Here is a 142,416-nt window from a genome sequence, read left to right as displayed (position 1 = left end):
TTTATACGTGTCTAGACCCAGAGTGTTAAAAGCAAAATCTGAAACACATAATCTCAAAAATAAATAAATAAATAAATAAATAAATAAATAAATTTAGCACAACCCTTTCTCTTTTAGCTGCCCTGGGCAGCTGGGGCCTCTGCTCCACTGTGCCGCTTGCAGGCTTCTGAACAGATTGCTGCATACCCACAGGACTTCTGGAGCCCGCACCAGCTCAGCCCCCCTGGCTGTGGACACAGCACTGGGCCATGGATTAGCAGTGTCAGGTGGTGTTACAGTGTCTCAGGGGGGAGGCCCAGGGGACTGCAGAAACCAGCAGGGCCCAGACTGTGGACAGGATTGAGTTTTATCTTGACAACACTGGGAAACATCAAGAGGAAGGCAACCTCTTCCTGTCTTCTACCCACTGTGTTTCCATAACGTCTCTTTTTCTGCCGGTCAGGCCGCCCTCGGTCTCTTTCACGGGTCGCATGACCATTTGGAACGCACCCAGATGGCCTAAGGTGAGCCTACACCTCAAAGTCCTCAGTCACGTGCCTAGACTTTGCTCCCTGATAAGGAGCCGCTGCCTGGTTCCAGAGGTGAGGATCAGTAATCCTCAGGGTCATGCTATAGGGCAGTGACTCGTAGGATCCAGCATATTTGGGGGGTGGGGGGAGGGAGGTCCTGGTGCCTGGTTCTCACATTGTTGGTTTTGTGGGTTCCCATTGGGCAGCGGCCCACAGAGACCTTTTCTTTTTCCGGAGCAGTCTGCTTCCTGTCTGTGTAGTGTCCAAGTGAACCTGGTCTTTGACCACGTGTTAGATCATAGGATGAACCATCTTAACAAACTTACAAATCTCGTCGGTGGCCAAAGTCACATAGCCAGTCAGGGGCAGAGCCAAGATCAGACTTCCAGAGTTCACACTCAGCCTGGAGACTTGGAGGGGACAGGACCAGGTCTGGAAGGAGACTAAACTGTATTGGATCACCTGGTTGTGAACTGATGGTGACCTGGTGTGAGGGGATGACAGGGACAGAGGACAGGTGGAGTTGAATAACAAGAGGAAGATAAAGGAGCAGAATTTCTTCGATTTTGGTTTTCTGAGAGGGTTTTAAATAGCTCCATATGCAGCAGCACCTAGCCTTGAACAGCCGCCCCCTGCCCATGCCTCCACCACCACCACCCAAGTGGAAGGGTCACTGGCAAATACCGCCTTGCCCAGCTCAAACAATAGGACTCATAGCAGAATGGATGGGTGAGGGAGATGGTGGGGGAGGGTAAGGAGAGAGAGAGAGGGTCAAGAGTGAGCCACATTCCTGACTTGGGCAGCTAATGAGAAGTTGGTGGAATACCTTTCCGGGGCTAGTATGTTCAGGAGAAAAAGGTATTAAATATGTTAAAGACTGAGTTCAAGCCAGGCATGGTGGCACACGTCTTTAATCCCAGCACTTGGGAAGCAGAGGCAGGTGGATTTCTGAGTTCAAGGCCAGCCTGGTCTACAGGACAGCCAGAGCTACACAGAAACCCTGTCTCAAAAAACCAAAAAAAAAAAAAAAAAAAGATTGAGTTCAGAGCCTAACTCAGTTTAGTTGCACAGGTACCTGAGACTCAGAACTACGCATAACGGTTGTGTAGTTATTTGTTTCATAGCTTTAATACGGATTATATACCACCAGCCTATAGATGGTAATTGAGACCATAGACATCTTCCACGGATCAGCGAGAGAGGTAGCTACGTGAAAGAAGGCAAGAAGCCAGCAAGAGAGCCCTGAGTGTCGCGAACATTCAAGGGACAGGGAGATGCAGAACTTCCCAAAGGATTCTGAGATAGACGGCAGGGAGATCCAAAGAGGTCAGGAGAATGTAGGCTCCTTGAGGCTGTGGTTAGAAGGAGGAGGCAGTGGCTCACAGTCACCGGAGTCGATCCTGGTATCTGCCGCATGCCTGCTGGACTCGGGAGGGAGACAGCGCATTGGGGAGGGAGGCACTGGAGAAGCCGTGGGAGCCGGACTGGAGTGGGTGGAGGGGTGAATGGAGGTGCCGGAAAGGATGCAGTGACTCACTCTTTCAAAAGGCTGGGCTCCACAGGAGGAACCAGGCCCTGCATGGCTGCACTGGAGAAGAATGTGGGGTGGAGGGAGGGTTTATTTTTAAGATGGGAAAATATATTTAAATGCAGATGGGGAAAAGAGGGAGACGGATAAATGAAAAAAAAAAATCATCACCACCACCATGGTCATGTTCATGGGGATCAGCCAGAAACCACAGGGGAAGCTGGCCTGTCCTCCTTCCTTCTATAATCACCCATGACAGGTCCATCCTGAGCTCTTCTCCTTCAGAGAGCTCTCATAGCTGCCTCAGCTGTCCTCATCTCCGAACTGATACCCAAGGTGCTGTCTGGACCCTTTGCCATCTCAGCTATGCCCATGGAGACATGGCTGTCAAGAAGACCCTGGTGGCCCGGCAGTGGTGGCACATGCCTTTAATCCTAGCACTCCGGAAGCAGAGACAGGAGGATCTCTGTGAGGCCAGTCTGGTCTACAAAGCCAGTCCAGGACAGCCAAGGGGCTGTCCCACAGAGAAACCCTGTCTCGAAAAACCGGGGGGGGGGGGGGGGGGGGGAGGAGAGAGAGAGAGAGAGAGAGAGAGAGAGAGAGAGAGAGACTGACTTGTGAAAGGCAGTGTGCACACTTGTGTTTTGCTGGTGTTCACTGCACCGAACAATGTAGCCTTCTGTAGTTTGACGCAAGGAACTGAGCCATAAATGTGTACGCCCGCCCTTGACCCGGTGAAGAAGATGCTCCCACAAGTGCTCCCCGGCCACATGAGTAAGGGTGTGCGTGTGCAGGCAGCAGAGCCTGAAGCGAGGCCCCAGCTCTCTGAAGAGGGAGGTCTCTCTCTCAGAGCTTTCGCTTTAGAGTTACCTTTGCTCAGAACTCTGAGGCTCCTTTAGAAGAGATAGGCAGCCTTTGCTTCGAGTCATTTCCTCCCCGGAGTGCTCTGAGAACCGTCTCGCCATGCTGCCCGTGAGTCACTTATGCAGCTATAAATCCGTGAAAGTCCTTCACATCCATTCCATATGGATCGGAACTCTGAAGAACACCTTGCTAGGGGCCATCTTCATCTACATCTGGTGAGTCCAGCCAGCGTTAGTCTCAGGCCTCCGTGACCCAACCTCTTCCTCTACCTCCACAGATCCCTGCTCCTCCAGGCTACCCCACCCCTTCTTTGGCCAGGCTCTCTGGGTGACCCCAGCTTCTCCTGTGTCAGATCTCTTCTGCCCGCCAGGTTCTCCAGCCCCTCTCAATCTCGCCCATCCTCCCAGGCTCAGCTAGATCCTGGCTCCTCGATAACTGCGCTTGCTCCAGTGGCTGGTGGTTTTGCCCGCACCCGAATGCCTTGAACATCCATTTCTTAGAGCTAATAGTCACTGGGATTAGAGATTAGAGAATTATGACCCCACCCCCACTTGTGGACTGAACCCATGGCCCAGAGAAGAGGCCTAGCTTTTTTTTTCCTTGACTCATCCCACAAGGTCAAGAGTTGGTGACTGAATTGATCATTAGACTGTTCTTTCTAAATGGCAAGATACTGCAAACTCCCTTTGCCTCTTCACTCCTTTGATGCATCACTGGGATGTGTTAATATGAACTTTTGTGTTTGTTATGATACGAAGGTCCATTATGTTTGCAAAGCCGTCGCTAGTTTGACAGGGTTGGATTCAGTTAGAGCCCACGCTGTGTTGCATAGTCTAGAATGGAGATGCTGCATCAGACTGAGATTCCGGAATGGCGGGGTACGTGCTGCTCTGGGAGAGGTTACAATGGAGAGCTTGAAAGATAAAATCCCAAGTATTTTGTATGTGTTTTGAGGCTGGGGTGAGACGGAGCTCTCGTAATTGTATTTGTCTCCGTGCATTCTATTATTGTACTCTGTATCAGGCATGCTGAGCAGGTCCCAAATCTGGGTTTCTAGTTCTAACATCTTTTTAAAAACTGTCTCCAGTTTGTGTGCAGTCACATGCCCGTGGGCCATGGTGGGCATGTGGGGGCCAGGGAACCACATTCAGAAGACAGTTCTCACCTCCCATCATCGTGTGGGTCCTGGGGATTGAACCCAGGTCACCAGTCTTGTCAGCGAGCGACTTTACTCACTAGGCCAATGTCTGTCTTCTTTAATCCCCGTTGGAGAATCATTAGGATGCACTGTGAATAGCGTAGCAGCGATGCGCCCCTGTGCTAGCAGCACGCTGACCCAGCTCTGCTCCTGTAAGCTCACTCTTCACCCCATTTCACTGTTTTCCTCTGTAAGCATCATCCCGAATGTGATCTTTGTTCCTTCGTTTTGATATTCCTACAGACATATGTCTGTGTTTATACAGATGTGTGATATTCATCTCGCCTATTGAGGTGAAATTCTTAGAGCATAAAAATGACCACCTAAAAGGGGGCAGGATGAAGGGCTGTTTTAATGTAAACACAGCAGTGTCATTGATCATGTATTGATACCTCTATCTACCAACGTACTTCTGTCATCTTAAAGTAATATACTCATTAACTTCCCCCTCTTCTGTTTCTTCTCCCCTGGCAACTATCCTTTTTCTTTCTGTATAGATTTATCAATTCCATGCATTTCTTATAAATGCAGGGTGTGGTGGCACATACCTTTAATCCCAGCACTCAAGAGGCAGAGCTAGGAGGATCTTTGTGAGTTTGAAGGCCATCCTGGTCCACATCAGGACAACCAGGATTACATAGAGAGGCCCTGTCTATGTAGATAGATAGATGGAGAGATGGATGGATGGATGGGTGGGTGAGTGGTTGGTTGGATGGACAGACAGACAGACAGATAGATGGGCGGACAGATGGACGGACAGACAGAGAGATGGGTGGGTGGGTGGGCGGACGGACGGACGGGCAGACAGACAGACAGATAGGTGGGTGGGTGGACGGATGGATGGACAGAGACAGACAGACAGACAGATAACATAAACCCTGAAACAAAGGCAAGACGAGCCAGTGTGGCACTGAGTCCGGGACAGAGTCATTCAACTCTCCAAGAGCAGAGCTCTGAGCGGAGATGCCATCTATAGTGAGTGGCGATAAAGGGAGGGGCAGGTACTACTGCCCCAGCTTGTAGCAGGGAGAGCCACAAGGAAGCAGAAGCAGATTGTCAACAGCAGCAGCTCCCACAGCACCCCTTCCCCCAGCGTCTGCAGCCCAGACTGCTGCCCCCCATCCGTCCTCACCGCGAGGAAACCACTGAAGCCTTTTCCTCCGTCCTCAGCTTTGCTCTGGTGAGCGACAAACTGTATCAGCGGAAAGAGCCCGTTATCAGCTCAGTGCACACCAAGGTCAAAGGCATCGCAGAGGTGACAGAGAGTGTCACGGAGGGTGGGGTGACCAAGTCGGTACACAGCATCTTTGACACTGCGGACTACACCTTCCCTTTGCAGGTGAGTGCCAGGGAACTCCAGGTCACATCCCTGTCCCCATCCTTAGTGGTCTAGGGCCTCATTTCAAAATAAATAAATAAATAAATAAATAAATAAATAAATAAATAAATAAAGTTAGCTTGGGACTAAGGATAAGTAGCCAACTGGTAGACTGCTTGGCCTGCAAACATGCAGCCCCAGGGGGTCAAGGCTGGAGAGTCAGCTGTTCAAGGTCACCCTCAGCTGCACAGTGAGTTTGAGGGCCAGCCTGAAATCCACACGACCTTGTCTCAATAGAAAGGAAAAACATTGGCCCTATTTAAAACCTGCGAAAAATCCCAACTGAGAAGAAAACCTAAAAATTGCAAAACTGGGTCACATCCAGCCGCTCAAAGAAGCTGCGTCTTTGCTTTATCGAGTCCTACCGGGCTGCTCAAAATAGCACGTTGTCCTGGCGCCTTCCAAACATGATCTCATTCACTCGCACCGAGGCGAGGTGCACGGCTTTAGGAGCGGGGTGCACGGCTTTAGGAGCGGGGTGCACGGCTTTAGGAGTGGGGTCACTGCTTTAGGAGCGGGGTCACCATGTGGCAGGCTCAGCTTGGGTTCAGAAGGGGGAGGGTTTGTCTTCTACACAGCTTGTGTGTCCTGTTATTGAAAAGGTCGCCAGGAGATCATTCTTGAGTCTTTCGGAAGAAAGGATGTGGTGACAAAGAGAGAAAAGGTGTAGGCCACGGAGAAATGTGTGGCTAGCTGAGTTTGCAAAGCAGGGAAAATGAAAGCAGTTAGAGAGAGAGAGAGAGAGAGAGAGAGAGAGAGAGAGAGAGAGAGAGAGAGAGAGAGAGAATAAAAGAGGGGCTGAGGAGTTAGGAAACAGATGGAGAAGGAACAAAGCGGCCCATTTGCCACCCTGGGAAGCCAGGGTACTTGGCAAAACCATCAGGCCCAAGCTGCTATTTGTTTCTAGCTATAAACCACAAAAGCCACTGATTGCCCAGGTAGTGGGAAGCCCGCATAGCCTTCCATTAAGCCTTGAGAAATCTGAACAGCCTGCACAGGGTGCAACCCACGCCCACCTCCACATCCCCGGCTCTCCGGAGTCTTGATTTAATGCGATTTTAACGTGTCAGAAAATGACACAGCTGCTTTTGAGGCTGGCTCAGAAAATGACTGCTCCCCTGGTTTGAAAGCTCCTCCGTTCCCCCTTGCCCAGCAGGACAGTTCCTGCAGCTTTGATACAAAGTCCCTGCTGCCCACGGCAGATTTCTAAAGGCTTCCAAGAGTACAAAGGCTCGCCCCCGGCACTTAGCAAAACTTATTATGACGCCAAAGGAGTTCTGTTCCCTAAAGGCCTGGACTTTGTCCCTCCATTTCTCTCTGCAGGGGAATTCGTTCTTTGTAATGACAAATTATCTCAAGTCAGAAGGCCAAGTCCAGAAGCTGTGTCCTGAGGTAAGCAGGGGACCCACTCAAAGAGGACGCAGGGCTGAGATGCATTCTGGGAACCAAGAAGCCTTTGTCTGCCCACCCCAGTCTCTCCTGCTGCAGCCCGGGGCCTGTGTGAACATCTTTCTTTCCTTTGCTGGCACTCTGTGCCGCTCACAACAGTATGTATGACTCCTGGCATGTGTGTCATCTATTCCACATTTCACTGGAGCCACACAAATTCAGAATGACTCCCAGGCCCTATTTTATACCAGAGAAGACTTAAGACATAGCACGATACACTGTGAGCCCTCAGAAAACAGGCTGCTATGGGAACCGAGAAGATCACACACAGCAGATGAAACCCAGGGCCTCCACAAGGCAGGCAGGCAACCTGGAGGGCGGGCACCACATGACTCTGGGGAGGGGCTTTTAACCTACACTACATTCTGGCCTGGGCCATTCGGCCGGATGGGTGTCTCCTCTCCTTTGTCAATACTCTATCTCTCATAGGCTCAGCAAATGTGGCCAAGCCCTAAAGTACATCTGAATATAGGCGGGGTGGTCCAGCTATTCAAACTCCTGCGGACCAGAAGGGCTTCAAGCGACTGGGGCTTTGCTCACAGCTCCGTGGTGGACTGAGCTCAGCTGGGTGGCTTTTCTGTTGATTTGGCTTGTTTCTCACAGAGCTGCCATTGCTTCCTTTGGAGACTCCCAAGTGCCAGGCTCCTCGCCACCTCCAGGGACTCTTAAAGGGCTTTTCTCTTTTCAGGGTCTTTCCGCCCTCTGGGAGAGTAGCCAGACTCCCAAATTGCAGCTCAGGAACCCCAGAGCCAAGAAGGCTGAAGCCTGGGGCTGGCACGGGGTTATTTCTGCTGCCTCCTGGTAGCTCTTGTGATCACAGATAGGCCCAGCTCAAACGGGAGGGTTAAAAATACTTGGTCTGTCAGCCAGGAGAATGATCAAGAACCCCTCCAACCCATGCAACAATCACAAACTAATGTTAGAGTTTCTTTTGAAGATTAAAAAACCAAAACAAACAAGACCCAAAACAACCCTTAACACAGAATTGGCTTAGCTTCTTTCCTGGGAGATCTTTCTAACTGATAAATGAAAACCATAACTGCCCAAGAGCATTAGTATAAAATAATTCATTACATACCCATTCATTCATTCATACAATGATTATTAAGACCTATAATGAGTCCAGCAGGTAGTTAGACTACAAAGATTCAGACTTTGCAGACTAAAGATTCATAGTTGAATTTAGGGGTTACTTAGAAAAGAATCCAGGGGCCTGGTGGGTCACAGAAAGAAAGCAATCCAGGCAGTAAAGAGGAAATGAGTCTGAAAACTGTGAGCCCTCCACTGAGCAAGGACCACGTGCTAAGCCCTCTTTCCCAAACCCATCCCACCCTCACAGCGGCCGTGCCAGACAAAGCAAGTTACCTTCCTGTAACAGAGGGGTCCAAGCTTAAAGGATGTGAAATGACTCTGCCAAGGTAGCACAACCCACATACAAAAGCTGCTCTTGCAGGGCCCAGGAGGACTCAAGACCTGGAACCTTGTCCGGGATCTTAGACACAAATGCCCAGATCACAATGAACAGAGGCTATTGCGCATGTGCACCAGTGTTTGCTCTGTCTTTCCTAAGACTGCCATTAGACCCGCTGCATGAAGCCAAAAAAATGCAGAAAGCAAACGCTGTCTTTCCCCTTCCCTTATCTGCCCTTCAGCCCCCAGACACAGCTGACCCATTTTCTCCAGCCAGCCAGGAGCGTGCTGGCTGAGTCCTTGGTCCCCACGTCACCTGCTGCCCTCATGGTATCTGCCTGCTCACTCGGTTCTGTGGTGGCAAGGCCACTGCAACCCTCAACCTCACCACCTGCTTTCTACCCCAGATACCATCCTGGAAAGGGCCTCTTGGTTGCCTTGAAGACCTCTGTTTACATTTTGATTTATTCTTGTTTTTAGTTGAGATAGAATCATATACTCTAAAACCTTTGACTTCCAAGTATACATCGTACAAACCATCACCTAATTCCAGAAATCTTCTATTACCCCCACCCCAAGGAAACTTTGACTCCCAAATCAAACTGTCCCATTGGCAACCAATCTCTTCCACCCTCCCCACAGCCATGGACAGCCACCAAGCCCCTCTATGTCTCTGTGAATTTGCCTGTCCAGGATGCTTCCCATCCAGAGAGCCACACAGAGTGTGGTCTCTGGCGTCTCACTCCTTTCGCCCCACACTGTGGTGTGAAAGGAGTCTATAATGTAGCATGTGTCAGGACCCAGCTGAATAAGACATCACATGTGGGGGCCTGGGGAGACAGAGCAGTTACTAATGTGCCAAATAGGTGAGCTACAGTCTCAGTGGGAGACCCTGTTTCAAATATATATATATGGGTGAGTGACAGAAAGAGACAGCTGACATTGACCTCTGGTGTACACTGCAAACACACACGTGCATGCTCACACACACACACACACACACACATGAATGTACCACCTTTTCTTGTCTCCTCTCGCACTGATGGATTTGGTCTGTCTTCCCTTTCTGGCCACTGTGAGTAGTATTGCAGTGACTGGTTCTGAGCAGGTGTCTGTGGCATCTTGAGGCAATGCTTACTCTCTGTTCTTCCCGCAGTACCCCAGCCGCGGTGTACAGTGCTATTCTGACAAGGGTTGTAAAAAGGGATGGATGGACCCGCAGAGCAAAGGTACTTTTCTATGTCTTTCCCTGGACTGCTGAGAGGGGGTGGTCTGGCATCTTTGTGACGCTCTCTTTGTGATGCTCATGATGGCCAGTTTCTTCCGGTCCTTAGTCTCGGCTGCCTTTTGCTCCACCACACAGGCGGGACTGTGTCTGTCCCCTGATTCATCCCCAGCTGAAGTCTATAAGTGGGACTTTCTAAGTATGGACTGTCAAGGGCTCAGTTTGGCTTGGGGTGCATCTGTGATGAGGGTAGGGTTCACGGATGAGGGAGCTGCCGGGGCTTAAGAGTGCAGAGTCTACACATGGGCTGAGTGCATGGTGTCCCCTGAAGGTATTCCTCTCCGGTACAGTCACATCTGTGGTTCTTCAACCCCTTGGAACTTGTAGGAATCCAGACTGGCAGGTGTATCCCATACGACCAGACGAGGAAGACCTGTGAAGTCTTTGCCTGGTGTCCTGCTGAGGAGGGGAAGGAAGCCCCCCGGTGAGTTGCATGGTTGGGGTCACAAACAGTGGCCTTGGCAGTGCTAATTTTTCCAGGGTTCCTAAGCTCTGATCAACATAACCCTGGCTGCAAAGCTCGGGCATGGAGATCTCTATGCCATCTCTGGGAAGGCTACCCCAGCTCTGCGGTTCTGGGTTTCACCTCTTCTGGTGGGCTGCCCGGATGCTACAGATATACCAGCTCAGAGAGGATAGGGCAAAGTCTGGGACAAGTGGGGTCTACAGTCTGCCTCTTCCCTCCAGGACATCACATGCTGCTGTATGTCAGACAAGGGAAGGTAAAGTGAGGCCTGGGACGAGAGGGGTAAAGGGGTCCACAGAACTCTGCTGGCTGGGAATGACATAAGTGTTACTGCTCTTAGAAAAGGAGCAGAGGGGCTGGGGAGACCGCTCAGCGGTTAAGAGCACTGACTGCTCTCCCAGAGGTCCTGAGTTCAATTCCCAGTAACCACGTGGTGGGTGGTGGTTCACAACCATCTGTCATGGGATTCGATGCCCCCTCTTCTGGTGTGTCTGAAGATAGCTACAGCGTATTTAAATACATAAAACAAACCTTAAATTTTAAAAAAGAAGAAAAGGAATAAAGAGGTTCAGGTGGCCTGCGAGGGGCAGGTGACAATGTCAAGTGCTGGTGCTCAGGTGTGAGCCTCTGAGTGGTGGGAGCCTGGCCAGGGAGGTGGGGCCCAAAAGTCCAGCAATGAGTATTTTGGGGAGAGAGAGCTGTCCACCAAGAGTTACAGCTCAGTAAAGACAGCCGGTCTCAGACAATCCTTGGTGACTTAACTTGTGTGTTATTCCATGTGGGCAGGGACTCTATGAACCTCGGGGAGTGGGATGGGATTTGGGGATAAACACATTCTATTGACTGAGCCTAAGACACTAGCGATGCTCTATTTACATGGGGAAGACTTCCCCATGCTGTGATACACGACTGTCCACTGGTTGGGTATCTCCAGAACGTGTTCTGATGCAGCCATGGAAACAGGGAGGGAGATAGCTTGATTCCTACTGGTCTCAAACATGAGATTTCTGGGGTTTGAGCATGCGCCACCTCACCAACTCTATGCCAATTCTTCTGGTGGCACGGTTCGCGTGCCCCACACAGCCCTTCATGTGTTACAGTAATCCTGGACCCAGAGCACCCATAGGTGACCCTGGCCATCGTGGCTGCTCTGGGACCCAGAGCAGGGTTGTTTTGTTTGTTCTGACGCATGGGTGTTCATATTAAATGACGGAGGACATGAGAAAGCAGAGCTGGAGAGGGCTCTCAGCAGGTACAGTGCTGCCCGGCAGGCCTGACGGCTGTAGTCCCAGCCAAGGAGACAGACTGAGGAGCATCCCTGGCTGCTGGCCAACTACTCTAGCCAATCAGTGAGCTCCGGGTTCAGTGAGAGACTGCCTCAAAAAATAAGGTGGAGAGTGGCTGAGGAAGACACCAGGTATCAGCCTCCAGCATCCACACGTGAGGATTCTGAGACCTGCACACCTATACACATGAACAACACACATACACACACACATATACACACACATATACATACATACACACATATACACACATACATACACACACATACACACATACATACACACACATACATATACATACACACATATACATACATACACACATACACACACATATACATACACACATATACACATATATACACACATACACATATACACATACACACATACACACACACACACACACACACACACCACACTCCTCCTAGTAGTATACTGGTTCTAGACAGCTCTGTCCAATAGAACTTTCTTCAGTGATGGGAACGTTTGGTAACCATGGTGTCCAATCTGGGAGCCACCAGCTACCTATGGTGATTAAACACATGGAATAAGGAATGGAATTTTAATCGAAAATACATCTAATTTTTAATTTATTACATTACCCTTATTTATCTACATTTATTTGTTTGTGTATGTGCCACACTGTGCATCTGGACCTCATAAGATAACTTGAAGAAACTGATTGATTCTTCCTCCCTGAGGGTCCCAGGAGCGAACTCGGGCTTGGTGAAGCACCTTTACCCCCTGAGCTGTCTCACTGGCCCTGATTTTAATCTCATGGTCACTTATGCTTTAAGGCTCCCCAGACTTCCCAGGACTCAGGACCACTTTATACGTGGGACCAAGAGACCCCCAGCTGACATGCAGGCGGCTCAGGCAGAGATCGACCCCGCCATCCAGTGCCAGGGTGCAGCTCAGCGGGACCACCCTTTCTGGCCTTCGGTTGACATTCCAGTTCCATTTCTCGGTCAGGGAAATTTCTTTGTGCAGCGGGTCTGCACTGTAGGTGGGCGCCCAGCCTAGACCCGGGCTGCTTGGCCTCCCGGAAGACTCTCTGCTCGGAACTTTCAGCTTTGCCACCAGTTCAGTCATCAGGCGAATCTGTGCATCTCCACACGCCTGCCCCGGGCTTTGTCCTTCATTCTTTCTGTTGTTGCCGCTGTTGTCTTTGAGACAGGGTCTCACTGTGTAGCCTTGGCTGGCCTAGAACTCACTCTGTAGACCAGGCTGGCTTCAAGCTCACAGAGATCCACCTGCCTCTGCCTTCCTCAGTGCTTAAATACCACAATACCTGCTGAGGGGTTTGTCTGTTTATTCTTGTTACTTTTTGAGACAAGGTCTTACTGTGGAGTTGAAGCTGGCTGCATTGTGTAATCCTCCTGCCTCAGCCTCCTGAGCTCTGGGATTCCAGGCATAAATCACTAAACCAGCTTCCTGGGTAGCATTTTGACAGGACTTTAGGCAAACAGTCTCCTCACATGAGACGTGAACCAGGTTCGATGGTTCGGATAACTCTGCACTCATTCAGGATAGCCATCAAGGAATGGACTTTCTCCAGTTACTTCTGTGCGCCGCTTCACATGAAATAAAAATCTAAAGAAACCAGATGGGAAGTAGGTCCCAAGGTTGTTGCTCTGTAATAGACGAGATAAGACATGCAGAGAGCATGATTGAAAATCAAATGCTAAAAATGTTATGTGCAAGGATCCTGCAGTCTTTCGGAGTCTTGGTTTTTATATTTAATTAGTCTTTATATATACACATGCATCTTTAAAACCTATTCTGATAGTTTCGTGCATATTATGTATAATGTATTTTAATCATATATAACCCAAATTTCCCTTCCCACTCTCCCTGGGTCCCTTTCTCAAATACTTTCTCCTTCTGCTTTTATGCCCCGCCCCTTTCATGCCCCGCCCCATTCGTGCCCCGCCTCCTTTTAAATAATTCACTGAGTCCAGTTAGCTGTGTCTGCATGAACATGGGTGTAGGCTCATTCACCTCAGCATGAAGAGAAAGGACCCCTCTTCAGGCAGCCATCTGTGGCTTGCCAACAGTTCCTCAGCTGTGGGTGGAGCATCATGATGCCAGCTCCCGTCTATGCTGGGATGCTGACTAGCTGATCTTTTGTAGGTCGTGTCTAGGTAACTATAGCTGCTATGAGTTTATGAATGCACCAGCCATGCCATGCCCAGGAAACAGCTCTAGTCCCCATCCTCGGCTTCTTAACATCCTTCCCACACTCTCTTCCCAGATACTTCCTGACCCTGCAGGGAGTAGGCGATACAAATGTCCCATTTAGGGCTGATTGTTCAACCATTATTTTTCCTAAGCACTTGGACCGGTCTTCGCATTCACTGCTGTCCACTGCAAAAAAAAAATGCTTCTCTGACTGAGCCTTCACGGGGGTAGAAGCAAATACATAGATGGTGGTTTGAGATGTTCATTTAGAAAAACAGTATCAGGGTCTCCCTGGAGCCTCTGACCTAAGCCATGGGCTTTTGACCAGGTTTGTAGGACCAGACAGGAAGTCGCTCCTGTGTGGTGGGGCCTCACATCCACTATATTGCAAATCTTGCTTGGCAGTTTGGTATTGCAACACGCAGAGTTCACTGCCGAGTAATAAGCTGAGGACTTTGCTCGCTCAGTGGCCTGCATAGCGCTCTCGGGCACTAGCCGGCATGGAGGAAATCTCCAGGTCCGCTCCAGCTTGCTTTCCCCATGCACAAAGGGTGTTATCACGTCAGCAACACGCTCTTATCAGCTACTTACGGCGAGCAAGCAACAACTATGGCGATCGCTTATTTTGAGAACCCCAAGGTCCCCCTCCCGTGGCCTGGAATTTTGGTTCCTTTAACTTGGTGGAGAGCTAAATACTCCCCAAAGCCTCTGATGAATGAATGAATGAATGAATGAATGATATAGACAATTCTGTGTGTGGTCCTGTGATAAAGGCTGTAGGGACTTAGAGTCTATCAGGAAGCTGCAAACATGGCTGCTCAAGAGCTGGCCAGCACTGGCTCCCGGACATTATGCTCATAAGGTCTCAGTTTCAGAGTTTACCAGTGGGGGATGGGGAACTGACCCAGGGTGCTTCTGCCTTGGCAATCACCAAGTGCTACATCTGAGGCTCTTTCCAGTTTCTCCCTTGCAGAGCTAGTTGTCAGAAGTTAACATGTCACCGCACGCAGCCAAGCACACAGTTGTATCAGTATTAAGCGTGACCCCATAGTTGCCATGAGGGTCTCAAGAAGGCAGGAAGAGGCTTCTTGGAGAAGCTGCTGGGCTCATGGGGGGCTTTGGAACATTTTACTAAGTTACTCATTTCTCTTCACTCGAAAACACAAAATCATAAACCTCTCCGGTCCATGCACTCTGTCCCTGAGGTCACAGTTCCTTCTCGTCTTTCTCTTCCAGGCCTGCACTCTTAAGGGGCGCTGAAAACTTCACTGTGCTCATCAAGAACAATATCGACTTTCCCGGCCACAACTATACGACGTAAGCACCTCTGATGCCTGGCTGTCCGTGCCACAAAAGCTGCTGCTGCTGCTGCTGCTTCTTCTTCTTCTTCTTCTTCTTCTTCTTCTTCTTCTTCTTCTTCTTCTTCTTCTTCTTCTTCTTCTTCTTCTTCTTCCTCCTCCTCCTCCTCCTCCTCCTCCTCCTCCTCCTCCTCCTCCTCTCCCTCCCTCCCTCCCTCTCTCTCCCTCCCTCTCTCTCATGGATCAGGAGTCTGGAAATGTCTTTGCTGAGTGGTTCCTGCTCTCCTTCTTCCCAGAGCTGTCATTCAGTCAGAGCTACTCTCAGCTCTAGGCTGACGACAGCCAAGCCCCTCTCCAGCCTCACCCATGGGCCTGGAGCAGGAGGACTGAGCTCCTCACCACGTTCATCTCACCCAAGAACCATTTTGAGTATCCTTAGGACACGGTGGGTGCTCTGCCTGGGCAAGCCATCTGGCCCGGATAGCAGCAGATTACCCAAGGCAACAGAGGTGGAGGCCACAGTCCTGGGGAGTGATGGCCCACCAGTTCTACAATATGCTATTGGTACAACGATTGTTCTTAGCACAGCGTAAGAGGACATTCTACAAGGGTCCCCAGCAGACACCGGAGCTGCCACGAGGCTCACATAAATCTGTTTGTAGTTGATCAATGTCAAGTTCGATAATGTCGCATTGGGAGCTCTGTAGCAACTGAGGTGGAGGGATTTACACCACGGTAACCGGCAGGCACTAAATATCAGCCACTTGTTTTTCCTTTAGAGAGATGGTTGTTAAGTGTCTGTTTGTGATTCTGCACAGGAGAAACATCTTGCCCGATATGAACACCTCGTGCACCTTTCACAAGACTTGGAACCCTCAGTGTCCCATCTTCCGACTAGGGGACATCTTCCAGGAAGCAGGAGAGAACTTTACAGAGGTGGCAGTTCAGGTTGGTGAAGTCTTTGGTCTTTGTACAATGGTTTTATGGGGCTGCGAGGGGTGGGGTGGAGGTTGTCAAATGTCAAGGGACAGTGTCTGATGGTAGAGGCTGAAGTCACAACCCACATTTATATTTGGGAAACTATACCCAGTACCCAGGGTTTTACCTATTCTCTTTCAAGGAATCCCACAGTCCTGAATGAGCCACTTGGTGCATTTCTCCCCTGACTGCGGTAGCAACTTACCACTAACATGCCAGCTTAAAATAACAGATGTTGGGGCTGGAGAGATGGCTTAATGGTTAAGAGCACTGATAGCTCTTCCAGAGGTCCTGAGTTTAATTCCCAGCAACCACATGGTGACTCACAACCATCTGTAATGGGATCTGACGCCCTCTTCTGCTGTGTCTGAAGACAGGAATAGTGTACTCACATACATAATATAAATCTCACATACATAATATAAATATAAAAATCTTTTAAAAAAATAGTTACATATGTCTTCTCTCTGTGCCTAGAGTGGAAGTCCAGATTCGGGTGACCTCCATATGTCAGCGGGAGTGCATTGCCTCCCAGAAGGCTCCCGGGAGGCTCCAGGGAAGAGCCTGTGTTTGCATCCCCTCCTTCCCCAGGGCCCCTGTATTTATGTATTGCTTGGCCATCCCTTCCGCCATCTTTAAAGCCAGCAAGCAAGTATCCTGTTTCAGGGAACACAGTGACTTCTTGTTTTCATTTGTTTGGGTTTTGTTTTGAGATTGGGGGTGGGTTTCTCTGCGTATCCCTGGCTGTCCTGGAGCTCACTGTGTAGACCAGGCTGGCTTCAAACTCAGAGCTCCTTCTTCCTCTGCTTCCCTTGGCATGCTGGGATTAAAGGTGTGCACCACCATGGCCCACCGGACTCAGGTTCTTTGAGAGTGGGTCTCATTGGGTAGCCCAGGCTGGCATGGAATTCTCTAGCCACCAAGATACCATGAGTATGACACAACATCGTTGCCTGGTTGCTCTCTCTTATAAAACCACTTATCTTTAGAAGGGCATTTGTAGGACGAGCACATAAGACCAGGCCCCCTTCGTTTGCTCACGGCTGTTGAAGCTTTTCCTAAGGGAGCTCAGACAGAAAGCAGAGAAGGCCTTTGCTGCAGTCCCCTGGGTTCCAAGCTAACCAGTTCATCTTAATCTGTAACAGGGAGGTATCAGGAGGGAAGTTTGAATGCAGGGATGGTTTGCTGGAAGTGACATTTCAGGAGCAAATGTGAGGTGGAGGCCCCAGATGGGAGGCACCGGGAGTCTGCCTGCCGCCACCATGGTATGCCGGCCACGTTTACGGCACTGAAACCTTTTAATGAGTATCTTCCCCAGAGAGGGAAACCTTCCCTGCGATGATTACTGAGCAGGACAGTGCCTGGTGGCTGCACAAGCCATACGCAACAGATTTATCGACTTCCCTTTGTAACTGTTCCCCTCGCATCAGGGAGGAATCATGGGCATCGAGATCTACTGGGATTGCAACCTGGACAGATGGTCCCATCACTGCCAACCCAAGTACAGCTTCCGCCGCCTGGATGACAAGTATACCAATGAGTCCTTGGTCCCCGGCTACAACTTCAGGTAAAAGTATGAAACGGGCCGGAGGGAAGACATCAGCAGACAGAAAAGCCAAGGCGCTACCTCATGCTTGCTGTTGTATTTGAATAAGGGCACACACACAAAAAATATGAGTAAAGAAAACATTATTATAGCTTATCAACATTACTACTCATTAGGGAAATGCAAATTAAGACCACAATAAGATAATATTGTAGGGCTTAGCAGGTAAGGGTGTGAGCTGCCAGTGAAGAGGCCTGAGTTTGATCCTCAGAACACACATGGCCTAAGGATAGAACCGACTCTCAAGGGTGCTCGGACTTCCACACACATGCGTGCTTGAGTGCGTGCGCACAAACACACACATACACAAACATACACACACACTCACACACACACACACACACTCACACTCACACACACACACGTCCATGCCTGTTAAGGTTAAAATTGAAAAGAGTGATACAACTGTACATTGACCAGAATGGCTACAATTTTTAAAGACAGGAGCTGGAGAGATGGTTCAGCAGTTAGGAGCACTGGCCACTCTCCCAGAGGACCCAGGTTTGATTCCCAATACCCACACGATGGCTCACCGTCTATATATCCAATTCCAGGGATTAATCTAATACTGTTTTCTGATCTTTTCGGGCTCCAGGCATATATGAAGTATACATATATACATACATATAAAACACTCATAAAAATAAAACAAAGATAAACTTTAAAAAACAAAATAAAACAAGCATTTCTCTTTGGAGGCTTCTCCCACTCTCAGGAATTCTCTCATTTTTCCTTAATCTCCATTCACTCTTTCAAAAGTAAATAAAATTTGAAAGTCAAACAAAAAGCTTTGTACACACATTCTCGTGATAGTCTTATTCATAACAGCAAAATATGAGATGCCAAATGCCGAGCACAGATGAATGGACTCCCTGCGGTGTATTAGCACAGGGCGAAGCTACTCAGTGAGATAAGAAAGGAGAGACCTAGTGACACACCCGCCACCTGGCAGTTAGTTCTACAGGCGTTATGTTGAAAGCCAGACCTAAATGGTCTGTGCTACATGACTTGATGCCACTCAGATGAAGGTCAAGAATAGGCAAAACACGGGCTGCCGAGATGGCTTGGTGGGAGGGGGGCTTGCTGCCAGGCCAGAGACTGAGTTCAAGCCCCAGAATCCACACGATAGAAGGAGACAACCACCCCTGTAAGCACTCTTCCTCCATAAGTACCGTGGCCTGCACAGACAGACTGCCCGCGCGCGCGCACGTGCGCGCGCGCACACACACGCACACGCACGCGCGCACACACACATGCACACACACACCCTCTCTCACTCTCTCTCATTCACTCAGAATAATATTTTAAAAGAGTAGGCAAGACTCGTCTGTGATGAAAGAAGACAGAATAGTGGGTTCCGGGCTCCAAGAAGACTCAGAAGAGTTTTCTGAGGAATGGAATGCTTTGGGTTGAAGGAATTTGCATGATAAACGTTTTCGTTCGTCAAAACTCATTGCCAGACATGGGGGTATAAGTCTAAGTCCAGCATGCAGGAGCAGAGACAAGTAAATCTCTGTGAGCTTGAGGATAGCCTGGTGTCTTAGTCAGGGTTTCTACTCCTGCACAAACATCATAACCAAGAAACAAGTTGGGGAGGAAAAGGTTTATTGAGCTTACACTTCCATGTTGCTGATAACTCCAGCCTGTGTCAAGTTGACACACAAAACCAGCCAGTACACCTGGTCTATATAGCAAGTCCCAAGCTAGCCAGAGCTACTTAGAGAGACCCTATCTCAAAAAAAAAAAAAAAAAAAAAAAAAACAACCTACAACATCCCCCCCCCATTGAACAGAACCTTTAAGATTTATGCAGTTAGACATGTACATAGTATCTCAATAGAACAAACATAAATCAATGTGTTGTACATCTAACGATGGTAAAATGCTCTGGAGAAAATTAAGCAAGGTAGTGGGATGGGCATACGTGACCAGGGAAGGCCCTCAGAACAGGCTCTCCTGCAGGCCCGGCTCTCTTTCTTAGTGAAGAAAACAGGAGCCTGAGCTCCGAGAAGCAACCTGCAGAGTAAAGTAGCGTCTGTGGATCCGTTTCAAGTCTAGAGCCTGGACTAGCAGCTTTCGAAAAACATCCCTCATCACCAGCAGCTCAGTGACACAAACTTGCACATTCCTGGGCCTAGCCTAGATTCTCAGCCTGAGTCAGACTGTACAGGGGGCGGGCCCATGACCTGCCTCTTCACAAGTCTCCAGGGGCTCTGCTGTTAGCTGGAGTCTGAACAGGACACCTATCCTCAGAGCTCCATCCCGGATCCTGGGTCACAGGCCTCACTGGAGTATCCAGTACCAAGTATCCCAGTGCCCCACCTCACTCTCCGACTTAGCCAACACCATCACTGGAACAAGATCACCTGGATACTCCATTAATTTTTTTGCATGTGCAGAATGTTTTAAACTTTGTGATAGTCTACACAAAGATCTGGGCTATTTTCCCTGAGAATCTAAAGTGCTTGACAAAAGGTTTACAATTTTTAATAATACTGGGCTCATATCCCATATGACAGCATTGGTGGGACCTGGCCACCGGCCTGTGTAGAAAGAGCATATGGCTTTTGTGGTGTCACTCTCCTTGCCACTCCTTTATGTCTTTATATGTGACTGGCATGCTTTATGCCCAGCCCCTGTAGAGACCTTTGACTCAACAGCAAGCTGGCTGAGGCTTTCTGCTTCCTTGGGGGTCAGTGAAGTCTCATCCCGAGCTCAGGAAGAAGCTCTTAGGTCAGGCAATGTTTTGATCATCCATGACAAATAGGGTGGCATTCTGAATAGGCTGTGGCCACTAGCAAGGAAGAGGGGACAGGGCGAATGCTCCCCTGACTGTCCTGGGCATTTTTATTAAGCAGGCAGACAAAAGCATGCAAAGGGAGTGTATCAACCAAGCATTAGCCAGCATCCTCCTGGTCTCAGAGCTAAACCTAAGAACATTCAGTCCTGGTGGGATCTGAGCTCTCCCGAGACCCAAAGGCACGGTGACGTCAGTATTCTTTTAGAATAAAGCGTTAGCCAATTTGTTGTTGAATGAGCACCAGGAGAAGTCTTTGGCCAAAAATAAATTGTGGAGTTCTGATAGGCAGGGGACAAGTTGTTTTCAAAGAGCATCACAAAGGAAAAGGAAATGACTGGCTATATGAGGAATTTGGGGGAAAATATAGCTTTCTTTTTGTACAGGAAGTTTAAAAGTTCTCATTATGTAACTTGGTCCTCAAGGAAAAGATTTATGGGGGCTGGGGAGATGGCTCGGTCAGAAAAGTGTTTGCCGTGCAAGCAGGAGGACATGAGTTCAGATCCTCAGCACCGGTGTAGAAAACCAAGCCTAGGGGTGGGTGCCTAAAACCCCAGTGCTGGGCAAGCAGAGACGGGTATTCCAGGGGCTTGCTGGCTGGTCCAAACAAACTGGTGTTCAGAAGGTTGAGAGAGAGACCAGGTCTGATGAAATAAAGTAGAGAGATTGAGGAAGATTCCCGATTCAGACACCTGGTCTCCTCACACACTCACTCACTAAAATGAGGAAGATACATGACAGAATGTCCTCCTTCAGGTAAGCGCCTGATTCAGTTGACTTATGTGTGACACAGGGGAGATAAGATGCACTTCTTGGGTCCAGAATGTGTATGGATACGTATTAGCTTCCTTCGGCGCTGTAGCAGATTACTACTATAAATGGCGTAGGACAAGTAGACATTCATTCTCTCATAGAGACTAGAAGTCTGAGAAGACCAAGTGTCAAAGCCCCCCTCTCTGAAGGCCTAAGGGATCTTCTCTCACCCCCTCCACTTCTATCTGCTCCAGGAATCTCTCACCTTGTAGCTGAACCATTCCAATCTCTGCTTTCATCCTGAATGGCTTCTCCATTTAACTTGTAAGGATTAAATCAGGGGATGTAGGATCACCCTGAACCCAAGGGAATCTCATCTTGAGGTGCTCATTTACAATTGCAAAAATTCTGTATATGGTGATAATCGTGGCGCTGACCTGGCGGTAGGTACTTGAGCTTACTTTCTTTGGGGGGCACTATTTAATCCATTATGTGCAGAAAAGCACCTTGTCCAGTGCCCCTCACCAATTTGACACCAGCCTGTACCGAGGCAGACTTCTAGAGCCACTCAGACCTTCTGAAATCTGTCTGGTATTCATTCAGGTCCAGGGGCCCCCTTTTTGAATAGTCCCCACCCCCAACAATCTTTGCCCTCCATTACGATCTAGACTAGCCCCAGGAGCAGACGAGGAAGACTGGAATGCCTACTGGTTTGCTCTTTCTCCCCGTAAAACACCAAGCGCTTTCAGAGAGGATGCTATAAAGATGGCTGCTTTTCTCTCACAGATACGCCAAGTACTACAAGGAGAACAACGTGGAAAAGCGGACATTGATCAAAGCCTTTGGCGTCCGTTTTGACATCCTGGTTTTTGGCACTGTAAGTCTCTCCTGGTCCCAGCGCCTCCGTCCTATGGCTGTCTAATCACGGATATAGTGGGGAATGAATGCTAGCTTTGCTGTCAGTAGTTGGATCTATACTGCCCACATGTGGGATGCGAGGAGGAGGAGGAGGAGATGTGTTTGGGGATCTGTTGATGTACAAACCATCTGAAAACATGGAATGTGACGGAGGAAGAATTCAAAGATCCAAGCTTCATTTTATTTTTCCTGGGTTAGGCTTCTGCAGCATAGCCAGACGGCCTTGGATCCTCTATCTCCCTGGCTCGGCCCTCCACGGGCTGGAATTATAGGCGGGCAGCACCACGCCCAGCTCCGTTAGTCGACTTTTCAAATACTTTAATACTGAACTGGGGAGATGGCTCAGTGGATACAGTGCTTACTGGACAGAGATGAAGACCTCAGTTCAGACCACCAGAGCCCAGGTAAAAGACTGGGCATGGCAGTGCATGCCTGTAACCCCAACCCTGGGGGTACATAAAATCAATCACCCAAATCATCAACTGAGGAAAGATTTTCCAAAATCAACCTCTTCTACACGTTTGTATGGACAAGCACACCTGTATACATTTGCATGCGCATATCATGGTTGCCACACACACTGGGTAGATAGATAGACAGACAGACAGACAGACAGACAGACAGACAGACAAACAGATTTGATACTGAGTACTGAGCTAGGGGGTGTGTCACTGGTAGAATGTGTGTTTATGAGGAGACCTGGGTTTGATCTCCAACACCACATAAACTGGTGCACACCTGAAATCCCAGCTTTTGAAATTCAGAGGCAGGAGGATATGGAGTTTAAGACCACCCTAGGATATGTGAGCTTCTAAAATGTGAGACTCTACCTAAAAAATAAAATAAATAAATAAGAAGGAAGGAGGGGGCTGGAGAGATGGCTCAGTGGGTAAGAGCACCGACTGTTCTTCCAAAGGTCATGAGTTCAAATCCCAGCACCCACATGGTGGCTCACAACCATCCGTAAAGAGATCTGATACCCTCTTCTGGTGTGTCTGAAGACAGCTACAGTGTACTTACATATAATAAATAAATCTTTAAAAAAAAAAAGAAGGAAGGAAGGATGTAAGGTAGAGAAAAGAATCCATAAAATTTAACAAAAAAAAGTCACTGAGAAGGGACCTTGAAGAGACCAATAAGAAGACTTATGCAGGCCGGAGAGATGGCTCAGCAGTTAAGAGCACTGACTGCTCTTCTGAAGGTCCTGAGTTCAAATCCCAGTAACCACATGGTGGCTCACAACCATCTGTAATGGGATCAGATGCCCTCTTCTGGTGTGTCTGAAGACAGCTACAGTGTGCTCATATGCACTAAGTAATAAATAAATAAATAAATAAATAAATAAATAAATAAATAAATAAATAAGACGCATGTAGACATCTCTGCTGCCCAGATAATCACATGCCATGGGAGAGCTTGTCTGAAACCCTCATCTCGTATGGAAAACACCCTTTGGTACTCCTCCCCTTACTGACCACATCTCTCTCAAACACTCCAGATGGCAGAAAGGAGACGCACGAGGTCTCACAGTCTCTGTGACACTGACAGTGATCCCTCGAGTGTGTGTATCAATGCTGTCTGCACATGCTAGATGCAATGACCAAAAGTTTGTGGGGGAAGGCACCGCCCCGAGCTCAACACTTCCTGCTCTGTTTCAGGGAGGAAAATTTGACATCATCCAGCTGGTTGTGTACATTGGATCCACCCTGTCCTACTTTGGCTTGGTAAGAGGTTCTCGTCCCCATCCTTTAAGGCAGTGATCCAGCTCGGGGTGGGTGAGGGGGTGTCACACTCAGGAGGGCAGAGGCAGGCAGATCTCTGTAAGTTGGAGGCCAGCCTGGTCTACGTGGTGAGACCCAGTCTCGAAAACACAGTAGCAAGAAAAACGATGAAGAAAAATGGATTTGGGAAGAGCCGCCTCACCGGCAGGCGCTTGCTTCTCCACAGGCCACTGTGTGCATTGACTTGCTCATCAACACGTACTCCAGTGCCTTCTGCAGGTCGAGTGTTTACCCCTGCTGTAAGTGCTGTGAGCCCTGCGCAGTGAACGAGTACTACTACCGAAAGAAGTGTGAGCCCATCGTGGAGCCCAAGCCGGTAAGGCAAGCCTCTGCTCTCAGACACCCCCACACAGAGTCTTCTAGGCGGCTAGGAAATGTGTGAAAAAAATAGGCCGTGATCACAGTGTGATCCCTGAGTGGGGACATTTCTTGACAACCCAAACAACTGACTCTCTGATGAGTCCTTGGTTTTGAGAAAGAAGAGACAAATGGAGACGCTCGACATCCTGGGCGACAAATTGCCATGTTCCGGCTTTTGCCATTCATGTCACTGGCACAGCCCCCACCCCCTGTCATCCACAAAGCACAATGGCTTCAGAGAACAAGTCATCTGGCAGTGACCAGTGATATTTAGACAGGGATGCTTTATGGCCCGGTTTTTCCATTTTCCCCATACTTTTCTAGAGAAACCGTCTCGAGAGACGTGCACAACGGGTGTTTTCAGGATGCTCACTAAATTTTGGTTAAATCACAAATAATGAGTGAGGACGGGGAATAGCTTAGCGACAGAGGATTGGCTCAGCATGTGTGGGCCTGAGCTCGGTACCCAGTGTTGCAAAATAGACAAATAATTTATAGGAAAAACAAAACAAAATACATCTACCCAAATGGGCGAATCGTGCAAGATGCCATACAAATCCATAATAGACTCAGGTAACTTGATAGCAAAAAAGAAAAGAAAGCCCTGGGTTAGTGTATGTATATATATATACACATATGTATATATGTATATGTGTGTATGTATGTATATGATATGGTTGCATATGCCTGTAATCCCATTGCATAGGAGATTAAGGCATGCTGGAGACCTTGATTCAAACAGCAAACATACCTAAAAGGCTGGATACAGTGGCTCATGTCTATAACCCCAGTACTAGAGATACTAAGGCAGGTGGATTGCCTTTAGTTCAAAGCTAGCCTAGGCTATCACATACACACACACACACACACACACAGAGAGAGAGAGAGAGAGAGAGAGAGAGAGAGAGAGAGAGAAGAGAAGAGAAGAGAAGAGAAGAGAAGAGAAGAGAAGAGAAGAGAAGAGAAGAGAAGAGAAGAGAAGAGAAGAGGAGAGGTTAAACTTGACTTTACCCTAAGTCATACAGACAATAAATGGTAGAGCTGAGGGTCTTCCCCAGACCCCCCCCCCCCAGGCTGGCTGACCTTGGAATCTGTTACAGTCACTAAGGTAGAGCCAGTGACATGAGATGATTTTGTTTAAAGGGGGGAAAAGTAAATCAAATAACTGTATGTCACAATTTATAGGTTAAAAGGATAACTGTTTACATACTCTATACCTTCTCTGGATGTATATGTCGCACATATACATGTTTACATGCATAGGTGGGTCTGGGACACAGACAGGAGCACTGGCAGTCATGGCTGCTGACGGCTTCTGGCGGAGCCTAGAGTAGAGGAGGCACATAAGTGTTGTTTGATTTTACAAACTCGGACTTGTGAAGCACTTCCTTCACCCCCCCAGAGAAACCACTGGCTCCTTGAAAACATGGAGACTGACTCTGCTCTCACCCCACCTGGGCATCGCTGGTTTTTCCAGCAGCTGAATGCCCAGTTCCCTCTTTATTGTCCATTGTCCGTGGGCTCATGATGGAAATAAAAGGCCAGCCAAGCGCCGTGTGGTGGCACTGGCCTGCAACGCCGCCGGCAGCAGGTAGCCAGAGGAAAGAGGATGGCACATTCGAGGCTAGTCCAGACCAGAGAATAAGACTGAGCCTCAGAAAAGAAAATTGGGAGCCAGGCAGTGGTGGCGCACGCCTTTAATCCTAGCATTTGGGAGACAAAGGCAGGCAGATTGGTGAGTTCGAGGCCAGCCTGGTCTACAGAGTGAGTTCCAGGATAGCCGGGGCTACACAGAGAAACCCTGTTTCAAAATAAAATAAAATAAAATAAAATAAAATAAAATAAAATAAAATAAAGAGAGAGATGGGAAAAATAAGAAGGAAAGAAAAGAAAAGAGGGGGCCAGGAATGAGGAAGGAAAAGGAAGAGGAAGAGAAGAAGAAAAGAAAGAGTGGTTCACCTTTGTGACTAAAAATTTCCACAGCCAGCCTGGGTGAGTGAAATTTATCACCCTCCGGAGATGGCATCTGGGCAAATGGAACTAAGGAGACCACAGCCTTAGTGCTGGGGTCCTGCTGGACTGTGGGGGTCTGTGTCTGACTTCCCTTTGGGTCTTTTTTCTTTTTCTTTTTTTTTTGTTTTGGTTTTTTTTTTTTTTTTTTTGGATTTGATTTTTTTGAGACAGGGTTTCTCTGTATAGCCCTGGCTGTCCTGGAACTCACTCTGTAGACCAGGCTGGCCTCAAACTCAGAAATCCGCCTGCCTCTGCCTCCCAGAGTGCTGGGATTACAGGTGTGCCCCACCACCGCCCGGCCCCTTTGGGTCTTTAACCTGCCTTGTCATGTGGCAAATGTGACGAGCAGATGTGCTCACCCTTGTCTGAAGAGGCGGTTCTTGAGACTTCTGTGCAGAAACTGGCAAACCTTCTAACCTTCATTTCCTAGACGCTAAAGTATGTGTCCTTTGTGGACGAGCCCCACATTCGGATGGTGGACCAGCAGCTGCTTGGGAAAAGTCTGCAAGTTGTCAGAGGCCAAGAAATTCCCGTAAGTGAAAACATCGAGTCTTTTTTTAGGAGAGCTTTGCTCTTCGATATAAACACTTGTAGATATTTATATAAATCACAGTTGATGAATTTTAGCAAAATAAACATGCTCGTGGACCCAACATCCACATGAAAAAAAATCAGTTGTTTGGGGACTGGTGGGATGGCTCAGAGGGTAAAGGCAGTTGCTGATGACCCGATTTGGATTCCTGGGACCCACCGGGGGAGGGGAAGAACCAATTCTAGCAAGTTAGCCTCTGATCCCCCTACATTCGCTGTGGTACACATGCATACACATACACATACACACACACACACACACACACACACACAATCTAATTAAAATGATTTAAAATTAAAAGGCTAGGAGTATAGCTTATAATAGAGGTTTGGGAGGGGGTAGGAGTTAGTTTGGTTGGTTTATTTTTTTTTTTTTTTTGGTTTTTTTTTGTTTTTGTTTTTGTTTTTGTTTTTTTTTGAGATAGGGTCTCTCTGTGTAGCCCTGCCTGCCCTGGAACTCACTGTGTAGACCAGACTGACCTCAAAAATGACGATCCACCTGCCTCTGCCTCCTGATCGCTGGGATTTCATAGTACAGTATTTATCCAGAGAAGAGACAGAGAAAGACTGATTTTCCCAAAAGTCCCTTCTATGTCTCTTCTAAATTGCCATCCTCATTTTATAAATTTGACCTGTGCGAGTTGGGTACAGCTGTCTACACCTGTAACTCCAGCACTTGAGAGGTTGGGGCAGGGAGATCACTTGGACCCAGGAGTTCAGACCAGCTGGGAAATCAAATGAGACCGAGTTACAAAGGAAAACTGAACTGTGTATAAAGACTCCTTATGCACGATGTGACAAGTCTGACCTGTCACTCAATATTATTTTAGTGAGCTACCTGATCCTGCATATGGGGTTACCTCATTCTTACTTCTTATAGTTTCTGCTTTGTAAACATTCAGTTTATTTACCCATTTTAGCACAGAAGGCGGGGAGGCGGGACGACAAATGCCAATCACGCCACAGTGGCAAACATCAATCAGTGTTGGTGGATGCCAATAAACAACCACAAAGTGGCTGGATTCATTGTGCTCCTCCACACTTCCGGTCCTTGGGGACCTTTGCCAGCTGTATTGATTTCCTGTGGCCATAACCGGTGACCACAAATGAAGTAGTGTAAAAACATCAGGCTTACTCTGCTAGTCCAGAGGGTAACCGGCTGCAGTTGAAGTCTTCGTAGGGCATTGGTTCCCCCTGGAGGCTTCAGGGAAGAACCCTCCCCCTGGCTAGGCCCAGCAGGCTGCCTCACTACTGTGGAAGCACAGGCCTCTGCCTGGTTCCTGTCTCAGCACTCCCTGTGGCAGGGAGTGAACTAGAGGAGCTACCACTGCCCAGCACAACTTCCCATTTTAAATGTGATATGCTATTCTTTGTAACTACTTAGTAACTACTAATGGACTTGATTACATTATATAGGATTTTTTATAGTTCATCTGGGGAAGAACCTGATTGAAATTTTCCTTTCTTGTAATGTCCTTGCGGAATATGGGCAGAAAGTGAACTACTTAGCTGAGTGTCCTGATACATTTCTGTAGTGCCCGCATTGGTGAGGTTCAGGCAGGAATATCAGGAGTTCAAGACCAGCCTTACATACATAGTGTTTGGGGTCAACCTGGGCTACAAAAAAATAAACAAACAAACAAACAAACAAAAAAAAACCAAGACGGTTCTTAAGTGTTTAAAACTGTAACCATTTACCATTTTAGGTAATGATGTAATGATTCAGTGATGGTCCATATGTCACAATGCTATTCAGTCAAGGCCACCAGCTCCAGAGCTCTTGTATATTCTTAGAAAGAAATCCTGTATTTGCCAGGCTGTAGTGGCTCACACCTTTAATCCCAGCACTTGGGAGGCAGAGGCAGGCAGATTTCTGAGTTCGAGGCCAGCCTGGTCTACAGAGTGAGTTCCAGGACAGCCAGGGTTACACAGAGAAACCCTGTCTCGAAAAAACAAAAAGAAACAAACAAAAAAGAAATCCTGTATTCATCAAGCAGTCACTTCCCGTTCCCAGTTGCCCCTGTTAACTGCTCACGTACTTCCTACTGGTCTCTTTCCTCTCGAAAATCTGCATAGGATGGGTCATATACCATGTGACACTTTGTAGCACCTCTGTCCCTTAGTACTGTGATGTCAAGGCTCGCTGTTAGTGTTGTGTGTGTGCCCGTTTCAGTCTGTTTTGTGGCTTGATAGTATTCCTGAATAGACAGACTGCCTGAATAGATCAGGGTCTGCTCACCCACCCACTGGTTGGTGGATGCTGGGGTTGTTTTGGCCTTTTGGCTATTACAAATGGTGCTGCTATTACTGTTCACATGCATAAACCATAGAGTTTGAATGTATTTGACTCAGGTCTTCATCCAGGGAATAAAGGCGTATGTCACGGATCCTAGGCATGGCCATTCTGGCAACTTCTTTGGAAGATAACAGATGGTTATGCCAGTCGAGAGAGTCTGGCAGGTGTGAAGAGAGTAGGAATGTGTCAATGAATGTCTCCTATCTCCTGCGTACTGGGCTTTGCCCCAGCACCAGGGAAATGCAGCACATAGAGTTCCTGCTTTTCCGTCAGTCAACAAGGAGACATACTAACTAGTTAGATCTTTTCAGAAGGGAGCCAGTCCCAGGAAGAAGGCAGTCCTCTATCTTGATGTGGCTCGAATCACCCAGGAAGAGACGCACCCTCAGAAGGGGGGAGGGGAGGCCCTGTTCCAGCCGATAGCTGCCTTTTCTGAACTTGATTTCCCAAAGATAAACATCTATGCTACAAGAAGTACTTACACCTTCAGGTACTTACACTCTTCACACCTGCCCGGCTCAATAGCAGCCCAGCCCTGATCCAGTCCTTAGATAATCGGTAGCTGCGCCAGATGCTGTAACACTGACTGCGATTACTCAGGTTGATAGAGTTGCCAAACCTATAGCTCAAGGGCTTGCAGTTGCTGATGCGTCTGGAAACTTGACTTTTTCAGAGACCCCAGATGGACTTCTCGGACCTGTCTAGGCTGTCCCTGTCTCTCCACGACTCACCCCCGATTCCTGGACAATCTGAGGAACTGCAGCTGCTCCGCGAAGAGGTGGCGCCTAGGTCCAGGGACAGCCCAGGCTGGTGCCAGTGTGGAAACTGCCTCCCGTCTCGACTCCCGGAGAACCGCAGGGCCCTGGAGGAGCTGTGCTGCCGGAGGAAGCCGGGACGGTGTATCACCACCTCCAAGCTCTTCCGTAAGCTCGTGCTGTCCAGAGAAGCCCTGCAGCTCCTCCTGCTATACCAAGACCCCTTGCTGGAGCTGGAGGAAGACGCCATCAACGGCAGGCTGCGGCACTGTGCCTACAGGTGCTATACCACCTGGCGCTTCGGCTCCCCGGACGTGGCCGACTTTGCCATTCTGCCCAGCTGCTGCCGCTGGAGGATCAGGAAGGAGTTTCCCAAGACTGACGGGCAGTACAGTGGCTTCAAGTATCCCTACTAACGGTATGGCTGCCACATCATGATGGCTCATAATACGGCTTCTCTTGGAAAGACCTAGAGACACATTTCCGGATGACGGGAACTTGGTTTTCCTTCCTCGTAAGCTGTGTTGAAGTAGAGCTGATTAGACCGACTGCACATGGATGCGAACCGGATGCGGATCCTGAGCCTGACCTCTGACCCTTGACCCTGGACTGCGGTGCTGCCCTCAGCCTATAATGTGTACACAGGCTCCTCATATCCCGACTTCCCCGACCTACTTTCTCTGAAGTAGCATTACAGATATGCTGAAGGTGTTCTCTTCCGTCCACGTTTACACGGCTCCATGGATGTAAAGGCCCAACCCTGAAAACCAAACCTTTTGAGATTTGAAAGTACTCTGAGAAATTAAATATGGCCACAAATTCTTTGACAGCCTCACCCCCTCACCCAACCCTCAGGACCCAAAGGCACTGTTTCTACCCCCCCCCCCATTATGGGCGACTCTGGGGGCTTCATCCAGTAGCGTATGTGATGTTACATCTGTTATTTCGGGCCCTTGTTTTAAGAGGCTAACAGCTTCTGATTCCTGTGCTTGGAACTCTTGCTGAGAGGAAGCCAGGCGACTCAAGAGTCCGACTGGAGGAGCAGCTCCAGGGAGAAGTACCCAACCTGAGCCAGCTCGTCACGTCTAAGTGCAGACACCACACAGGGAGAGAAGCTATGCCTTTCAGGTGATTCCAGGCACGTGGCTGACACTGCAGGAGCCGGCTGCCCAGCCAGCCCAGAGGACCACTCTGCTGCCTTAAGTCATTACATTTGGGGGAGGGGAGGTCACACAGCAATAGGCAACTGGAACAAGAGATGCTGACTGATACTACAAAATGTAGCGACTACTTCTATTGGGCAGTTGTAAGAGGTCACATCAACCAGACTAGAAACCATAGAATCTAACTGCATACAAGATACAGTCTGACCCTCATTGTTATCCTATGATCCAAGTGACTGCTTAGATCATAGGACTTCTTGAATTGTCAGAAACTGGTTGTCTTAGTCAGGGTTTCTATTCCTGCACAAAGATCATGACCAAGAAGCAAGCTGGGGAGGAAAGGGATTATTCAGCTTACACTTCCACATTGCTGTTCATCACCAAAGGAAGTCAGGACTGGAACTCAAGCAGGTCAGGAAGCAGGAGCTGATGCAGAGGCCATGGAGGGATGTTCCTTACTGGCTTGCTTCCCCTGGCTTGCTCAGCCTGCTCTCTTTACCTAAGATTATCAGCCCAGGGATGGCACCACCCACAAGGGTCCCTCCCCACTTGATCTCTAATTGAGAAAATGCCCCACAGCTGGATCTCATGGAGGCCCTTCCCCAACTGAAGCTCCCTTCTCTGTGATAACTCCAGCCTGTGTCAAGTTGACACAAAACCAGCCAGTACACTGTTAAAAGCTGCCTCTGTGCCTTTAATGTCCTGGACTATACAGCAAGTGAGTCCGAGGCAATCTGAAGGCTACGTTAGAAAGCAGCCCAAGCTTCTGGGAGAGGAGTAAACCTGAGGCAGAGGCAGGCAGATTTCTGAGTTCAAGGCCAGCCTCAGGTATGCAGCACCACCACCACGCTTGGAGATGTTTTTTTAAGAAGTGGACAGTATTTGACCCCAGAGTTGAGCTTTTTACTCCAAGCATTCTATATATATAAGAGCTCCAGGTTTCGCTTCCTGTGGCCTTCGAGTCTTTACGCTTTATCTTTGAGCCTCCTTCCTAGTGTACTTTCGTCACCTTGTTAGGGCATCAGACAGGGAGACCACTGGACCCTTCCAGTGTTTGCTCTTGCCTTGGCCACTGGTGCTCTCCTGAGGGTGGCCCTGCCCTCTGTGGACAGAATGACCCTCTCTTCAGCAGCAATGATACTTGCATCTTTATTTGCGGTCTACTGTGTGGGCAGTGCTGTGAGGGAGGCCTCGGCAGCTCATTTTGCAGGCTAAGGTTCTTGTTCTGTCAGCTGCCCAGTGTCCGCACCTTCCTCGGTCAGGACTGAGAGCTGTCTCTTGACACAGACCAGCCGACGTCGTGTCCAACGCAGGGTGGATCTCACGTCTCTCTTTAAAGGGAACCATCTTCTAAACTCATCCTAATTTCAGGTTGGCCATGTAAGGGTTTTTTTTTTTTTAACTGTTTTAATAATAAAACTTGATTTAAATTCATTCATTAAAGACTTATTTTTGATTCCTTTGTTTCAGAAGAGTCCCAAATCTTAATGAATTCATTCACTTTCCCGGGGGTGGGTGACATTATTCCTCCCGTGGAATAATGAGCACAGACACTGATCAGATGATCTGAGCAATGACAACCTGTGACCTGCGGTGCTTATCGTGATGAAGGCAGGTGACGCTCTGAGGTCCCTTAATGGGAGAATTTGACTTACGCGTGGAGACCAGAGCCTTCTACCCGAGGAAGGAACGATTTAGCTAAAATATGCAGAGACATTCTAATTCTAAATGGGGCAGTAGAGCATCCCAGGTCGTGACAACAGTATGTGTCCTACCTGGGGTCCTTGTCACAAGCCTCATAAAGAGAACACAAAGATAGGGCGGTAGCCATGAAGGGTTTTAAATGAGAACCTGGTAAGATAGCATTTAACATTTAAAAGCTCACTCTGAACCAGGCATGGTGGTATACCCCGCACACACACTTGGAGACAGAGGAAGGCAGATCTCTGAGTTCGAGGCCAGCCTGGTCTACATAGACAATCCCAGGCCAGCCAAGGGAACATAGTAAGACTTTATCTCAATGCACACACATGAATAAAAATAAAAGATCATTCTGAAGCAGAAGCTAGAGCTCACTGGAAGAACGTGTCTTGTGTGCGTGAAGCCTTAGGTTTGAGATTTAGTACTGAAAGGGGGAAAAAAAAATTCACCTTGTAGAAAATGCAAGTGAAGGTGGGTAAGATTTTAGTTTTTATTTCTGTCTTTCCTGAAGCTTTTTTGACCCCTTACCGTGCTCCTCTCAGAAAGCCACAAGAGGATACGCATCCAGAGAAAAGGAGGGACGGCTCTGGTGTGCTTTGATTTTAGAGACATCCCCAGCCCGGGCTGGTGAGGGTACTGAGTTTCAGGCCACATGTGTCCATTTTACAGAACAGAAGCTCAAAAGAGAAGCAGACTACATATCTTGAATGAAAAGCAGTCGACAGAACCCACCAGTGCATCCCCGCTCAATGATGGAACTGACCGAGTCTCATTCTCCCTCAGAATTGGGTCTCTTGTTCTAGTTAGCATCAGTTGTCAAGGGGACACAGCAGAGAGTCGTCTGAGAGGAAAGCCTCAATCCAGGAATGGACCAGATCAGACTGGCTTGTGGGCATGCCTGTGGGGGACTGTCTGGGTCACCATGTCTGGGTCACCAATAGATGTGGGAGGGGCTGGGCCCACCCCACTGTGGGTGATCCATTCCCTAGGCAGGCGGTTCTGGGCTGTACAAGAAAGCTAAGTGTGAGCCTGTGAATATGTGAGCCAGATAAGAAGTCAGTCAGCGACCATTGCCCGCGCACGCCTGTAATCCCAGCACTCTGGGAGGCAGAAGCAGGCGGATTACTGAGTTCGAGGCCAGCCTGGTCTACAGAGTGAGTTCCAGGACAGCCAGGGCTACACAGAGAAACCCTGTCTCGAGGAAAAAAAAAAAGTCAGTCAGCAGTGTTCCTCCACGGTCTCTGCTCAGGGCTTCTCTGACATCTCTTTTTGATGGGTCACAATCTCCCTAAGTTGCTCTGGGTCCAGAGCATTTTATCACAGCAACAGAAAGAGACTGGAACTGCTCTTCACCCTCCAGATACCGCAAAGCCAGCCTCTTATTCACCCTGCTTAGAGTTAAAAAGTCCACGTGGCTCTGACAGCGTGTGCTGACTTCCTCCCTTGAGTTGTCCTGTGAGCACCTGTGGCTGATGAACTGTTGCTGACCTCAGCTGTTCAGTGCTGGGTGTTGTGTGGTTGTGGTTTTATTTCCTATTATCTCACAGAGCATGTGACCCCATTTTTCAAAACGGAAGCTCAAAAGAGAACAGACTACATATCTTCAACTATAGTCTTGGGAGCTTAACAGGCCTGTGAGATGTGGCCAGGCCCCACTAGCTGAGGTAAAGAAACAGATCTCACAAGAAAAGAAGAGTCGTTCCCATCAGTCCCATGCTGTGAGCCGGGTGAGATCCCCCACAGAGACCTGACCTATTCTCCAGACTGGAAAAAAACGTAAATGAAGATCAAATGGGGGGATGATGGGAGAAGAATCTTAAAAGAGAAAGGACTGAGGGACTTGAGCAGGTTGGAAAGCTACTGAGAGCCACTCCTGGGCTGTCAGGTATCAAGTGAAGAGCTGTGACTCAGGCATGTCCTTGGGTGCGAATCCCTAGCACATCCCTGCAGCCCAAGCATGCAGGAGGCTAAGGCACTCAGTGTTAAGGTGAGGCTGAGTGACATAGGTAGGCCTGTCACAAAAGGAAAGGGGGCGGGCGGTGACTGGGACGCCTGTAATGCCAGCCTTGGAAAGTAGAGACAGTGGGTTCCCAGAGCAAGCTGGCCGGTGAGACTGTATCACGAGCCTTGGGCTTGACTGAGAGGCCCCGCCTCCTTGAATTAAGATGAAAGGGTAGTTGAGGCTGAGTCTCCACATCAACCCTGGGCCTCCACAGGCTTGAGCTCCCACACGCATGTCTGTAAACATGCAAAATATGCAAAAAAACACACCTATAAACGCACACGGAAGATAGGAGGAGGGAAAGAGAAGGATACACATGCTTGGGCTTTAGCTCAATGAAAGAGTGAGAAAATACTTACCATGTGGAAAGCCCTGAGTTCAAGTCCTGGCACTGCAAATAACAGCCCTGGGGACACTGGTGGAAGCAGGAGGCCTAGGCAGGAGGCGTCACTTAGAAGTGGACCCTCACGGCTGACTCAGTAAGCCACTTGGTGCTGACAGAAACAGAAGAATCTGGAAACACTTTCAAAAAATTACTTGCTGAGCATGTAATTTAATTCCAGCACTCAGGAGGCAAAGGCGGGTGGATTTCTGTAAGTTCAATGCCAGCCTGGTCTACAGAGTGCGTTCCAGACAGATAGAGCTACATAGTAGTGAAGCCCTTTCTCAAAAAACAAACCAAGCAAAGAGAAATCAAACAATCAATACATCTTTTTTTTAAAGATCTATTTATTTTATATGTAATTACACTGCACTGTCTTCAGACACATCAGAAGAGGGCATCAGATCTCATTACAGATGGTTGTGAGCCACCATGTGGTTGCTGGGATTTGAACTCAGGACCTTTGGAAGAGCAGTAAGTACTCTTAACTGCTGAGCCATCTCTCCAGCATCTTAGCTGCTGTCTTGGGGTTTCATTCCTGTGAAGAGACACCATGACCAAAGCAACTCTTTTTTTTGTTTGTTTTGGTTTTTTTTTTTTGTTTGTTTTTTAAGACAGGGTTTCTCTGTGTAGCCCTGGCTGTCCTGGAACTCACTCTGTAGACCAGGCTGGCCTCGAACTCAGAAATCCACTGCCTGACTCTGCCTCCCAGAGTGCTGGGATTACAGGTGTGCGCCACTACCGCCCAGCTAAGGCAGCTCTTATAAAGGAAGACATTTAATTAGGGCTGGCTTGCAGTTTCATTGGCTCAATCCATTCATCATGGTGGGAAGCACGCAGCATGCAGGCAGATGTGGGGCTGGAGGAGTCAAGAGCAGTCAGGAGGAACCTCTCCGCAGGCAGCCAGGAGGAGGCTCTGGGTCACAATGGCCAGGCTTGATCATATATATGAGACCGCACAGTCCCTTCTCCACATTGACACACTTTCTCTAACAAGGCTATACCTCCTCCAACAAGACCACACCTCTTAATAGTGGCGCTCCCTGGGCCAAGCATTCAAACCACTACATTCCACTCCCTGCCCCCCAAACACATGAGTCTATGGGGGCCATACCTAGACATAGCATAATGCAAAATACACTAGTCCAGCTTCAAAAGTCCCCATAGTCTATCAGAGTCTCAACAACGTATAAAAGTTCAAAGTCTCTTCTGAGATTCAACCGTAATCTCCTATAAATCCAAAATCAGGTCGCATACTTCTAATATCACAGAATATATATTACCATCCCAAAATATCATAGTGAGGAAATACTGGACTGAAGCAAGACCCCCAACCAGGTGTGTAATCTTTAAACTCTGCTTCTCCGTGTCCAATGTTCAACTCCTTTCATCTTTGTGATTGCAGCACAATTCTTTCTCCTGGGCTGGTTCCACTCCCTGTTAGCAGCTTTCCTTGGCTGGTATCCCATGGCTCTGGCATCTCAAACATCTTGGGGCCTCCAAGGCAACTTCAGCCTCACAGCTTCTGGTTCCAATGTCTAGGGGCCACACATGATCTCCTGGGCCCCTCCAAAGGACTTGTGTCACTTCTCCAGCTCTGCCCTCTATAGTACTTTGGCCTCTGGCTATATCCACTCCACTGCTGCTGCTGTTCTTGGTGGTCATCTCATGGTACTGGCATCTCCAAAACACTGCAACTAGGCTTCACCAGTAGCCTCTCATAGGCCCTCTTCATGGTGCCAAGCCTCATCTTCTTTTCATGACCCCTTCAGTTCTGGACCTTCAACTGCCACTGAGGCTGCACCTTCACCAATGACCTCTCCTGACCTCTCACAGTGCCGAGCCTCAGCGACTCTCCCTGACCTCTTCATGCCTTCAAAACCAGTACCACCTGGTTTTCTTTTCCTTTCTTTTTTAAATTTATTCATTTTATGTATATGAGTACATCATTGCTCTCTTTAGAGGTCCCAGAAGAGGGCATCAGATCCCATTAGGATGGCTGTGAGCCACCACATGGTTGCTGGGAATTGAACTCAGGACCTCTGCAAGAGCAGACCGTCCTTAACCTCTGAGCCATCTCTCCAGCCCCTGGGTAATTCTTATACATTACCAAGTCCAGCTGCCAGCATAAGGATCATCTCTGAAACACAGCTTCTTTATATTCTCAGAAAACACTTTCCAGAAGATTTCACCTCATCGATGCTGGTCTCTTCTTCTACAGCTAATTTCTTATCGACAGCTAACAGGCATCAATTGTCCCAATAACACCCCCTTCTATTCTTGACTCTAAAGCCAGAGCCACATGGCCAACGCTGTTGAGCTCTGCTGCTTGCTGGGGCTGGAACATGGCCCCCTTGTTCTATTACATCTTCACCAGTTTTCTGCTTTTGATGATTTCCTTTACTGCCTGAGCATGGCTGCTCTGGAACTTGCTCTGTAGACTGACTTTGAACGCCCCCTCCTAACAGTGAACAATACCTCCTAATAGTGCCGCTTTCCAAGGGCCAAGTGTATTCACACCATCACTGCTGGTAACTCTGTCAGCAAGGCCAATCCCAGATACATAGCAAGACACTGTATTTAAATAAATAACTAAACAAAGAAAGACATAAATAAATCCCATTTTTAACATTTGTAATGGCTGTTCTTGGTTGTCAGTTTGACTGCATCTGGAATTAACTAAAACTCAAAAATGGAGGACACATCTGAAAGTCTTTTCTTTTTCTTTCTTTTTTTTTGTTTTTTGTTTGTTTTTTGTTTGCTTTGCTTTCTTTTTTCTTTCTTTTTTTTTTTTTGTTTTTTTGGTTTTTTTTGTTTTTGTTTTTGAGACAGGGTTTCTCTGTGTAGACCTGGCTGTCCTGGAACTCACTCTGTAGACGAGGTTGGCATCGAACTCAGAAATCCACCTGCCTCTGCCTCCCAAGTGCTGGGACTAAAGGCATGTACCACCACTGTCTGGTTCCTGCGAGTCATTTTTAGCTTATTTTGAACTAGGAAGATCTACTTCTAATCCTGATCTTTGAGGCAAAAGACACACCTTGAATCCAGATAATTCGAGCTGGGGAAACCAAGCTCTAATCTGGGCCACACTTTCTGCTAAAAACTTATTTAAAAAAAAAAAAAAAAGGAAGAAGGAAACTTTTTCTCTTGCCTGCCTTGCTAAAGTCCATTTCTCTTCACTGGCATTAGAGCCTACTGCTTCAGATTCCAGTGCGAACTGAAGACCAGCCGAGACATCCAGCCTCGTGAACTACTACTGGATTCTTGGACTTTCTGTTCACAGCCTGGCATTGTTGGAGTAGCTGTACTGCAGCCTATGAGCCATCTTAATAAATCCTTTATATATAATACATAGAAGGTGGGGCATTCTGTAAGTTCTGTTACTAGAGAACCCCGACTGATTCAATGCTAAATACACATTTAGTCAGGACGAGGAACAGCCTGGCTCTTTGTTGGCCCATGACTACATCATGGAAAAGGACAAATTCAATCCTTGAGAGACTTCAGAAAAGGTTAGTGGATTCCTGTACCCAGAAATCAAACAAAGGCTCTCTTGTCAATTTTCCTATATGAATTTGTTTTGTGCAGGTCGACAAAATTGTGCTGAGCAAGCACTCTATAACTGAACTACACCCTTAGCCCTTAGTTCTTTCTTTTCTGTGTGTTCATGTGTGTGGTGTACACATGTGTGGTATATATACACACTCGGGTGCTCACTGAGGCCACAGGATTGGTGCTGGATGTCCACGCTCTCCACTGTGTTTCCTTGAGACAGGGTATCTATCTCATGGAGCTGTGACAGGGACTGGCTACCAGTAAGTTCCAGAAATCCTCTTCTCTACGCCCACAGCCCTGGGTTTATACGCACAACTACCACTATGCCTGGCCTTTTACATGGCTTTTAGGAGTTTGAGATCAGGTCTTCACACCTGCTCAGCAAAAACCCAAACCTGCTGAGCCATTTCCCTGGCCCCAAGACCTTAGTATTTTTGAGATAAGGTTTTGCTATGTAGCACAGGCTAGCCTTGAACTCAGGCCCCTCTTGACTCATGCCCCTGAATGCTGGGATTACAGATATGTGCCATCACGGCCTGTGGTGTGACAAATAATTCTGAATACAAAACTCTAACACTTGAGTCTAAAGATTCCATAAAGAACTGAAGATAGAACTGTCTTAGGAGTCATGGGTTCTGCTTCTAGGTACACGCCCTACGACTGAAGGCAATCACACAGGACTACTTGAGCTGCAGTATCCATAGCAGCTAATAAATGAAAACGAATAGGATCTGGGAGGAGCTGGGGGAGGGAAGGATATGGTGAAAATATATTGTATAAAAATTCTTTAAAAAAATAATAGTTTTAAAAGTAAAAACAACCTGAAGGAATGAGGAGATTTTCTTTCTAAGACATGGTGTCACTATGTAGACCAGGATGGCCCATAACTCACTATGTAGATCAGGCTGACCTTGAATTCACAGGATACTGCTACTTCTTCCTCCTCTGCCTCCTCCCCACTACCCATTCCCTTCCTTTTCTTTCCCTTTTTCTTTCTTTTCTTCTGAGTCCCAATCCTGGGCGTGGCTCAATTGAATACTATCTATGCATATTAAGCGTTAACATATTTCATTTGGAAAATATTCTACTGGAAACTCCATCTTGGTGAGGAGGTCAGGAAAGGGGAGAAACGGAACATTTAAGGAAAGACAGAGCAGGGACTTCCAGAGATGGGCATCAGGTGTGGGGGAGGTTATATAGAAATCTCACCTTTGGCTTTGTTGGTGTGGAATTGCAGGCTAGCCCTGAGGCATTGATTTGGTCCTCATCCTCAGATAAGATACGAGCAAAGTCCACAGAGTTCAAACTGTTAGGCAGATGTGCCCGTGGACTCCAGCGATTGTCTGGAGTAGTCTTTGTTTGCTCAGCTTTCCGTGGATTGGCTACCGTGACCCAGAAAAGCAAAGTGACTCTGTAGCTAAACACAAAAGAAACCCATCTTATGAGTGCAAAGTCAGAATACCACAGGCAAGACTTGAAAGATGGGAGTAGCCAAGCAGTGGTAGCGCACGCCTTTAATCCCAGCACTTGGGGAGGCAGAGGCAGGTGGATTTCTGAGTTCGAGGCCAGCCTGGTCTACAGAGTGAGTTCCAGGACAGCCAGGGCTACACAGAGAAAACAAAAGACAGTAGAAGGAATTTAGGGTGTGCTTACCTCAAAGTCAACAAGAACCATGTAAAAGACCAAAGGGATGGACAGTAAAGCCTCTGGCCATGCTCACCTAAGTTGTTTGATTTTCTTTTTTAGGTATGGGTGCTTTGCCCGTATGTATGTATGTGTATGCCTGATGCCATCAGATATCAGAAGAAGGGGGTCAGATCTACTGGACTTGGGGTTACAGAGGATTGTAAACCACCATGCTGGTGCTGGGAACTGAACCCAGGTCCTCTCCAAACCAGCAAGTGGAGAGGACCACTTAGCCACTTAGCCATCTCTCTAGCCTGGTTTTCTTGTCGCTTTTCATTTCACTTCTTAAGTGGACATGGCTATCCTGCCTTGTGTGTGTGTATGTGTGTGTGTGTGTGTATGTGTGTGTGTGTGCCTGTGTGTGTGCGCGCGTCCTGTGCCTGCCTGGCACCCGTGGAAGCAGCATGGGCATCCACCCAGAGGACAGCATGGCTGGATTCCCTGCATCTGGAGTTGTGGGCCAGTTGTGAGCTCCTATGTGGGTGCTAGGAACCAGCCCTGTTCTCTCTGGGAGCAGCAAACTCATTTATCTACGGAGCCATCTCCCCAGACCCTTGGTATTTTGTTTGCTTTTAAATCTACTTGATTTACTTTGAGTGTGTGTGTGCCTGGATTCACATGTACCATGGTGTACACACGTGGAAGCCGGAAGACAACACACTGAGTGGGCTCTCTCCTTCTACCGTGTAGGTTCTGGGGACAGAACTCAGTTGCCGGGCTTGGTGACAAATGCCTTTACCCACTGAGCCATCTCTCTGGCCCTGCCAGAAAGTCTTAGCTGAAGTACAGGGAAGGCTACTTTGAAGCTGCATTAGCACCAGAGGTGCCCCTAAAGGCCCTTGTCTCGCTAGCTTTGCAGGTTGGGAAACTGCTGCACTGGTCAGCACAGTGGGTTATTACTGTGTTTCGCCAGGTGAGGACTTTTGAATGGGGCCCAGAGGCCCCATCAGAAAAGGGCTGGGATGGACTGTCCTGGAATTGAAGGAGGCACCTTGGGGAAAGCGGGGACGGCTGAAGCAGCTGTCTCTGGAACAGACCCACACACAGGAAGGAAGAAGAAAAGGGTGATTAGCCAATGGAAGGTTTTAGAAGGAAACTGACTTCAACTAACTTGGATCTGTAAAAACCTGCGGTTACAAAATAAATAATTGGATGGGTAAGTGGGTTTTGTTTTACAATGGGACTGATGAGACAGATTCCTTTCAACAACATTTGAATAAAATTTTAAAGGCCGACTCTCCTTTCTTTTCTCTGAGACAGACACTGTGACCACAACAACTCTTACAAAGGAAAGCGTTCGACTGAGACTGGCTTACAGTGCAGAGATTTAGCCCGTTATCATCACGGTGGAAAACATTTGGCGTGCAGGTGGACATGATGCTGGCAGAGGAGCTGAGAGTTCTAGATCTTTTTTTTTTTTTTTTTTTTTTTTTGGATTTTGGTTTTTTCGAGACAGGGTTTTTCTGTATAGCCCTGTCTGTCCTGGAACTCACTCTGTAGACCAGGCTGGCCTCGAACTCAGAAATCTGCCTGCCTCTGCCTCCCAGAGTGCTGGGATTACAGGCGTGCGCCACCACCGCCCAGCGAGAGTTCTAGACCTTGATCTGCAGGCAGCAGGAGACTACCATACTAGGCTTAGCTTGGATATATAGTACCTCAAAGCCTACCTTCCTGTGACATACTTCCTCCAACAAGGCCACACCCACCCCAACAAAGTGATTCCCTCCTTCCTAATAGTGCCACTCCCTATGGCCCAAGCATTCAAATATGGGCGCCATTCCTATTCAAACCAACACACCACATAACCCAGGCTGAACTGGAACTTGCTGTGTTGCTCAGGCTGGTCTTGAACTCACAATACTCCTTCAAAGACAGGGGAGCTATCCAGAGCTCTGCTCTGAGCTACAGAGACCTGTCTAGAATTCATCTTGGTTTTCTTATTTGTGAAAGGAAAAAACCTCGTCTGAATATGATCTCTTAAATTGCTCTCTCCAGTATTAAAAAAAAGGAGCTCAATTTATCCTTGACATTAATACATAGAATCAAAGATGATGAAAACACTACAAGGGAAACCAGGTAGACAAAACTAAAGTGGTGCTTCCAATAGAAAGAGGCCTGAGGATCTACAGAATTCATCAGGAAACTAGAAAGCCTAAAGAAGTAATCTTATCACTCAGCTTAGCACACTGAAGAGTGGTGGAAAAACTGTAGGAAATCAAAGGGAAATACTAGGGTAGAAATTCATAAATAGGGCTGGAGAGACGGCTTGGTGGTTAAGAGCATTGACTGCTCTTCCAGAGGTCCTGAGTTCAATTCCCAGCACCCATATGGTGGCTCGAAATCATCTGCAATGGAGTCTGATGCCCTCTTCTGGTGTGTCTGAAGAGAGCAATGGTGTACTTATAAACATAAAATAAATAAATAAACAAGCAAATAAATAAATCATAAAAAAAGAAAGAAAGAAAGAAAAAGCCCTGCAGTGGCAGCACACGCCTGTAATCCCAGCACTTGGGAGGCAGAGGCAGGCGGATTTCTGAGTTGGAGGCCAGCCTGGTCTACAGAGTGAGTTCCAGGACAGTCAGGACTACACAGAGAAACCCTGTCTCTAAAACAAAACAAAACAAAACAAAACAAAACAAAACAAAACAAAACAAGAAAAGAAAGAAAGAAAAGAAAAAAGAAAAAGAAAAAAAAAAAGAAAAAGAAATCCGCAAATAAAAATTTCAGAAGCCGGGCGGTGGTGGTGCACATCTTTAATCCCAGCGCTTGGGAGGCAGAGGCAGGCAGATTTCTGAGTTCGAGGCCAGCCTGTTCTACAGAGTGAGTTCCAGGACAGCCAGGGCTACACAGAGAAACCCTGTCTCGAAATAAGTAAATAAATAAATAAATAAACAAATAAATAAACAAATCAGAAAACAAGACTAAAAGCTGCTCTCATACAAAGAGGGTTAAAACAAAAGGCTTATAAAAGTGCATCTAGATAAGAACACAGACTTTTTAAAGTACCAAGAGTATTGCAAACCCTCGCATGAGGAACCTGAGCATTTCCCTGGCTACTCTGGCTTATCTCCATTGTCTGCTGTCTGCCTCTTGGCACTGGAATAAAAGCTCACTCAGACAAGGACAGAAAGACAGAGAAACCGAGGCCCAGCAGCGGCTAGCACAGGCCACAGCTGGCCATCTGCTGAATCCATGCGTGCACAGCTCCTCTGGGCTGACACACGGAGGCTGAGCGGGCTCCTCCTAACAGGAGAGCTTTCTGTTTGTCTCTGGCAGCTCCGCCCAGCTAGAGCAGCAGGCGGATCCTGGGAAAGGCCAAGGGATCAGAGCCTATCAATGGCTCATTGTCACCGAACCTTGGTTGTTGCTCAGAGCTACTCAAAGAACTTATGAATGCCCAGCTCAGGGACACACAACTGGGCACATCATAGGTCAAAGACGCAAAGAAGGAAAATAAGAGGTTTCTGACATTTTTTTTAAACACTGAATTACCGTATAATCAAGTAAATTTATGCCCAAGCAGATACCGAAAAGAACAAAAGACGATTCAAGGGGTTCTGTGGGCTGTGTTCATCGCAGCATTGCCTACAAAGCGGGACACAAGCCAGCATCTGTCAGTGAACCAATGGATAAACAACCTGTGACGTAGCCACCCAATGGGATGGCATTCATCCATGAAAAGGGCAGAATATTGATTCATACTAAATTGTGGATAAATCTCAAAACACGGTGTTGAATGAAGAAATGTGCCAGGACCCACATTGCAAACCTATTTATAGGAAATATCCAGGATATTCAGAACAGATAAATCCAGAAACAGAGAAAGCAGATCGTGGGTTGTTAGACCCAGGGGACAGGAAAATGGGGACTGATTCCTTCATGGGAATGAGGCTTCTGTTCAGGGCCATGAGGCTGGCCACACATTTGTAATCTTAGCACTCAGGCCAAGACTAAGGCAAGAGGGTTACAAGTCCAAGGCCAGCCTGGGACACACGGGGAACCCTTGTCTCAAAAAAATAGACAGCCTAATTTAGTACTTACATTCTGAGGAATGGACAGTAGGGAGATGCTGGTCTTTGCTTCCCATTATCAAACCACCATGTTTCTGTATGAGCAGAATTCTGTATTTACGGTAAAAAACAAAAACAAAAAACAAACGAACGAACAAATAAAACCACTGCAATTTATCATATCCAAGAGCCTCATGTCTGAGGTATTTCAGGCAGTTAGTTTGTACCACATGGCTCAAGGGCACTTGAGGGGCTTCCATACAGCTGTGCCACACAGCTGTGCCACACAGCAGCGCCATTGGGTACTGTTAGAAGTACCTCGGATCCATAACGTGATACTTTTGAATTAATTTGGCATTAGCGCATGTGTGTTCAGAAACCTTTTACTCTTGGCAAATTTTTTACCAACCCCACATTGAACTCTGCAATCCCTGTAGAATAATGGCCACAGTTTAAGAAGCTAGAGCCTAGAATGGAAGTTCTTCTGATAGTCTGTTAATATTCTTTTTTAATTCAAGTGTTTGGAAAGATCAGAGCTGTTTCTGAAAAATCAAAGTTCCAACCAAGAATTGCTTTATTCTAGTTCACCCATAGAAAAATCTAAATGCTACAACTGCGGATGGAGTTTTAACCTATCAACTATTGTAGCTCTCTGTTCTGTTCCAGTCACAGCCAGAGTGTTCACCTGCATGCAAGGGTCAACGGCGTGGTGTTGGTGGCAAGCCTCTTGCGTCTCGCTGACTCTTGTGTGGTGGTTGCTTATATGACGCTGCAACCACTGATGCCGCCAGGTGAGAGACGCCAGAGCTTGGGCTGAATGGAGCAGGCCTGAGATTGCTTGGCCTCCGGGGGCTGAGGACAAAAATCTTTAAAGTCAGGGTCAAAAGGGAGGCTGGGGCCAACTGTACTGCACTCCCAGTAAAGAGGCAAAAGATGGCAGAGAGGGCGGAGGCTATGGGAAGATAAACAAGACCGATAATGCTCCTGATAATGCTCCTGGCAGATAAAAAGGCACTTTCACCCTCTGCAGACCCAGGAAAAATCATTCCTCACTGTCACTACTTCCCATTTCCTACAGAATGGAATTCATGGGAGGGACCACCAGAAAAAGGAAGAAGCTAAGGAGAGTGTGTTGGTGCCGCTGTCCACAGACACCTCCTGATGACCTTCATGACGGACATCATGCCCTTTAGGTATCTCAGCACAGTCCACACACTGCAGAGTAATACAAATACTTAGGTGTGGGGTGTCCTCTGCCTCTTCAGTGACCACATTCAGAAGGGGACAAGAGTTGGGAGAACCTGGGTGTGTGGGCCTACCAATCCCATCACTTGAAAGGCTAAGATGGGAGGAGACCTGTTGACAGTGCAAGGTTAGTATAGGATACATCGTGGGTTTTGTTTTTGTTTGTTAGTTTGTTTGTTTGTGTGTTATTTACTGCAGTTTTGTGGAGTTACTTAAACACAAAACATGCACGAAAGCCATCTACTCATTTCTTTTTTTGTTTTATTTGGATTTTTTGGATTTGGTTTTTTAGAGACAGGGTTTCTGTGCATAGCCCTGGCTATCCTAGAACTCACTATGTAGACCAGGCTGGCCTCGAACTCAGAAATCCACCTGCCTCTGCCTCCCAGAGTGCTGGGATTACAGGCGTGCACCACCACTGCCCGGCTACATCTACTCGTTTCTTTGCTGCATAGCCTGGCGTTGGGATTGGTGACTCTGATGGTCATCTGTGCCGCGCTTTGTACTGCGGCTTTTGGTCCTTAGCGGAAACATTGTGAGCGATCTCAGCAGGGTGAGATTTGTTACACAGCAGCAGCACTTTCAGTTCCTTGGTGTTGTGGACTAGAAACTGTTTTCTCGTTGCTCCGGTAACCAATGCCCTGCATGAGGATCTGGCCCTCGAATCTTCTCCGCGTCCTGTTGTCGATGCCTCTGGGTTTCTGCCAGTTTCCCTTGATTTTGACATATCGGTCTGACTGGAGCCTGATGAACTTCTTGGCCCTCTTTAATGAACTTGGGCCTCACCAGGGACCAGAGGGCAGCCATGATGCCGCAAAACCAATAGCAACCACCTCGTAGGTAGGACAGATGAAGAAGGTGGGTTTTATTTATTTTTGTTTTTAAAAAATTGAAACAGGACCTTTGTACTGGCTGGTTGTGTGTGTCAACTTGACACGAGCTGGAGTTACCACAGAGAAAGGAGCTTCAGTTGGGGAAGTGCCTCCATGAGATCCAGCTGTGGGGCGTTTTCTCAGTTACTGAGCAAGGCAAGGGGCATTGTGGGCGGTGCCATCTCTGGGCTGGTGCTCTTGGGTTCTATAAGAGAGCAGGCTGAGCAAGCCAGGGGAAGCAAGCCAGTACGGAACATCTCTCCATGGCCTCTGCATCAGCTCCTGCTTCCTGTCCTCTTTGAGTTCCAGTCCTGACTTCCTTTGGTGATAAACAGCAGTGTGGAAGTGTAAGCTGAATAAACCCTTTCCTCCCCATCTTGCTTCTTGGTCATGATGTTAGTGCAGGAGTAGAAACCCTGGCTAAGACAGTCTTACTACAGAGCCCTGGCAGGTCAGGGATTCTGTATGTCTATCAGGCTATTCTTAAACTCCTAGAGATCAGCCTGCTTCTGCCCCCAGAATACCGGTTTTAAAGGCATGTACCACCATATTGGGCTTACATGGTGATTTTTAAGACTCTGGGCTACTGAGTGAGATTTTGTCTCAAATTTAAAAAAACAAACAGGAGCATGTCATTTGGAGAAGTGCTTGCAGGGAACAGAAGGACTTGAGTTCTGATTCTAAGTACTCACATAAGAAGTCAAGCGCAGAGGGGCATATGGGCACACTGCAGCTGACAGGGAGGCTGACAGGAGGCTGGGGCTGCCTGGCCAGTCTTTCTAGCCAATTAGTGAAAGACCCCATTTCAAAAAAAAAAAAAAAAGAAAGAAAAGAAAAAGAAAAAAAAAGAAAAGAAAATTGAACTGATGAATTCACCCTGTGTTGACCTGGTCTCCACATTCACCCATGTGCATGTGCCCTTACCGAAAATTCTAAAACCCTAAGAGAATTCTTTGCGATTAGCCTGTAGACTTAGAGGTTATTCTTACCCACATTCAAACAACCGAAACCCCAAAACAAAATGTGGTCACGATGACAGTTCCAGAATCTTGTGACCCTTCTCGGTTATCTCAGGACAGAGACAGAGGGAGGCCCAAGAAACAGGAAAGGCAAGGTGACCTCAGAAGGGCTTGTCAGATAGGATGAGTTCTAGCTCTTTGAGTCAGCTGTAAAGCCGGAGTCTGAGTATCACTCCCATGATGCTTTTCAAACAGAAACTGTTGCTTAGAGCCAACAGAGCCCGGGTCCCCAGTGAGTTGAGTTCAGGGCAGTTCAGGGCTGTTTATTCTGCTAACAGTGGCTGAGGGACTGGAAAGACTAACACAGTCTCCATTTCTATTTATCTTCAGACCAAAAGCAAACAAAAAGAAAACCCAGATGGGTTTATATAAGAAGATGAGCCACGTCAGAGGCACACCTCTGACAGCCTTGTTTGGTTTTGAACAAGAAGCTCACCTTGAGAAACTATGTTTCCTGTTGCCTCTTACAACAGCCCTTCTTTCCCAGAAGATCTCGATCAGCTTTAAACAGTTCATACTTAGCCACCATTCCCAGAAGGAAGCCAAAAAACACAAATGCTTGGGTTGGACAAGGGGACATGGGGTGGGGCCGATCAGTTGCTCTTTGTTTCTTGAAGCAAGGTCTCTCCCTGAACGTGAAGCTCCTTAGGTTGCCTGAGATGGCCAGTGAGCCTGAGATGGCTCGTGTTCTCTGTCTTGCCAGGGCTGGGTCTGCACACATGCTCCGTCCTTGACTCTTCACACGGGTGTCAGGGGTCTGAACCCATGTCATCCCATGTTCAAGACAAGCACATTGCCGACTGAGCCATCTCTCCAGTCCCCCAAATTCTGGATTTTAAACTCCAACTTCCTAAGAAAGAATGCACTCTTCTAGGTGTTTTCTTGAAGATGATCCCAGCTGGGTAGGGTGGCGCTCATCCCAGCACTTGAGAGGCAGAGGCAGGTGGGTTTCTGAGTTCAAGGCCAGCCTGGTCTACAGAGTGAGTTCCAGGACAGCCAGAGCTACACAGAGAGACCCTGACTCCAAAAAAACAAAAAACCCAAAAACCAAAAAAAAAAAAAAAAAAAAAAAGATGATCCCATTTCTATTCAGGTTTTCTTCTTTTCTTTTCTTGGAGGGAGTGGGCTCTCACTATGTGACCAAACTGGCCTGACTAGCAAGCCCCTAACTCAGCCTGCAGGGCTGGAACTGAGGCATACACCACACATCTGGCCTCAGTCTCTGCTTTTCCAGCGTGAGCACTAGAAGCTCCCATAGCCCAGGGGAGACTAGACAGCTGATCACCTAAGAATGTGCTTCACTTGCAGCTAGCTGTACCTTACGCAACAGGCAGTCTAAGTGGGCTCCACACTGTGAGCTTTCAGGGTGCATCTGTGTAGTTTGCAGCCTTCGACTCTGGGCTGTTCCCTCTTAGAGCTTCGTTTTCTCCATTACAAGTGTCTGTAATTGCCCACCCACCAGAGGGGAAGAATATCGGCAGAACAGAAATCTGCTGATGGACTTCTGTCTGCAGCACATAGGAAACTTTTACATTCCAAAAAGACGGCCAGCTTTTAAAGTAAACAAAAGAGCTGAGCAGACATTCCTCCAACGATGTACAAATGACCAATAACACATACATATTAAGTATTGGTGGATTATATACATATTAGTTTATTTCGGAACAACTAAGGGATGCTAAATAGTGACAGTATCTTTAGCCTCTTTGTGCCAAGTGAGTGACCCTTAAATGCCTAGACATTTCGATATCATTTGTGAGAGATACTTCCAAGAAAAGGCTATTATTTCACTTGACAGGCCCTCATGCCTGAATACCACTGTGGCAAATGCCAGTCTTATCATGGGGAACAACCAAATGACACCCTAAGGCACACCTGGGTGTGTCACTGCTAGCCTCTTGACTAAACGGGTCCAGACGGATGAGCCTTTCTGAGTTCTGGGCTCTGCTTTTTATAGAGACTCATTTCTTTTTATGGACTGCTAATTTATTTATTGCTGCTTAGTATTAGCTGCCTCCGGCAGTGCCTCCCGCTTCTGTCTAATTTTCTGCGTTCGTACAAACATTTGTTCTAACACCTACATTTCTGGTGACATTTTCAATCTGTTGGATCCTAGCACCACAACCAAGATTTTGGTTTTGTTTGGGTGTTGAGACAAGGTTTTGTATAGCCCAAGGCAGCCTCAAACTTCGTTAGGTAGTCAAGGATGCCCCTGAAACTCTGGATCCTCTGACTCTGTCTCTAGAGTGCTGGGATTACAGGTGTGCACCATGTTTATGCAATCCTAAATTTTAGAAGACTTTTTTTTTTTTTTTTTTTTTTTTGGTTTTTTGGATTTGGCTTGTTCGAGACAGGGTTTCTCTATATAGTCCTGGCTGTCCTGGAACTCACTCTGTAGACCAGGCTGGCCTCGACCTCGAAATCCGCCTGCCTCTGCCTCCCAAGTGCTGGGATTAAAGGCGTGCGCCACCACCGCCCCGGCTAATTTTAGAAGACTTAATTTAGAAACAAGTACTCAGCAGTAGAGTGCTTGCACAACCTGGGTTTGATACTCACCACGCACATTTGTTGGTTCTTTCCTGAACAAAGTGAACTGAGAGAGCTGGGCCGGGAGTCGGACTGCAGCAGAAGCCAGGAAGCCCTATTCTCAGCCCCACTCTCCTTTGCAATCTGTCCCATTTTGGCCTCTGCAGCCGACCTTTCTAGCTTCTAGTGTGGGTGATGCTTATGTCAACAGTCCCAGATGCCTGTAGGGGACCAAGAGCTGCCTATACCCCGTCAAATAGGAATAAAAAAATGACTGCTGGGCCACCCATGGGAAAGGGATGAACTAGAAAAGGGAGGGAAGAAATGACTTAACAACTGACATAGAAACCAGATAATCATACTATTTGAACTGTATTATCTAAAATAAACACACTCTTCTGGGTACTCCCTGTGAGTAAACAAGAGTTCTAGGACCTACTGGGTCTTGACTGTTTACTCCAGACTCCTTTATTATTGTTAGGCAGATATAACACAATCCCTCGACTTTTGATCTCTTAAAAGGTACTACTTGGCAGGCGAGGTGGTATGTACCTGTAATCCTGGCGGAAGCAGAAAAGACAGAAGTTGTCCTCGACTATATAATAAGTTTAAGGCTAGCCTGGGCTACATGAGATACTGTCTCAAGCAAAACATATAACCTTTTTAAAAATTATTTTGGAAGATAGAGAGATAGCTTGGTTGGTAAAATACCTGCCCTGAAAACATAAGAACCTGAGTTTGGTCCCCAGAACACACATTAAAAACTAGATGTGGCAACGTGCACCTGTAATTCCAGAACTTGGAAGGTGGGCACAGGTGGATTCCTGGGGCTCACTAGCCAGCCAGCTTAGCCAAACTGGCAACTCTTCAGCCGAAGTGGGAGACCTCGTCTCAAAAAAAACACCCTGTGGAAAACCAGACAGTGAAGCACGCCTTTAATCCTAGAACTCAGGAGGCAAAAGTAGGTGGGTCTCTGAGTTTTAGGCCAGCCTGTTTTACAGAGAGAGTTCCAGAATAGCCAGGGAATCCTGTTTCAAAACAACAAAAATGGACTGGAGAGATGGCTCAGGGGTTAAGAACACTGACTGCTCATCTGAAGGTCCTGAGTTCAAATCCTAGCAACCACATGGTGGCTCACAACCATCCTTAATGAAGCTTGATACCCTCTTCTGGTGTGTCTGAAGACATACATACAGTGTATTTATACAGTGTACTTATATATAATAAATAAACAAATCTCTTTTAAAAACCAAAACAACAAAAACAAAACAAGCAAGCAAAAAACACACAAAACCCACAAAGAGCTAAAAACCAAAAATCAAAGTGAAGTTAGCAGGAGTAGTAGTTGGTACATGCGGGCAGTTAATCCCAGCACTCAATATGCAGAGGTAGTGGATCTCTGCAAGTTTGAGGCCAGCCTGGTCTACAGAATTTCAGGACAGCCAGGAATGCATACTGAAACTCTGTTTTGAAAAAAAGAAACAAAGTAGTCAGCTCCTGAGGTTGACTTGTGGCTTCCATAAATATATACATGTACTGGCATAACATGTACATAGCATGAATGCACACGCGCGCGCGTGCACATACACACACACACACACACACACACAATCCCTTGCCCAGAACTTGTGAACCTCCTGCCCCAGTCTCCCAAGAGCTGGTGTTACAGGCCTGCCCTACCACGCCCAGCCAAAGCACAACTTGGCAGCTTTTAGAGTTGTCAGAAGCTCCCATCACCAGCTCATTTCCAGAATATTTTTCTCTGTCCAAAGGGAAACTTTCTACTCAGTGCAGTTCCCTTTTGTATCTGAGTATTATTCTAATAGATGGCTATGAGGGGGCGGGAGGGGGGAATGCAACAGAGTCTCACTATGTAGGCCTGGCTGACCTGGAGCTCACTGTGTAGACCAGGCTGGCCTCCAACTCCCAGAGATCCTCCTGAGTGCTGGAGTTAAAAGCATATGCCACCATGCTTGGCTGGATATGCTACACTTTATCTATTCATTAATAATTATTATTGTTGTTGTTGTTGTTGTTATTCCATGCACCCCTCCTTGATCTCTTGCAAACTCATGACTCTTGTCTCATGGTTACACGCATACACGTGTATCTATCTACAGATAGATAGATAGATATAGATATATTCCTAACTATAGCCTGATCGGTTTCTATCCTGTTACTCATATATACGTTTTCACTGCTAACCATTTGTTGTTGGATAGGCGATCGCCGTGCTCCTCCCTGGGGAAGATTGTTCCTCCCACACTCAGCAATCCTTAGTTGCCTGCAGTTCTTTGTATAGGGTTGGGGGCGTGTGGTCTTTGCTTTGCCCACTTTGACATGTCTATTACTGTTGTGTACTTTCTCAGGTCATGTTGTGTGTACCTTCTACCGTCACTAGGAGGCGCAATCTTACAGCAACCTCCCTGCTCCTCTGGCTCTTAACAACCTCTTGCCCCCTCTTCCACTATGTTTCCTGAGCTTTTTGTTTTGGTTTGGTTTTTGTTTTTTTCAAGACAGGGTTTCTCTGTATAGCCCTGGCTGTCCTGGAACTCACTCTAGAGACCAGGCTGGCCTCAAACTCAGAAATCTGCCTGCCTCTGCCTTTCAAGTGCTGAGATTAAAGGTGTGCACCACCACTGCCCGGCTGCTGCTGCTGCTGCTGCTGCTTCTTCTCCTTCTCCTTCTCCTTCTTAAAGATTCATTTAATGTATATGAGTACACTGCCACTATCTTCAGACACACCAGAAGAGGACATGGGACCCTATTACAGATGGTTGTGAGCCACCGTGTGGTTGCTGGGAACTGAACTCAGGACCTGGAAGAGCAGTCAGTGCTCTTAACCTCTGAGCCATCTCTCCAGCACCCCTCGGTATGACCTTTCATAGCTCCATCCCTTTCCAGGGCTAGCCCCTGGAGACAGATGGGAGACGCCTGGCTGGGTGGACAAGTTGCATGCAGAGCAGAAGGGATCTGGCGGTGGTGGTGGGGAGAGCGGGTCCTGCCAGAAGCTTCTCCGTTCGTTTCACAGGAGACAGTTAGGTTGTCTTCTTCCTCGTCTTTACAGGTGCCGTTATGAACATTCCCTTGAGGTTTCAGGGAAACAATCTCTTTTTTAAATCCCTGTAATGCAGGGTGTGGTGTCTGTAATCCCAATGCTCAGGGGATTCCAGGAGGAAGGATGCTGTGAATCCCAGGCTAATGTGGGCCATCACTGTGTGAGACCCCAAATCTCAAAACAACGAAATCCCAGATTTCAAAACAACGAAATATCTCTGAAATGCGTACTCAGGATTGGATTAGGTGGGTTCCATAGTGATTCGGTGTTTCATCGTTGAATCACACTTCCAGGCATCCATTTTTAAAAAGTTATTTATTCACTGGGTATGGGCATTGTGTTTGCATGTTCTCTCTACACACCAAGTGCCTTCCTGGTGCCCAAGGAGGGAACAAATACCCTGGGATTGGAGTTGCAGTCCATCCTTTTTATAAAAAAATTAAATTTTATTATGTGTATGAATGTTTTGCCTGCATGTATGTATTATAGCACAGGTATGCCTGGTGCCCACTGAGGTAGGAAGATGACTGAGGTCAGGGCCCAGTGGGACTGGAGTCACAGGTGCTCATGAGCCTTCCTGTGGTGCTGAGAATCAAACCAGTCAACAAATTCCACAACCCAAAAGTCTCTCTTTTATAAAGCCTTGCTAGTGTAGGTGAAATGGTATCTCAATGTGACAGTTTATATTTTTGTTTTTCTAATGACTGAATCAGCTTGTGAACCTTTTCAGAGTCCTTCCTAACCATTTACATGTTTTCAAAAAAAATTTATTTCCCCCCATTTTGGTTTGAGATAAGGCCTCATGTAACCCTGGCTGGACTTGAACTTGTTATATAGCCAAAGAATTCCTAAACTCCTGATCCTTCTGCCTCCACCTTCCACATGCTGAGACTACAGGCGGATACCCGGATGGGGAAAGGCTTACTCAATTTTCTTTTGCCTGTTTTTATATTGTGTTACCATTTTAAGTAACAGTACACGAAGTATTCCAGGTTCTGAGCTTTTATGAGATGTGTGCTTCCTCTGTTTTATGGAATCTTTATACAGACCTGCCTCTTTTAAGGGCAAAACTGTAAATCTGTGACAAAGTACAGGTACTTTTTTTCCTTTTTGTTTGTTTTCTGTGTTTCTGTTTTATCTTTAAAAAGGGGGAGGGGGAACCACTTTGTAATTCAAAGTTCAAAGTTCTTTCTGTTCCCAGGACTTTATTGAAGAGGTTTATAATTTGAGCTCAGATATATGTGCCTTTTGTAGCTGTTGGGCAGGTTTAATTTTACATAAGATAGGAAGGGCATTCAGCGTCATTCCTTTGCGAGTGGCTGGAGTCTGGCTCGGCAGTTATCTGCTGAGGCCTGCTCTTTCCTCCACAGATTGTCCAGGCGCCCTTACCCGCAAACTCTTACTAAAAATCCCCCAAGTTGCTCAATACCAACCACACTCAGTCAAGCACATGACAGAAAAAGCAACTGAACATGATTCAAATCTGAGATGTGGGGACTGAAAAAATGGCTCCGGGGTTAAGACGACACGCTATTCCTGCAGAGGATCAAAGTTCAGTTCAAGCACTCAGGTCAGGTGACCCGAGACACTCCAGCTCCTCTGTCTTTTCTGTCCTCTGTATGAACACGTACAGAAACCTTCCAGTAAAGGGCTGGAGAGGTGGCTTGGTGTGTGGGAGTGTACCGCTCTTCCAGAGAATCCAAGTTTGGTTTCCAGCACCCACATCCGTAGGCATGTTTTTGTTTACTGTGTAAAGATTATCCTTGTAATATTCAAATGCTGATCTCTTTGCTCTTAAATCTGTTACAGTCTGGACATGGCACTGTAATGTTTATTCTATGACTCTCCTGTCTCAAGTTCATGCAAAAGTTGCTTCCTGTTTATTCTCTTATTTGTCAATAAAAGCTGTATCAACCAATAACTGAGTAGAGGAAAATAGGGTGGGACTTCTGCCTGTGGGAGTGGGGGCTGCGGGGGCGAGGGAGGAAGGAAAGAAAGGAAGGAAGGAAAGAAGGAAGGAAGGAAGGAAAGAAGGAAGGAAGGAAGGAAAGAAGTATTCACCACATAGAGAGGGTCCAGGAGATACCATGAGAACAACCTGGAGCAGAGGAAGCCAGACCAATATTAAACTGCAAATATCTTGGGGGTTTTGGCTGGGAGACAGCCGGATTACCTTGGAGAATTAGAATAGATTAAGGACTGCTTAGATCTTGTGCTGTAAAGCCTATTAAATAAACCTAATAGTTTCAGTCTCATTTATTTGAGAGCTAGCTGGGATAGAGGGGAAAAAAAACCCTAAGACTTATAAAACTGTTCACGATATACATCAGGTAGCTCACAACTGCCCACAACTCCAGTTCCACAGGATCCAGTGTCCCCCTGACCCTGCACAGGACCCACATCACATGCACACACATACCCATAATTAAAAATAAATCCTTTAAAGATGAATACATTTTTTTAAAAAAAGGATCAAATGGGTATCACAAAATAAGAAGCAGTCAGGGCTGGAGATGTAACTCCAGAGCCTTTGTCCTGCGTATAAGAAACTCAGGGCAGTGACCCAGTAAGGCACAGAGAATGTCCAGGAAGAATTAGGAGATGTCACATGCCTTATATCCTTGTGTCTCAGAATTTTCTTAAACAGTGTATTAGGAGAGGACATGCCATGCCACATGTGGAGGCTGGGTGACAACTGTGGGAGTTTGTTCCTCTTTTTCCACCATGTGGGTTCTACAGACTAAACTCAGGATGTCAAACTGGGTAGCATCTCTCCTGCTCACCAACTGGTGAGGGAAATAGGGTCTCACTCTAGAGTTAGAACTCCCAGATCTACTCTCAGACTGCTGGGATTCTAGGCATGTGCCACCACACCAGGCTGGCATGGTTTTAGGCTAGACCACGGATTAAAACTTAAAATCAGGGCTAGAGAGATGGCTCAGTGGTTAGGAGCACTGACTGCTCTTCTAAAGGTCCTGAGTTCACATCCCAGAAACCACATGGTAGCTCACAGCTATCTCTAATGGAGTCCTATGCCCTCTTCTGGGGTGTTTGAAGACAGCTACAGTATACTCATATACATGAAATATATAAATAAATCTTTAAAAAAACCAAAAACTTAAAATCATTAAAATCCCATGATGAGTCTCTGATAACATGAAGCTATGATTTGTGTATAAAGAGAGTTCTCTCAAAGCCTTCATGTGTTGAATTCAGGCTTCTTCCCCACACAGGAGCTACAACACGGAGAGGGGACTGGATGCTGAGGGACCATAACATGGGGGTTGGGGGGAGGTGAAGTCACTTGGAATAATTAATTCCCCAGGAGCTGGTGGTGGAAAGACTCACCTTGTCCCTGCACCTTTCTGTAAGGTCTGCTCCACCATGCTCTCTCAGGTCAGTGGAGCCAAGTGACTGTCATGGAAGCCTCTGAAACCTTGAGCCCAGATACATCTCCCTCCCTTCTGTTTCCTCTCAGTCTTCTGTCACAGTGACCAGAAGCTGAAGCTAACCCATATGGAATAAAAGATTTGGGAAACAGAAAATGGAAAGAACTGTGAGGTGTCTGACGAGAACCTAAAATCCTGTGTATGTTACCTGCCATATTTATACTGCACAGGGCCGAGACACTTCACCTGGTGTAAGGAAGGTACCTAGGAACACTTCTTGAATGTGTCTGTTACACTAAATATAAAACACCTATAAAAACGCAGCTGAAGGGAACGGATGTATGTGACATGTAACAATGGTGTCTCCCCACTGGCTTGAATTTTTCCAGTTCTCCCTAAACTTGTGTGGTAAGACATTCTCAATAGCAAGATGGCTACAGGGACCCCCTACCAGGCAATGGCTGTTTCCTCCTTTCAAATGCAACTAAGACAGTTATCTGATTTGGGGCAGGGAGGTGGCCGGACTTCAGTTCTAGAAAGGATATATGGTGGCGTTTGGGGTTGATTACTACAGACGTCCCAGATATTTACACCCGCCCACCCTACAGGTTCAGAAAGAAGCCCAGCTGAGCTCCCTCCATTACATCCAGACCAAGTTTGTCTCCTTCAGTCAGTAATGACTGATCCCCTCAGCGCTTAGGTCCTCTAGGAAAGTAACTCTTATCCAAGTCCCCTACTCAGGAGCAAGGCTCCTTATCTGCATCCGAACCGCTGAGCTGTCCTTTGCAACAGGGAAGAACCCATCTGCCTCTCAATCCGAGGCCTGAGGGCGTCATTACCCTTGTCACTCTCGAAGCAGACCTCGCTCCTTGCACCAGAGGGAATTCGTCCCTTAGGGCTAAACCACTCGTGCTTTTCAGATCGCCCCTTGAGGGGGTCACAGGTCGGGGCGTCACCCTGGGGTGGCGGAGGGGGAGGAGACGCGCTCCTCCAGCCGCGCGCGCCGCCTATTTCCGGGCGTCGCCGCGGGCCTGGCGGAGCTGCTGGGCGGGGCTGCGGCGGGGACCCGGCGGCGGTGGTGGCGGCGGCGGCGAGGGGACCCGCGGTGGCCACGACGCGGGGCGGGCGGCGGAGCCATGGCGGGCTGCTGCTCCGTGCTCGCGGCCTTCCTGTTCGAGTACGACACGCCGCGCATCGTGCTCATCCGCAGCCGTAAAGTGGGGCTCATGAACCGCGTCGTGCAGCTGCTCATCCTGGCTTACGTCATCGGGTGAGCGGGCCTGGGGAGGGGCCGCAGCTGGAGGGGGACCCAGACTGCCGGGACCTGCCAGCGCCCCCTTGCTCGCCCTCCGAGCCTGGGGCACCCGCTGAGCCGGCCAGGGCCCCTCCTCCCCGAGTTCAAGGGACGGCGACACGCCCTCGCCGGGCTCTAGCCACCTGGAACCGGCTCGAACGGGACGCTGGGGACAACTGGACGTCCCAGGAGTTAAGCTAGACTGTCACCCCATCTTTCTTGCATCCTCACCTTCAGACTTGCTCCGCGATGCTCCTTGGCTTGGTGAAGGGGCAGAGCTTAACTCTGAATATCACAGTCTTCTCTTCGGTTCCATTTCAAACTCGGACAGAAACCGAGGCTTATGATTTTTATTCGGTACTCTCTGGGTCTGTGGTTTCTGTTCCTTTAAGAAGCTTCCGATAACCCAATACCCTTGAGATGTCACACTTCCCAAAAGTGACCTAAGGTCACTTTCTTTGTTTTGTTGGATTGTTTGGGAATATGAGTACCCGCCTGATTTTGACTCTAAACTCTTGCTCCCCGTTTACTGGTTATATAGACATTATACTAGGCATTATTAAACGTTTAATTTTAATTGGATGCACCTGTAAGAAGGTAATACACCTCGGACAGAAATTTCCCCTCCTGGGCCCAATTTCAAGGTATTCAAGTGTCAACAGCTGCTAGCGTGACAGGTGCATCTGTTTTTTTATTCTTTCTAAAGGTCCTCTAAAAGGTCCCCCCCTAAAGCACGGGCCCCCAAACTACACATTGGAATCACTTAGGAATCCACAGAAAACACAGATTGCCAGTTCACAAGCTGACACAGCTGTAAAGCAGGGTTTGCCAAACCTCTGTACCTGACTGCACTCACCCGAGAAAGTTTTGTGTGGCCTTAGGGATATGAAATAGGTACGCAGATGGCCGGAGAGATGGTCCAGTGGTTAGGAATGCCTAAGATATAGCCTTTAATCCTAGCACTGGTGAGGGAGAGGCAAACAGATACCTGTGAGTTCAAAGCCAGCCTGGTCTACATAGTTTCAGGACAACCAGAATTATTATAGTGTCTCAAATAAATAATAAGCCAACAGGTCTCCTGCTTTGGTGTGGGGTCTGGAATCTGTTCAGACTCCCTAAGGGCATTCAGCAGAGTTGCAGGTCCCAGCATATGGAAGCAGTAGACTCTAGATAGACCGTGCTGAAGCAGTATGTGGCAGTATTCAGTATGTCTGCAATCCCAGTGTTCATGGGCCTGAGGCAGGAGGGCATTGAATTTAAAGCTAGCCTGCACTACTTGAGACCCTGTCTCCAAAAAATGTCCTGTGTAGGTAAAGTGTGTCTTAAGATGAAGCAACTAGGATTGGAAGTATCTGGAATCAGGAGTTCACCAGTTCACTGATAAGATTCTGTGGCTGTTGTCATTTTTTAAAAAGAATTATTTATTTTATGAGAACACTATATTTTATGAGTATTTATTTATGAGTACACTATACTGTAGCTGTCTTCAGACACCCCAGAAAAGGGCATCAGATCCCATTACAGATGGTCGTGAGCCACCATGTGGTTGCTGGGATTTGAACTCAGGACCTCTGGAAGAGCAGGCAGTGCCCTTAACCACTGAGCCATCTCTCCGGCCTGGCTGTTGTCATTTTAAGAGGGCCATGTGCAGCCACGGAATGCTCAAGCTGTGTTAATTAAAATGCACTCAGGCTAAATAAACAACAAAACAAACAAAAAACCCACACTAGATTTTGAAAATATTTTCAATATAGTACACCAACAAGGTAAAATACATCAGTACTTTTTCCTCTGAGGTACCAAAGGCCTTTTGCATACCAGATAAGCTTTGTGCTATTGTTTATTTAAATGTAGATTTTTAGTTTTGATTGTGTATCTGTGTGTGAGTGTGGGGACATGCCACAGCACACGAGGAGGCCAAAGGACAACATTTAGGAGTCAATTCTCTCCTTCCATTGTGGGTTCTGGGGATGGAACTCAGGTCCTTAGACATGTGCAGAGATGTTTTTACCCCTGAAACCATCTCACCAGTCTGTATTTGGTAAGGAGGTTGTGGGGCTTGGGTTGAACAGGTTCATGTAGCCCAGGCTATCCCACTCTGTAAGCAAGGATGACAATACTGGACTTTCAATCCTGCCTCCACCTCCAAGTGTGTGTGTGTGTGGGGGGGGGGGATTACAGGTGTACACTACCAAGTCCAGTTCCAATCTGATACTTTAGAAATTGATGATGTCTCAGGGTGGCAGTGACACACGTCTCTAATCCCAGCACTTGGGAAGACAGAGGCAGGTGGATCTCTGAGTTCAAAGCCAGCAGGTTCTACAGAGTGAGTTTTTGGGATAGTCAGGGCTACACAGAGAAATCGTGACCTATCCTTCCACCCGCCTCCCAAAATTTTCTATATTGTACCACATAAAATATGCCATTAATTTTTCCTGTTCCTTTTTTTTTTTCCGTTTTAAAGACAAGATCTGCAATTATCTGGCCAGTAACATATGTAACCTAGGCTGGTCTAGAACTCACAGAGCGCTGCCTCCCAGGTGCTGAGAAGCATTCGCCAGCACACCTGGCTGACACTCTATTTCTAATCATGGACTCTTACCGCAGAACGACACTCCCTACGCTGCTGTATTCTGTGTCTACTGGGGGCATAGTTATGGGGTTTTCTTAATTTGTTCTGTCTGCCCCACCATCTCTAAAACAACAGTGCTTTGTTCTCACCCACCCAACACTGACTCACGGTATAAATTCAGGACTTGGTTTAAGCTTTTAGCTTTTGTTGTTTTGAGACAGAGCCTGACTATGTAGCCAGGGTAACCTTGCACTCACTAAATAGTCCAGGCTGGCCAAGAAATCTGCAAATGATTTTTTGTGCCTTAGCCTCCTGAGTGCTGGGCTTAGAAGCACGATTCATCACACCCTGCCTGTTCTTTGTTAACTTCCCGATTCCATTAATCTTGGAGAAAGTGTAATCTCTTTCTGTGTGAAGCAAGTCTTTCCTCAGAATTCCCAGTGATCGTACTCACATGATGAGGAAATAAATAAGCCTGTGATGATGGTGTCATCTCTCGTTACTGATTCAGCAACTCGGTGTACTGGGCCTTAAAACCCATGGGCTTTCTGCCCTCACCTCTTCCATCAGAGTGGATTACAGGGAAGCCATCTTTAGGATGGGCAGAGGGAGGATGGGGGAGGGGGGTGGCTTATGTCAAACAAACCCAGGAGAAAGTAATCCAAGGACCAGGCAGTGGTGGCACAACCTTTCATCCCAGCACTCGGGAGGCAGAGGCAGGTGGATCTCTGAGTTCAAGGCCAGCCTGGACTCTACAGAGTAGGTTCCAGGACAAGCTATAAAGGGAAGCCCTATATTAAGAAAGAAAGAAGGAAAGAAAGGAAGGAAGAAAGGAAAGGAAAGGAAAAGAAAGGAAAGGAAAGGGGGCTGGAGAGATGGCTCAGCAGTTAAGAGTGCTGACTCTACTTCCAAAGATACTGAGTTCAATTCCTAGCAGCCTCATGGTGGCTCACAACCATGTGCAATGGGATCTGATGCCCTCTTCTGGTGTGTCTGAAGACAAGACAATTACAGTGTACTCATATACATAATAAAGTAAATAAGTAAATCTTAAAAGAAAGAAAGAAATAGAAAAGGTAACCAAGATGCCTATTTCTGAAGTCTTTCGAGTGTGTATCTGAAACAACACAGACTGGTGTTCTGTAGCAATGTGACATCAGCTCCTGGCGGTGTTCAGATTGCTCTGCACTGCTTAAGATATTGCTCCTGCCTTAGTAACTCTTGCTGCAGTCCTGTGAAGTTCTGTTCTCCTCAGAGTAAAGGCAGGACAAGCTGAGGCACAGAGCGGTTAAGTGACTCAGCAACCTCATCACACAGACCGATGCCTTCGGGTTTGTAGTTATTCAGCCCAGCAGCAATGCCCTTTCTTCAGAAGGAGGGAGCAGGCGATGACCAGAATTCCTAGGAAAACATAAGACAGAACTGGAAAAAGTTTCCTGAGGGGCTGAGGAGAGCTCAGGCGGTGAGTACTCAGCGCACAAGCTGGGGGACCAGAGTTTGATCCCCAGAATGAGGTGCCGAGTCACATGCTGGTAATCTCAGCCCTGGGGAGGCAGACAAGGTCCCTGGGACTGGATGGCCACCCTAATCAACTGGTCCCAGTAAGATCCTGCCTCAGAAAAACAAGGAGGAAGCCAGCCGTGGGGGTGGCACGTGTCCTTAATCCCAGCACTCGGGAGGCAGAGGCAGGTGCATTTCAGGGAGTTCAAGACCAGACTGATCTACATAGGAAATTCCGGGCCATCCGGAGCTACATGATGAGACCCCCATATCAAAACAAAACCCAGTGGATGATGTCCTCAGAGGAGGAACACCTGGGGCTGCTCTCTGGTCTACACATGCAAACACACACAAACACATAAATTCCCAGAGCAGAACATGGTACATGCCTGAGATCCTAATGCTTGGGAGACTGGGGCAGGGGTTCTTCTTAAGTTCAAGTCCAGCCTGGGCTACATAGTGAATACCAGCATAGGCTACATAGCAAGACAGTGTCTGAAAAAGCACTTGTTAACCTGATGTGGAGATGTATGCCTTTAGTCCCAGCAGCTGGGAGGCAGAGGCAGGAGGAGCTCCATGAGTTCAAGGCCAACCTGGTCTACAGAGTGAATTCCAGGACATCTAAGACTATACAGAGAAACCCTGTCTCAAAAATAAAAACAAACAAACAAACCAAAGTGACTGCTATACAAGTCCACCAGCTTGAATCTGGTCCCTAGAATCTGCGAGGGAGAAAATCAACTTCTAAAAGTTGCTCTCTGACTTTGAGATGTAAGCCCACACCATCACACAAACCAACCAACACCTGGATAGAGTGGCTCACTCCTTATAGTCCCAGCACTTGGAAGTCTGAGGTAGGAGGATTGCTACCTGGGAATCTGAGCCTGTACCAGACCAGCCAGCACTACATTGCAAAAGCCTCTCTTAAACAACCGAAGTTGCCTGAAAGATAAGATTCTCTTGTCTAGAGACAATAGCAGCTTTAGAGGTTTTTCTGGCTTGGGTTCAAATCCCTACTCTGCCAAGTACTAGCTATATGACCTTAGGAAGATTTGGCTTAACCATTCTCTGTCTCTGTTCCTGTTTCTCTCTATAAATGTAAGTAACAGTAATGCTGTGTGCCTTATAAAGTGGTCAGGATTAAATGACCTACTGCATGTAAATCAAGTGGAAACTGTTATTATAATAACCTACTATCGGCGATTCCCTTAGATTGTAGCGTTTAGAGGCTGATTAGACATCCCGGAATAAAGGCAATGTTCACTGTGTATCTCCTGTATGCTCGTGACTGTGTTAACTAACCACAGTGTTCATTTCTTACATACTAACCAGCAGGGCTACTCTGCCCATTTACAATGGAGTGTAGAAGTTTAGCAGCTTTTACCAGTCGCATGGTTAGTAAATAGCACACTTCAGCCCTGTGGCTATCAGATACTCCCTGGTGTCAGTTTGAATTTACCGTCCCTGTGACCTACTGTCTTTCTCAGATGGGTGTTCGTGTGGGAAAAGGGCTACCAGGAAACGGACTCTGTGGTCAGCTCCGTGACAACCAAAGCCAAAGGTGTGGCTGTGACCAACACGTCTCAACTTGGGTTCCGGATCTGGGATGTGGCAGACTACGTGGTCCCAGCTCAGGTATGTCTTGCTGGGACATCTGTGCACGGGGAGTACTTTGCTGGTTTGGTCAACATCCAGTGAGTGGCCAGAGTTTGCCACCTCCTCGCCCTGGTTGTTTTAGTCCCAGTCAGATCTCTCCGGGATGTCATTTTTTCCACAGAACCCTTGAGAGCTCTACAGCGCTGTAGTGTGGCTGCCCCAGCCCCACACTGTCTCTCCCACACCTTTACATCTCCAGGCTCTCGAGAACAAGAAAGCAAAGGTCTTTGGTCTTGGGAAGTGAGGCAAGAAATAACACCTTCTGCATTATGGGTTTGCTCCTGTATTACACCCACAAGGTAAAGCTTGTCAGAGGGTATAAAAACAAAACAAAACAAAACAATCCCACAGTTAAAGATCACACACCCAAACTAGAAGGAAATGGTCAGATGATTCCACCAGGAACAGAGAGACTTAAATTGCTGCACGAGATCTCGTACCAGATGCATGGTAACATTTTAGTCTCTTTTTCTAGAGCTGCAGGCTTCACACTTACTAGACAAGCGCTCTACGGCTGAGCCAAACCTCCAGCCCAAAAGCCGCAGGTTAAACAATGACTCGGTTCTGCGCCACTTGGTCAGACCTCAGTCTTGTTCCACACAGCTGATGTGCTGGCTTGGTGTGTCTGGTGGCCGGATTGATTGAGCTGTGAGCACTTGGCTTGGAGCTAGAAGAGAGAAAGCAGGACTTGAGCTAGTCTCTTCAAGTGTGTTGATTTCCCTGCCTTCTCAGGAGAAAGGTTTGATATTGGGAGAAAGGGGGGCAGGAAGGTGTCAAGAGAAAAGGCAGAACTAACAGACAGAAAAAGAAAATAGTCTGCCAGGCACGGTGATGCGTGCCTTTAATCCCAGGACTCAAAAAGCCAGGGCAAGTAGATCTCTGTCAGTTTCAAGGCCAGCCTGGTCTACATAGTGAGTTAGTGAGTGAGTCCTAAGATGTTCAGAGCTACACAGTGAAACCCTGTCTCAAAAAAAAAAAAAAAAAAAAAAAAAAAAAAAGGTTCTTAAAACTGAGTTAGAGCAAGTGGTTACCAGGGAGTGGTCGTCCTTCGGTTTGTACCAATCTTAGCAGAGTGGTGGTGACTTCCAAAATGACTGTAACAGACTCTGGGACTGTCACACCCAGTCAGTGTGACATTAAAGCCAAGGAAGGACATCAGCCCTCTCCTGAACCTGAATGGGGAGGCCCAGCCAGCAGCTGTGTTCTGTCAAACAGCCGGACTGGGGATAGGGGTTCCCTGGGCTCTCTTCCTGAGCTGTCTCCATGGGTGTAACATAACCACCACATCCCCCTGATACATATTCAGACTGATGTTTCCCTAAATGAGAGAGGGAAGCAGGAGGGGACAGGAAGTAACCCACACCCAGCTGCGCAGGACTAACTGGAGGAGGCTCAGAAGCGAGTTCCCATTGGCAGCAGATAAAGGGGCGTCTATAAGCAGCCAGGAGGTGACAAGGTGTCGGGAGAGATTTGCAGAGCGTTCACCATCTTGTCTCACACCAGGGTGAGATGCCTACCCCAACCGAACTATACCTCAAATGGCTCCTCAAGTCGATTCTGCTCGTTGTGTGGGGAATGTAAAATGCTGGAAGCTTCTAGCTCCTTAAAATCCCAAGCAGCTGCTGGAGGCTGGGGGACATCTAATCGGAATCTTCTGGGGTCTCTGTCTAAGAAGGTCATAGTTAGCAACGCTCTCCTCTGCAGAAAATTGCTTTCTAGAAACTCTGGGTTGACTCCTTTGTATCTACAAGGAGGAAAAAAACCACTTCAAATAGAGACAGACAGACACACACACAGAGAGAGAGAGAGAGAGAAAATGTCTGGGGCGCTGGAGAGGTGGCTCAGCAGTCAAGAGCTCTGGCTGTGCCAGGCGGTGGTGGCGCAGGCCTGTAATCCCAGCACTCTAGGAGGCAGAGGCAGGCGGATTTCTGAGTTCAAGGCCAGCCTGGTCTACAGAGTGAGTTCCAGGACAGCCAAGGCTATACAGAGAAATCCTGTCTCGAAAAAAAAAAACCAAATCCAAAAAAAAAAAAAAAAAAAGGAGCCCTGGCTGCTCTTCCAAAGGACCTGGGTTCAGTTCCCAGCACCCACATGGTGGCTCACAACCATCTGCAAAACCAGTTTCAGGGGAGCTGATGGCCTCTTCTGATTTCTGCTGGTGCTGTGTTATGTTACTGGCTGATAGACTCTTCCCTAGAGTATTTTTATATTTATGTGTTTGTTTTGAAAGTCTCACTATGCTGCCCTGATTAACCTAGAACTAACCAGATTGGCCTTGAACTCATAGATCCTTCTACCTCTGCTTCCTGCTGGGATTAAAGGCCCGCGTACACCACCACACCCAGCCTTTAGCATACTTTTAAAAAAAATATTTATAGTGCCTGTGTGTGTACCTGCGTGTACTACATGTGTGCAATACCAGCAAAAGTCAGAGGATGGCATTAGACCCCCTGGAACTGCTGTTGTGGGGTTGTGAGCTGCCATGTGGGTGCTGGGAACTGAACCCAACTTCTCTGGAAGAGCAGCCCGTGCTCTTACCCGCTGAGACTTCTCTCCAGCCCAGAACTCTTCTGGGCGCATGTAGAGTTAGAAACTGAGCCCAGTGCCTGGTGACTGCTAGGTTAGTTCTGCCACCGAGCTGTATCCCCACCCTCTTCAGCATGTTTTTGAGGTTTGTGGATATAGCAAGCGTGTATCAGCGTCTCATCATATTTATGGCCAAATGCTAATTCCTTTGAATGGATAGACCACAGCTGATTTTCCAGCCACTCCAGGCCTTTGACTTGTTTCTCTCTTTTGCCTGTTGTGAAAGTGCTGTTAGTAACATTATTTTTTTGGTACAGCTAACTGTTTCAGGTGCTTTTAAAACTCTGTTTTTAATCACAGGTTATAAATCTCCATGGAGAGTGAACAAGGAACCATAGATCAGTTTTTAAAATTATGGGTTTTTTTTTTGGTTTGTTTTCATTTGTTTTGGTTCGGTTTGGGTTTTGCTTTTTGGTTTTTTTTTTTCCAAGACAGGGTTTCTCTGTATAGCCCTGGCTGTCCTGGAATTCACTCTGTAGACCAGGCTGGCCTCGAACTCAGAAATCCTCCTGCCTCTGCCTCCCAAGTGCTGGGATTTCAGGCGTGTGCCACCACTGCCTGGCTAAAATTATGTTCTTAAAAAAATATTAATTTTAAAGGGCTGGAGAGATGGCTCAGCGGTTAAGAGCACTGACTGCTCTTCCAGAGGTCCTGAGTTCAAATCCCAACAACCACATGGTGGTTCACAACCATCTGTAATGGGGTCTGGTGCCCTCTTCTGGTGTGTCTGAAGAGAACAGTGGTGGTGAACTCATATGTATAAAATAAATAAACCTTTAGCCAGGCGGTGGTGGTACACACCTGTAATCACAGCACTATGGGAAGCAGAGGCAGGCGGATTTCTGAGTTTGAGGCCAGCCTGGTCTACAGAGTGAGTTCCAGGACAGCCAAGGCTATACAGAGAAACCCTGTCTCCAAAAAAAACAGAAAAACAAAAAAAAATTAATTTTAGATGTTTGAGAATTTTGCTTAGATAGGCCAGAAGAGAGTGTCAGATCCCTGGAACTGAAGCTGCAGATCCTTGTGAGCCTCCTGAGGTGGGTGCAGGGAACTGAACTTGGATCCTCTGCAGAAGCAGCCAGTGTTCTTAACCTCAGAGCCATCTCTCCATCCCCCCTTCAGTTATATTCTTAAGGAAATTTATGGATGGATTTAATAGTACACACCTGTAATCCCAGCCCCTGGGAGGTGGAGACAGGAGGATCAGGAGACCAAGGGCAGCCTGGGCTATATACAGTTTGGGGCTACCCTGGGCTACGTGAGACCCTGTCTCAGCCACCCCTCCTCCACACAAAAAAAGGGACTTTCTTTCTTTTTTTAATGTCCTCTTGACTTCTAGTTTTCTGTTTTTAAATACTCAGATGCTTTCTTTCTTAGTTATATTTTGATTTTGTGTGTTTACCTCATTTATGTCTGCACATAAGGCCTGGTGCCTGTGGAGGCCGGAAAAGGTGTCAGGTTCTTTGGAACTAGAGTTACTGGCACTTGCGAGATGTCATGTGGATGCTTGGAACCAATCCCAGCTCTTCTGGAAGAGCAGCCAGTGCTCCTAACCACTGAGCCATCACCCCAGCCCCGTCTGACGCTGTTTGTGGCCCCACTCACCACTTCTCAGCGTGACTCAATAGCATTCTCTCCTCTCTGCAGGAGGAAAACTCTCTCTTCATCATGACCAACATGATTATCACTGTGAACCAGATGCAGGGCACCTGTCCAGAGGTGGGTGGCTCTTTGGGAAAGCCCCTCAGGCTTCACGCCCACCTCTACCCCTGGCAAAGCGTGCCCTGTGTACGGGCCGCATGGAACCTGTCTGCATTTGCCCCTTTTCCAGATTCCCGATAAGACCAGCATTTGCAATTCAGACGCCAACTGCACTCTCGGCTCCGCGGACACCCACAGCAGTGGTAGGAATGAGCATCCCGCGCTGCTGGGACATCTCAGCAGATGCTGGACCAGGGGAAAGTGGCCTCTGATGACATCACACTTCCTGTGGCACATCTGCAATAGAGAAATTGCAGAAATAAAAATCTGTCCCACCCTCACCTGGGATACAGATCAATGGTAGAGCACAGGCTTAGCTTAGATGAGCCCTGGGTTCTAGCTCATGGGCTGAGAAGACCCCCTCTCTCTGGTACACGAACCTATGGGAACCTGGTGTTAGAACAGACTCAAGGGCCTTCTTAGCCATCACCTGTGTGGTGGCAGATGGCCCAGATGGTGCCCCTCTCTCTGTGACTTGGCATCACTCTGGTAGCCTTCTTGTTCCGCTTCCATTTTGAGACACCGTCTAAATCCTATAACTTTCTGAAGATTGGCTGCCCAGGATCCCCCGGGGTCTCTTACCGTTCTACACAGGGGTAAAAGATTGGCAACAAGGCCCCTGTGCTCCCGGATCTGTCCTCTCTTCACAGGAATTGGGACTGGAAGGTGTGTTCCATTCAATGAGTCTGTGAAGACCTGTGAGGTGACTGCATGGTGCCCCGTGGAGAACGACGCTGGGGTGCCAACGTGAGTCCTCGCCGAGGCTCTCTGGCCTTGGTTTTCAGCCTGGAGGGAGGTGACAGGAGAGGGTGAGGTGAGCCTGGGTGCTGAGTTTTTTGCAGACTCTTGTCCCTTGGGCGGGGCCATTCTACCCTGAGAGAGTGGTTGTCAACCACAGAGCAAGGCGGCCACAAGGGTTTGCCACTTGTGATAAGGCTGCAGGTGACTTATGTACACTGGAGCACGGTCAGTTTAAATAACCAACAGGAAACAGTTCTTGGGTTTTGGTCTTTGTTGTTGTTGTTTTGTTTTGGGCTTTTTTTCCAGACAGGGTTTCTCTGTGTGGCCTTGGCTGTCCTGGAACTCACTCTGTAGACCAGGCTGGCCTCAAACTCAGAAATCCACCTGCCTCTGCCTCCCAAGTGCTGGGATTAAAGGCGTGTGCCACCACCACCCAGCAATAATTCTAATTACACTTGTGTGTGTATATACATATGAAATTTGGGAAATAACTTGCTCAGCTCTCTCGGTCTACCATTTTGGACCAGGAATGGGACACAAATCCTTTGCCACCGCAGCGAGTTACTTTCCCACTGAGTCATGTCAGCAGCCAAGCCCCGGACTCTTAATCTCCTGCCTCAGCTTTCCAAGTGTTGGGAATACTGGCATAGGCTATCATAACCTGGCCTAGGGTGTCTCAAGAACCATGCTCACGTAACACCCAACCCCAAGACGTACCCACAATCAGCACATTTTATGTTTCAACTAACAGAAAGGACAGGCTAGGTCTGGGGATCACAGAGTACCAGATTCCTTTTCCTCTGCTTTCCTCAGGGTAGCATCCTCTACATCCCTGTCTCCCATCCCGGATGTGCGGTCTGGACCTGTCCATCACTGTGTCACCTGTGACCCTCCTCAACCCAGAAGCATGCCTGGGGCGATGGACTATACTTCTCAGCTTAGACTTGGGTCACATATCTGCCTTTGGTGCTAGGTCAGCCATCAGTACCACCCAGAAAGTCCAGGCTGAGGCGGGGCAGGCTTAGCTTCCAAAGGAAACTGGGGATTCTGTTGCCAAGGAAAAAGAAGTGGGGAAATCGCAAAAGCAAGGTCGTAAACGACAGAAGGTTCAAGGGGCCCTGGATATCGTCCTCCCAGTCACTTCGGGCTTGGCATAGGTGGAGGCAGAGACTGCACGTAGAGACCTGCACGTGGCCTGGGTTTCTGTGATGTTCAGTCCTACGTGTGACCTGAGGAGCAGGAAGCTGTCCAGGTCAGCCTGGACGCATTGCCACGGGGGAAACCCAGTGGCTCAGGCACGGGGGAAATACCAGAAGGAGAAGGATCCTGGGGCTTGGGTCCTGGAAAGCATCTCTGAGAACTGTAGTCTCCAGCACAAGGGCCACTGGCCACTTACTGTTATTGAGGTTTTTCTACCACTGGGTCTAAAGTGACGTGTACTATTGATGTGACACATTATAAGTTCTGAAAACTATGACCGAGGCACATGGCATAAGATCTGGTTAATATCTGATGTCGGCCATATAATATAGCCAAGTCATATTACAAGTTGGGATAGCATATGTAAATGTCACTTTTTTTCTATACTTAAAATTTCTTGGCCGGGCGGTGGTGGCGCACACCTGTAATCCCAGCACTCTGGGAGGCAGAGGCAGGTGGATTTCTGAGTTCGAGGCCAGCCTGGTCTACAGAGTGAGTAGCTTGGTCTACAGAGTGAGTTCCGGGACAGCCAGGGCTACACAGAGAAATCCTGTCTCCAAAAGTCCAAACAGCAGAAAGAGAAGAAATCACAATGTGGCTAAAGATGTGTTTGACAATGTATCTATACCAGACAGCACTGTTTCGGTGCGCTCTGAGAATTCACATAAAAAGGTCGTGCCTGTGGAACAGGCTTCTGATCCCAGTGCTGTGGAGGTGAACCAGGATCCTTTGGGTTCACTGACCAGCTAGCCTAGTCTGATGAGCTCCAGGCCAGTAAGAGGCCTTGTCTCAGAGGTGGACTATGTTCATGAGGAAGACACCTCCAGATATGCATACAGACATAAAACCTACATGTCCACACAGCACTCAAAAGAGATTAACTCTATTTTTATTTTTTTAGTCCCTTCCTTTAAATCAAGGAGGAATCCCTGACTTGGGGTATCTTGGTTATCACCTCCTGATTTGTATTTCTTACTAAGAATAAACTCCAAACCACACACCCTACACAGACAGTAATATTAACTACAAGTTTTAATATCACTTTTTGGGGAGTTGAGAGCAACTCAATTTTTATGAATGCATACAAATTGTGGTATGCCCATACAATGGAATATTACTTTGCCTTGTAAAAGAATCAAGTTCACCTAAGAACTTTGTTGGAATCAGTGACCCCCCTGGCTCAGTCTTCCCAGTGCTGGGATAGCAGATATGAGCCATATCTCACTAAATGGACTCATTTGAAAATGGCTAATCTTTTTCTTAGTTGAATTTTACTTCCTTTTTGAAAAAGAAAAAAACTTAAAGAAAAATGGTGCCTATGGGGTGCACTGGTATTAGTGGTACGATACAGAAACCCTGTTGTGACCCCTCCCTCTTGATAAGGAATGGGGGCTTTGAGTTCGAACCAGCTCCAGGCCCTCGCTTAGCATCACAAATGTCCAGCTTGCTCCCTTCTTCAAGCGGCCCTCCGTGGCTTTGCTGCTGATGCGGGGCTGAGATTAGCAACTCTATTTATAACTTCAAAAGTCTTGTCTGCCTCAGAAGAGGCCTCCACAGAGGGGTCCACCCAAGAATTGGGGACAGACTCACCTTGTATTGCCAGCCACAGGCTGATGTGGCTCTTTTGGAGCTCTCTGGCAGTGTGATTTCCTGCTCAGCAAGGTCAGAATGTCCCGGCTGGCGATTTCCTCTGTGGTTTTGTTTGTTTGTTTGGTTTGGTTTTTTGGATTTGGCTTTTTTTTTTTTTTTTTTTTTTTTTTTTGGCTTTTTTCGAGACAGGGTTTCTCTGTGTAGCCCTGGCTGTCCTGGAACTCACTCTGTAGACCAGGCTGGCCTCGAACTCAGAAATCCACCTGCCTCTGCCTCCCAGAGTGCTGGGATTACAGGCGTGCGCCACCATCGCCCGGCTGGATTTGGCTTTTTCGAAACAGGGTTTCTCTGTATAGCCCTGGCTGTCCTGGAACTCACTCTGTAGACCAGGCTGGCCTCGAACTCAGAAATCCGCCTGCCTCTGCCTCCCAAGTGCTGGGATTACAGGCATGCGCCACCACCACGGCTCGGCCATCCACAAGGCAAACAGGAGGCCGGCAGGTGCTGAGGAATCATGGCGGCCACAGCCGGCCTCCCTTTCAGCGAATGCTTTGGGCAGGAAGTTCTGCCTCTTCCGAGGAAGGTTCTGGAAGGGCTGGTGACCTAGTGTGACACAGAGGATGGAAAGTGCCAGGGGCTGCCATTCTCCTGGCGAGGGTGGCGCTGTGGACCGTCGTCGGACAGGGTGCCCAGCTGTGCGCATGCGCTTGATAACCACTGCGATTCCTTTCCAGGCCAGCCTTCTTAAAGGCTGCAGAAAACTTCACCCTCTTGGTAAAGAACAACATCTGGTACCCCAAGTTTAATTTCAGCAAGTAAGTGGGGGAGGGCAGGCATGCGCATTCACAAACCTCATATAAAGAACTTCCTGCTCTCTCTCCGAGGCTGTCCCGGCTCAGACTCTCTGCTTCCTCCCTGACTTCAGGAGGAACATCCTCCCCAACATCACCACCTCCTACCTCAAGTCGTGCATTTATGATGCTCAGACGGATCCCTTCTGCCCCATATTCCGTCTCGGCAAAATCGTGGAGGATGCGGGGCACAGCTTCCAGGATATGGCGGTTGAGGTAGGTGCCCGCATGGCTTTGCTCAGATCTTCTTGGCCCCAGCACGGGCCTGAGTTCTGAACGCCTCCCCTGCCTTCCCCACAGGGAGGCATCATGGGTATCCAGATCAAGTGGGACTGCAACCTTGACAGAGCTGCCTCCCTCTGCCTGCCCAGATATTCCTTCCGGCGCCTTGACACCCGGGACCCGGAACACAACGTGTCTCCTGGCTACAATTTCAGGTACAGTCGCGTGTTGGGAGCATGCACAAATGTGGGTCAAGCCTGGACCGCATCGTGAGACTGTCTCCCTAAATTATAAAGGGCCGCACTCAAACGTGCCAGCTGAAAAGCCGCTGTATCCGTTTCCCTGCGCTCTAGTAATGAATAACACCGAACACCTTGAAACAACAGGATTTTATTCTTTGGTGGTTCTGTAGGACTGTGCTGCCATAGACTCTGTGGTCAGATCCTTCCTAGCCTTCAACCGTTTGGCAGCTGTTAGCAACCCTTGGCTGATACATGTCTCACCGCCTCTGTGGTCACGTGGCTTTCTCCCCTCTGTATATCTATATGTAGCTAAGGATGAAACCCCACCATCACCCCAAGTGCTGGGATTAGAGGTGTGCACCCTCACCCCCACCTTCTCGCTTCTTTTTATGGACGGCTAGGAATTTGCTGTGTAGACCAGGCTGGTTCAAACTCCAGCAATAGGACTGCCTTATCCTGAGTGCTGGGTTAAATTAGGTTTTGGGTGAGCCTTGATCTGGCGTGACCTTCCTTTAACTAATTACACCTGAAAAATCAGGTTACCTTTGCAGGCCATAGGTGGAGATGACCTTGAGAAGGGGACTCTGGGAATGTGCTTTTAGAAAATGCTATTTTCTAAAAGCAGCCAAATCCTGTGTACAGTTAAGGAGCATTTGCTAGGTCAGTTTTAAAAGTTGCCCTTGACTCCCTCTAGTGGTAGCTTGTGGTATCAGATTTGCGTGGGGGTAGGAAGGCTTTCTGAGGCTGGGGCCGCTATTCAAACTCCCCCTGGGGGTCAGCTTTGTACTGCTCCCTCTGATAATGCAGGACTCTTTTTTTTGTTTGTTTGTTTTTGTTTTTTTGAGACAGGATTTCTCTGTGTAGCCCTGGCTGTCCTGGAACTCACTCTGGAGACCAGGCTGGCCTTGAACTCAGAAATCCGCCTGCCTCTGCCTCCCAGAGTGCTGGGATTACAGGTGTGCGCCACCACCGTCCAGCTTAATGCAGGACTCTTAGGGACCTCTGTGGAGACCTCAAGCTTGGAATCCTAGAGCTGAGAAGTTGACGGATCTCACAGGACACCCAGCCAGCACCAGTCTCACCCAAGGGTCCTAAGCCTAGACCATAGCATAGAAGCTGTGGACCAGATAAATCCCAGGCTTCAGGCTTGAGATTCTGGTAGAAAGCTAAGGCTGGGCCTGGCAGGACAGTGATAGGGGCAGGGTTTCTTCCAGAGCTGTTGAGAATCTAGAAGCAAGCGGTTGCATATGTAAGAACTGATTGACCTTTTAGTGTCGGGACTGCTGGGATTACAGACTTCCCCTAACTGCATTCTGTGGCTTGGAGGGTGAGTTGTATAACTGTGTTATCTCCATTGTGTTTCTCACCCCAGCCATAGAAACTAAAACAGCAAATATAGCCAGGGAGACGCCCTGAAGCGTGGTGTATCCCACCTGGAGCCCTGCCCCATGGCTGGCTAGGGCCCCACCCTTCAATGCAGTCTTGCAGATCCCCACTGGCTGACAAGTTCTCTGTTAGTACCCAGGGTCCCCTGGAGAGCGGCAGGTGTCCCAGCTCTACAGGAAGGCCATTCAGAGGAAGAAGCCTCCCATGGGGGGGCGGGGATGCTGTCTGCTCCTCCAGGAGGGGTCGCCGCCCCTCCTGCCACATGCCTCACATTAGCTGGGAGGCTGACCTAGGGTGGTGTCATTGAAGCCACTGGATCAACTCGTTAGCCAATCTCCACCAGGGACCCAAGATCTGCTCTTACTCCCGACCCTACCTGCTTTCCCTCCAGATTTGCCAAGTACTACAGGGACCTCGCTGGCAACGAGCAGCGCACACTCACCAAGGCATATGGCATCCGCTTTGACATCATCGTGTTTGGCAAGGTAGGCCCTCCTCCGAACCCTGCCTGGAGAGAGCCTCCCACTGCCCTCCTTCCTGTCATCACCCTCCTCAGAACACTCTGGTTCTCCTGTCTTACGCAGGCCGGGAAGTTTGACATCATCCCTACCATGATCAACGTCGGCTCTGGCCTGGCGCTCCTAGGCGTGGTGAGTGGCTAGCGCTGTTCCCTTGTCTGGACCTCTCTCACTAGCAAGCAGTTTAGTGAGCACTGTCCTTCCCCTAAACCTTAGACTTGACCCTAGAGTGGATGCCACTAGGCGAGAGGAGAAAAGACTCCCTAGAAATCCCACCTCTGAGACCAAGCCCCCTCATCAGAGTCCAGTCAGATCCAGAGAAATGGAGATGCCTTTCCTCCTTGGTAGTTAGCTCTCAGAGGGCGGGGGTTCTTATAAAGCAACAGCTAAAGCATCCTGGTTCATCCTGTGCTAAATCAGGCGACCGTGCTATGTGACGTCATAGTCCTCTACTGCATGAAGAAGAGATACTACTACCGGGACAAGAAATACAAATACGTGGAAGACTACGAGCAGGTAAGGACCTGTACTCAGGGCAGGCGTGACGTGTGACACCTTGCCTTTGTCTCTTGTCCCCATGGAGACCACCAAGCAAAGGCCCTTCTACAAAGGCTGGCACTGGTCAGCTGATCCCCCCAGCAGTTACACCTGTGGTAGCATGCGTTTCCTTTCGTCGGATGGACTCCCCCTTTAAGACCCAGCTGTATTTTACCTTGTATTTATCAGTCACACCTTGACTGTGATAAGGGATCTCCATCCACACGGTACTTACATTCATCCTTTGGAACGAGGGTTTTGTACCGTACTGTGAGACCCTCCAGAACCAACTTGGGACCTCTCTGTGGTTCAGGTCCTTCCACAAGTCCTGAGGAGCAGCACCGAGCTGTGCCTGCCGTAGGTGGCTGGGTATATGGTGGCAGCACAGGCTGGGTAGTCAGTCACTTGTTTACCCCTTCTTTACAGGGTCTTTCGGGGGAGATGGACCAGTGATGCCTAACCCTACATTTCAACCCCACTCAGCCCGTGAAGCAGAAAGATGGCAGACATGGCTGCTGCGTCTGTCACTCTAGAGAAAGTTCCGGAGCTTAACTTAGTCTCCACTCCACAAATACTCAGGGTTGCCCAGGCAAGGCACGTCCTGTGTTGGTTTTGGAGCCCAGGTCTTGCTCTGCAGCTCAGATGGGCTTCAGAGTCAAGGTCCTCTTGCTGCAGCGCTGGGATCACACGTCCATGGCTGCGCCCGCTTCCCACAGGAGTTCTGGCCTTTTTACAGTCTACAGTTTCACTGTACACATCTCAGGCTGGCCTCAAACTCAGGACATTCCTCCACCCTACACACCCTCTTAATCTCACTATGTGTAAGAGGGGGTGTCATTTGCACATACAATCCACACACAGTGGATTTCTGATGTGCCTGCCGCTGGCTGGGTCACCTGTTGCGTATACAATGCGAGCATACTGAGGTAAGAAGGGCCCGAGAGCAGACACCGCTGTGGCTCACGGATAGGCCCAGTCCTCTGAGGGACAACAGCTCCGTCCAAGCACTTTATAAGGAAGGAGGTTCTCCTGGGTGCCATCAGCAGGCCTGGGACACTACTCCTCTTCCCTATGACCGGAGAAGTTGTCTTTGTAACAAAGGCAGGGTTAACTTTTCCTTTCATAAGGGCTGTGTTGAAATGACCTAGGACCAAACATTAAAGAAATGATTTTTCTAAGATCCTTGTCTGTGCTGTCTCTCGGCTTGTGAGCCGGATCCTCCTTCCATTATGAAAGTTGTCAAAATAGAAATGGAGGTACCACACAAGGCTGGGGTGGGAGGTCCTCCTGGGTGTCTGCCTGATAGTAAGATTATGAATATGCATGCACAGTCTTGCAGTGAAGATCTTGCCCAGGAGCAGCTGGAGCTCTGAACCACTGCCTGAGATAAGTCCGTGACCAGAAGAACTTAAACTGCACGACAGTAGGATATATGTCTTCTTTTACCTTTCAAAGTTTGCCTTGGCTTTTTGGCTGTCCCTACATGCCATCTCTGTCCTGCCCTGGTCCACAGGGCACTCACATCCCACACTGCACCCTCTGCCATCTCGAAAGAGACTCTTCACTTTGGAGAGCCTCCTCCACCTATCAGTATTTGACTGAGACCACCTCTGCAGTAAATTCTACTGTGGGCTAGCCTGCCATGCTCAGGAGAGCTCAGATTCCTTCTGACGAGAAGTTTTGTTTTTTAATGTTGCTGGGGGGTGGGAGTGGCAAGATTTATGAAATGGTTTTTAACAAAACTCTGGTTTGTGTGGCTTTTTAGTTTTTTTGTTTTTGTTTTGAAACAGGGTTTTCCTTTATACCCTTGGCTGTCTTGGAACTCAAGCTGGCTTCAAACTCATAGAGATCTGCCTGCCTCTGCCTCCAAGTGCTGGGATTAAAAGTGTGCATCACCACCACTGCGATATTTTTTTTTTTTTAGAGGTCACATCATGGCTGGAGGTGGCTATGTGGTTAAGAGCCCCTGATGCCCTTGCAGAGGACCCGAGTTCAGTTTCCACTCCCGTATCAGGAGTGTCACAACTGACTGTAACTCCACCTTTCGGGGATTTGACATCTGCCTCTTCTTCACATGACACATGCACGCACAGAGGCACACATACATACACGTAGAAATGGCTTTTTAAGTCCTGCGTAAACACAGACCAAATGGAGCTGGAAGTTTTCGGGATGCTGATATGGTTAGGGTATGTCCCCCTAAATTCACATTTTAGAAACCGGGTCTCTGGTGCAGGAAGATGAGGGGCTGGAGCCTCTTGGAGCAGACTGAGACACAAGCATTCCTCCTTCATGAACGGGGTGAGCGCCTTGTCAGAGGGCTTAACAGAGGGGCTCGTGCCTTTGTGGTCCTTCCATGTGTTAGACAGCATCCTGGAAGCAGAGACCAGACCTCAGAAGACCCAGTATCTGCAGGAATGGTACTCCCGGCCTCCAGAATAGGGAATTCCTATTTGCAAATTTGGCAGTTTGGGGCACTCCGTCAAGGACTGGGTCATGCTTTGTTCGCTATCCCAGAGGCTGAGAAGCCATGATGGCCCCGCCCCCACTGTAGGGTATGAGGGATGGATGTTTGGGGTACCGTTTACCTCGCTCACTTGGGGCCATCTTGTATTCAGCGGCCTCTCTGCTCACTGGCACAGCCCAGTACTACCTTGTAAGTGTGGGAGTCGGTGACAGGATCCCTCACTCTCAGGTGCACGCATGGGCTGCTGGGACGCCCTGAAGCCCTTAACACTGCAGTGATGAACCCTGGGAAATGGCTTCTCCACCCCGCCAGTGGCATTTCCAGACAGGAACCTTCTCTGGGCTCTCGGTTTCTGTTCCTTACTTTTAGATAGAATCTCACTATGTGGCCCAGAATGGCCTTGAACTTAAGAGTCCTCCTGCCTCCATTTTTTTTTTTTTTTTTTTTTTTTTTTTGGTCTTTCGAGACGGGGTTTCTCTGTGTAGCCTGGCTGTCCTGGAACTCCCTCTGTAGACCAGGCTGGCCTCGAACTCAGAAATCCACCTGCCTCTGCCTCCCAAGTGCTGGGATTAAAGGTGTGTGCCACCACCGCCTGGCTACAGAATCCTACCTTGACCTTCACACTCTAACCTTTGGGTGGCCGGCTCACCTGGGAGCAGTTTACACAGGACCCCGGAACATGAGTCCTGCCCTGCTTCCGAGAACTGTGGATGTGCCTGGTCTCAGAATCAGATGACATCCTAGGACAAGCCTACATCAAGGGATCCGCCAGCCAGCTGCACGAGCTATTGCTTGGGCAACCGACTTTCTGTCAACCTAAGGGAAGAAAGTGTATGCAGTGTACGCAGAACCACTGCCCAGGAACTGCCAACCGAAGAACTCCCGAGAGGCCCAGGCTTTGCACCATTTTGCTGTCTGTTTATTTCAAGTTTACAGAGAAGCTTGAACACCTGTGAAAAAACAACCGAAAGCTCATCTTTTTCAGTTCATGTTCTCATAAGTGATAAATACACAGTATTTAACTTTATACACCTGATAAAAGGAAAATGCATAGTAGAGAGGTCAAGGGGAGTCAAACAGAAGCAGAGGGCACTGGTCACCAAATATAAAAGTCCAGAGTCCCACGAAACTCGGCCCACAGAGCTGGGGAAGACAGAAACCAACCATCTTCCCTAGCACCTTGGGAGCAGATGGAGGCGGTAGTTCCTTGCTGGCAAGGTCTAGTGCGCCCCCTGGAGGATGGTCGGGAGCTGCAGGCCCAACCTGGTGTCAGCTTGCACAGATGATGTTATCCTATGTCTAGAAAGGTTGGAGGATAAGAATTCTGTCCCCTGGGAAGGCCAGACCAGTAGGGAGACTCTGCAGCCCCAAGAGAGAACAAGGGGCCCTGTAAGGTGTCTGGGAGCCTGTGAGACGCGTGGTGCAGGCAATAAAGACAGAAAAAAGAGGAATGGGGGCTTGTGCTTCCTTCAAGGCCGCAGGTGCAGGCCAAGATGCTTACACATGACTCACGGGTGACCCAGCCACAAAGGGAGCAGTGGCCTTCCTATCTGCCCGTAGAGAAAAGCCACTCAGGGCTTCTCCCCTCCCTAATGATACTTTTGAAAACAATGTTTGTGCTCTAATGCTCTAGTTACTATACTTTCCAGCTGGGCAGGATAGGGCAGGGGATGGGGGTTGGGGGGAAGTCACTCCTTTCCGCAGCTTTCTTTGGTGTTTCTTTAAGAAAAAAGTACCCATGCAGAAGACCTCTCAATTCCTTCTGCCTGACCAGCCGGGGGCTGCCTGGTAGCTGCCATCCTAAGACATCCTAGGCAGCAGTACCATGGTGGGGAGAAACCGGAAGAGTTGTGTAAACACAAGAAGAGTTCTGTAGAGCTCCGTATAACGCCTGCCTGCCTCAGGCAGGTGGCTCAGCCAGGCCAGCGTCCAGGCTGACAGGCTGGGACTGAGCGGTAGGACCTGTTTGTTAGCTTTAGACACAAGGTGCTTATTGCAAACTAACTGGACTCCATCTGTAGCCAGAGAGGGTAGGGCTACTGGGCTGTTTCTCCTTAAGTTTTAAAAAAGGGAAAGCAACAGGAAGTCCTTGGTCACACAGACCCTCCCCACACTGCAGTCTCTGCCCGGATTCTGCTTATGTCACAGTAGGCAACATGGCTAGACTCCAATCAAGAGCTTAAGAAACCCAAGGATCGAAGCCAGGGACGCCTGGACTCTACACGTGCCAGAAGGCAGTCTTCTGGGCCCCATTACTGGCAAGATGGTCATTACCAAAGCACTGGACACCAGTCTGGATGCCCCCCTCAAACTTTGTATTTTCTTCTGTGGCCCTGGGTGGTCACACCCAAACTTCAACCAAACTTCCAATCAGGACTGAAAGTCAAAAGAGTTCCTGTTTGCTCTCCAGGCTTCTGGCTACAGAAAAACAAAAACAAAAACCAAAGCCCTTTGCCCTGAGGAACGTTCTGGGTTTTGACACTTTTCGCTACAATGGCACCCTGATGTCACTGTGGGTCACACTAAAGCTTTGATCCTAGGGACAGCCATTTGTGCCTAAGTAAGCTGAGTGACAGTCTTGCCTAAATAGCCCACAGGAAATGTTTTGTTGACTGTATTGACCAGACGGTATCGAAGAGCCAAGAATGCTTCCAGTCTCTAGAATACACCGGTAATAAACAGTCACAGTCGCTACTCTATAGGCACAGGCTTCATCTCTCTGTCACACGGCTGCAAGGAGGGAGCAGGGACACAGAGACACAGGTCCCGGAAGCTCCACGTGTAACTTGTGAACTTCTCCAGAGTTCTGGCTAGTTAATGTACGTGAAAGAGTAAAATACCACCCTCAAGTTGTTTGCCGATTTACAAAGAGAATCGGCTTAGCTGATGACCTCAGCAGCCCATTTGGGGCAGCTAACATGAAGAGGTGTGTTCAGCCCTCCAGGCAAACCTCCACCCCCCAGTCCCCCACCCCCGCAGCTGCTGAATGCTCCTTCAGGGTTGCAAAGTACCCCTCAAGCATTCCAACTGCAAGCCCTTGTCGTTTTCCTGACTATAATTATACCCATTTAAAAACAAAAACAAAAACAACCCACCCACGTAAAAAGTCCTCATTACAAATTAATGACATCAAAGTTCCCTGCAGCTACTGAGGGCTAGCCCTGTCTTCCCACGGTCCTGGAAGGTGCCCAGGCATGGGGTTTGTGTGTGGGTCACACCGATCCTTCTAATCCCTCCCCACCTCAGTGTAGCCCCAGCCAGCAGGAGTCTCCAGCAGCTCAAACCCCACACATTCACCTGGTGCATCTGACATGTTTCTGAATTCACAATGGAGGGGGTTGGGGGAGTGTTTTTTTGGCATAAAAACATTTTAAAAAGCAATTGTCCCAAAATGCATGTTGGTTTCGGTTTGCAACTCCTCACACCCGCCGGTCTGGCCAGCCAGCGGCCAAAGTCGACGACACGGAGTCAAGTCCTTTTTTTTTTCTTTGTCCCCTTAGACAACAAAGGGAAAAGGGGGAAAAAAGGAAAAGAAAAAGAAAAACCACAAGGAAAACAACAGCAACAATAAAAACAAAAACAAAACAAAAAGCAACAGATAACCAGAGATGACAGTCAAGGCTCTACACACGTGCTTGGTTTCCGTAGGACATGCTGCTATGGAAACGCAGGGTGCAGCAGCCCCCGTGCAGGGCCACACAGCCAGGCATGCGAGGTCAGGTGGTCCACGCAGCTACTCCGGCTCCATCGCCTCCTCGGGCTGCAGTGGGGGCATGCGTGGTGGGGAGCCAGGGGCCGGAGCCCCCCAACTTTCCACGCAGGGACCACATTTCACAAGAGCACTTCCTCCTCCCCCACAGGGGCTGGCTCTGGGCCCCGGAGGCTGTCTTCGCTGCCTTGCTTCCTGCTTGTCGGACAGAAAACCAGCATTAAGGCTTGGAGAAGCGATGGCGGCGCCCTGACAGACCCCCACCTTCGCATGCCTCTGCTCCCACGGGTCACATCTGATCTTTTAGATGCTCTCCCAAGGTCTACTTGTTCACTCCCTCCTAACTGCACTAGACCTGCCTGGTGTGTCAGCGTGGATGGGGTTTCTCCAGACTGAACGGGAGCTTTGAAGGAGTGCTCTCAGCCCCAGGCTCCTTCAAGCAGAGTCAGCCTTGGAGGGGAAGCCACTGGCCTTGCCACTCAGGGCTACTGTCCAACTCTCAGCAAGGTGGGGAGGAGGCGACGGTCTGCCTGGCTGCTAATTCAGACACATCTTCCTGGCTCTCCTCTCGGTGTACCATTCCCAAACAGCAGGTGTTTTCTTATATCACACGAGCGCCCGGCTCCTGGGACACAGGCGGCCGATGAACGCCTCATATAACGCAATTCCCAACGGAGAGAAAATAGTTCCCAGTTGATTCAAAGGACTACAGCAGATTCATTCACTTGTGACGGCCTAAACAGAAACGTGGTCTGCCAACAGACCCAAATACTGCTATCCAGCTAAATACTGCTCAGTTAGGAAAAGGCACGAAGTCCTGGCTCATGATGCACCAGGGACAAGCCTTGAAATTGTGTCACAGAGAGAAAGAGGCCAGTCGTGAAAGGCCACACAGTGTACCACCCATTTACAAAACCCCCGCAGAATGGACAAATCTCTAGAAAACTGGGTGGGCATTAATGGATGCTAGGATATGAGACTTGAGTGGACACAGCTCAGAGGAGGAAGTTCCCTCCGGGGCAGAAGCCACCATGCTGGCCAGGAGGCTCTAGAGCGCACTTCACAGTGATGGGCTACGGGTGTTAATTGTCTGTCTGTAAAACTGAGCAGCGTCTCCTTTGTTTTGCATGGCTGGGGATGCAGAAACTCCACGGCTTTGGGCATGCATTCTACCAACGAGCTACAGCCCCAGCCTTTAACAAAGGCACTGTCTGTGCTCACGTTCACATGTGTCTGCAGGCCAGGGGTCAACTTGAGACATTTCCCCCCGGGGTACTCTCCAAGGAAAAACTTTGTTCTTTGAAGCTAGGCTTAGCAGTTATTCTAGGAATCTGCCTGTCACCACCTCCCTGGGAAACTCACGCTACCTCACCCGGCATTTTACACTGGTTCCATCCAGGGCGTGGTGCTCAAGCGCTCATGCTTGTATGGGAAACGCTTGAACAAATATCTCCCTGGCCCCCATAAAGCTAGTTTTAACAACAGAAGTGACCAAGAGGAGTTCCCGGTAGAGTCTGGCAACCTCATCAGGGCCAGTGAGAAGGACACTGGGATGTCTACCCTAATCCAAGCCCTCCGGGAAGCAGGGTTACCAAACAGGTCCACCCAACATTACAGGGACAAAAGCATTCATCTGCTCCGGAAGTTGTAGGTTACACAGGCCTAGATATGCAGGCAGGAAGGAGAAGGCCCAGATCCTCCCAAGATAATGTCTAGTTTTTAATCCACCAGAGTTGTAGAGGGGCCCTCGTGAAGAGCCCCAGAGTGCAGCCTGACCTACACTCCATGTGCGCACTTAGAGCCCAGTCCCGGAGCCACCACAGAATCATCGCCATTGACGTGCACGGGTACACAGCTATCCAGGCGGGCCTGAAGGCCTGGATGAGTTTACGGGCATTCCGGATGGAGCGCCATGCACCGCAGCCCACATGCATGGCACACCCCGGGACCCGAGCCCCTGGATGCCCCTCACTGTAAACCCAGAGGCCCTCAGTGAGCCAGGCACAGCAGCCCAGGCTGAAGGCAAACTGCCCGCTGGAGATAGATGCCCATGTGCCCTGCGGCTGCCCGCCCCCAGGCCCCAGCAGAGGGGAGGCAATGGCACAGGCAGAGGCAGGTAGGCAGGCGTTACCTTGGGCTCAGACAAGGGCTCCCACTCCCTGGTTGGTTTTTTGCTGGAATTGCCAGAGGAAGGGAAAGGGGGAGTGAGAAGGGACCCTGGGGAGGACAGCACACCCTTGCATTTTCCAGAGAGCTGTACCAAGGTGGTTGCTTTGAGCAGGTGTGGACATGTGTTCAGATAGAGAGTCCCAGAGTGAAACCACAGGACTCCTCCATCCCGTGGTCCTGCGGCCGCAGAATGCTACAACCCAGAGCCCCCCAGTGAAAGAGGGAGTCCTCGGAGGAAGGTGGGACTCCAGGGCGGGAATACTGGCAACAGATGGATGCTAGCTGAGTGGAGGAGAGCAAACCCAGTGTGTCTCTCCTGGGATGGCCCAGGCTTAGCGTCTAGTGCCCCGCCCCAACACTGGAAGGAAGATGGGGGTCACTCACCTGAGCAGGTTTCCGGGCGCTGACAAGGAACGCTCTTCCCGCCGGCTACCTTCAAACGGGTTCCCAAAAGAGCGTTTCCGAATCATGGTCTTTACCAGGATCTGAGGAGGGAGAAGGAAGACAGCTCTGAAGGCTGGGCCCTGGGGGAGACTCTGTCCGTCTTCTCCTCTCCGTCCCTGCCAGAGCTCATGATTCTTTTTTTTTTTTTTTTTTTTTTTTGGTTTTTCGAGACAGGGTTTCTCTGTGTGGTCCTGGAACTCACTCTGTAGACCAGGCTGGCCTGGAACTCAGAAATCCACCTGCCTCTGCCTCCCTAGTGCTGGGATTAAAGGCGTGCGCCACCACCGCCCGGCTTGTGTCTGCTTCTTAATAATAAATGGTAAGTATATGAATACCTTGCCTGCACGTGTGTGTGCACTGCGTACATGCCCGGATGTGAGTATACTGTGTACATGCCTGAAGGTAAGAAGAGGGTTCCGAGTCCCATGGAAATGAAGTCGTGGACAGACATGAGCTGCCGTGTGGGTGCTGGGGTCCTCTGCAAGGGCACTTAGTGTCCCTAACCACTGGACCATCTCTCCAGCCCATTAAAAAGGGTTTTAGGCTGTGCATCACATGCATGCCTGGTGCCGACAGAAGCCAAAAGATGGTGTCAGATCCCCCTGGAACTGGAGTTCCTCAGAGTTGTGAGATACCGTGTGGGTGTTGGGAACTGAACCTGGAGGGAGGAGCAGCCAGCGCTTTTAACTGCTAAGCCGTCTTTCCAGCCCCGACAGACATTTTCGTATCTTGTATGTGTGGTGGTAGTGGCGGTGGTGTATAGACACCATGTGTGGAGGTCAGAGGGCAACTGTGCTGTTAAGGCCTCCTTCCACCTTGTTTGAGAGAGGGTCTCTCTAGCTGGTCACTGCTGTCTGCCAGGCTGGCTGGCAGGAGCATCTCCAGCGGCTTCTCCTATCTGCCTCACGTCTCCGAATGGGGGTGCCCTGGGATTACTCTGACTTCCCACATGGGCTCTGGGGGTCTGGACTCAGGTTGCTGGGATTCTGTGGCATCCCAAGCATGTCTGGAACTCCGGCTCCAAGGGACCTGATGCCCTCTTCCGGTCTCCACGCGTGCATGCATGTTCATCCATACACAATCACACATGCACGCACAGATAGCTAGAACTTCAAAAATATTCAGATGTAAAGGGGGGGAAAAAGCGCTGATTTACAAAAAAGCCGAAATACTCAAATGTGCATCAGCTGGAAAGTATAAAGATGGTGGCGCATCTGTGGAGTAGAATATCCAGTCACCTAAGGAATAAGGCACCAGTATCACCACGACACAGGTGACCCTTGGAAGCGTGACACTAGGAAAAGCTGGACACAAAAGGCCACACAGCCCAGAATCCCATTGATACCAAATGCCACCTACGGGGAACTGGGGCTTCTTAGGATAGTCTGAAGACAGCTCAGCAGGGAGATGGTGGTCATCCTATAAGTGCCTCAAACGCCAATGAACAGAATAAAAGCCACACCCTCAGGGTAGCAGACAGCTCCCAGCACAGCAAACTGCCAGGGGCTTCTGGGAAGAACCAGCTACTTCCCTCCGAGCTCTGGGAGGTCTTGCTCCCTGGCTCCTGTCGGTCAGCCTCCCCTCCTGCCTCTGATCCTGTGGGAAGATTGTGCTCCGGGTCCTTCTTTCCTGAGGTTGGCGCCTCAAGAACCAGTGCCTGCTCATCTGTGTCACCTCAAGCCTGGCATGCGACAGGCATTCAGTGTTTCCTGAGCACGTAGAGAAGGCTAGACCTCAGACCTCGACACAGACACTTCATAGCACCTGCCACCCCTCCCTGCCCCAGTTCGCCTGACCCTAAACCTCTTCTGTGCTGTTGGAACCTCTACTCTCCTGATCCTTCTTGCTTGACATTGCCTGTATGGTTCCTCCCAGTGCAGCTGTTTGTCACTTTGCCCCCCCCACCCCCTAACCCCCACCCCCCCCATCTCCCCACCCCTACCTCCCCACCCCGTACCCCACCCCTCATCCCCCCCACCTCCCCCTCAGCAGATTACATCCTGCCTTTCTGCATAAATCTGTTTCTTTTTTTCTTTTCTTCTAATTTTAAGATTACGTGACTGAGTGGTTTGCCTCCGTGTATGAGTGTATAGCACTTGCATTCCTGGTGCCTGCACAGGCCAGACAAGGCTTCAGAACCCCTGGAAGTGGAGTTCCCAGCAGCCGTGAGCTGTGGGAACTGCGACTCTAAGCTAGGTCCTCTGGTAGAGCAGCAGGTGCTCCTAATCACCGAGCCCTCTTCCTGACCCCTTTATCTACTTAAGACCCTTTTGACCCATAGCAGTGTCCCTGCCTCAGGGACAGTCCCTGCAGCCCCTCTATCACACCAGACAGGTACTCCTTGGAGTGATCATCTGCCTCCCAAGGAAGGCAGAGATCACGTGGGCTGTGCTCACGGCTGTTCCCTTCCCTGACAAATGGTTCAAGAGGCATTTCTCCAAGGACATATATCTACTGCAGAGCCCCCCCAGACCAGACGCTTCCCCCCAAGAATGTCCGGGGCACAGAGCCACCCACAGTGGCATGGAGTCGGACCCAGCTCCCTCTCCCACCGCAGGCGCAGGACGGGTGAGTGGGTGAGGAGTGGACTGGGGTGGGTGAGTGGGTGTGGTCATGCAGAGCCCCAGGCGGGAGAAGAAGAAACGTGATGACTGCCCAGCTGGAGCTCAGGTCCCAAAGGAGGCAAGAGGCAGTATAAGCAAGAGAGCAGGTAAGCAAGGAAAGTAGGAGCCAACTCGCAGATTCCCAAAGGGACCCTGAGCCCAATGGCCTGCTAGTCTCCTGGGGCTGCAGCTCAGGCTGGGGCTGGGGCTCAGGATGGCCAAATCTGGGCTTAGAGCTGAACCCCTGGGCCTCCCATCTCCCTCCTAAGGGGCTGGCAGTGGGGGGGGGGGGTGGCTCCTACAGTCTTGGTCAGGTCCTACAGTCAGGTGAGGCTTGAAGATCAAGCTTCTTTTACCCAGACAAGGGCCCAGACTCAAGGCCACAGAAAGGAGCCCAGTGTCTCCCCAGTGAAACCTTGTGTCAGAAGATGGGGAAGAACCTCCTGCCGTGTGAGGTGGGAGCTCCTGGCTCTGAGAGCCTCCCACAGGGGAGATGTGAGACACAGCAAGTTAGCTGCTCTGGAGACTGAAAACCTCACGGGCTGGGAACCCCACCTCGGATGCCTCGACGCCAGGCGATCTCTGACTCTAGCCTGGCTGTCCCCATCTTCCTGGCTCCTTTCCCCTACCGTGCTCTGAAAGCAGGAATCCTAAAGAGCAGTCCCTGCCTGCAGGGGGCTGCCCAGCTCTACAGAAATACCGGGGTCCCCGGGTTCCCTAGCCCAATGAGCGGCTATGAGTCAGGAGTAGCCCCTCCTCCCCCCAGGATCCTGCCTCAGACCGCACGTCTGCTTCCCAGGCATCTGGCCTGTGCCCAGCCCTGCCCTCTCTAGCCCTGCCTCGGCCTCTCTCAGGTCCTGCTCTTGGTCAGTGCCCGCCTTACCACAGTTGCCAGGCTGGGAATGTGTTTGACTGAATTCTCGACCTCCTCTTCAGTCACCTCGACCAGGGTGCAGTTCTCGTCCTCCGACGGCAGTGGCTCAGCCCCGTGCCTCGTGACCCAAGGGTGCAGCTTCAACGAATGACAGGAGGGGTAAGGGACAGGTGCCGCTGGTTCCCGCAAGGCCCTGCCAGCGAGCGGAGCCCAGGAGGCCATGCAAGAGGGGGAGGCCAGGGCCTGGGGTCTGGCATGCGGAAGAGAGTGATCAGCATAGAGGTGGGTGAGTGAGATGGGAGGACAGGAGGAAAGGCAGAGATGGAGAACGGGAGATGCCGCAGAGCTGGGATGTGTGTGGAGACAGTTCTTCCATCTGCCCCACCCCCTCCGCCCCGTCACGGAAGGAACAACCGGAACTTGGCATCAGCTTTGCCCTGCTGCCCCAGGAGGATCCACTGATCCCAGCAACTCTCCCTGACAACGGAGGCTCTGCTGTGAACACGTGTGTTTTCCCAGTGCACAGAAGAGTCAGTGGATGGGCACACTCACAAGGGGACCCAGGCCCCCTCTCTGGGGTCCAAGTCCTTATCTGTGACTTTTGGGCCCTCTTAAAGACACCCGAGCAGTTCAAGGGAGCCAGGCACCTCAGAAAGCCCTGAGATTTCTGGCTTCCTTTTTAAAGACATGGTCTCACACATCTCAGAGTGGCCTCGGACTCACCATGTAGCCGAGGAGGACCTTAAACTTCCGACCCTGTCTCCACTCCCCCATGAGCTGTGATCGCAGGCAAGCCTTACAAAGCCCATTTTATACAGTATTAGAGACAAGGGCCCGGGCTCCATGCATGCCAGCCAACTGTTCTGTCAACTGAGCAATATCCCAAGCCCCCATCTTGAGATTTTGTTTTTGTTTTGTTTTTTGGATTTGGTTTTTTCGAGACAGGGTTTCTCTGTATAGCCCTGGCTGTCCTGGAACTCACTCTGTAGACCAGGCTGGACTCGAACTCAGAAATCCGCCTGCCTCTGCCTCCCAGAGTGCTGGGATTACAGGTGTGCGCAGCCATCACCACCTGGCTATTTTCATTCTTAATAGTATGACAGGGGTGTGTTGGGTGATGGGCAGGGTCTCTGCTGAGAGTACTTTCTACTCCGGGATAGAAGCCAGCAGGGAAACGTTGAACTGCCCACTAACGTCCCCTCACTCTGTAGTTCCTCAAGGGACCGGCCCACGCCTTCGACAGGGCCACAAAGGGACTTGAGGTTCAGCAACCCAGAGCACAGAAGGCCCAAGACCACTCTGTGAGGGACGGACACCATCAGCCCAAGCCAATGGAGACAAGCGCAGGCAGCCCAGCTGATTGGTCACCGGTCCCATCCCACATCACAGTGGATATAACCAGCATCTTCCCTGCCCGCAGCAACCCAGCAGCCCAGAGGCTCCAGGACATGGAAGGCGGTGGTGCAGGAGGGTGCGGCACTGTGGAGAGGGCTGAGCCAGACACAGAGCCTTCTTAGCCGGCGGCAGCTACCTACCTTGATTTCGGGCACCACAATCCTGGACTCTGGATTCTTGTCCAACATTCGGGTGATCAGATCTTTCAAGTCTTCAGCTATATCAGGCCTGGGGACGACGACAGTCATAGGTAGGTCACAGAAAACTCAAGAAACCCGACCGCTAAGGAATCAGAGGGTGGTGTGATCGACAGGGAGGCACTACTCACTGGTCGGGAAACTCCAGAGCCTGACTCTTGATCTTACTGTGCAAACACATGATTCGTTCATCCATGAAAGGGCACTGTGGAGAGGCCAGGGGGTGTGGCACTCAGTGGCTGCCACCTGTATCCTTCAGTGCCCTGTGTCATTCCTCAGGGATCACAGCAGAGAAATGAACAGCAGTGGCCCAGGCTGGGATAGGGGCAGGAATCATTCCTCTTCACTCTGCCCCCAAATCAGTGGGGGACCAGGAATGTCTAGCTGGTCTCCAGCCCTTATCAACCACGCTACTGACCTGCTTTGTTTCAGAGCTTCAGTCTCCTCCTGACACAAAAGCAAACGCTCTTTCCCACCCACCTCCCCAGAGAGCAAGGTGTGCACTCTTGCACATGTATGTATGTGTGTGTGAATATGATTATGAGTATATATGTGTGACTATGAGTATGTGTGATTATATGTGTATATGAGAATGTGTGTTTTTGAGTTTGCATGTGTATGTGTGACTGAGTATGTGTTTATATATATGACTAGAAGTATGTGTGTGTGTGGTGTGTGTGGTGTGTGGTGTGTGTGTGTGTGGTGTATGTGTTTGTGTGTATGTGTGTGTGGTGTGTGTGTGTTTGTGTTTGTGTGTGTGTGTGTGTGTGTGTGTGTGTGTGTGATTATCAGGGTTTACCCTGGCTCAGGAGCCATAGGAGACTTTCTGTGACTACACAGCCAATCCATGGCATCTTCTACCTGGAATGATCTCCCCACCATCAACTGCATGGCTTCTTCTCCCCAGTCATGTCTGACCAAAACTCCCTACAAGTGGTCCCCTGCAGAGCAGACCTAACTGATCCTTGCCAACCCCACCATCCCCAGCTGGGCACCTAACGCTGACATAACAGTCATTTACTCATAACTCTGTTCCACTGTAACCTCAACTCCACCAGCTCAGAGCTTCCGGGCTGCCTCTTTCTCAGGATGTCCTTGGCACAGTAAAGTATTGATAATTCAGACTGGTTCTGTCTAACCTCTCAGCGCTAAGGTGCAGCTCGGGGGTACAAAGGGAGCTTAGTATGCACAAGGCCCTGGGTTTGATTGACAGCTGAGAGAAGGTAGGAATGATAATAGATATATGGATTCTATAACATGACAGAAGATTCTAGGTAGCGGAGTCATGGGGTGTAGTGGTTTAAATATGTTTGCCTCATGGGAAGTGGCACTATTAAGAGGTGTGGCCTCACTGGAGTGGGTGTGGCCTTGGTGTGGAGGAAGTACAACACTGTGGGCACAGAAGTCTCTCCTGGCTGGCTTCTAATCAAGATGTATAACTGTCAACTCCTTCCAGCACCGTGCCTGCCTGCACTCTACCATGTTTCCTGCTATGATGACAATGGACTAAACCTCTGAAAATGTGAGCTAGCCCCAGCTAAATGTTTACTCTTATAAGAGTTTATACAAGAGTTGCCTTGGTCATGGTGCCCCTTTATAGCAATGGAAACCCCAAGACACGGGGTTTTACTACAGAATTTGCTCAACTTTATGTTGAACTGAAAATTGTTCTAAAGATATACTTTATACATATGTGTGTGTGTGTGTGTGTGTGTGTCTGCATGTAAATAGGTGCCACTTGCATGCAGTGCACTGGGAGACCAGTAGAGGGAGTGAGAAACCCTAGAACTCAAGTTTCAGCCCAGGGCTCTTTTTGGTTTTTTTTTTTTTCGAGTCAGGGTTTCTCTGTGTAGCCCTGGCTGTTCTGGAACTCACTCTGTAGTCCAGGCTGGCCTCGAACTCTGAAATCCACCTGCCTCTGCCTCCCAAGTGTGCTACCACGCCCGGCTTAGCCCAGGGCTCTTAACTGCTAGGCCATCTCACTAGCCCCAAGAAAAAATTTCTAAACAAATATTGAGGGAAAATAGTTTCTTTTAAAAAGAGCTAAAATTATTCCTTCATGCCCCCACCTACCTACCTTCCTTTTCTTTCTTTCTTTCTTCCTTTCTTTCTTTCTTTCTTTCTTTCTTTCTTTCTTTCTTTCTTTCTTTCTTTCTTTCTTTCTTCCTTCCTTCCTTCCTTCCTTCCTTCCTTCCTTCCTTCCTTGCTTCCTTCCTTTTGACAGGGTCTCTCTCTTTACCCCTAGTGGTTCTGAGGAGCAGACCGGCCTCAAACTCAGAGATCCACCTGCATCTGGGATTAAAGGTGTGAGCTACCATGCCAGGCTTTGAAACACAATTCTTAAGCTTTCCTCTATAGGAGCACAAGCTCAAAAAGGAAAGGGGCAAAAATCGAACTGAACTTCACAGTAAAAAGAGGTGCCTTGCCAGGGATGGTGGTGCATGCCTTTAATCCCAGCACTTGGGAGGCAGAGGTAGGAGGATCTCTGTGGGTTCAAGGTCAGCCTGGTCTGCAAAGTGAATTCCAGGAGAGCCAGAGCTACACTGAGAAAACTCTGCCTTGATAAACCAAACCAAACAAAACCAAAATCACTCCCTAAGTCAATAATGCCCTACAAACCATGATTCCCATCCCCACTCTATCCCTGGCAAAAGATGAAAAGAACGTAAGTGAAGCTGCAAAAAATTCAGTGATTGATTAGTGATGTCTGTCTCGGGCTCAGGAACAGAGAGAGGTGGTCTATCTGCTGTGTATTTGCTCTAAACTCATCAAGTCTCGACAATCTCCATACTCTTTTTTGATCCTTCTGTTTCTTTCAACCATTTCTGTACAAATGAGATAGATCATATATATATGTATATATATATCAAAAAGAATTTTTTTTTATCTATTCATTCAGCTGTGGAGATGTAATTTGCAAATGAGAACTGTCTCCTTGCGAGGCAACCAGCCACTCACAGCACTCAGAAGATAGGACACACAGCACCCTCTTACCTGGCCAAAGACAAAGCAGTACAGCGTCACACCCATGGCCCAAACGTCCAAGGCCTGCAAGAAAAACGAGAGCTCGGTGTGGTGGACAGTTGTTTTTGCAGGTCTAATAACCAAGTCTCCAGCCTCCCTGGCTAAGCTACCTTCTCTTAATCTACACTCCTGAGGTGGAACAAAACATGCTCCCTAGCTCTATTGGGACATGACCCGCCAGGCAACCTGTTGAGGAGAACGGAGACAGAGCTGGGGAGGTGCCGACCCTCGTGTGAGTTCCTGTGTCCGCCTGTTCCTGTTCCCCAGCTATGTGACCCAGTGGGCTTGCTACATGTGTATCTCTTGCATTGGATTTTTGCTGCTTAGAACCCAAGGACGCCGATACAGGTGGAGCTCAGCAGACCCAACCCTACCTTTCCAGAGAAGATCTTGCGGGTCTCTGAGAGCGACTCTGGTGCCATGAAGGCAGGTGTGCCCACGGTGTTAGACAGCAAGGCATCGCTGCCCTTGAACTCGTTGCTGACACCGAAGTCGGCGATCTTGATGTGCCCGTCTTCCCCCACCAGGAGGTTGGAAGGTTTGATGTCCCGGTGGATGATCTTCTGGTAGTGTACTAGATCCAGAGAACACCAGTTGACAAAGGAGGAGAAGGGGCAGGGAAAGGCCATGAAAATCTCCACTTGGCCATGCAGCCCAGCATGTCCCTGATGCCTCATGTCTCGAGTCCCAGGTGCCCTCCCCAAACACGCGTGGAAAACAGGAAAGTGTGTTTAAGGACCGTTACGCCACTCTCAATACACCGACCGTCCACAGCGATTTTTAACCGCCTGTCACAGCCTAGAGTCAAACACAACTTCCTTTACCGATGGCTAACACTCATCGCGGCCAGCAGGTCAACGGAAGCCAGAGCAGGCTCATATGAAGGATAAACCACAATGTAGAACAGGAACTTAGCTTCTCAGTGCATCTAGGCACCAGACAATACTATGGTCTGGAAGTCCTAAGCACCAAATCTAGGGTAATGAGGAAGAACTTGGTGATGTAAAAAGAGCAAAGGTGGGGCTGAAGAGATGGCTCAGAGGCTAAGAGCACTGACTGCTCTTCCAGAGGTCCTGAGTTCAAATCCCAGCAACCACATGGCGGCTCACAACCATCTGTAATTGGATCCGAAACCAAGATGGGAGGCAATGGTGGTGCACGCCTTTAAGCCCAGCACTCCAGAGGCAGAGGCTGACAGACCTTTGTGAGTTTGAGATCAGCCTGGTCTACATAGTGAGTTCCACGATAGCCAAGGCTGTTACACCAAAAAACCCTGTCTCAAAAAAAAAGACACGGCCATCCTGTGTAAAAGGCAGGGGTAAACTTCACAATGGCCAACAAGCGCCCGAGAGAGCCGCTGGCAGCAGCAGGCTGGCGAGAGACTATCTCTCGGGTGAGGGTGACAGGAGGCTGACAGGATCCCCATCCCAGGCAGCTGCGGGAAAGAAGAAGATGCGAATGGAGCCCTCCCTCTCTGGGCCTGGTCTTCATAGCTGGATTCCCAAGTCACTTGCGGGCTAGGGAGATAGCTCCGTCAGTCAAGTGCTTACAGGCGTGAGGTCAGAGTTTGGTCCCTAGCATCCATTTGAAGGAAAAAAACAAACAAACAAAAAAAAAAAAACAAAAACAAAAAAAACAAAACAAAAACAAACAAGCAAAAAAAAAAACCCCAGCTGAGCGTGGCATGCATGCATCATCCCAGTGACAGGGAAGGGCAGATGAGCGGATCTCTCAGCCTCGATGGCCACCCAGCCTGTGAGCTCCAGGCCAAAGAAAGACACTGCCCCACCCCCACCCCCACAGACTGCCTCTGCAATCTACCCCAACCTAGTAATAAAAACGTTATTCTCATAAATATAGATGAAACAAGGAAAAACACTGAGGTTGTCCTCTGGTCTCCACATGCAGAAGCTCAAAGCCACTTTATGCCAATATAATGTTCTTCATTTCTCTGTAGCAGGGAGAAGGTCGTCTACTGCCAAGGGACAGCCCCATCTGCAGCCCACACAGTCCTGTGTCCCCACCCTCCTGCTTTGCTCCAGCAGGGAAATGAGGTCCTTCCCATTCCAACCCACTGGCTGTGGTGCCAACTATCCCAGAGAACCAGCTCCTCCCCCCACCCCCGGCCCCGCTCTCCCAGGGCAAGGCTTACAGTACTCAATGCCTTTGATCAGATCCTGGAAGTAGAACCGGGCCTGGTCTTCAGACAGTGGCTTGAGGGTGGGCACTTCCATCACAGGCCTGAAAGGACGACATACGACGACATAGGTGTAACAGGAAACCAGATGCAGCCAGCCCTGGCCCACTCTCTCCCTCAGAGCCCAGCTCCCCTCACTCAGCTGTCAAGTGCAGAAGCCTGGCCCTGGGCCCGGGAGACAAACACTTACCCTTGGTTGACCAATTCAAACACTGTGGGGAAGAGAAGGAAGAAGCCGTCATGTGGAGACACTGTGAATCCACCTCCCTCCTCCTCACCCACCCCGCCACCAGGGAGGGCTGAGGAGACATGTCTGCAGAACACAAGCTGCTCAGCGTTACCAAGGAGGGAAGGACATCCTGCTGTCCCGGGGCCCTGCTTGGATTTTATTTCTAGTTCTCAAAATAGTCAAGGAAAAGTTGTACCTGATGGTGCAGGTCTGTAATCCCTGCTGTTTAGGAAGCTAAGGCAGGAGGATTACAAATTCAAAGCCAGCTGGAGCTATCCAGTGAGCTCAAGACTAGCCTTGGCAACTCAGAGAGCTCCTGTCTCAAAAACTAGAAGGAAGGCTGGAGTTGGAGACCAGCGATCTAGTGCTGGTCAGTATCAACTGGCATATGTCAGGCTCTGGGTTTGAGCCCCAGGAATGGAAAACACACACACACTCACAGAGACACACAGACACCACACACACACTCTCAGAGAGACACACAGACACCACACACACACTCTCAGAGAGACACACAGACATACCACACACACACACACTCACAGAGACACACAGACACCACACACACACTCAGAGAGACAGACATACCACACACACACACACTCACAGAGACACACAGACACCACACACACACTCTCAGAGAGACACACAGATATACCACACACACACTCTCACAGAGACACACAAACATACCACACACACTCTCACAGAGACACACAGACACCACACACACACACTCTCAGAGACACACAGACATACCACACACACACACACTCACAGAGACACACAGACACCACACACACACACTGAGACACACAAACACCACACACACACTCTCAGAGAGACACACAGACATACCACACAAACACACATACACACATATACACACATACTCTCACAGAGACACACAACGACACAGACACCATACAAATACACACACACTCCCAGAGACACACAGACACCATAGACACACACACTGAAAGGATAGAAAATAATACAGCCTAACTCTAATGACCCCAAGAAGTCAGAAGTTTAAAATGCTATCTCGCTTTGTTAGAAACTAGGTAAAAGGTCACATTCCAGAGCCCGTCCTTTGTTTAGACCTAGCAGAAAGGCCTTGAATAGGTGATCCTGGCCCCACAAGATAACTGGAAATGGGCTGAGCTTATTTTGCTTCTGTAAACTTGCGCCATTACACCTATGCAGGGGTTCACGCAGTTATAGACATTCAAGAAAATAATTAGGAAACTAATTGGTCCACTGAGCAGTGCGGGCTCCGATAATTTAAACTGATTGGCCTAAAAACTATGGAGTGGTACAAATCAATTGGCTCACATTTCGCGGGCTCTCCATGCTAAGAAATGATTGGTTAGTGATTCTCGGGTTTGTCGTAAACTTATAAAAGCTGTCGCAATTCAGCACTCATGGTCCACAGTCCTCTAGCCCTTCGTGGTGTACGGCTGTGGAACCCAGAATTCTGGAATAAAGAAACCCTCATGTTATTGCATCGAGACCGTTTCTCACGAGTGATTTGGGTGTAGCCTTCTGGGGCGTGGGGTGCTGGGGTATCCTCGGTTTTGGGGGTCTTACAACACCACACACACACCACACCACACACACATACAAAGACAGAGACAGCATATACACGCACACACACACACCACATACTTCCTCCCTCCACATACACAGACACTACACACACTCGCATATCCCCCCACAATCTCAGAGAGACACAAAGACACACAGATACATACTCTCACAGAAACAAAGACACAGACATCACACAAATACACACACACTCCCAGAGACACACAGACAACATAGACACACACGATACACCACACACACACAATACACCACACACACACACACAAAAACACAGACAGCACACACACGCATGCACACACACACTACACAGTTCCTCCCCCCACATACACAGACACTACACACACTCACCTACCATACACACACACACACACACACACACACACACGCCCGCGCGCATGCACACATGCATACATGCACATGAACACACACACAAGGAGTGTGGGGACAGAACCCAGACCTTTGCATCTGAGGCAAGCACACTACCACTGAGCTATATTTTTCTCGTGTTTTTCTTTAAATTTTCTCATTTCTAATTGTTTCTCCTCCTTTTGTGAGACAGGGTCTCACTATGCAGCCTCTGGCTGGTCTGGCAATCACAAATATAGATCCTCTGCCTCTGCCTCCCAAGTGCTGGGATTAAAGGCGTGCGCCACCATCCCCGAAGTCCTCACCATGTGTCGACTCCCGGAGCTTTTGTCTGGGAGTGGTCCCCAGATCTCTGAGTGCCCCATCAGGTTCTAAATGCCCCACATTTCCCAAACTCACCGTTCTCACTCCCGACCCGTCCCCCTACTTGTCTAGCACCAACCTTTTTCTTTTTTAAGTCCTTAAAGCCTCAGGGCTTTTCTACCTGCTCTTCCCTCAGCCCAGATGCCCTTCCCCAGATGAACTTGGCCAAAGCTTTGACATTCAGGTGTTAGGCACTCATCTCCTACATGAGATGGTCTGTCCACATCACCCTAATAATTATCCTTAAAATGTCTAAATTTCTTATTTATTTAATTATCGACACTATCTTTCTTGTCTAGGATAGCAGCTATGAAGGTCTCCTCTTTCTGATCATGCTATCCTCGGTGCCTATTGATAAGGAGTACTGTTTATTGAGCACCTACTGTTCTGAGTGGAACTCGGTGCTCAATAAAGAACTGCAAATGAACACATAAGAGATCTAGATGTTAAAAGTCCCAGCAAGAACTCCTTCCTATGCCCTGCTTTAAACCCGATGTGTGGGCTCCTATGGGGTACAGCTGCACCAGGAAAGAGAAACCTGTCCTTGGTGGTTCCAGGGCCACAGCTATCCAGAGAGGACACCTAGGCACTGGCAAATGCGGCTACTTCAGGGTGGATGGAAGGAAGCAATCTTACCCATGTACAGATGGTCCTCGTTAGGGTCATCCAGGACCTGATGGCACCGGAGCAAGGAGACAAAGAACAAATGTGAGCAAGAGGAAGTAGGAGTGTGTGATGGCCTGCGCCCCGGGGGGGTGGGGGGGCACTTCCCACACTCAGGAGGGAGCACTTCCCACTCACAGGGGAGCACTTCACACCCTCAGGTGATAACACTTTCCACTCACAGTGGAGAGCACTGCCCACCAGCAGGAGGGAGCACTTCCCACTCACAGGGGGAGGACTGCCCACCCTCACGAGGGAGGACTTCCCAGTCACAGGAAGGAGCACTTCCCACCCTTTTTCCTAATCAAGGCAGAAGACAGAACTTCCCAGAATATGATGGCCAAGTGCACCTATCCTCAAGCTCAGGCCAGTCATCAATGTCTGGAACACACTGAAGAGAAGAACAGCAGGGAGAAGTAAATCCTTCCCAGAAACACTTCACATCTGGATATCAATCCAGCTCATCTCCTAGGAGACATGCCTTGGGTTTCAGGGTAAAACTTGAACTCAGGAAATGGACTGTTCCTCCCAACCCTACCAGGATATGCCTCTAGGCCTGCTCCTGCCTCTCTCCAATGGGCGGGTCCCAAACTTGTTCACTGTGATTATCTTGGTTGGGTGCACAGTAGGTACCCAAGAAACACTGATGTACAAACAGAATGATTGTGTGTTCTTGCTGAGTTAGGTCAGATGCACGGGGTGCTGGGAGAAAAGAGATCCCACTAGGACTCAGTGCTATCTCAGACCGTGCTCCCTGGGGCTCCCGCTAAGATGGCCAACTCCAGCCCTGGGGGATTAAGATCGGGAACCCAGCATGGCACTAGGACAAAAGGTAACTGCTTACAGCTACTCCCCATCTTCTGGGGAGAGAGACACAGGCAGGACCCCCAGCTGGACTAATCTGTCTCTTCCTCCTCTCCCTCCCCCAGCCACCCCAGATGCACAAGACTGCAGGCACATTTGGAACTTTGAGCCCTTCTGTGAGGACACATCAGACCCAGGACCCATGCTGAGTTCTGTGGCCACAGGTCTCCAGGCAAGGAGTAGCATTGGCCTCCCATCCCCCAAAGGCCAGGGTGTTGTCTCTACAGAGGCTCAGGACCCTTACACAGTGGCCTCCTCCTCCTGGAATGTCCTTTCCTGTTGTCTCTGCTGACCAGGAGATAACTATGGCCACTTCAAAGATTATTTTCTCCACAAAATCTCCCCTGCCCTATTCAGTCAGCACAGTCCTTTATCAGGTAGGTGACAACCTTGACCAGTGGTGCTCCAGATTGGATCTGCACCTCCTGTGGACTCCCCAAGTCACCTTCAGGGGGTCTATCAGATGAGAACTAATTTCACTTTTAGACTAAGATAACGCCAGCCTTCCTCACTGCCCCTCCCTGCTGGTATGCACCGTCCAGAAGGCACAAGACAGTGTCGCCATAGGCTGAAGGCCAAAGCACAGAATTAGATGCCGTTTAGTAAGTCAACATTAACATAGTAGAACAGTAGCAGCAGCCTCCACAAAGTATAAAAATACATCTTTTTTTTTTTTTTGCACTAGCCATAGCCGGCTCAGTCAGTAAAGTGGTAAAGTGTCCCCAGGAAAGAACTTGGTAAGGGCTAGAGATGGCTGGACAGGGGTAGGGGTGGGGTGAAGAGCATGAACCTGAGGTGGGCAGTGGTGGCGCATGCCTTAAGTCCCAGCACTCAGGAAGCAGAGGCAGGGGGTCTATGAAGTGGCGGCTAGCCTGCTCTACAGAACCAGTTCCGGGACAGCCATGGCTACTCAGGGAAACCCTGTCTCCACAGTGGGGGTGGAGGGAAGCACACGCCGGAGCTCAGTCCTCAGCATCCACGTCAAGTCACGCAGCTCACAACCATCTGTGACTCCAGTTCCAGAGGATCTGACGTCTCTGGCCTCAGCGTGCAGGCACTCCCATTGTATAGACATGATTCAAAATTAAATAATAAATCTCTTTTAAAAAGTGAAACACGGGCCGGGCGGAGGTGACGCACGCCTTTAACCCCGGCACTTGGGAGGCAAAGGCAGGTGGATTTCTGAGTTTGAGGCCAGCCTGGTCTACAGAGTGAGTTCCAGGACAGCCAGGACCACACAGAGAAACCCTGTCTCAGAAAAAAACAAAACAACAAAAAAAGTGAAACATTGTGGCAAATGCTTATAATCCCAGTGCTGAGGAGACAGACAGGCAGATCCCGGGGTCTGCCGCAGGTCAGCCTAACCTAGTTGCTGAGCTCAGTAAGAGACCCTGCCTCATAAAAGGACAGTGCTTCCTGAGGAATGACACCCAAGACTGGTTTCTGTCCTCCATAAGTGTGTGCACACATGTATAAACACACACTCATGCACACACGCGCAAAGTTGCCTTTCATAAAAAATGTATTACCTTAACTATGTATAACAGCGTTACTGTTTTTCAATTAATTAATAAAGAATTTAAAATTCTGTCACTGTTTTGATTTGGGGGTTTGCTTGCTTTGGGGGACCAGGATGGCTCAGAACCCAGGCTGGCCTTGACCTTCTGAATCTCCCATCTTCACCCCAGCACTGGGACTGCAGGTGTGTCAAGCACTGGTTTAGAGGGTTTTTTTGTTTTTGTTTTTTTTAAAGATTTATTTATTTATTACATGTAAGCATACTGTAGCTGTCTTCAGACACCAGAAGAGAGCGTCAGATCTCTTTACAGATGGTTGTGAGCTACCATGTGGTTGCTGGGATTTGAACTCATGACCTTCAGAAGAGCAGTCGGTGCTCTTACCTCCTGAGCCATCTCCCCAGCCCCTGGCTTAGAGTTTAAAGGGATACAAAAGAATAAATGTAACAGATGTGAGCCACAGCAGAGTGAGCTCTGTTGAGGTTAGAAAGGCCGTGTTCGGGCTGGAGAGATGGCTCAGTGGTTAAGGGCACCTACTGCTCTTCCAAAGGTCCCGAGTTCAATTCCCAGCAACCACATGGTGGCTCACAACCATCTGTAATGAGATCAGATGCCCTCTTCTGGGATGGTACTTACATATAATAAATAAATAAATAAATCTAAAAAAAGAAAGAAACAATGTGTTCCCTACAAGCTGGAAGGCCCAGTCCCCAGCTGGTACACTGTTAGTCCAGGGTAGTGGTACAACTTCATAAATTCAAAGGCATGCACCTCAGCCATAACTTCCCCCTGACACACATTGGCAGGTGAGTGCACTGATCCCCCACAAACACCCATGTCCCTCCACACCCACCCATGTCCCCCCACACCCATGTCCCCCCACCCATGTCCCCCCCACACACACCCATGCACCCACACACACACCCAAGTCCCCCCCTACACACACACACACACATGTCCCCACCCCACACACACCCATGTCCCCCCCCCCACACACACACATGTCCCCACCCCCCCACACACCCACGTCCCCCCCCCCACACACACACCCATGTCCCCACCCCACACACACCCATGCCCCACCCCACACACACCCATGCCCCACCCAGTTCCTGGCTACCACATTTCTTAGCCTCAGACTCATGGACACAATGAAACCAGCTGAGCACCATCTGCAAATACCTTGGAGCCCGAGCTCAATCTTTCTTTGTATTAAGCTGTTTTTCTAAGTATTTGTTACAATGACTAAAAGCTAACACAAAGTTTTCCAGAATGTTTAAAGCACATCACATAATCTTGGGACAAAACCAAACCAAACATGAGAATTGCTAAAACTGAAGCAAAGGTTGGCTAAATATAGTGCGGCCTGAACCCAGCTCCTCCCGAGTTTACAAACCCGGGCTCTCTGGAGCAGTCATGCTTCCTCACCGATTTATTTGTTTGTTTTGAGGCAAACTCTTGCTGTGTATTCCTGGCTGGCCTGGAATCCATTATAGCTATTAAATTCACAGAGTTCCGACTCCCTCCGCTTTCTGAGTGCTGGGCAGTGGTGGCACAAGCCTTTAATCCCAGCATTTGGGAGGCAGAGGCAGGCGGATTTCTGAGTTCGAGGCCAGCCTGGCCTACAGAGTGAGTTCCAGGACAGCCAGGGCCTGGAGAAACCCTGACTCAAAAAAAACAAACAACAACAACCAAAAAGTATGTACTCCTATACCCAGCACTATTGTCGGGGCTTTAGGTTGTTGTTGTTATCTTGTGTGTGCTTATACTGGGTTTATATTATCAGGAGCCAAGTGCTTTGCCCACTGAGTTATCTCACAGGACTTCACTTATTTGTGTGTGTGTAGCAACTTCTGTGCTCCAACATGCAGCTCCTGTACTGCATGTACAGGAGAAAAGCAACCAACTTCAAAGAGAAAGGAGTAGGCACACAGCAAGCCTCCAGAGCTCTCAGCCTCAACTTTTGCATCTGTAAAATGGGAGCAAACGGTGAGGAAGTGATAGTATGTAACACAGCAAGTTCCTCAGCCTTGAGGCAGCTGTCCACTGGGACCTGACTCTAGGGATCCTAGCAATAAAGGGTCTACATGTTAGCAAAGATGGAGCTAGACCATCAGCCCCGCCGCCCGCCCTCCCGCCTCACCTCTACCAGCTTCACCACGTTGGGGTGGTCCAGCTTCTTGAGGATGGCGATTTCCTGGTACACCTGCTCGATGGGGCCCCGGGGCTGGATGCAGCCCCCAGGAGCTGGGCGAGTTCCTCGAGGTGGGGGACGACCTGCAGGAAGCACACGAAATTAGGGCAGAGACCTTCTTCTGCAGAGGGCATCAGGTCTTGGCGATGCCCCTGCTACTGGAAATCAGGGAGGCGGGATTCCCCGGGGCCTCTTGTTCATCCAGTAAATCCCTCTTCCTGTCACACGCCCAACCCAAAGCCACAGAAGCTCCCTGAGGAGATGAGTCCAGCTCACTCCCTCAACATCCTAAACACGCACAAAGTCCTGGGATGGATCCCAGCACTGCACAAAACGGGGTGTGATGCACCCCTAAACTCTTGGTACTTGGGAGGTAGAGGCAGGAAGATCAGAAGTTCAAGGTCATCCTTGACTACAGAGTGAGTTAGAAGGCCAGTCTCAAAAGGAAAAGAAAAACTACGCACAACAAACCAAAAATCAAACCAAATCAAAAATACAAACAAACAAACAAACAAAACCTGCTGTAAAGCAATCGCTTCCCTTTGGGGCTCAGTTTCCCACTGGATAAAATAGACACGAACGGAACGGTATTCTCTCTCTCCTCCATGCACAGAACAGGTACGAGTGCACCAGAGAACCACGGAGAGGAAACAAACAAACAAACAAAAAGTCAGTGAGAGATAAAGGAGCTGGCAGGACAGAGTGCTACTCAGTCAAAACGTCGTGAGACAGTGAAGACTAACTGTGAAAGACGCCACGCATCCTGTGCGAGGATGCCAGTGGGCATGATCGGCAGAACAGAATGCGGCTGTGGACACGCCTGGGCAAGGGAAATGGGCAGATGCAGCTGTGGACACGCCTGGGCAAGGGAAATGGGCAGATGCAGCTGTGGGCACGCCTGGGCAAGGGAAATGGGCAGATGCAGCTGTGGGCACGCCTGGGCAAGGGAAATGGGCAGATGCAGCTGTGGACACGCCTGGGCAAGGGAAATGGGCAGATGCAGCTGTGGACACGCCTGGGCAAGGGAAATGGGCAGATGCGGCTGTGGAAAAGAGGGTGCAAGGAAAGGAACTGACAGGAGCGTCAGCTTGGGAGTGACCGCGGGAGACAGGAAGAGCACGCCTGTGTGTCGTCCTTCAGGAAGCTGAGCAGGAGGATCAAAAGGTCTGAGGCTAGCCCGGATTAGATGGCCTCAAAAGCAGAGGTGAGGACCAGGCCTGTGGTGGCTGGGATCACGGGTGGCTACCACACCCACCCGCAGACTGGCTTTGTGTGCACCATCACCAGGGAATCACTGTGAGTTCTGGGAATCCAAGCTCCACCTCCACGCTTAGAGGGCAAGTGCTTTACCCTCCGAGCTATCCTGGAGAATACTATGTGGACCAAGCTGGCCTTGAACTCATAGACCCACCTGCTTCTGCCTGCCAAGTGCTGAGATTAAAGAAGTACACCACCATGCCGGGCCCAATATTTAATTGTTAAAAAAAAAAAAATCAACATTTTAAATGTGTTTTTGTGGTGTTTTTTTGTTTGGTTGGTTTTTCGAGTCAGGGTTTCTCTGTGTAGCCTTGGCTATCCTAGAATCACTCTGTATACCAGGCTGGCCTCGAACTCAGAAATCCACCTGCCTCTGCCTCCCAAGGGTGGGATTAAAGGTATGCGCCACCACTGGCCGGCTGGCGTACTTTTTTTTAAATTACAAATTTTCACGTGTGTATTTTTTGCAAGAGGGTCTCATGTGGTAGCCTTGCATTCCTGACCCTCCTCCCTCCACATGCTGAGTGCTAAGGTCACAGGCAAGCTGATTATCTTGGTAGTTTTTAGGCACCATCACTACTAGGTGACTACAGAACATTTTGTTGCTCTTTTCAAAATTCTAATTCATCCTCCTGCTAGTCTACTTATATAAGTGGTGTTACATAGTAAGTGACTTTTTCTGTCTGGTCTCTTTTTTTATTTAATTTTTAATTTTATTTTATTTTTGGTTTTTCGAGACAGGGTTTCTGTGTGTAGCCCTGGCTGTCCTGGAACTCACTCTGTAGACCAGGCTGGCCTCGAACTCAGAAATCCGCCTGCCTCTGCCTCCCAAATGCTGGGATTAAAGGCCTGCGACACCACTGCCCAGCTTTGTTGTTGTTGTTGTTGTTCTTGTTTTTCAAGACAAGGTTTCTCTTTGTAGCCCTGGCTGTCCTGGAACTCACTCTGTTCTGGCCTCGAACTCCGAAATCTGTTTGCCTCTGCCTCCCAGAGAGCTGGGATTTCAGGCCTGCGCCACCACTGCTTGGCAAGATTTATTATATGTAAGCTGTACGCTGTCTTCAGACACACCAGAAGAGGGCATCTGATCTCATTACAGATGGTTGTGAGCCACCATGTGGTTGCTGGGAATTGAAATCAGGACCTCTGGAAGAACAGTCAGTGGGCTTAACTGCTGAGCCTTCTCTCCAGCCCTGGTCTCTTTCACTTAGCATGTTTTCACTCACACAATAGCAAAAATTATTACCCTTTGATGGCTGCATATTAATCCACCACATGCATACACATTTTACATACTCACTAGGCCACTAGAGTTGTTCCCGCTCGAGGGTTGCTGTGAACAGTGCTGCTAGCCACACACACAGATACGCTTTGTGTGTTTTCCATTCTCTCAGATACTAAAGAGAGGTTGCTGGGTCCTAAGTGGTGATGATTAAGATTGGTAACTAGAAAGAATCTAAAATGGCCTGAGAGATGGTCTCTGGAGAATTGCCTTTGTTGCACTAATTGGGGTGGGAAGACTTGCCCACCGTGGGTGGCACCATTCCCCAGCAGAGAAGAGTGCTAAGCACTAGCATTGATTTCTCTCTGCATGACAATGGATACAATGTAACCAACTGCCGCTCTGCAGCATGACTATGGATACAGTGTAGCCAGCTGCATCTCTGCATCATGACAATGGATACAATGTAACCAACTGCCTCACTGCAGCATGACTATGGATACAATGTAACCAGCTGCCTTGTGCTCCTGAGGCCCCACAAAAGAAGCCAAAGTAAACAATTTCATCCTTGAATTGGTTTTGTCAGTCTTTGATCAAGACACCAGGAAAAGAAACAAAGACACTGGTAACTCCATGTTCAGCTTTTTGATTTTTTATTTATTCTGGCATGTGAAGGTCAGAGGGCAACGTGCAGGAGTGGGTTATGTCCTAGCCTTGCCCGGTCTAGGAATCAAACTCCGGTCATCAGTCTTAGTGCAAGGGCCCTTACTGCTGAGCCATCTCTCCAGCCCTCAAATTCAGCTTTTAAACTCTTAAATAAAAACAAATTAGGACCCACAGCAAGAAGCTGAGCATGCCTCTCTGGGGAAGGCCCTGGGTGGGATGCGGTTCCTTCCCAGAGTCCCTCTGCTGGACATCACATACACCTGGTTCTGTCCCCACACCTTAGGACAGAGGCCCACAACACTCACGTGGGAAGCCGGCCTGTCGGATCAGCTTCTTTTTGGATAGCACTTTCATCGCCTGCAGAAGAACAGACCCCCCCCAAGTCCAGTTAAAGGCACATGGCAGAAGACTCCGAGTCTCTCACCGAGTCTCTGCCCTGAGGCCTTTGGCATCTCAGGGCAAGGCAGTGAGAGCCTCAGGGTGCCAGCAGGAGCACGCTGCTACTGGACCATGTAAGGATGAGACACCTGGAGTTGTGCCAGTGCCAACCCTGGAGTACTCCCGAGGTTCCCTGTCAGCAGACCCAGCTGGGAACCACTCGTGCCACTGGGTCAGTCAGGGAGCCAGAAGCCGGAGCACTGGGCCAAGGGAGGGTATGATGGCCGCCTGCCCAAAGTCATGCTGCTAGTGCATGCGAAAGGTTTGGACCTACTCTGCACTGACTCCAGAGCCTCGGCTACAAGGGCACTATGTCCATCTAGTGCCTTGTTTGGGGACTGTGGAAGAGGCAGGGAGGGCAGCTCAGAGCAAGGGTATGAAAGACACTAGGCCATTGGTAAAATGGGGATGTTGCTTCCTCCTAAATGATCCAAGAGAAGGATGGGAGAACAAATACCCAAACCTTGATTGGAGCTGAGTGCTGGGGGCTGAGTGCTGGGAGCTGAGTGCTAGAGCTGAGTGCTGAAAGCTGAGTGCTGGGGGCTGAGTGCTGGAAGCTGAGTGCTGAAAGCTGAGTGCTGGGGGCTGAGTGCTGGAAGCTGAGTGCTAGAACTGAGTGCTGGGGGCTGAGTTCTAGGGGTTGAGTGCTGGAAACTGAGTACTGGAAGCTGAGTGCTGAAAGCTGAGTGCTGGAAGCTAAGTGCTAGAGCTGAGTGCTGGGGGCTGAGTGCTGAAAGCTGAGTGCTGGAAGCTAAGTGCTAGAGCTGAGTGCTGGGGGCTGAGTGCTAGGGGTTGAGTGCTGGGACTTGAGTGCTGGAAGCTGAGTGCTAGAGCTGAGTGCTGGAAGCTGAGTGCTAGAGCTGAGTGCTGGGAGAGAGGCTTTTCTTTAGATGGCATGGGGATACTCACGTAGTAAGTATTGTCATTTTCATTGTAGGCCAGCTTGACAACACCGTAGGAGCCCTGGATAAAGAGAGGCACGTGATGTACGAGCCAGAAGCCACGCTCTGTGAGATGAGGACTCTGCCAGGCTACAGCCGGCAGCTCACTGGGCAAAAGCACTGAGCCTGCACTCTGCTGGACCTGCCAAGTCTGTAATCTAAATTAGCTGCATTTAAATGGGAAGAACTAAGATAAAAACCCAGGTTTGAAAAACCTGGAAAAATCTGCCCAACATAGGCTTTATTTCCATACAAAGGTTTTTCACAGACCTCAGCCCTCCACCCTATAAAAGTGACTTTTATACACCAGAAGTCACTGTTATCTCTGAGGCGATTGCCTCCATCTGCTAACCTAGGGCTGGTCCTGGAAGCTTCTAGCCTCTTCTCCAGGCCTAGAACGTTGCAGCCTCTGAGACTTGCTGCTGAATAAGCTCACCCTTCCTAGCTCTTCCTGAACGACTGTGGACTGGTCTACGCAGCCGCCATTCTGGCTCTAACTCCTCGCCAGCTGACTGATTCAGTCTGGCTTCTCTCGGCCTCCCACAGAACTGCTCTGCTTGGCCTCAAACTAACTTAGCAATCTGTTCTAATCTTCTGCTCTCACCTGTGTCTAGCTTGTTTTCTCTTTAGCTGTCTCTGTCCCTTCCCTCTGCGTTACTCCTTAAGTAGCTTCCCTCTCCTCTCTTGTCAAAGAGAATTGGGCGTATCCTATTCTGTCAAATCTTTCTCTGATTCGTCACTTTGTCTGCCACTCAATTAGACATCGCTTGCAAATGTGGGTGCTTCCTTCTGCACAACTTTGCTTTTGTTGTTTGGGATTAAAGCTGTGTGCCAAGGGTATGTCTGTATTCCGGCCAGAGGGATCAAAGGTGTGTATTAAACGCTGAGCCACACCACAACTAGAAAAATATTTTTTTCAATAAATAACACAATCTCTGGGTTCTTGTGTTCAAACACCATGCAACACCACTCAGGTCTCACACCTAAGCAGCTCCACTTGTGGCGCCTTGCTCCACAACTCACTAGTTAGCTTCAGTCCTCACCACTCCTTACAGTCTTATACTTAGCATACTTAGGCCAGTGATGCTACTAACTCATCTCTGTTAGCGTTTGAGGTTTTAGCCCCTGCAATGACACTAACAAAAACAGATGGGGCAAGGGGAGCCCCATTAATGTGATGGGGACTATCGCCATGGCAATACAGGAATTCCCCAGAAGTTCTCTGAACTGCAGAAACCTAATTTTAACATTATAAATAAAAAAGATTAGGCGTGGTGCTGTACACTTTCAGTCCAGGCTCTTGGAAGGGCGAGGAAGGTAGATCTCTGTGTGTCTGAGGCCATCCTGGTCTACAGAGTGAGTCCTAGGCTGGCCAGGACTACACGGTGAGACCCTATCTCAAAGGTATTTTCTGAAAGAAGGGTTGGCAAGATGGCTCATTGGGTAAAATGCTGGCCACACGAACATAAAAATATGAGTTCAAATCCTTAGCACCAATACAAAAAGCCATGTGTGGCAGCACCCACCTATGGTCTCAGTGCTGGGTAGTGGTGAGTAAAAACAGAATACCTGGGGCTCGCTGGCCAGCTAGTCTTGTAGAATCTCTGAGCTTCTGGTTCAGTGCGAGACCATGCCTCCAAGAATAAGGTGGAGAGGTACTGAGAAAAGACATCTGTCATAAACCTTTATCTCTCTCTCTCTCTCTCTCTCTCTCTCTTTCACACACACACACACACACACACACACACATACACACAGTTTTGCCCCACCAACCTTGCCTCCAAGGTCCCTCTCTTCCCAGCTCTACTGATCCCCTCCAGAGTGTCAGGGACATCCCTGGTCAAGGTACAAAAGTGGTCGAGCTCCTGGGACATTTACCTTTCCGATTTCATCCTTCAGGGTGTACTGATTCAGCTGCACGCAGTCCTGGAAAGCAAGGAGAGGCGCAGATGAGACAAATCTCACCAAAAGAATAACTGCAAAATCAAGGGGCATCCAACTTCCCTAACCCTCCCCCCAAAGAAGAGTCAATATTGGGGAGGGGAGATGGCTCAGGTGATGAACCGTCTGCTACACAAGCAGGAGGACCTGGTGTGATCCCGGGAACCTAAGAAAAAGGCAGGTGGGCTGGAGAGATGGCTCAGCAGGTAAGAGCACTGACTGCTCTTCCAGAGGTCCTGAGTTCAAATCCCAGCAACCACATGTGGCTCACAACCATCTGTAACTAGATCTGACTCCCTCTTCTGGTGTCTGAGGACAGCTATAGACTCATATACGTAAAAAAAAAAAAAAAATCTTAAAAAAAAAAAAAAAGATGTGCACCACCATACCTGGTGGAGTTTTTTGTTTGTTGTTTGTTATTTTGGTTTTTTTGAAAGCAGATATGGTGTATACACCTATAACTCTAGCAGTGGAAGGGCAGACACTGGAGGATCCCTGGGCACACCAGCCAGCCAGGCTAGTCAACAAACTCTAGGCCCCATGAGAAACTGTTTTATAAAAGCAAGACAGCTCTCATCTGAACCCTCATAACAGGCTGATCTCTGGTCTCCACACACACTCATACACACGTGCACCTGTGCCCATATGGACACACATACACATGCCAACACACAAAGAGAATATATATCATTTTAATTATTATGGGGGTTGGGCACCAGGGATCACACTCTAAGTCTTGTACATGCTAGACAAACACTTTACCACTAAGCTGCACCCTCAGCCCACCCTGGGTTACAGAGCGGAGGTCCTGTGTCGGAGAAAGAGAGACAGGAGGTGAGGCAGGAAGATCAGGAGTTCAAAATCCTCCTCGGCTACAAGGTGAGCTTGAAGTTGGCCTAGGCTACAGAGACCCTGTCTCAAAAAAAAAAAAACTGCCTGAGCTGAAGCAAACAATTCACGCCACACACACACACACACACACACACACACACACACACACACACACACACTCACACACACACTCACACACACTCACACACACACACTCACACACACTCACACTCACTTGATCACACATTGGCAGAGAGCACACAGCGCCACTGCAGTGGGCGAGTGAGCTCCCTGGAGGCGGCCCAGCCTTTTGCTCAGCTGTGCTGGGTGCACCTTTGAGAGGCGCAGCCCCAGGGCTCTGTCCCAGGACTTGTTGCTGCTGCTGCTCTGTCTTCTCAGGTTTGTCACAGCGGCAGTTCTCATAGATCTGGCCTGGCGTGATTGTCCTGGGGCAATCTCACGGCCTATGTGATTACTTGGCGCCATTACTTCCTGGGTGACAGTCCACTCGATTGGGCAATTTTCCTTCAGATCAACATGACAATGAACTTTCATAAAAATAATAGTTTAGGTGAATTAATGATTTTTAGTTCCTGATTTGATTTAAATACTCTTAGGAAATCAGGGTAGTTGATAGGAAGTATAAGGAGATGGCTTATGTTGTTTTGCCAGAGAGTATAATAGTTAGAACTAAGACTAGACTGTGCCCTCCTTGTAGAATGGTAAGTAAAGGCTGCACAGGTCAGAGAAGGAGCACAGTGACCTTTCTCACGTCACAAGCACACAATTGTACGAGAGAGAAGTTAACGGTCAAAGAAAGCATTCATTCTGGGTCAGGTCTGAGTTCCTGGACCTTGTGCTCTAGGGATGCGGTCATGTCTCTTTTCTTTTTTTTTCTTTTTTTTTTTTAAGATTTATTTATTTTTATTTATTTATATGAGTACACTGTAGCTGTCTTCAGACACACACTAGAAGAGTGCATCGGATCCCATTACGGATGGTTGTGAGCCACCATGTGGTTGCTGGGAATTGAACTCAGAACCTCTGGAAGAGCAGTCAGTGCTCTTAACCGCTGAGCCATCTCTCCAGCCCCCCATGTCTCTTTTCATAACAATGAAAAGACAGGGTTATGGGGCTGGAGAGATGGCTCAGTGGGTAAGAGCACCGACTGCTCTTCCAAAGGTAATGAGTTCAGGTCCCAGCACCCACATGGTGGCTCACAACCATCCGTAAAGAGATTTGATGTCTAAAGACAGCTACAGTATACTTGCATATAATAAATAAATAAATCTTTAAAAAAAAAAAGAAAAGAAAAGACAGGGTTATGAATAAAGAGTAAATAATTCTCTTTCGAGCATAAGAATAGAGAATACATGACTAGCCAGTTTAGCCGAACATGACTTCAAAGATAAGGCGGGAGATGGATGATGATCCGCTTCTTGGTAAATATAAATTGTCATCAGCTAAGCATAGAAAAGACTTGCTACGGGGCTGGAGAGATGGCTCATTGGTTAAGAGCACTGACTGCTCTTCCACAAGTCCTGAGTTCAAATCCCAGCAACCACATGGTAGCTCAAAACCATTCGTAATAAGATGACACCTCTTCTGGGATGTCTGAGGATAGCTACCGTGTACTTACATATAATAAATAAATCTTTAAAAAAAGAAAAAGAAAGAAAAAGACAAGACCTGCTACTATAGTCTGGCTTGCTTGTACTCTATTAATCAATGCCAAAAGAATTACTGCTTTGGGGTCATGTTGAACTTACAGAGAGATAGAGATAAGAAATGTTTACACACAGACACACACAGACACACAGACACACAGACACACACACACACACACACACACACATGTGTGTAAAATGGTTTAAGCCTGTTCGTTGGGGTTTGTTCCATCCACCAAATATGTGTGTATGTGCATATATGTGCATATATGTAAAGTGGTTAGAACTTTGCTCCATCCACTCAGTGTGTGAACGTGCATATGCAGTTATGTGCCTGTATATGTGAAGTTGCTGGAACTTGTCTTCTCTTTCCCTTCTGGCTGTCCCCCATTCCCCACCAAGAGTTTAGAGTTCAAAGAGTACAGAAAGTCTCTGGATGATCACAGGAAGTGCCTGCCACAATGGATCAAGTTTTATTTCCTCAGAGGAAAGTCTGTTGAGTGATCAGCTGTTGACTCTATACCCTTGCCTCAGTTTCCCTTGACCTGTCAAAGCTGTTCTTCAACAACACATACACTGACACACTCACTCATGCACACACTCACACACACATGTACACCTCAAACACACACACACATACACACCTCAACATATGCATGCACACTTACACACATACACATACATACACACACCTCATACACATGCACACAGACACACACATACATATGCACACACCTCACACACATGCACAGACACACACATTCACATCTCACACACATGCACAGACACACACTCACATCTCACACACATGCACAGACACACACACATACTCACATCTCACACACATGCACAGACACACACACATATTCTCACATATACACACACACATCTCACACATACATGTAAACCCCCCACTCACAAACACACACTCATATACACACCACACCACACTTATACACACATTAAACTAAGGACTTGTACCCACAGTACATGAAGAACACTCAGAAGTCTAACAACCCAAATAAAAAAATAAGTACAAACTGAGCAGGTTGTATTTATGTATTTAGGAATATGTGTATATGCAGCAAAAACTAAAGAAAAGAGGCCATGAGCCAGGCAGTGGGAGTGCATGCCTTTAATCCCAGCACTGGGGAGACAGAGGCAGAGGCAGAGGCAGGTGGATCTCGGAGATCAAGGCCAGCCTCCTTTACAAGGTGAGTTCCAGGACAGCCAGGACTACACAAAGAAACCCAGTCTCCAAATCCCCCCCCCCCAGAAAAAGAAAAAGCCATGAACTGAAGAGAAAGCAAGATAGAGGAGGGTATGTGAGAGGGGTTAGAAGGAGGAGAGGGGAACAATAGAATTTCAAAACATAAAAATTATTATTAAAAGATGAGCAAAAGAGCCGGACATGGTGGCGCACGCCTGTAATCCCAGCACTCTGGGAGGCAGAGGTAGGCGGATTTCTGAGTTCGAGGCCAGCCTGGTCTACAGAGTGAGTTCTAGGACAGCCAGGGCTACCTGTCTCGAAAAAAACCAAAAAAAAAAAAAAAAAAGGATGAGCAAAAGATCTGAACAGATGCTTCTCCAAAGAAGATGGATAAGGCAGTTAAGAGCACTGACTGCTCTTTCAAGGTCCTGAGTTCAATTCCCAGCAACTACATGGTGGCTCACAACCATCTGTAATGGGATCCGATGTCCTCTTCTGGTGTGCCCAGGGACAGCTACAGTGTACTCACACACATGAACTAAATCTTTAAAAAAAAAATGAAGAGGGGCTGGAGAGGTGGCTCAGCGGTTAAGAGCACTGACTGCTCTTCTGAAGGTCCTGAGTTCAAATCCCAGCAACCACATGGTGGCTCACAACCATCCGTAATGAGATCTGATGCCCTCTTCTGGAGTGTCCGAAGACAGTTACAGTGTACTTACATATAATAAATAAATAAATCTTTAAAAAAAAAAAATGAAGAAAAAGAACACGCAGAGTCATCGAATAGGTGCAGGTGACAGCCACACCAAGCCAGCAAATGCAGACCGGGAGCCAGACCGAGTGCCGGGAGAATTCAGGGCGTTCACAGCTTCCCACACAGCTGCTGGAACAGAAAGTGAGGAGTGGGCACCACCCCCGCCCCGAAAACAACTTCTCTCCCTCCACTCTCCCTCCTCTCAAGCACAGGGTCTCATATACTCCCCGCTAGCCTCAAACCTGCTATTTAGAGTGTAGTGGTGCACACCTTTAACCTCAGCACTCAGGAGGCAGAGAGGCAAGCAAATCTCTGTGAATTCAAGGACAGCCTCGTCTCCATTGGGAGTTCCAGGACAGCCAGGGACTACATAAACATAAAGACCCTGTTTCCAACAACAACAACAACAACAACAACAACAACAACAATGACAACAACAAAGTTTAAACACAAGTAGCGTTCCATGGTGGACAATACTTAGCGCAAAAGTTGTGGGTTACTGAATTAAAATGTCAGTGCTACTCCCTTTTACAGGTAAACAGAGGTTTACAGGTCAGAGATGTCCCAGAGGCCCCGCAAGACAACATAGGTTGTCACTACTGCTCTTGGTACTAGTAGACAGTAAAACTACTACTGAAGACACAACACACTTTGGCTAACTACAGAGAAACCAAGTTACAGCCTCCTCCCTGTTGGCTAACTTTCATACTGCCTGAAGGTGCCAGGCAGGCCATTGGGGGAGGGGACTCATCCCCAGTATGAGGGAGCAGCAATCCCTGCATGCTATCACACCAACCTGATGTGCCCACGGACACAATACGGCACAGAGGTTATGAAGGAAAACCATGCTTTCTGACTGGTTCTGAGGCCTGCTCCACCCGGGGGGATTCAAGCTTGGCATTATAAGGCTCTCAGCGGTGAAGGTCACGGGCCCTACAAGGAAACCTGCTGCTGTTGTTTTGCCAAACGGGACATGTGGTCAGGCTGCCTTCTAATATTTATGTTTATTCGCATAGTTTAGAGCGTCTCTCAAACTTGGTCAGAGAGAGCGTCTCTTTGCAGTGGGCAGCTGGTTGTTAACACAGAGACTCAGAACTCATCCAAGTGCTGAGAATAAGCGACCAGTGAGTATTCGGCTCAAAGAATGTCTCAGAAGGGGACAGAAATCAGCGGAAGAGCCAGATGACGGGAGGAAGGCTATGAAATGCTGTCTTTAGGATATGACATGACCACTGGACTCATGAGCTCACCACAACTACGGTCACCTGTACAAGATCAGTCAATATTCCAAAGGCAACACTAACTGGACTTAATGGGTTACCCCACGAGAGAGAGAGAGAGAGAGAGAGAGAGAGAGAGAGAGAGAGAGAGAGAGAGAGAGAGAGAAAGAGAGAGAAAGAGAGGCCAAAAAAGGAATGGGGTCTGTATTAGCACGCATGGAAGGAGTGAGTGGGAGGGGAGAGAAACTGGGGTAGATATAATTAAGACACAATGTTGACGTGTATGAAATTGTCAAATAAAGAAGATACCCTCTTAGAAAAGCATGATAGCCCGGCAGTGGTGGCGCACACCTGTAATCCCAGCACTTGGGAGGCAGAGGCAGGTGGATTCCTCAGTTCGAGGCCAGCCTGGTCTACAGAGTGAGTTCCAGGACAGTCAGGGCTACACAGAGAAACCCTGTCTTGAAAAACCAAAAAAAAAAAGAAAGAAAGAAAGAAAGAAAGAAAGAAAGAAAGAAAGAAAGAAAGAAAGAAAGAAAGAAAGAAAGAAAGAAAGAAAGAAACAAGAAAAGCATGGCAGTTGGCAGAGGACGAGTTTTGAACAGCTGCTCCTCCTGCCTCATCTCCTGCGATCACAGCAGTGCACCCCCATGAGATGTTAGGGGGTTGAACTCTTGGACATGCTAAGCAGGCACTCTACTGACTGAGCCACAGCTAGCCCACCAGGTGTTTCTTAACATCACATCCCACAGGACCCAGAGTCCTGTTTCTAAAAAGGAAACCACTTCAGTATAAAAGGGAACCAAGAACAGCAAGGCCTAGTGACATGCGCTGTCATGCCAGCCCTCAGGAGGCAGAGGCAGGTGAGCGTTAAGCCAGTGAGGAGACAATGACTTTTTTTTTTTTGAGACAATGACATATTGTTTAAAAAAAAAAAAAACAGTTTAAAAAATAAGTTAAGCTGGGCGGTGGTGGTGCACGCCTGTAATCCCAGCACTCTGGGAGGCAGAGGCAGGCGGATTTCTGAGTTCGAGGCCAGCCTGGTCTACAGAGTGAGTTCCAGGACAGCCAGGGCTACACAGAGAAACCCTGTCTCGAAAAAGCCAAATCCAAAAAACCAAAAAATAAATAAATAAATAAATAAATAAATAAATAAAACAAAACAAAATAAAAAATAAGTAAAGTACATCAACCACTAGTCCACATGTCCCTCGGTGTGGCAGGGACAGTGGCAGAACCCTGCAGACACCAAGCATGCAGAGAAAACGGCACGGCACGCCCCCACTACAGAAGATACCCTTCAGACAGCCCCTCTCACACCCAGTTCCGCACTAGGAAATCGAGGCAGCTCTTCTGGCCTGGAGCTCACTGCACACACCAAGCTGGCCTCGAACCTGCAATGATCCTCTTGTCTCTGCCTCCTGGATTCCGGGATTACATCATACCCGGCCCTCTTCCCTCAGATCTTAACTATTTTATCTATGCTTGTGTGTGTCTGTGTCAGATGTCCTCACAGGTCAGAAAATGGCCATGGGGGCTGCAGAGGTGGCTCAGCGGTTAAGAGCACTGACTGCTGTCCCGAGTTCAAATCCCAGCAACCACCACCCGTAATGAGATCCAACGCCCTCTTCTGGTGTGTCTGAAGACAGCTCCAGTGACATTTATATAATAATAAACAAAGCTTTAAAAAAAAAAGAAAAAGAAAATGGCATTGAATCCTCTGGAGTTGAAGTTAAAGTGGGTTGTAAGCCTCCAAGAAGGTGCTGGGAACAGAACTCAGGTCCTCTGCAAGAGCAGCCATGCCTCTTCCACTGAGCCACTCCCCTACTACACACCACACACACACACACACACACACACACTCACACAGGGACACACACAGACACACACACACACACACTACACACAGGGACACATACAGACACACACACACACTACACACAGGGACACACACAGACACACACACACACTACACACAGGGACACACACAGACACACACAAACACACACTTTAAATAATTTCCAAGCTACGTATATATTTAATACAATGTCCCTGTTATGTAAGTCACTCTACCCTACTGCTTAGAGGCAGTAACTACTTAAATTATCATTTAATGACAAGAAAAAAATAGCCCGCATAGGCTCATAGTTGCAATTTTTTTCCTTCTGAATATTTTCAAGGTTGGCTGGATCTGTAGCTATCGGGGCCAGGAGTGTATCCAACGGCACAGATAAATCTCAAAATCATTACGCTGGAGAGGAAACTGAGCTAAAAAGGAGCACTGGAATAGGCAATGAACCTGCTTACATAAAATCTTAGAACTGGCAAACTAATCTAAAACGTCATTTAGGGAAAAAAAAAAGCAGTTTGGAATGCCAGGAGTGGCTGTGAACACCTGTTACCTCGGTGTTCAGAGTCTGAGGAAAGAGGGTCATGCCAAGTTCAAAGCCAGCCTGGGCTACCTAGTGAGATCCTATCCATCACAAAGAAATGAACCAAACTCAGTTCAGCAGCTACTGGGAAAGGGGCTGGAAGGACCCGCAGGAGATACTCTCGGTCTGACTGTGGAACGTTTTTCCCAGGAGCGGTCAAAGGGGAAAAATCTAATGTTTGCCCAGCTTTTGCGACTTCACCTCAGTCTGCAGCCTCTCACCGACCTTCAGCTCATGCTCCCCTCCCATCTACCCCCCACGGCTCACTCACACACGCGCCACGCACGAACCTGCAAACCGGTGATGGAGACGTGGTGTGACTCCACGGTGGGCCGCCGGGGCATCCGGGGAGAGCACTGAGGCGAGCCGCCTGGGGAGTAGGGCAGGGATGGGCAGATGCAGCGGCCGTTCATGTCCAGGCTGCTGCTGGAGGCCGGCCCGCCCTGGGACCGATCCTGCAGAGACAGCTTGCGACCAGAAAGCAGGGACCGTGACTCAGTTTCCGAGGCATCGAGGGGGAGTTCCTGGCCATCGGCCTCCAGGGGCTGGTCTCGGGCCAGGCTGAGGTCCACACCCTGGCCTGGCTCACACTCCGTGACCACGACAAAGGATTCCATGCCCAAGTGGATGCTTAAGGATGAGAGTCCCCGCAGTGCGTCACAGGGCTTCTGGCCTTCCCGGCTGCCGCCCCCACTTCCCAGCTCATCCTGGAGGGCCACCCGGTCGCTGGTGGGCTGGCTAGAGACACATGATGACATGGTGTGTGGACCAACTTCATCAGCCAGGCCGGAGCACTTCCATCAGCAGCAGAGCTGCCTGCAGAAAGAGGGGGGAAGGTCAGTCAGAAGTGGTGGCACAGCCTTTAATCCCTGGGGTAGGGGGGAAGGGGGAAGTAGAGGAGGCGGATTTCTGAGTTCGAGGCCAGCCTGGTCTACAGAGTGAGTTCCAGGACAGCCAGAGCTACACAGAGAAACCCTGTCTCAAAAAAACAAAACAAAAAAACTTCTTACAGCCCAGTATAGCACTTGGTGGGAGTATTGCCAGGAATTAAAGGCCAGCCTGGGCTAGACTCTGTCTCACAAAAACAAAAACTACATTTCATAGCCAGTGTTGTGGTGGCACATGCCTGTAGCCCCAGATCTCAGAAGGTGGGAACGAGAGTTCAAGGTCAGCCTGGTCTGAGCAACAAGAGCTATCTTTGGGGGAAAAAAATGAATATTGCAAAACATAAAGTGATGTAATCTCCCAGTCTCTGCAAAAAAAATGTATTCTTTGGAAGCTGGAGATGGCTCAGTGGTTAAGAACACTTGCTATGAGCTGGGCGGTGGTGGCGCATGCCTGTAATCCCAGCACTCTGGGAGGCAGAGGCAGGTGGATTTCTGAGTTCAAGACCAGCCTGGTCTATAGAGTGAGTTCCAGGACAGCCCAGGTTATACAGAGAAACCCTGTTTCCAAAAAACCAAAATCCAAAAAAACAAAACAAAACAAAAAAGAACACTTGCTACTCTTCCAGTACACTTGCTACTTTTTGAGTTTGATTCCCAAAACTGTACCTACATGGTGGGTCACAACCATCTATGGTAACTCCAATTCCAGGGGAAACCAAAGCTCTCCTCTGACCTTCGAGGACATCAGGCACACACAGAGCACAGACACATTTGCAGGCAAAAATAGTCACTCACCTAGATCTTTACATTAAAAAAAAAAGGGGGGGCAGCAATGTACTCTTCGAATTTCTCACACATCATGACAAGGAATCTAAATTCAATTCCTATACAAAGCAAGTATAAGGAACCCCAAGAGACAGGACTGGCAGCTACCTACAGTGCTGCTGCCCAGCGGGGATCTGAGACTACCACTGCCCACTGCCTGGGTCCACAATCCCCACTTTGCTCCTCCCTCCCCCCAAGCAAGAATCTATGGGAGTTTAACAGTAGTAGCTCTGCCACTGGCTGCCATAGGTACATGACTAACACACACACACACACACACACACACACATACACACACACGAGCACATGCAAGTGCATGCACACAGACACACACGCTTCTTTAAGAATTAGTAATTGTCTAAGGTATTTTTTGAACACTAGGCAGGCCAAGTGAAACCCATCTACCTGTATCCTCCAATGCCGCAATGCCATGACCTCTCCCACGGACTAGTAAGATGCCATAAGCCACGGATGCACTATCTGACCCATGCGCTGTGGTAGGGTTAGTTAGTGGGGTGCAGGCTCCATGCCAGCCCAGGCGATAGACTGAGACCCTGTCTCAAAAGAAATAGGCTGAGGAGATCTCAGTTCAGTGGTGAGGGTGCCTGCCCTATGGGCATGAGAGCCTGAGTCCAAATCCCTGGTGCCACCTAAGAAACCAAGATGGCCGTCGAAGGTGGCTCCTCTAAAAGTTAGAGACGTCCCATGTGGTCCGTCCCTAAGAGTACAGGGAAACAGGTGCCAGATGAATAGACAATCGTAAAAGGACCAGAAACACTGACAATGGCTGTAACACAGATAAAAACATCATGCCAAGAGCAAGGCCAGTCTCAAGCGCCCCTGTGTTGCGTAATTCCTCGGAAATGAAATGTCTATACCACGCAAATCCAGGGAGATAGGAAGATTGGCGGTTACCTGGGACGACGGAGGAGCAGAGCGTTCTGGGGGCAATGCAGTGACTGCGTAATGGGTACAGGGTTTCATCTTGATGGAAATGTCTTGGAACTAGTCAGAGGTGGTGATTTCACAGCCCAGTGCACGGACTGGATGCAGGGAACTGATCCTAACAGGGTGAACCTGTCAGGTGTGGCAGCACACACCTCTATCCCAGCACACTCCAGAGATGGAGCTGGGAGGGCTTCTGTGAGCTCCAGGTCATCCAAGCAGGTCAGAGTTACATAGTGAGACCCCCATCTCAGATTTAAAGGAATGGGGGGAGGTTGATCAGGGCTAGGGGTACAGCTGAGCCCCTAAATAAGATTTGAGGAACCTTTGGTTCTGCCCCCCGCACTGTGCCCTGGAAAAATTTAACTTTAGGTCATGTAACCTTTTTTGTTTCCCTGGCTGTCCTAGAACTCACTCTGTAGACCAGGCTGGCCCCAAACTCACAAGAGATCCATCTGCCTCTGCCTCCTGAGTGCTGGGATTAAAGGTGTGCACCACCAGGTCCGGACTCATGTGAACGTTTATATCCATTTGAGAGAGGAAAAAAAAAATGATGGGATGGAGGGAGATTGGCACACAGCTCCAATCCAGGTTGTCAATTCCCACCATCCCTGGGACAGAATATTAACCTTTCGCTCGTGTGTTTGACAAATTCTGGTGGACAAATGTCAGGGTCACTACTGCGTCAAGCACGTGCATCCACAGCGTGACGGCGGCCGTGTGTCATCAAGGAGGGTCTCTGTAGGCGCTGGGAAAACGGTGGGTGCTGGTGCAATGTCACTGAGTAAGAAGGCCTCCCGGGTCACAGGGTGGAGGAGGGCCTTGAGGGGGAGCAGCATGAAGTCACGGCACCCTGGAGGTTGTGGCTGGGACACGGACATGTTGCCTGGCCCTCTCAACTGCCCTTTCAGAAACATCATTATGTCAACAGTGGGCTGGAACTCCTTCAGTTGGAAGCCCTCGGCACTCTCAGCTCTGGCCTGGGCCCACAGGTCAGATGAACACCATTTATGATTTTAAAAAAAAAAAAGTGTTGGGTTTTTCTTGGTTGGTTGGTTGGTTTGCTTTGCTTTAACTTGGTTATCTGTTTTTTGTTTTTTTTTTGTTTTTTTTTTTTTAAAGATTTATTAATTTATTTATTTATTCATTATGTGTAAGTACACGGTAGCTGTCTTCAGACACACCAGAAAAGGGCATCAGATCTCGTTACGGATGGTTGTGAACCACCGTGTGTTTGCTGGGAACTGAACTCAGGACCTCTGGAAGAGCAGTCGGTGCTCTTAACTGCTGAGCCATCTCTCCAGCCTCCAAAACGTATTTTCTTTTTTTCTTTTTCTTTTTGGTTTGTTCAAGTCAGGGTTTCTCTGTGTAGCCCTGGCTGTCCTGGAGCTCCCTCTGTAGACCAGGCTGGCCTCAAACTCAGAAATCCGCCTTCCTCTCCTTCCCAAGGGCTGGGATTAAAGGCGTGCGCCATCACCACCCGGCTGAAATGTATTTTCAATAAAGAAAAAACTGCAATAACAAGTCGGGGAGATGGTTTAGTGGGTAAGGGTACTTGCTGCACAAGTGTGAGGGCCTGAGTTCAAATCCCAGCACCCACATTAAAAGCTCAGTGTGACCTAAGGGCACTTGTAACCCCAGCACTGAGGGCAGAGACAGGAGGCTTGCGGACTGCCAGCCTAGCTCTCAGGTCGGTGAATAAGCCTGTCCCAAGGGAATAAGGTGTCGAGTGATAGCACATCCTTTGTCCTCCTCTGGCCTGAGTGCAAACGCATGTGCTCTATACACTGCATATGCCCCACGCAAACGAACCACAACAAAGGCAATCAGGTGACAAGATGCTCAGCCTGGTTGACAGGAAGAGAAGGACGCGCTCAAACAGCAAGGGGCGGCTGCACTTCCTCGGGAAGCTAGCCATGGAAGTCCCACATGGCCAGTCATTGCTCTCATTGGTATGCACCCAAAAACTGAAGGCAGGGCTTCAGACCCTCCCCTCCCCCCGCATAGCAACAGTCATGGCGTCGCTAATCACAACTGCCAAAGGGTGGACGGAACCCTAAGTCTATCAAAGGATGAGTGGATCTACAGAACGTGGTCAAAGGCGGAAGGCAAGTCTGACGTGCTAAGAACAAGGAGCCCACAGACCTACAACCAGTGGGCGGCACCCATGATGGTCAAATTCAATTGGGCGCGGGGACTAGGGGTGGAGCCAGCGGACAGAGCGTAAAGCCCTGGGCTCCACCCCCAGCACTGCAAATCCAGCACGTGCTTGCTGGGAAACACGTTAAGAGCAGAAGTTCAAGGTCACCTTTAGCCACTCAGTAAATGAGTTTGAGGTAGCCTGGGCTATTTGAGAACCTGAATCCAAAACAGGAAGGAAAGAACTCAGCACGCTGGTGAACAGGATTAAGTGGAAGTCCTCACTAAAGGGAGGAGTCCAACGCAGTAGACATACGTAATGCCACTGAACTGTACATATAAAAATGGTGGGGGGCTGGAGAAATGGCTCAGCGGTTAAGAGCACCGACTGCTCTTCCGGTGGTCATGAGTTCAAGTCCCAGCAACCACATGGTATCCCACTGCCATCTGTAATGGAGTAAGATACCCTCTTTTGGTGTGTCTGAAGACAGCTACAGTGTACTCATATGCATAAAATAAATCTTTAAAAAGGAAGGAAGGAAGGAAGGAAGGAAGGAAGGAAGGAAGGAAGGAAGGAAGGAAGGAAGAAACCAAGATACCAGAGTTCTCACTACACAGGGATTACAGCTGTTTGCATCCATTTAAGGAAAAAAAATGGTGAAGATGGCTCATTTTCACAGTGTGTATGTTATGTATATAATGTTATTTACGTACATATTCCTATGTCTGTGCCACAGGAGCGCAGGGGTCATGAAGATCAGAAAGGGCATGAGTTTCCCTATAGCTGGAGTTAACAGGTGGTTCCGAGCAGCCAGACTGGGGACCTGGGAATCGAACTCAGGTCCCGTGTAAAACTATAATGAGCTCTTAACTGCTCGAGATGAACTTCCAGAAGAGAGTAAGCAAGCAGGCAGGAAAGGAGTGCGATGCTATGCCTCGGCACAGAGGAAGACATCACCAGCTATGCTCCTGCCTCAGCTGACCTGTCAATGGATCATTGTGCCCGAGTTCCGCACTCTGCAGCCTGGCTGCTGTTATTTTACATATCCTGATGTGATCCTCATCTTCCAAAAGAGAAAAGCAGGGCCCTGGAGGCCATAGCCTGGGCCCAGCTTGCCTTCAAATTCTCTCTGCCTCAGTTTCCTCATCTTTAAAATGGACACCTTCTGGACAGTCTCGGGAAGCAGACGCACTGAGAACACATGACTGAAGTGCTAAGAAGTTAGTCTTTCTTTTTCTTTTTTCTTTTAGATTTATTTATTTATTATATGTAAGTCCACTGTTGCTGTCTTCAGGCACACCAGAAGAGGGCGTCAAATCTCATTACGGATGGTCGTGAGCCACCATGTAGTTGCTGGGATTTGAACTCAGGACCTCTGGAAGAGCAGTCAGTGCTCCTAACCAGAGCCATCTCTCCAGCCCCCAGAAATTAGTCTTTCAATACAATGTCTATGAACGGCGGGGCGTGTTCCAGAACGTTCCAGAGTGATTACAGTCCTGGAGAGTCCACCGGCAATTCCATGGATTCCACAAACGCGGCCCAGACAGCCCAGGGCAGGCGACCCATCCTTCCTCTCAGAGCCACTTGGGGCTACAAGTGTTCCTGAAAAGAAAACCCGCTTTGGCAGCGCCTGTGAACGTCAATGGAGATTTTTTTTTCTTGCCAACAGAAAAACAATTGCTTATCGATCTCTACGCGCCAGGCCAAGGACACCGAGCCTCCCGGCCCCAGCCAAGCCACTTTTAATCACGTCTCCTTGGCCAGCCGGTGTCTGGCCGGGGCCTCCCTCGCCACCGCTTCTGACGCAGGCTTGGCCTTCAAGGTCTGAAGGAAGAAGGAAGAGAAGAGAGGACTCAGACCGGGCTAGGGCTGCCTGTGAGGGACAGGCAGGCCCCAGGTCTAGGGAAGAGACGAGCGGAGGCCAGGAGGGCTGGGTGAAGGATCCTGACCCACCCCCCACACTCTCAGCCCCTACTGTGGGGACCAGAGATCCCGCAAGAATCTAAAGAAGCTACCAACACTTTCTCTAGCAAATATAAATAAATACATATATAAAATAAAATAAACATAAAGACAACAGTTTGACATAAAAGACTACACTGAGATTGCCTCAAGCCCCAACAGGCACCAGGCATGGAGTACTCGGCTTGTTGGCTGTGTAATCCCCCCGGGACAAGCCCCATACAAAGAAGGGCAGGGATCGGAACACAGGGTTGAAGAGGACATTCCTACAAGCTGCTTAGGTTTGACAAAATGCCAGCAGCCCAGGCTGGGCCTGGCAGTGCCCCACCCGGAAGCCCCTTCCCCCCACCCTCCAGGGCACCCAATGGAGTCACCAGACCCTTCCTGGAGCAGATGGAGCCAGGCCCCAGCCAGGATGAGAGGAATATTCCTTCCTCTGCCAGGAAGCCAAGTGGCACAGGCCTCCAGGAAACGCTTGCCCGTTTCCATTTCCTGGGGGCCATTTCCAACCAGCAGCTGCCGCCTGCAAAAGGCAGCGCTGAGCTGAGCCACTCCGGGGGCCTAGTAGAGCAAGTCAGTAGGTGGGCCTCCAAATCAGAGACACACCTTCCTCAGAGTCCATCAGGGTCCTCAGAGCCCCTCTTCCCTGGCACTCCAAGACAGAAAAAAAAAAAAAAAAAAAGGCGGGGGAGAGGCCAGTTCCACAGATCCTGCCAAGGCCAGGAATGATACTATCCCAGAGTCAGGAAACAGCCACATCCTCTCTCGCCTGGGGAAACTGAGGCCCAAAGCTCTAGAGGAAATTCATTCCGTTCATTTGTTCTTTTAACAAGCAATCGCAATTGGCAGAGTGCTTATCAGGCATTGGAGAGGCCCTGGGTCCCCAGCACAGTGTAAATCAGGCACAGTGGTGCTCACCTATAATCCTACAGAGGCAGAGGCACAGAGGATGTTCAAGCTCTCGAGGTTCATCCTCAGCTACATAGCAAACATGAGGCCAGCCTGGGCTACACGGTGAGAGCATGTCAAAAATCAAAAACAATACAAAAACAAGCAAGCAAACAAACAAACAAACAAAAAACCCCAAAGGGTCAAAGGAAAACTCCAAGTGATTACGGAGGAGCTACGTGGGATTTCTGTAGAAAGGAACCAACAATCTCATGATTTCAGTGCCATAATCACAAACGGGGACAGCCGGACAGGAGGACAGAAGAGAGGCAACTGGTGACACAGAAGGAAGCTGGGGGGGGGGGGGGATGGGGACACTCCAGTAGGAGTGTCAAGGAAGTCTGTCCTGAGAAATATTTTCCCTTTCTAATTAAAATTAGAAAATTTTGAAACAGAGCCTCACTATGAGGCCCAGGCTAGATTTGTGTTCCTCCTGCCTCAGCCTCCACTGTGAGGATTATAGGTATGTGCTACCATGGCTAGCCAACCAACCAACCAACCAACCAAAGAAACAAAAGAAAACCAAGAAGGGGTTAGGGGGCTGGGGAGATGGCTCAGCGGCTCTTCCGAAGGTCCTAAGTTCAAATCCCTGCAACCCACATGGTGGCTCACAACAATAGGATCTGACGCCCTCTTTCTGGTGTCTGAAGACAGCTACAGTGTACTTACATATAATAAATAAGTGAATCTAAAAGAAGAAGGAGGAGAAGGAAGAAGGAGGAGGAAGGAGGAAGAGGAGGAGGAGGAAGGAGGAGGAGGAGGAGGAAGAAGAAGAAGAAGGAAGAAGGAGGAGGAAGAGGAGGAGGAAGAAGAAGAAGAGGAGGAGGAGGAGGAGGAAGAAGAAGAGGAAGAAGAAGAAGAAGGGGACTAGGGAGCTGGTCCCTCAGTACAAGCCTGTGGTGAATGTGCACACCTGAAGACCTGGAGCTCAGGTCCACAGTACCCATAAGAAAGCCCACTGTTGAGGCTGGAGAGATGGCTCAGCGGGTAAGAGCACTGACTGTTCTTCCAAAGGTCATGAGTTCAAATCCCAGCACCCATATGGTGGCTCACAACCATCCGTAAAGAGATCTGACGCCCTCTTCTGGTGAAGACAGCTACAGTGTACTTACTTACATATAATATAATAAATATATCTTTAAAAAAAAAAAAAGAAGAAAGAAAGCCCACTGTGACTGCCAACTGCTGAGTGTCGTGCCGGGCAGGCAGATTTCCGAGTTTGAGGCCAGCCTGGTCTCCAGAGTGAGCTCCAGGACAGCCAGGGCCACACAGAGAAACCCTGTCTCAAATAAATAAACAAACAAGCAGATAATTTTTTTTTAAAAAAAAGTAAAGATTACTGATTTACCTAGAGTCATGTGGTAGTTTTGAGTATCACTGAAGCAGAGGGGGTTTTTTGTTTGGTTGGTTTGTTTTTTGGATTTGTTTTTTTTTTTTTTTCAAGACAGGGTTTCTCTGTATAGCCCTGGCTGTCCTGGAGCTCACTCTGTAGACCAGGCTGGCCTCGAACTCAGAAATCCACCTGCCTCTGCCTCCCAGAGTGCTGGGATTACAGGTGTGCGCCACCACCACCAGGCTGGTTTTTCTGTTTTGTTTGGCCAGATGCCTGAAGTGGATCTCAGGACCTCTGCAAACACCACAGTCCACAGTCCTGGTATGTGTTTTCCAAGAAAAAAAAACCCTAAAATTTATGGACAGAGCCTTGCAAAGGTCCCAAACTGTTTCTTCAGTAAAATACAGGCTGGGTCAAATCTTAACAAGAGGCTCCCATCCTAGGAACTCAGGCTACCTGAGGGGAGAGCGAAAGCCGTTGTACCGGAAACAAATGCCCAGACTCGGCCCAGCAGTGTGGCTGGGGAGAATGAGGTTCTGAATTCACCACTGACGTCTCAGGCCTAGAACTTTCTAGAATACAGTCGGCACTCGACAGACGCAAGTTGGAGGTTGTACATTTCAATCATCCCAAGGCCAGTCAGAAGGTCAGAAGCTGTCTTTAGCTGGCCTAGAGGCTGCATTCCTTCCGTCTGAGGACGGGCGGCGGCCCAGCTTACGTCTGGGAACACATCCTTCTGCGGGAGGCACCCCAATGGAGCCGAGCCCACCGCCATGCTCAGAACTGCCCGACTGGACATCCACCGCTCTGGCCAAGTGATGGAGTCAAGAGAACATAGGTTCTGAACTCAGGCTAATGGGTCTCACTCGGCCAGTGTTTTCAATGTTAAAAGGGGGCAGGGGGAGTTCTTTCTGCTGAACTGAGCGCTGTGAGAACCCTGCCTTAGAATGCCAATCAAGAGAAGACAATGGATGGAAAACTGCTTTGGCACCCTGATCCACCCACGCCTGAAGCCCACATACCCTAGTGTTTTCATCTCCCTGAGCCGACAGAGCTCCTCTGCTAAAGACTCTGACCCACAAGTGACAAAGAACTGAGAGTCAAAAGCTTCTCCTTGTATCTGAGGCAGCTCTCAGGCAGGCCAAACTGCAAGGCAGCAGCCACCTCCCTAAGAACCCCGGCAGCCCTCACCTTGCTCCCGAGTGAGGAAACAATACTTACAAAGTCCGCTTTTTGTTTGTTTATTGTAAAGGAAAAGACGGAGTGCCAGAGAAGGCCCCAGCGAGCAGGTTAACCGGTGCCTGCTCAGGAATCTCATTTTTGTGGAAACAGCAGCTGTGGCAACAGTTGAAACTAACTCTCCTGGCTGCTCCGCAACATGCGAAGCCTGTATCGGCTTCTTAGTTGTCATGGTAACCGCATTATTCTCTCCAGTGAGGAGACTGAGGCAGAGGGGTCTGAGTGATTTACCCATGATCACACAGCCAGGGGGGTTGGGGAGGGCTGGGGTGTGAACGCACGCCAAACCAAAGCAGAGCAAAAACTTCCACAGGTATGAGGGCTAACTTCCTGACCGGCGGTGCAGACAGACGGCGATGGCTCAGTAGTTATGAGCACCTGCTGCTCTTGCAGAGGGCCTGGGTTTAGATCCCAGCACACACACACACACACACACACACACACACACACACACACACACACACATGGCAGCTCACAGTCACCCATAACGCCAGCTCTGGGAAATCTAACATTCTCGTGTGGCTTCTGTGAGCAATGACAGACAGATGGTGTATATTCACTCAACCATACACATAAATTAAGAAAATAAGTCCTTGACTGGCTTTCACTTATACTAAAAACAAATTTTTTTTTGGTCTTTTTGAGATATGGTCTCTATAACCTTGGCTATTCTGGAACCTGATCTGTAGACCAAGCTGGCCTCGAACTCAGAGATCCCTCAGAGATCCACCTGCCTCTGCCTCCTGAACGCTGTGATTAAAGGTGTGCACCAACATTTCCAGCCCCTGGAAAAACCAATTTGTGGTTTTACTGTTTGTTTTTTCACATCCAAACTGATATGCTGTCCGAGTTTCTCACCACCCACTGCTTCAGCGATCAACGTAGGGGGCGGAGGGGCCTGCAGGTAGAGAAGCGAAAACCAGCAGAGGTGAGAGAGGCAGGCTCGCGGCGGGGCAAGGACTGCAGCCAGACGTCCAGACTCGGTTGCCCGGGGCCTGAGACCCTGAGTGACCGAGGAGTTTCTGAGTCACTGCTGGCCACTTTCAGAGATCTGAAGGGTCAACTATCAGTGAAATAGCAGGACAACCCTATCTGCAGTCAGGCTTTGAAGGCCTTGAAGATACAGAAAGGATGGCTACGTGGGTGTACCGGGTGGGCGTGGGTGAGTGCTGCAGGGAGGAGGAACTCGAGGTGAGAAGTAGCCTTCTTCCTCCCCGGCACTTCCCCTCCCCTCCCTCCCTCCCAGACTTCCACTGTGTCCAAGGAAGACATAGAGAAACAAGTGGGATTTTAGTCTGTAATGGGAACAGAGAGAGGCAGAGAGACACAGGCTCGCACACATACACACACAGAGAGAGACAGAGACAGAGAGACAGGCAGGCAGGCAGATCCACTCCAGCAATACAGTCAGGCCAGTGACAAGGGGCCCTCTCTTGCCCTCCCACGAGGCTCTCCTCCCTCATCCCGCTTGGCCATAGAATGCTTAACCTGAGCTGGGCGTGGTGGCGCACGCCTGGGATCCCAGCACTTGGGAGGCAGAGGCAAGTGGATTTCTGAGTTCGAGGCCAGCCTGGTCTACAGAGTGAGTTCCAGGACAGCCAGTGCTACACAGAGAAACCCTGTCTTGAAAAAAAAAAAAAAAAAAAAAAAAGAATGTTTAACCCGCCACTTCCTTTCTTCTCCAGCCTCAAGTACACAGCTGTCTATGCAGGGACAAGCCAGGAAACCCTGTCTACAGGGCCACCTGTCCCCTACACCTGGACCCAGTACAGGGATCGAGGTCTGAAATAAACGCTCTCTCCGCTGGAGGCTTTGAAGGCAACGCCCCGTAGGTCAACAGCACAGGGCAGCTAGGGAGGTTCAGGACACAGGAGTCCCAGCACGAGGGAGGCAGAGGCGGGATGAGCGCTTAGGTTCACAGCCTGTCGGGGCTACAAACAAACAGGGAATGTGCTCCCTGCCCTGCCCTCCTATCTAACCACCGACTCCCCTTTACAAGTTCCCTTAAGGGGGGCTGGAGAGAAGGCTCAGCGGTTAAGAGCACTGACTGTTCTTCCGAAGGTCCTGAGTTCAAATCCCAGCAACCATGTGGTGGCTCACAGCCATCCATACTGAGATCTGACACCCACTTCTGGAGTGTCTGAAGACAGCTACAGTGTACTTATATATAATAAATAAATCTTAAAAAAAAAAAAAAGAATATCTTTAAAAAAAGAGTTCCCTCAGCCGGGCAGTGGAGCCGCACGCCTGTAATCCTAGCAGAGCAGGGGCAGGTGAATTTCTGAGTTCGAGGCCAGCCTGGTCTACAGAGTGAGTTCCAGGACAGCCAGGGCTACACAGAGAAACCCTGTCTTGATAAAACCAAATCCAAAAAACCAGAGAGAGAGAGAGAGAGAGAGAGAGAGAGAGAGAGAACCCTGGCCTCCTCAGTTCTGCCTGCTGTTGAACCTCTCAGGGCAAGACCCTGGCCTCCTGTCCTTGCCCCCACTCCCTGTGGGGATCATCCGGAGTCACTCCTTTCCAGGTTGAAATTAGCATTTTTTATCTTGGTAACTGCCATCTCTCAACTATTTACAGCCACCAGGATAAAAGGAGGCAACACAGAAATAGAGCCTCTGCGGCTCCCAGGGTGGGGTGGGGTGGGGTGGGTGTGGGGGCACCGCAGAAGCTTCCGATTTTCTCCTTCTCCCTTTCCAAAAGGAGAGACAGTCAAGAATGTGGTTCATCTGTTGCACAGGCCGCCTCAGCAGCTCAGGGACTCCCACAGGGAGCAGGTCCCAGCACCCGTGAGCGCCCCACAGTCCAGCGTCTGTTCCCCGACCCCCAGACGGGATGGGACTCGGCAGCAGAGCCAGGCTGAGTTAAGGGCAGTGCCCTGTCCAGTTCCTGTTCCGTCCGAGGCCTCCTTCCTGCCTTGTGAAATACAAATCGGTCCAAACGAACAAAGCGAAACCAGACCTTGCATTTTTCTCTGCGCTTCAGATGTTTTATAACTGGAAAAAAGAAAGTCAGCTAGGCACGCACGGTGGTGTCTGCATGCAGGAGGCAGAGACGGGAGCTCAAGAGGTCAAGGCCAGCCTGGGCTACATAAAGAGACCCTGTCTCCGGGAAGAGGAAAAGAAAAAGAAACCCGTACACCAGAAACAACACAAATGTCTACCATGATAAATAAACCAGGCGTAGTCTGCTCGGACTGTGGAATATTATTCGGCCATAAAAATGAAAGTGTAGAAGATGTGATTCTGTGTGGAACCAGACCTGAAAGGCCACCTATTGTATGAGATGCAACTCACAGGAAGCTTCCGCAGCACACGAACCCCAGAGAAAACAGATGTGTGGGTGCCTGCCGGAGGCTGGAGAGGTACGCCGGGAACAGGGAGCGATGGTTTATTAGGTACAGGATTGTCCTCCTGAGGTGGCAAAAATACTCTGAAACCAGAGAGCGGGAACAGATGACACTGTGTCCTAAATGCCACTTGGGGGAACTTCACCTCATTTTTTTAAGGACTGGAGAATGGAGTTTGGCGGCAGAGGGCTCGCTGGCGACGTGTACCAGTCTGAGAAGTCTCAGAGAATCAGAGAAAGAGAAACCTCTAAATCCCTCAGCTTCGGGGGAACAAGGATAGGCGTGATCAGAGAGAGCACTGCAGAGAGAGCCACCTTGGCACTCTCTTGCCCAAGGACTCTAACTCAGAGGAGCGAAGTGACATAGCGCATGCCCAGGTCCCCAGGATGGCATGAAGAAAGCAGTCCTTGCTGTCGTCCACACCCAACCACAAAGTCCCTGGCTTGAGTTGGGTCCCATCCTATTTCCTCTACCTAATCCCTCAACTTTTCTGCCCATCTCTGAAGGTTTGGCATAATTGACACCTCCTCCAGGGAGCCTCTGGGGTTTATTCCCATCGGAACAGATTTCTCCAGAAATAGCACCCTGTGGCTCTGCTCTCTCTCCATTTCCCCAGCACTTGAGGCTTATGGCATTTCTCGACTGGCATTTGAGGTAGGGACATCCTTACAGGACATTTGGCATTCCCTAGCTCCGGCCCACTAAACACCAAGAGCGCTTAGTCTCAGTTTGACAAGCCAAAAGTCACTCCCACGTGTTTCCAAATGCTCACCAGGAGGGTGGGACTGTCCTCTGAGAAATACTGCATAGTTATTAGCCCACTAGCAACTTCAGGGAAAGAGAAACCTGAGTCCCAACAGGTCAGCAGGACCTCTGTGTCTCCATACACAGCCTGGTAAGCAGGCCTGGGCTCCACGACCACAACCCCCCAAGAAGGCAAGTGAAGCCTTGCATTGTCTGTGTGATCCTGGATAAGTTAACTAACCTCTCTGATCCATTCAATACTAGAAACCTATTCTCAACCACAGTGCCCCAAAACTCCCCACCACACAGGCATTAAATGAGATAATCCAGGCAAGATAACAGTATTTGCCACATAGCAAGAATCCACAAAGGTTAATTAGGGACGGGAGTGTGTGTTTATTGGTAAGGGTGTGCCTAGCACGTTCATGGCTCTGGGTTCTATCCCCAGCATGGATGAAAAATGTAACTACGATTATCCAAGGAAGGGCTCATCACGTGAAGGTCCTGACGAAGTACAAGCAGCAGAGTGTGCAGGAGGATTGGGTAAGCTGAGGCTGCTTCTGTACACTGATACAATCTATTCTGAAACCGCGGTTTCTGTGGGCTTGGGAACAGTGATGGCCCCTGCCACTTCCAAAGAACAAAGGAGCTGTGGGGAGGCAGAGCTGTCCTCCTCCTGGGTCCCGTGGAAGCAGAGTCGGGAGGAGGCGGAGTAAAAGACATCATTAATGCCCCAGGGCACCTGAAGTTGCTACTCCAGGAATGGGGGACAGCACAGAGAAGGCCGAGGAAGATAAAAGTTGCATCTAGGGTAATGAATGCAGAGCCTGACCCACCCCCAGATCAGGAGGCTGCTTCTTTGCCCATGGCACCTGAGATGTCCTCCACCCCCTGCTCCATCCCTCTGCAAAGTGCCACCTCTTCGTCTCCAAGTGAGAGCAGCCGGGGAGGAGGCTGACAGAGCTGTGAAAACACCCCGTTTCCCAAACTGGGCATCCAGGGGGTGGGGGAGAACCCTAGCATAGCCCCGATGATAGCAGGGCACCAAGCCCAAGGCTGTGCCAGAGGGAGCCGGGCATGCACTCTTCATGCACCGCGCGCGAGCTGCAGCCCTGGGGTAAATTTAGGTCAAAAGGATCAAGTCGGCCTGTGAGGTCCGGGTGATCAGAGGGCAGATTCGGAGCCAAGTTCCTAGAACCGGGGTCCCCCCGTGCCTTGCAGCCCGCGGGGGTGGGACACGTTCCCGCGCGCTTAGGTTCCGCACCTGTCAAGCGCCAGGGGTGGCCTAGGCCGTCACAGGGATCCGGGACCGCCCCGGCCAGCGGACCTCGGTGCGGAACTCCAGGCCGGCCCCTGCCGCCGGAGCCTGAGCGCCGCCCCGCTCCGGAGGCCGGGGGAAGGGGGCGCAGCTCTCCACGTGGCGGGGCGCGGGGCGGCGCACGTGGGGTCCCCTCGGGGCTCGCCTCTGGACTGCGTCTGCCGACCCCCGGGCGCGTCCGGGACCCGGAGACCCACAGGGAGATTGCGTCCCCCCCACTCAGCCCGGCCCGCCTCGGGCCAGCTCACCTGGGCTCCGCACCGCCGCCTCCCGCGCTCTGCGCCCCCGGCTCGGCTTGGCTCGGCTCGGCTCGGCTCGGTCCGGTTCGGCTCTCCACGGGAGGAGCCGCCCGGGCTTCGGCTCGCGCGCGGCGGCGCCTTGGGCTCCGTGCTGATTGGCCAAGGACCCGGCGTGGAGCGCGCGTGCCCGCCGCAGCCTCGGCCGCGCGCGCCGGGTCCCGCGGAGACCTAAGTAGCAGCGGGGCGGAGGCGAGGTGGGGGAAGGAGGCGGCCGGCAGCAGGAAGCGAGGCGAGGCGAGGCTCGCGCTGGGGCGCGCAGGCCGCAAGTTTGGGAGTGGGTCTCGGTTCCTGCCAGCTGCCCCACGCCGCTTTGTTCCTGAGCGTGGAGAAGTTCCCCAAAGGCGACGGGGAAAACCCGGGAGCCGTCTGGCGGTTCCCTCCCTGGATTTCGGGGGCAACGCCCATTATGGGGAAACCCTTTCCGCAGCCGCCTCCCCATTGACCACTGCTGCAGGCTCGCCCTAAAATGCATCACTCTCAATGGCCCAGTGAAGTTTCAGGTCTCCCCGCAAGGTTGACCAAACACTCTTCCCCTTTTTGACATTTTACTTTGCTGGAGCCTAAAAGCTCGTTTAGTCTTCCAGTTGGGTAACAACGGAGAAAGAAAAGGGTATTTCAAGGGCTCGCTGACCCGGTGGCCGGATGTGGGGGGCTCAGTGAATTCAGACTTGGATGTTCACCCGGAGCTGTCTGCATGTTCCTGCCGGCAGCCAAAAGGAAATCAGAGTTGAGATGTCAAATTCACTGAGGATTCAAAGGTCTTTGTCAGCTGGGTCGATTTCCAGCCCTCAATAAATTATTGTAGTATTCCTAGGCTGGGCAATCACAAACAGTCCCAGGACCAGACAAAGAAACTCAATGAGCGTTCTAGGGAACGGGCCACTCCTGATACTGCTCCACGAGCTTGCATGTATTTGTTAGTAGCAAATAGCGTGAGACGAGGTGGAATAGTACACAATAGTTCAAAGGACTGTTAGATCTGTTTGTACCCTCACGGAAAGAAAAACAAAAACATGTACGGTAAGACAGCAAGCTGCAGGATACAGTAACATGCACAGCTTGAGTGTATTTTTAAGCCCCACTCTTGAGTGACTTCCTGAGGAGACATGAACAAATGTCTATTCACCCGAAGTAGGGCGCCAACAACAGATCAAAAACACAATTCCAGCCAAGCCCAGTTTGATGAATCAAGGAGTTTATTGGGCTTTACTCGTCTCTGGCATGGATGGTGACCTGCCAAAAGCTACCTAAGTGGAGTGTCTCCTCCTCCGTTTACCCTCCCCCATCCCCTCTTCCGTAACCTCGGGTGAGAGTCTAGTGACTCTCTCCCCATTCCTTCCCTGGGGGATGGAGAATAACCTCCCTCCAGCAGGGAACTGGTGCAGAGGCAAGCAGAGCTGCTCTGATTTCAAGAGGGTAGTGGCAAAGTCTATGACCTCCACACCGTGTATGCTTATAGACACATGCTAGTGCCAAAGAGAACTGGTTCATGTTAGATTCATGATAGTCTGACACCAAGAAGGAAGTAGGCAGCTAGAGGTACCAGCATGGTCTAAAAATAAAGGAAGGGGGCTGGAGTGATGGCTCAGTAGTTAAGAGCACCAGCTGCTCTTGCAGAGGACCTAGGTTCGATTCCCAGTACTCACACGATGGGTCACAACCTCCGGAACCCAAGTTCCAGGGCATGTGACATCTTCTGGCCTTCTCAGGAAGAGCAGGAATGCGGTTCACAGACATACATTCAGGAGAAAAGACCCACACGGTGTGTTGGGTGTGGTGGCATGCGTACTTTCAACCCGAGGAGTACTTGAGAGGAAGGGGCAGGAGGATCTCCAGAAGTTCAAGGTCAGCCTGGTCTACATAAGAAATTCCAGGTCTATGTGACCCTGTTTCCAAAAAGACAAAATGATAATAATAAAGGAGGAAGGAAGGAGGAAGGAAAGGAGGAAGGAAGGAGGAAGGAAGGAAGGAAGGAGGAAGGAAGGAGGAAGGAAGGAGGAAGGAAGGAAGAAGGAAGGAAGAAGGAAGGAAGGAGGAAGGAAGGAAGGAGGACAGAAGGAAGGAGGAAGGAGGAAGGAAGGAAGGAGGAAAGAAGGAGGAAGGAAGGAGGAAGGAATTGAGAGCAGAGAGCTGGACAGGGAGTGTAGGAAGATGTAATGGTTGTTTTATTCCTTCTATAAATTGTTGACAAAAATAGTGGGTACACAGTTCTGTATTTTTCTGTGTTGTATTCCTCCCCTACTCCAAATACGTAGTATAGCTAGTGGACGGGGTGAGGGCGGGGCTTTGGGGTCATTAATGACATTGCAAGCATTGGCAAACGGTTTTCATAAAAGACCATCAGGTCAACTTTTCAGGTTCTCCCCCATGCTCTCAACAGAGAGAACGAGAAGCAGCCACAGATAAGAACGGATAGATGGATATGGCAGTGTCCCAATAAAACTTTATTTATAAACATCACAGGGTGACTTCCATACGATTTTCCTGTGTGCTGCCATTTAGGAGGGCGCTCCAGGAAGCAGTTTCTCTGAAGTCCTCATCCATAAGGACGGGGCGCTCTGAGGTGGTGATGCAGCTGTTCAGAGGTCAGTCATGCTCCTCTAAGTAAATCCAATAACTCATTGGTTCACGCCTTAAAAAAAAAAAAAGATGGCGGGGGGGGGGGGGATGGGGGGGGGGAGGGTAGGGGAAAAGATACTTGAGCAACTCTGCTTTCCTAAGGTAACCAAAATAAACCCTGGTTTCCTTTCCTGCTATTTGTTAAAATTTACAATTCTATAGAGTGTGTCATTTTTACTAAAGTGCCCAAGTTTTGTTTTGTTTTTTTATAACACTGTAGATAACACAGGTAGAAAGCCAGTGTAAAGTTAAATGCTAAAGAAAGGTTTAAAATGTCCACACAAGAGCCGGAACGGGGCTGGAGAGATGGCTCTGCGGTTAAGAGTACTGACTGTCCTTCCAAAGGTCCTGAGTTCAAATCCCAGCAACCACACGGTGGCTCACAACCATCCATAAAGAGATCTGATACCCTCTTCTGGTGTCTGAAGACAGCTACAGTGTACTTACATATAATAAATAAATCTTTAAAAATAAAAAAAAAAATTAAAAAAAAAAAGAGGCAGAACTATGTCTCAATGGTTACGAGTACTCATCGCTCTTTCGGAGGACCCGGGTTTGGTTCCTGGCACCCACACAATAGCCACCGGAAGCTGAGTTCTAAGGGATTTATTGATTATGTGATATTTATTTATTGATTATGTGATATTCTTGGATTATGTGATATTCAGCCAACCTTTTTGTCTTTATTCTTTCCTTACTCAAGTTGTTTTCATTTTTTGTTTGTTTCGGTTTTTTGTTTTTGTTTTTGTTTTTTTTCTGTTTTTTGGATTTTGGTTTTTTTGAGACAGGGTTTCTCTGTATAGCCCTGGCTGTCCTGGAACTCACTCTGTAGACCAGGCTGGCCTCGAACTCAGAAATCCACCTGCCTCTGCTTCCCAAGTGCTGGAACTACAGGCGTGCGCCACCACGCCCGGCTCAAGTTGTTTTGTGGTGCAGGGGAATCAAACCGAGGGTCTTGCATATGCTACCTAAACACTTGACTGCTAAACTAAAGAATCTGAGCCTGACTCACGGGTTTTGCTTTAGGGATGAACTGTAAATTCCTGTAAATTCCTGGGGTCTAGGCAGGCACCACACCCAAAACATTTGTGAGAAGGTTGAAAGGCAATGACTCTGGGCTGAGATGGACTTCATTCAAGTCCCTTGCACTGTCTAATTACCTGTAATTATCTGTAAGCCTGGGTCACTGACTTGATCTCTCCCAGTTTGGCTTCATCAACCATCAGGTAGGAATAATAACACTACGGAATGCATAGATTCAGATAGGAGCCGGGCATGGTAGTGCATGCCTTTAATCCCAGCACTTGGGAGGCAGAGGCAGGTGGATTTCTGAGTTCGAGGCCAGCCTGGTCTACAGAGTGAGTTCCAGGACAGCCAGGGCTACACAGACAAACCCTGTCTCGAAAACCAAAAAAAAAAAAAAAAAAAAAAAAAAAAAAACACCAAAAACAAAAAAAACCCCACAAAACACAAAACCAAAAACCAGATAGGAATAATAACACTACAGAGCTCATAGACTTGCCCTGGGGTTTCAACACAACACGAGGATGCACGGTGAAGACATTAGCTCAGTGCCTAGTACCCAAGTACTCACTGAAACTAACTCCCGATATACTTAGCACGGTGCTAAGAATCCCATCAATTTACGTGCCTTTCTTATTAAAGCAAATTAGAACAAAGTGCAGAGCACTATAATTGCCTGTCATTGGCATCCAGCTTGAGCTCGGCGCCATCCCACACAAAGAAACCAATTTCTCCTCAGGAGATACAAAAACAAGAGTTAGCATTGCGTTTGCAGCTCCCCCCTCCGAGAATGCCAGGCAATCCTATTCTAGGCAAACGGATCTTGTTGTCCTGACAACACAGATTGCCAGAAAAATAAGTAAACATGACATCTGAGTCTTTCTTTTCTTTTTCTTTTTTTTTAAGGAAAACTAAACTTAAACCCTGGGGGGGGGGGCTGGGGGGAGCAAGGCGTGGAAATCTATGACTTTTATCATTTTCTCTCCCATGTGGACTGAAGGCTTCACAACATCCTTTCAAGACTTTGCCCGTCCTTCCTGAGCTAGCCAGCGTTCCACTCACATTGTTCACGGGAATGTTCCGCCGTGTAGGCCTGGGTATAGAGAACAAAAGAATGGGACTCGTATCACCAATGAACTCATCGGGTTCTCTATCTTCAGCAGAGCAACAGCTAAAAAGAGGCCTTGAAAAACTACCTTCTACCGGCAGCGAGATGAATAGCTTTCTAAGTCCTCAATACAAGCAGCATCCATCGTAAAAGATGTCAGGAAGGGTTTATGAGAGGGCTCTTTATCTGTCTCTGCAAACATTTGCAAAGAGAAAAACATCAGGACACAATCAACTACTCAAAACACGTAGAAAAAGTCCAGGCATACAGGTGAAGTCAAAGATGGTCTGGGGACAGAGGAAGTCCAGGGACTGAATCTTTCTGGTCCTTACCACTGACAGGACTAGCTCCAGACACAGGCTCGGGGCTCAATTTCCTCATAGGTAAACCGAGGAGGGTACTGTGCTTAAAGATGATGCACAGGCTGGAGAGATGGCTCAACAGTTAAGAGCACTGACTGCTTTTCCGAAGGTCCTGAGTTCAAATCCTAGCAAACACATGGTGGCTCACAACCATCTGTAATGAGATCTGATGCCCTCTTCTGGAGAGTCTGAAGACAGCTACAGTGTACTCACTATTATTATTTTTGTTTTGTTTTTTGGATTTTTTTTTTTTTGAGACAGGGTTTCTCTGTATAGCCCTGGCTGTTTTGGAACTCACTCTGTAGACCAGGCTAGCCTTAAACTCAGAAATCCGCCTGCTTCTGTCTCCCAGAGTGCTGGGATTACAGGCGTGTGCCACCACCACCCAGCTTGTACTCACTTATAATAAATAAATAAATAAATAAATCTTTTTTTTTTAAAAAAAGATGATGCCTAAGTTCTTAGTGGTGTCTGGCATGCGATGGCTACCAGATAAATGGTATTATTAGTCAACAAATAGGTAAGTGTTCACCAAAACATCACAGGACCTTCGCAAACAGTGGCATCTGGGTAACGCTGAGAACATTAGGATCCCAAGCCTACAACCTGCTAGCTGTAAGACCTTGGAGCAAGGAACTTCATCTCTCTATGTCCCAATGCCACCTGTTAAACTGAATTAATGCTATTGCCCAGTCTTTAAGGCTGTTCTAAAGGTGAAATATAGGGTTGGTTTAAAAACAATTTTTGTTTTAAATTCATGTGTCTGTGTCAATGTGTCCAGGTGCCTAAAAGACAGCCTTGTCTCTCCTGGAGCCATAGTAAGTATAGGCCACAGAAGTGCACCTTTTAAAAAAAATTATTTTATTATTTATATGAGTGCACTGTCACTGTCTTCAGAAACATCAGAAGAGGGCATCAGATTCCATTACAGATGGTCATGTGCCACCATGTGGTTGCTGGGATTTGAATTCAGGACTCTGGAGGAGCAGTCAGTGTTCTTAACCGCTAAGTCATCTCTCCAGGCCCAGAGCTATAGTTAAATGCTATATAGTTAAATGCAACTGTGAACTGACCAATGTAGGGGGTGCTGGGAAGTGAACTCGCATCCTCTGGAAGTGCAAGTGCCCTTGACCACTGGGCCATCCCTCTAACCCCAGAAATTTGACTATCTGTACAAAGAACTCACAGCAGCCCAGTCTGTAAATCTCAGCTATTCGCACCCAGGTCAGGAAGCACGCCACTAGATCTGCCGGGGAGAATGCCCACTGTCCCGAGTCACAACACTTTGCCCCTTTTCTCTGAGGATAGTTTCTGAAGGCCACTGGAACAGACCCAAATGCTCGATGACTTCCATTCCTTTCTCAACAGACCTCTTTCCCATTTAATCCACTGTGAGACCTTTACTGTGAAATTGCCTGGAAGTACGCCATTACATAACATAATGACTGGCTTCCTTCTCCTACCACATACTCCATTAGGAATAATTTTAAAAGCCAGTCAGCTGTTGGGTTATAGGGTGTCCTGCGTCTGTCTGGTGTCCACTTAGGGAGGCAGGATGCAGGAGTTTGGACTGTGCTTACCCCACGCTGGCCATGGGCGGGTATCCGGCTATGTGAAGCTGTTGGACACTGCTGAGGGGGGCAGAAGCCCAGTCTGAGGTCCCTGGGGACTGCCGTAGCCGGCTCTGGGTGGAGGGGTCCTGTCCCTGGGCGGCCACAAAGGCTGGGACTGTCTGATTCTCAGGCTGTTGGGCACCCCAGGTGCCACTGGATGCCTCGAAAGAGTTGAAAATGCAGGGGTGGGGTGGGGTGGCACAGGCTGGACCTAGCCCGGGGCCAAAGGGGAAAAGAAGGAAGAGCTCTGGCTAGGCCCCTCGGAAAGGAGAGTGCTTGGCTTGGCTTGGCTTGGTGGAGGCTGGTGGCTGGTGCGCTGAGAGTCTTCTGTGGGAGATTAGACTCAGTTCTTAAGGCAAAGGCCTGTTCCATTGCTTCCCACAGCAGATCCTGATAGAGACAGCCCATGGTTTTAAGGTATTTATCATGGCAGAGAGTGAAACCATACCTCACTTTCTCAGGGTGGGCCTGAGGTTAAATAGGAGTGTCGGGGAAGCGGTGTTTATTGGCTAAAGCTCCAGGACTTTAGGTACCTCATTAAAATGGAGAGGTCTTGAGGCTACATGACCACAGGTCATGTCTTCTACCTGTGGAGGGGCTTGGGGCGTTGCCCTTATGTGACTGATGGCTACAGACCTATGGAGAGCTGCGGCTTCTTGTCAGGGGCCTGGTGTCCAGGAGCGTAGCAAAAGGCCTACTGTCCTTTGCAGGGTCATCCCCTGCGGAGTCACTGGGGTTTTCAACCAGAAACCAGGCTGCCTTTCAGGGTCCTACACCTAGATAGTTGTGTCTGGGGTCACTCTTGATATTTCCACTTTCCATTCAACCTACTAGCTCCTCCTGAACACCGGCCTGGGAGGCTGTCACTGACAGCTGGGAACAACACAGGCTGGTTAGCTAAGGACTGCTTCCCTGCTGGGATGAATGCCAACTAGCTGAGAGGGGGGCTAGGCAGGCTTTGTGAGTGAAAGCAGGCATGGTCCTGTAGCGGTGAGCTTAGCTACACTGCGTTGTACCTAGGAACAATTTGGATGCACGAATGAAATACACACATACACATTAGCTTATTTTGAAATGCCCTGGCTGGGCAGTTCTAATCCTCCCACAGCTATCACACATTTCCCTCCGGTACTCTCAGCTCAACGCCCTCTAAATCTATGATCTCTCTTTGTTGCCCTGTTCCTTCTGGGCGGCCCCTTCACAATTGTCTTCACTGCAAGAGACGATTCTGGGCAGCTCCTTTAGGAGCCACACTCCTTCTCACCTACATTTTGTTTGTTTTTTAAAGATTTACTTATTTATTTCATGTATGTCACTGTAGCTATCTTCAGACACACCAGGAGAGGGCATCGGATCACATTACAGATGGTCATGAACCACCATGTGGTTGCTGGGAATTGAACTCAGGACCTCAGAGAGCAGACTACTCTTCTCTCCAGCCCAATACCTCAATATTTTCAGCAACTTTTTCTGTTTTTAAATTTATTTTACTTATATGAGTACACTGTAGCTGTCTTCAGACACACTAGAAGAGGGCATCAGATCCCATTACAGATGGTCATGAGCCACCATGTGGTTGCTGGGAAAATTGAACTCAGGACCTCTGGAAAAGCAGTCAGTGCTCTAAAGCACCGAGCCATTTCTCCAGTCCCCTCACCTAGATTTTGGATGATTTTCCTTCTGCAGTTCTAAATTTGACCAATCTCCCTCCAAAACGTGGTGACTCCTCTCTCCCAAGACCTAGGCCTGGAAAATCTAAGCGTCCCACCCTGTCTCCCTGTGTCCAGCCATTGATCGCTGGTCTCTGTATTCATCAATCAAAAACCAACTGGAGACAAAGACCTTTATCGATTGGACATGCAGATTCCCAATTACGTCAAAGCATTAGAACCATTCCCCAACATGGTTCTGTGCTCCTAAGGACCTCAGTACTTGGATTTAAGCTACAGCAGTGTACTGATTTTTTTTTTTTAAGATTTATTATTATATCTGACTACATACACTGTAGCTGTCTTCAGATGCACCAGAAAATGGTGTCAGATCTCTTTTACAGTTGGTTGTGAGCCACCATGTGGTTGCTGGGAATTGAACTCAGGACCTCTGAAGAGCAGTCAGTGCTCTTAACCACTGAGCCATCTCTCCAGCCCCCAGCAGTGTACTGATTTAATCCCAGCACTCTGGAGGCAGAGCTCTGTCAGTTTGAGGTCAGTCTGTCCTCACAGTGAGTTCCAGGCCAGCCAGGGTGGATATGAGACCTCATTGTGGCCATTTTTATTTTTATTTTTAATAGGAGAAAGGGTGCTGGAGATTAATCCCCAATCCTTATGCACCAAACTCAGTAGTGGTTCTATAGCCTAACACCAGAAAATTGTATGCCAGAAACCTCTCATTTTTATTTTTATGTGGCCTTACAAATTCCAATCGGTTCTGATCCATCTTTAGCTCTGGGGTTTAATGTTGATGCACATGAACGGTAACAAGGACTGGTGGTGTAGGTCAGTGGTTGAACACATACTGAGCATGTGTAAGATGCTGGATAACCCAGCACTGTCTCCCCACTTCCCTCCCCGGTCACCCCCCTCCCCCGGACCTCCCCCAGCAGGCATGGGTCAGCTGCAGTGGCACAGACCTGTTTACAGAGGACTCCAGGAAGGCTGAGGTAGAAAGATCCAAGTGTGAGGTCAGCCTGGGCTATAGTGTCTAAAAAAAAAAAAAAACCAAAGCATACAGGAAAATAAACTAGTTTTTAAAAACTAGTTACATAAAGAAAACTATCTAGTTTCCTGCTGGAAGAATATATTTTTTTAAGTACACAGTCATTATTGTGATTCCATGTCTACAAATACAACCTCCACAGAAATTGAAGGGAAGATTTTTAAACACCAACACTCCAATTCATGTCTCTACTTCTATCGTGAGCCTGTCTCCAGAGCAGCTGTCTTTGGCCAGCAAACACTCCCTGGCGGGTGGAGTTGTTTTTCATTGCTTCTGAGAGAAACTGTTTCTCATTAGAAGGTTTAAATATAAGAGAGAAAGAGCCAATGACAGAAGCTGCAAAATTTGTTTGGTTCCTTGTGGCTTTAGAAGAGCTGTTCCTGTGTAGGCTGCTTCGGCCTGTGTGAAGGGGAAGAAATTCATGAGCACACAACAACTATGTTTAACTGCAGGGTTGAGATAAGCAAATGACAGTGTTTAACAGAGCCTCTAGACCCCTCTACCATTATAATCACCTCCATGTTTACATATAGAAAAGCACATCATCCTTTTTTATGTTCAG

General features: G+C 48.9%; 3 protein-coding genes and 1 pseudogene across 8 annotated transcripts in view; 2 read left to right on the top strand and 2 right to left on the bottom strand.

The window, feature by feature from the left end:
- The window catches only part of P2rx7 (purinergic receptor P2X 7), a 35,824-nt gene extending 3,525 nt beyond the window's left edge, over positions 1 to 32,299 (top strand). Inside the window, exons 1-13 of one of the 2 annotated variants that reach the window (XM_052168117.1) lie at positions 2,885 to 3,116; positions 5,270 to 5,438; positions 6,801 to 6,869; positions 9,493 to 9,565; positions 9,949 to 10,045; positions 14,794 to 14,874; positions 15,674 to 15,803; positions 17,264 to 17,400; positions 21,775 to 21,865; positions 23,565 to 23,630; positions 23,854 to 24,003; positions 26,491 to 26,592; positions 29,621 to 32,299. In XM_052168117.1, coding sequence (XP_052024077.1) covers positions 3,001 to 3,116; positions 5,270 to 5,438; positions 6,801 to 6,869; positions 9,493 to 9,565; positions 9,949 to 10,045; positions 14,794 to 14,874; positions 15,674 to 15,803; positions 17,264 to 17,400; positions 21,775 to 21,865; positions 23,565 to 23,630; positions 23,854 to 24,003; positions 26,491 to 26,592; positions 29,621 to 30,118 — 1,779 coding nt within the window. In that variant the 5' untranslated portion in view covers positions 2,885 to 3,000 and the 3' untranslated portion in view covers positions 30,119 to 32,299. Of the gene's footprint in view, positions 1 to 2,884; positions 3,117 to 5,269; positions 5,439 to 6,800; positions 6,870 to 9,492; positions 9,566 to 9,948; positions 10,046 to 14,793; positions 14,875 to 15,673; positions 15,804 to 17,263; positions 17,401 to 21,774; positions 21,866 to 23,564; positions 23,631 to 23,853; positions 24,004 to 26,490; positions 26,593 to 29,620 lie in introns of those variants that run through there. The other variant, XM_052168116.1, reaches the window with a different exon arrangement.
- An 11,439-nt stretch (positions 32,300 to 43,738) lies between these two features.
- Positions 43,739 to 46,253, bottom strand: LOC127672509 (60S ribosomal protein L32-like; annotated as a pseudogene).
- An 11,106-nt stretch (positions 46,254 to 57,359) lies between these two features.
- P2rx4 (purinergic receptor P2X 4) lies at positions 57,360 to 76,144 on the top strand. Its single transcript, XM_052167870.1, has 12 exons — positions 57,360 to 57,580; positions 63,164 to 63,311; positions 67,566 to 67,637; positions 67,750 to 67,822; positions 68,330 to 68,426; positions 71,945 to 72,025; positions 72,136 to 72,277; positions 72,362 to 72,498; positions 74,303 to 74,396; positions 74,496 to 74,561; positions 74,850 to 74,945; positions 75,393 to 76,144. The coding sequence occupies exons 1-12, from the start codon at positions 57,447 to 57,449 to the stop codon at positions 75,417 to 75,419; spliced, it is 1,167 nt and encodes a 388-aa protein (XP_052023830.1). The 5' UTR covers positions 57,360 to 57,446; the 3' UTR covers positions 75,420 to 76,144.
- A 2,186-nt stretch (positions 76,145 to 78,330) lies between these two features.
- Camkk2 (calcium/calmodulin dependent protein kinase kinase 2) lies at positions 78,331 to 132,772 on the bottom strand. Of its 5 annotated transcripts, XM_052167701.1 has the most exons (17): positions 132,364 to 132,768; positions 116,719 to 117,244; positions 108,252 to 108,299; positions 106,342 to 106,395; positions 105,300 to 105,351; positions 101,799 to 101,932; positions 97,248 to 97,284; positions 94,236 to 94,257; positions 94,001 to 94,089; positions 92,223 to 92,422; positions 91,819 to 91,872; positions 88,956 to 89,029; positions 88,768 to 88,855; positions 87,242 to 87,370; positions 83,696 to 83,796; positions 83,274 to 83,316; positions 78,331 to 81,337 (listed from the first exon to the last, which is right to left on the bottom strand). In XM_052167701.1, the coding sequence occupies exons 2-17, from the start codon at positions 117,184 to 117,186 to the stop codon at positions 81,167 to 81,169; spliced, it is 1,764 nt and encodes a 587-aa protein (XP_052023661.1). In that variant the 5' UTR covers positions 117,187 to 117,244; positions 132,364 to 132,768; the 3' UTR covers positions 78,331 to 81,166. The 5 variants fall into 5 exon arrangements, with proteins under 5 accessions (XP_052023661.1, XP_052023659.1, XP_052023660.1 ...); XM_052167699.1 differs by lacking the exon at positions 83,274 to 83,316 and having other exon boundaries at positions 132,364 to 132,764; XM_052167697.1 differs by lacking the exon at positions 78,331 to 81,337 and having other exon boundaries at positions 81,347 to 83,316; positions 132,364 to 132,771.
- Positions 132,773 to 142,416: the final 9,644 nt, after the last annotated feature.

This window comes from Apodemus sylvaticus, chromosome 22, assembly GCF_947179515.1.
Source record: "Apodemus sylvaticus chromosome 22, mApoSyl1.1, whole genome shotgun sequence".
In the NCBI taxonomy this organism is placed as follows: domain Eukaryota; kingdom Metazoa; phylum Chordata; class Mammalia; order Rodentia; family Muridae; genus Apodemus; species Apodemus sylvaticus.
Note: the sequence above shows the minus strand (reverse complement) of the source record. Positions and strands in the feature narration are given on the sequence as shown.

Coding starts and splice junctions, on each gene's coding strand:
- P2rx4 (XM_052167870.1), top strand. CDS start 57,447: ATGGCGGGCTGCTGCTCCGTGCTCGCGGCCTTCCTGTTCGAGTACGAC. Junction 67,823..68,329: donor CGCGGACACCCACAGCAGTG/GTAGGAATGAGC, acceptor CTCTCTTCACAG/GAATTGGGACTGGAAGGTGT. Junction 72,026..72,135: donor CCCAAGTTTAATTTCAGCAA/GTAAGTGGGGGA, acceptor CCCTGACTTCAG/GAGGAACATCCTCCCCAACA.
- Camkk2 (XM_052167697.1), bottom strand. CDS start 117,186: ATGTCATCATGTGTCTCTAGCCAGCCCACCAGCGACCGGGTGGCCCTC. Junction 108,300..116,718: donor TCTCCATCACCGGTTTGCAG/GTTCGTGCGTGG, acceptor CTTGCTTTCCAG/GACTGCGTGCAGCTGAATCA. Junction 97,285..101,798: donor ACGTGGTGAAGCTGGTAGAG/GTGAGGCGGGAG, acceptor CGGTGCCATCAG/GTCCTGGATGACCCTAACGA.